Below are 126560 nucleotides of genomic sequence, written 5' to 3'. Positions count from 1 at the left end.
CAGCTGGTACACCAGAGTGTAACCATCACTCTGGCCCCCCTGCAACACCCTGCCCCTAATGGATTTAATACATCGTTAATAAACACATAGAAATAATGTGGACTTCTTTCATGCCAGGGGTAGAGTCTGAAGACTATAAGAAAAAATAATTTATAAGGGGATTCGAAACAGCAAGAAGAATATATAAGATAATGGTGCTGCTTCAGACCTGTAGCAAGTTTCTCTTTAACAAAACGAGAGTCTTCCAACGTGAGACAGCTCACTGCAGTTTATTTTAAACCCCCACAACTGACTCTTCAATATATACCTCTGTAACTGCAATTTTACAGTTTATTCACACATTTAGTAGAAATCCTGTTTTTGATCTTCAAAAGCCTAGCACCTGTGTCTCCTTAAGCTTTGCAATCAATTTAATTAATTTGCTCATTAAAGCCTTCAAAGCTAATTTAATTATTCCACAACACTATTGTTGCCTGCTGCCTTCTCCTGTTGAAAAGCTTCAGTTTCTGAAGAAGTCCTCCATCAGTCTTGGTTGACCTTAATTGAGGGCTGTTCCCACCAGACTTGGAGGTAAAATCCGACGTATTGTCTCTGCTACCTATTGTCTATTATCATTCTACACTAACTAAATCCATTGCATCTGTCAAAGCTGTGCATCAGCCTTTGAATGTTGAAGACAAGCACACACCAGCAACAAGAGATAAAAACCAATCTTAATGTTACGGGATTCATCTATCTATAATACAGAATTTCTGATCTTTTCCATTGGAAACACAGATTTGAAGGTGTTTTAGATAAAGGCTATAAAATATAATGTCTACCAAATGTGACATTTAGAATCACGACAAGACAAGTGTATACAGAGATGAATGTGAATAAAGCTGATGCTGAATGAACAAGACTGAACCGTGGACTGTTTTTCCTGTGCATATGCGATTTGAAGGTAATGCAATTAGACACTTGGAGCAATTTACACATTCGTGTATTGTCCAGCAACAGAGCTTCGAATGATTCAGTAATAAAACTGTCCTGACAGCCTTGACAGACCAAGTGAAATCCTAAAGAAAATGCACACAGAGGGCCTTTATTGTCACAACAATCCTGCTTTGAAAATGGAAGTGAATGCATTTGTATCAATAAGCAGACATATTTCATTTATAAATTAGTGCACATTGCACAATGCAAAGAAAAAGACAATCTGAAATAACTTTATATTTTCAGCGCACAGTCTGCAGTATTTTATTTGAAAGCAAATGGACCAACGGAACTATTAAGCATCTAATAATTACTGGTTTGGTTTCTAATATACCCTGTATAGCCAGTTTCGTCTATTAGGAGAAAACATACAGCAAACAACAAACCCTGTTCATTTAGATTATTATTATTATCTGTTTCTTAGCAGACACCCTTATCCAGGGTGACTTATAGTTGTTACAAAATATGACAGTACAAAGTATCACATTACAAAGTATCATATTATAAAATTTCACATTGCAGAATATCTATTAGAGATAAGTGCAGTTATAACATACAATAAAGTCAGCAGCAGATAAATCAACTAAAAGCAAAATAAAGAATGCAGCAAATAATTACATTTAAGAATGACTAAAAGCAAACAAATAAAAACATTTGCTTATACCAGTAAAATCCAGTAAGAGCACATAGTAAGTACAATAAATGGGTGAGAAGGATTTCAAATTAAAGCATTGCAAATTAAAAAAAAAAAAAAAGCTGGTTCATGTGAAACTACTTCTGATGCTTCTCAAGCATGAGAAACAGTAACAGGTATGAATGAGAGACGTGTCCTAACAGCAGCAGAGGAGCAGAATATTATTATAACCACCTGGGCTACTAATTGCACTGGACAAGGGCAATTAAAGCCGTTTATTTTTTTACATTGTTGCCTTTGACTTGGAACTCAGATGATTTAGCTGAATTTGATGTTGAAGTAGCTTCAGAGTATTTAGATCTTGAGTATGAAAAATAAACAACATGGTAGCTTCTGAAAACAACGTTCCTTCGTCGTGAATTACTGAATTATAAATACTTTACTTAATCAACTTATAGTATATTCCATTATTTTCCATTATTTTCCTTTTTTCTTTTATAAGGAACTGCACTTTTTTTGACAGTTATATATTTTACACCCCAATTTTAAATGCACAATTTGAAAAGTGCAACCCACTTGCCAATTATTGGCCCCCCAGTTTTCTCCCAAATGTAGACTGCTCCCTCAGCACAGCAGTTCCCCACAACAGCTCTGGAGAAGAAGGTCAGGGTAGTCCTCCCACCCCATGGGTTCGGTTGTGTTAGTGCTTTTGAAATCTTAATAACAACTTTTATAAATATACTGCGTTAACGTTTCATGTTCAAAACAGTATGTTGTTAAAGGATCACCTCATTCAAAATTCTCATGAGACTGTGTAGATGGACATCCGATTGCCCTGCGTGTAATAACAGATGTTTATGTCCATCTTTGAAATGCGTTTGGATCCTCTTGTTGGTATGTTCCACTTTCAAGAAACACATTCTCTCTCTCTCTCTCTCTCTCTCTCTCTCTCTCCTCCTCGAGAGAGATAGAAGATACAGATATTATATATATGATATAGATATATATATATATATATATATATATATATATATATGATAATATATATATATATATAAAGTAATTTTGTCGAGAAACAGCTCTATCTAACTAGATCCTAGAGCGTAAAGTTAGACAATCTGCAACGTTGAGATGATGACATCATTCATCTTTTTTATTTTGTATTTCTTTCCATGTCCTCAATGAGCCAGCCACTGTATCGATCTGTGTTGTTGTTTTTGTTATTTTGGGATTCCCACATTTGGTTAAGGTGTTAAATATATATTTTAAATATTTATTTATTTTTTTTAAACGTACAGAACTGGGAAAAGAAGTGTACTTTGAACCTGTCCACCTCATCTTGTCTAAACTATTAGTCGGGTGCCAATGAAAGGATATGAAGAAGGCTTTTATTTTTGAAGCCTCCAGTCTGTCACTGTCTATGAACTAGTAAAATTAATTAGTGGGTGTCAATGAATAACACTTTTGGACACTCACAGAAATTATTCAATGGTTATACTTCGTATGGAAGAAGACTAGCTTTGGAATATGTATATACAGTAGTAATACATTTCTACATTAATACTGACAGTCTATATTTGTGGACAGCTGCACCAGACAGCTATGCTAAGTTATTTGGAAGTGTACTGAATAATGCCACACTAATCAAAGCTTCTTTATTGAATCAGTATTAATAGTCTAACATTAACTAGAAATGATCTGGTATGTCCACGATGACAAGCATCAAGTCAAATTGATTGCTGAGTGGGAGTCCAGATGCTGGTTCAACAGGACCTGAAGCATCCTCATTCTTTCTGTTTTCACATTTAGCTACTATTCCACCTACTGGTATGTCCTTTTTCAAGAGGAGTGCCGTCAGGAAGAGCCAGTATTCACTACCTTAAACTATTCCACTGCTCTCCCTTCAAATTAACCTCATAAGAAGAACAAGGAAAGATTGAATCCTCTTTAAACACTTTAAACCTTTAAACGGTTATCACTGCCTACCTTTTATCGGTCTGGGGCAGTGTCACTGAAGAAGACAACATAGCCAGAAGCACACTCGCTCACATAGCAAATGATTTTACTTTTCATGCTTGAAGTCAAATTGTCAAATTAGTGTTTCCACCAAAACAATTGTCTAATGTATAAATCATAAATACCATACTGCTCTAATGAAGTTACTGTTTAGTGTCTAAAGACAAATACCTTTCTCTGTGATATGGCTTGTATTAACAAATTCATGAAACGTTGTTACGCTACAAAATCCCTACTAAGAAAACCTATAGACATTTATATAATATACCTTGGATTATAGCTGCAGAACTGTGCAAAAGTGTGTGAAATGACCATTCAGCTCCCTGAAGCAAGTTATATTGATGACCTTATTAATGTTATAAAATCACCAAAGGCAATCCACATGCAAGAACTGGGACAATTGCTTCAATCTAGTGGAACTATTACAGTAATTGATTATTAAAGTACAGTGGTAATGCATTTTTTAAAATTGATATGCAGATAGACATTATTTGAAGTTCAGTTTATGTTAATAAATAATCACTGCAATACAAGGTGCTTGTGAATATCCACCAATAGACTGCTATTGCAATTTTGTGTTATCTGTATGTTTATTAAAACTAATATTATTTCCAACAAATATATAAGATATAAAAAGACAGCTGTGTGTTAATCTTTGGAATAATACTGCTACTTATATGCTACTGCTATTTTAATATGATTACTTTCTATTGACTGTTTATTAACATCTCATAGAACTTTAATAAATTGGTTATTGTATATCCATTTAATACTCATTTATGCCATGCAAAATAAAGTGTTACTGGTGTATTTTATAGATGGAAAATATACTTGTCTATTTCCCTGTGTTTTTCAAAAAGTTAAGGATGCTGAACAGCCTGTGCTTACGCAAATGGAATTGTATTGAAATGTCCAAATCTCACCCTGACCTTGCATGCTGTCTCTGGCAAGCTGCCTCTTCCCATAGCAGTTCAAATCAATCAAAAGCAAACTAAGTTCAAGGAGGATAACGCAATAAGCCACACAGAGAATGAGTAAACAAGCTAAAAAGCCGATCTCATCAACTCGCACTGAGCTCTGCATTTGTTATCTTCGGTGCAATGGTCATGCTCACACAGAATAAAGAAAATCAAATTACATCTGCCATAATTTAATTTGCTGTGATAAAGTGTACTTGTAGGATTTCATTTGGGTTATAGGCACTTTCCTAAGAATTGCACAAGAACCAGTCTGTGTTACTGGACTTATAATTCTAAATGAGGCTCCAGCCTCAATGGGTAAATATCCTGGTTAAATAAACAAATAAATACATAATAATGTTTGTTTTATGTATTTATTTGATAAAGTACCAGTGGAGTTATGTTTTTCACAAACAGCCTTCTGGTTCAAATCAGCAGGTACACAATGCTATCATTATCATCGCTCAGGTCATCACCAAAGAGGATAACCTTCCAGAGGGTGTAATTCAGCTTTGATATGCAATCTGCAATCCCACGCTGAACTCACAAGCTTCTCTTATCAACCAGAGTTTAACGGCAGTGCTGGTAATCAAAAAACCACAATTCCCAAGTGTTCATATTCAGAACCTAACAGAGACTGAGGTTAAGGAGCAAACATGCAATGGCAGACATAATACATCGTGATTAGAATGCTGCAGAAGTCTTCAGTCAGAGACTAATAAAAAAAATCTACCAAACTAGGTTGCTGGAGCTCAAATACAATAAGGTATGTAACTTAGCTTTCAAATAATTACCTGTGGCCTTCTACACCCAACAGCCTGTTTTTATTCCAGTTAGTCAAACTTTTGAGATTGATGAAAATATGTTTTGAAAGTTTAATAGCTGAGTAATATTTGAACAGTTATTTGTGGGATGGTTCCATTATCTTTAACACAATAAGAAGCAGGATGTCAACCAGTGACATTGCCTGTGGGAAGGCTGCGCCACAGGTAGAAGAGGAGTAGAAGGAGCAGAAACCAAAGCAAGAATGAGACGAAATCAAGGGGAGTTCTTGGTTCTTTTTGGTTTAAATTGGTGGATGTTTTTGCAGTCTTCATTATTGCAGACTGGCCACTTTGTTAGGACCTCTGGCATCGACTCCACAACATGCTTGAAGCTGTTATGATGGGTGTTAATCCATTCAGTTTTTTATATTTATTGCACAGTGAATGGGTGCATTATTGTCTGTAAAGTAACCATCACAATCACAGTACAAGAGCAACATTGTTGAGTGGACTTTACCAGTATATTGTCTATTTAGTTTTTTAAACAATTCTGTACTAATGAGAGACAAGATGTTCTACTCATAAAACTGTAACACAAGTATTTCAGCTCCAATTACTTCTACAGAAAGACTATGCTAGGATAAATAATGAAATAGTCATTATAATGAAAAATAACTATAAACAACTACTGTTCTGCTGTTTTTAATTGAGTTGTCTTGTTAATACTACTAGAGCAATCTGCAGTTTTGAGTTATCGCTGCAGTATTAGAGAGTCAAAGTAAATACTGTTTTTAAAGTCTGCAAGCATTCCTTTGATGTGGCCTATTGTTCACTTGAGGATGAGATGACTAAACTCATCCAACTTGTTGGATTCAAACCCTGACCTCTAAAGTTTAAAGGCAAGGCAGCTTAATAAATTGGGTCGCTGTGTCGCCTATTGTCTCCACAGAAAGCATTGCTGACATTGAAAGGAGGATTCTACCTAAACCTGTCCTCATGCTGATGGTCACACACCTTTGCCTTTGCTGAGACTTTACAAGACAAGGAAAAGCTCCAGGCTCTCTGTTTATCCACTGCTAAACTATAAATATGGATACATGACCTCTGCCGGCTCTGTGCCTGTCAGAACTCTGACTGCTCAGCCACATAGCAAGGCCTCCTGTCAGGTTTGAACAGGCTGTGTTATCCAAACTGTCACATTTCTAAATTCAGCCTTTTTCCAAGCTGCTTACACTATTGACATGAGTTGATGATTTTGTGGTATCTGCCTTGTCAGTCAAAAGAAAGAAAGATGAATAAAGGTTATGCAAGTGAAATGATAAAATGCATTAAAAAAAACTCCATTTTAGTTTATCAAAATAGAAGAGCACAGCTGTTTCAAAGATGCAAAAGATGCAAACTTTATAAAGGGAATTAGTATTTTATTATTATTATTATTATTATTATTATTATTATTATTATTATTATTATTTCAAATGCTATTAGTTTATAATACAATTAAAGATAATTATTTGGTAATTATTACACTGCTAGATTGTTGAAAATGTGCAGATGCATTATTTAATGAGAATGTTGCTTAGGGACACAATGCACACAATTTACATTTACAATATGGAAATCACATTGAAACTAGATTCGATTTTATCCAGGGCTGTTTGTTAGTTTACAAATAATCAAAATAATTGATCATTAATTAACATTGCATTATACATTTTTGTATATTGTATGATGTCTGTACTAGATTAACAAGTAAAGGGCATTGATCACATCAAAATTCGATGTGCTTTAGTTTTTTGCCAGTTTTGAGGACTGAAACTCCTGCAATCCATTTTATATGAAGATTATTTAGGAAAAGAGTAAAACATATAGTGAAGCTTTTACAATATGTTGTACAGCACAATATGTTGCTGGGACATTATTTCTAATAAATATATACAAAGGTTATTTAAAAATATGTTTGTCACAAGCTTGGATCATGCATCAGCCTTTCTACATTCCTCCAATTGTTACAAGCCCTGGTTTGGAATCTGAGATCGGAGTTAATTCAGTCAGGATCTGTGCTGCTGACTGTCTGTGTGAAATCCTGGGATCTGAATTGGTAACATCTTTCCACATCTGTTTTAGGTATTATGTTTGTTTTACATTTTGAAGCATTCCTGACAGAGAATCTTATAAGTCAAGTTATTGTCATAATATTTGATACACAGTGTATTCTATTTTTCCATAGCTTGATAGAGTTCTCAAACTCTGGTCTAAACTACATCTGGTACATCAGGGGCCGATTTTTCAAAAAGTTTAATCTGGATAACAGTGGTCCAGATTTTATTTTCCGATATCTTGTGTTCCAGACTTCTTTTATCTGGATCGTTTTAACCCGTGTTTTTTAGAAAATGTCACTGCTGGATTACTTCTATTCACATTACAAATAATTAATGTTACGAAATTCATTTTGTTTTTAAATGAATCTCGATCACAAAATATTGGATTACAAAATCTGCATCACTTGATCTAGATTACGTTTTGAAAAACCATCAAACTGTCCCCCTGTAACACTGTCTATAGAAAATACTAGAAATGTGGTATTTCTAGTAACCTTATAGACCAGGGCTTCCCAACCCTGGTCCTCAGGACAACATGTGTCTGAGCTCTCAATTGCTTAACTAAACCCTTCATCGAACTGATAATTTGCTTTATTAGACCTTTTCTTTTTCATCTCTTAAACAGTTGCAGATTTCAAGTTAGCTGTAACATTTTATAACTAACTTGAACTCTACAATGAAGTTAAGTAGTTAAATAATTGAGAGCTCAGTTGGAATGAGAACCGAAAGACACAGGGGTCCCCAGAACCAGGGTTGGGAAGCCCTGCTGTAGACAGTCCCAGAACTGTTTCCTGGAGTGTAACATTGCAGGCTGCTAAACCTTTTGGCTGGGCTTCACAGCCAGCCCTAGTCTCGCTGTATTCACCACATTTGTCTAAAATGAGTGCATTTAGGTATGAGGGTTCACTATCAAGGGCAAAGTAAATAGCAGTTTATAAATAATTGAAAAATAACCCCATCACTTTCAAGGATGTTTGACAGCTCTTCTGGACAGCCTTCAATATATGTATCAAACCGAGCCAATCCCTCCTGGTGTTTTGAGTGATAACAAGCCAAAGATGTAATTTATTAAGCATAAACACATTTTCTCATTGTGATGGAGTGGTCTTGCTGATCAGTCTACAGGTTGTATATTACACACATGACTGGATATGTTTCCAGGAGTTATTCCCTTCGCTAGCTGCCTATAATTTATGCGCTAGAGAGCATAACCTCTGAACATCTGCAGGAGAGACTCAAGAGTGAAATTTGCACCAAAGGCTCTGCCTGAATGTATTTACCCAGATCTACCTGTCACTCAAATTCTCTTTCTTCAGCAGTGGATTTGTTAAGCATGTCTGAATCACTTCTATTTCTTTCTCAATACAGTTTATTAAATTTACAGACTTTAACCACTCCCAGATGTTCAGTAGGAGAAAAAAAAGACCTCATTTTGTGTTACAAGCCAACATTTTTTTTAAATCTCAAATTCAGGGTTTTGATGGACATCGTCTTGTCTTTAGTGGCAAATGACACCTCAGCTTGGATACATATGCTGTTTAAAATGTTGACATAGAGAATGTTCAGTGTTGGGAGACTAGACAAAGGGTATACATGTTTGGCTTAAGAGTTTCTGGGGGAAATAACATGTTTTTTTTGTTTTTTTTAATAGCTATGGTAGTTGTTCAAATGCTAATGTTTACCCTCAAGAATACTGGTCTAATTCATAAGCAGAAGTGTGTATGTTCTTACAAAAAAAAAAAAAAAGGGTAATTAAATTAGATAAACACAGATGTCTTTTGTCAAAACCAAGTCTATTTTATGATGAGTGTTGAAAGTTTCGGATGTGCTTTTATCTATCAGATGCAGCATTTTGCTTTCCACATGTTTGATCTCATTAATAGGTACAAAATAAGAAATTTCCAAAAAAAAAGAATATTATTAAATTGTCTAGGCAACAAAGGAGTGGAAGAAATGAAATATATTGAATTCCTTCCTTACAAAACCTTAATTGTCATATGAAGTTATGTAAAAAGATTTGACAAGGGCATAGAAAAGAGACTGGCATGGAGTAGTGGAGATATTACAGCGCAAAAAAAAGCTTTCCCTTTTGAGGTTTTGTTACCTAAATCTCCAATGGGGGTTTTAACTAGCTCACACCATAAGCTGATGGTCATTTAGTCTTTTAAGAGAACTGCAATAAAAGATCCTCTTAATCTGTGACCAGAGCATAGCAAGATAAACAACATTTAACTGATACTTGCAGTATTATTGATCCCATTTCCCTCTCTTGCTTTATCTGTATACTGCTGTGTGTGTTTATATCTTTAGTAGTATAGGCCTTTCATAACTCATAGTAGTAACAGTGATAGCAAGTGGAAGAACACCATATATATATATATATATATATATATATATATATATATATATATATATATATATATATATTGAAATGAGCTTTGAAACAGACTTTAAAGTTATAAGTGTAAAAAGTTGTTAGGATGTTAACAATGAAAAGAAAAATTACAGGGATGCTATTTAAACAGTTGTAGCAACACGTGGGGACAGGTGACACTATTTTTCAGAACCACACTACTTACTCTTTAAGATTACACACCATGGTAAAAAAAAAAAAAAAAAATCGTTAAAATTAACACGTTTTGGTCTTGACTTTTATTTTAAACCAGTAACACTTTTTTTTGTTTGTTTGTTTGTAAATCACAAAACTTACACAGGTAAATACATGAATACATCTTTCAGAATGTAGGAACTGTAGGCACCTTTTAAAGCAGTGATAATAAGCACTGGTGATCTATACAACCTTCCTGTGGGGGAAATACCCTTTCATTATTCATCTTATATTGAATAAAGAACTGAACACTATTATAGAAGACAACCATGATCCCAGGAGTAAGTCACAGTCAATAAAAAAGGATCAGATGCTCCACAATAGTAAACAGGTATGCTATCCAAACTACATCACCTTATTCAAACAGTTACCCAAGGAGTTGTATATCCCTTTAAATGTGTAGAAACAAAGCTTCCACTCTCAATCTCTAGTCTTCTGTATTAAGTGCTGCTATGTCCTGTAACAGAAATGTTTGTGCAATTTGTATCTTAAAATACAATTATGTTGTGTCCAGCAGTGACCTGGGATGGCACTTCAATGATACTATACATCATGTATACCATCATTTAATTTAAAGATACAATTAGTGTAATATTTTCATTTAATAACAGTTTTATTTATAAAAGCCAACACAAGTTGGCACAATTACATGATGTCTTTAAGAGTATTAAGTGAGCCTACTATGTGAGCCCTACAAAGAATGGAAGAATCTTTCTGTGGCTTGAATTTCTTTCTGTTTGAATCAATGTCACCTATTGCACCATTATCCTAAAGTTTTTATTCTTCTCCTAACACACTTCATTGTAGATATTTTGCACTTCACCCTTTTAATGCATAGGCAGTTAAAAAGTTTCACATCATTGAATTTATAATTTATTCAAAGACACAGTCATCAGAAACCTCAAAATATCTCGCTGTGTGTTTTCTAAACCCTTGTGAAAGCCCTGTCAAACACACTGCAATGTTGGGAAATTTTGACAGATAAATATAGATACATACAATTAGCATTTTCAGTAAACTCTTTAGAAAACATGCAATGACAACCCAGCAGTTTCACTTTAATGATCTATATAGAGACATTGCCTGGTTGAAAATTCCATTGCAAACTGGGTGCAAATGGCAACAAGTCGAAAGGAACAGACTGAGTTCTTCATCACCTGACTTCACGCAATGTGACGTTCTGCAGAATAAGTACTGAGGATGCTGCCATGGTGTTTCACATGGGGTAAAACTGGGACACAGCTTCTGAGGACTGGATCTCCACCTGGGCCATTTTGAACTGGGTGCACTGTAACCATTTGCGCAGCACTGAAGGGATGGCGTTGGTCTGAGCGCAGCCCTGTAGACCCTGCAGGTACTGATGGTTCACATTGTTCTGTATTGCTTGAAGACGCAATTGCAGCCCAGCTGATAAATGCTGTGAACACATGCAAGGTTATAAGAGTAAGCGGATACCAAACTGTTTAATGTTAGCAAAACTCAGTATTAAGCCGTAACCCTTACCTTCAAATTTGACTGAATCATAGGTAACCACATGGGTATGAGCTGTTAAAGGGAAAGAGAAATGCAATGAGAGCTTTTTATTAACAAAATGAATACAATCTTATAATGATAAATGCATAGCAAATTCATATCTTCATATACAGTGAGTATGTGTGCTGTTTTCCTAAGTTTCTTGTTCACTGTTTACATTGGTTTTGTGCTTGTTTTTTCAACACAAAAAAAACACCCACCTTTACAAAAATTGTGGAGTTGCATTCCTGAAGAGCTTCCATTAAGCTGATCACATGCAAACACACCATTTCAACCATCTGTGGGTTGGAAATGACAAAACAAGAAGGTCACGTGAAATGCAAACTGGAAATCAGTTCTGATGGATCTCATTCAAAAAAGGCCAAGGACTGAACTGCTCACAGGGCTAGAGGAGCTGGGAGTGTGCAGTAGGAGCTGGGTGTGTGTGCAGTAGGACCTGGGTGTGTGTGCAGTAGAAGCTGTGGGTATGTGCAGTAGGGGCTGTGGGTATGTGCAGTAGGGACTGTGGGTATGTGCAGTAGGGGCTGTGGGTATGTGCAGTAGGGGCTGTGGGTATGTGCAGTAGGGGCTGTGGGTAGGTGCAGTAGGGGCTGTGGGTATGTGCAGTAGGGGCTGTGTGTGTGTACAGTAGGAGCTGGTGTGTGCAGTAGGGGCTGTGGGTATGTGCCATAGGAGCTGTGGGTGTGCAGTAGGGGCTGTGGGTGTGCAGTAGGGGCTGTGGGTATGTGCAGTAGGGGCTGTGGGTGTGTGCAGTAGGAGCTGTGTGTGTGCAGTAGGGGCTGTGTGTGTGCAGTAGGGGCTGTGGGTGTGTGCAGTAGGGGTGTGTGTGGTGTGTGCAGTAGGGGCTGTGGGTGTGTGCAGTAGGAGCTGTGGGTGTGTGCAGTAGGAGCTGTGTGTGTGTGCAGTAGGGGCTGTGGGTGTGCAGTAGGGGCTGTGGGTGTGCAGTAGGAGCTGGGAGTGTGCAGTAGGAGCTGGGTGTGTGTGTAGTCAGGGCTGTGGGTGTGTGCAGTCGGGGCTGTGGGTGTGAAGTAGGTGCTGTGGGTGTGTGCAGTAGGAGCTGTGTGTGTGTGTAGTCGGGGCTGTGGGTGTGAAGTAGGTGCTGTGGGTGTGTGCAGTAGGAGCTGTGTGTGTGCAATAGGAGCTGTTAGTGTGCAGTAAGGGCTGTGTGTGTGCAGTAGGGACTGTGTGTGTGCACAGTAGGGGCTGTGTGTGTGCAGTTGCCCCCCTGTATAATGTACCTTCTCAAGAGGAAAAAAAGTCTACGTGGCTGTCTGTACATTTAACCTCATGGACAGTAGAATTGCAGACGATTGTATCTTTTTCTATTACGTTATAGGAATCTATGTGATGAGCACCCACAAGAGGTCTAGTTATACTTTGAGGGAAGCTCAGTATAGCTTAGTCGGTTACTTGGCGCCAATATAATGCAATGTGGGATAGGGGAGGCGACTCACCCTGATACACCTGATAATAATGGAGTTAACCAAAAAACATTTTCAGTTTTTTCTTGGACACACAAACCAGTTTTTTTTTATTTTCATGAAACTGGTGTACCATGACTTGCGAGTAACTGATATCTTCATTGAGATTGTTAAATACCCCAAGCCTTATTTTGCATCAACAGTGATATACAGTTAAGTGCATCAGTTTGTGCAGTTAATGAACTTTCAGTATTTAACTTGATACATGAGTAGCCTTGTCTCAAAGTTGAAGCTTAGCTGCTGAGAATGAGAGTGCAGTTTCTGCACATGTGCTTTCACAAATGGGAGAACAAGTGAGAATGAATATGGACTCGACAGACCGATGCAACGCTTCACCTGTGCTAAGCTAGGCTTCAGCGAGCACCAGAACGATGTAGGTGGAACATTTCAGCTGTCAGGTTTTGTTTTTTTCTTTGCATAAATCAATGCAGCGATGGTCAAAGAAAGCGTTACAGTTTATTCACATGGCTGTGTTTTAATGGTAGCAATGCTCTCAGCTATTGCCTATACATTGTGTGCTGTTGGGTTCTGCAGCTTTAATGAGTGTCTTACCACTTTATTATGTGCCATGAGTTGAAGAATGCTGGGAGTGACTCTGCTCCAGAACTCCAGGCCTGTGAGGATTGCGGTGGATGAAAACTCATTCTGGTTCTGCATTGTGGGGGTTGCAGCTGCTTGCTCACAGTAGATTGTCCAAAGCTGGGCAAACATAAACGCATGGAACAGGGAGCACATGTGCAAAACGGATGTCTGCAAAAAAAAAAAAGAAAAAGCTTACAGTGTTCTCTTTAAAAAATCTGACTTTATTTTGATTTTTTCCATCACATTCCTAGAGGATGCCATTATTATTATTTGCAAGGCTCTCATCTGTATATCATATACATATATTTAATTTCCATATCACAATTAATACCACTTTTATTTTACAAAATATAGTCCACAGGATTTCCTGTCTCCATTTTTTTGCAAAGGTTTGTCAGGATACAGATCCGAAGTACAAATACCGATCATGGCAAATCAAGATGCATTAAGACTGTGTCTGATGTGCTGATAAGTGGAAAAAATGAACTGCGGAAATTGCTATGTCAGTGAAATTATCTGGGCTGTTTGAAAATATTTGGAGTGCTATGAACCTGCATGATGTTGTTTTTTTTAAATTCTACTTTGCTCAAACAGATCTGACCTTATTAAACATGCTTAATATCCATGAACGCAGAAACTGTGATAAATGATGATTAAGAACAGATAGGAGACAAAAAATGCTTCACAAGCTTACTGTGCCTGTGCATTACTATACTTTGCTGTGATTTACCATTATATCATACAGCAAACCTTTACAAGAGCATAACTGTCCAGACAGCTTATCTGTTATTAATGCTATTAACTTTAAGGATACCGCAGGAGGAATAAATCATGGTGACTACACTGTGGGACACTCGACCGCTAATCCACAAAAACTATACTTAAGGGATCAGATAAATAAAACTGACAGAAAATGTGAGGAAAAAAATAAAGAATGAAATTGGAAAGAAAATGACTCCAACAATAAAAAAAATGATTCTTCTGAGGAAGTGTATTCATAACTATTTTAAGACAGCCCATTAACTCCTATAATCTTCTTAGTTCTGGATAATAGGTAGAGATGCAAAGTCCTTGATATGCTAATCAGATGCAGACAATCTACTCACAGGGAATGCAGATTTAACAGATGTCCATAATCTACTGTATATTTGAAGGTTTTATGATTACTCCAAGGGTTGGTATCAGCACCACACATTTTGAAAACCCTTCTCTTGTAATCTGACAGACCAGTGCATCCCACAAGGAAAATAAGGCTTAATGCAAATAGCAATAGTATTGAAAAAATATTGGATTTTGTCCTATTTTGTTTAAGCAGCTCTTTTTTTTTTTTCTTGGAGTAACAAGCAAGTTTGATTTTGCATTAGTTAAAATTTAACCATCAGCTTTTTTATTGTTTTATGCTTTGGTAACATGTTGTAATGTGTTGGAAAAGTAAAATGATTTAATTTAATTAATCTTAGAACAAGATGGAGTAATCATCTATTCATTACTATTTTTAATGTGGCCATGGAAATTGTGGTGACCTGTCTAGTTTAATTAGATGATTAATCTAAGTTCCCGCAAAGCTTAAGGAACTGAATCTGGTTATATAACACCAATTTTAATAAATTGATAGCTAATCCGTGTGAAGAAAGAGATACACAGAAAAGTAACAATTACCTTTGACTGCTCTGGAAACCCAATCAAGATGACAATCAGGTGATCAGTAATGTGTGAGCCAGCGTCGAGAGGAATGGGCATACAGGAAGTAGACCCTTGATTCAATGCACTGTGGGTAAGAGATCCGAGCAACAGCCAAGACAGCAGGCGAATATGGGAGACGCACTCAATAAATTCTTTGGGTCTGAAAAAAAAGTTAAGCTAATTTTTTTTTTTTAAGACAAAGGTCACATTTTTTACTTGAACTCTTAGGTCAAACATCTCAACATTGAAAAAGCTCAACTGTTGTGTCAAATACGATTTGTGTTTGGTTGTTGTTACCCTTGTTGCATGGCAGATGGAGGGTGGTAGAGCCAAGGCAGGTAGCGAATCACAGCCTTGTTGTCACGGTGATTCCCTTTGCTGATTTCCATTGCGGCTATTTGTGCAAGACCCACTTTCAGGTTCCCACCAAAAGTGTCTTCATGCAAGGGCTGACAGCAGGTCTTCATGTGACTCTAAAATGCAACAGGGATGGCAAATATGGATCTCCAAGCACAGAACTGGGTGATAGGTGTATGTTTAAAAATATTAGTGAATGTAGTGTAACTACTTGTAGTTAATGAACCTGTCCATTACACAGTACTTCCTGTTCATTACAGTATTTACAAACTTACAGGTAAATCTAACAATAAAATCCTTTTTTTTTTTTTCCTTAACACATTTATAAGTGATTGTTTTTATTTCAAAGTAGTCTATACTTACTTTTAACTTTGTTAATGTATGCATGTCAGCTATGAAGTCCAGTAATTCATTAATATATTGCCTCATACATTCCATTGCAGCTGTGATACACTGGAAGAAAAACAAAATGACATGTAACCATTACATGATGGTATTTCACAATGTTATCTTTAAATCAGATTTAATCTCAGGAGGAGATTTCTAAATGATTTACTTTTAATCCCAGTTGTTGCAAGTAAAACACAAGACCACAGTTTGCTACTGTCAGCAGACTGCACTTTAAAGTTTAGCCGCGGAATTCTTATTTTGGGCTGCTAAGTATGGATCAATTCTAACTACCAGGACCCTTTCATCATCAAGTAAATGTAATTATTGCCACTTTGGTTAATGCAATTAATGCCACACCAGGGGTTGGTTAGTTTGGGATTGTGGCTAAATAGACCTCACAGCTAATTTAATTGAATATGAAACACAAGTATTGTTTGTGTAAAGGATTTTCAAATATTGTTACATTTGCATAATCTATTAACCCTCTATTAATAAGATGAATAAGATGTTTATAAATGACGCTGTGTTTGGGTGGGGAGTAGTTGCAGAGTTATGGTGTTTGACACCTCCCTAGTAAACAGACAGTCCACTTGCATTGTAGAAATGTGTAAATTCTTTTGTTGCTGATCACCTGTAAATTATGAAAAACAACATTCAGAAGATTACAAAATCCCCAAACAAACAGTAATTACAATATGAAATTGTCATTCCTAAACCCCCTTCTCAAGAATCCACTCACTCCAAATTAGAAAACATAGAAATTTCTAAAAAGCTTTATGAAATAGTCAATACTCACGCCTGGTATAGATGCAATCATGTTCTTCTGCAGGACTGTTGACTCAGCTAACCGTGTTCCAGCATCAGCACATACAAACTAATGAGAAAATAAAAATATATATATATAGATATATATTTTTTCCTTCTCCTCCTGGAGATTACCTAGTTATAAAATATTGCATAGTTGTTTTTTTGGGTTTTATTTTTTTGAATTTTTAATTATGATTAATGATCTTCCTGAAACTGCATTTCCTTGCCATCAGGTGCCTTTTTTAAATGTGATTTTACTACCTAATGAGCATTAGCTAATTGCTACTATTTTATGTACCTGTACTAAATAAAGACTTGACATATTTTGTAAGCAGCATTTATATAAGCAGTAAGGGATATTTAGTTAGGATTATACGTGAACAATAACTGCTCCCCATGCTTGAGGCATGCAGGCACTGCTAAGATATTTTCAATAAACCAGCAGAAACATGTTGGGTTTAGCCTTGCATTTTAATCCTAATGTCCCTTTATTGTCCCTTGAATGGGAAATCCTACCTGCACAAGCAGCAGCAGGTTGGTGTCTGGAAGAGGGGATTTAAATTTTAAAGCCTGCAACAACTCCAAAACAACACTGCGAGACAGATAGAATTTATCCCGCTCCTGAAAAGAAAAAAAAAAAATCATGTCACAATCATGTAAAACCCAATTCTATATTTTCAGTGTGTTACAGTCTTAAATATTCTACATCTCACATTCACATATCAAAATGGAAAATGAAACCAGAAACAACCAGGGGATGAATTTTAAGCTAAGACATAAAACCTGATGTCCTATAAAAACAAACCAAAAAATAGCAATGCAATTTGCTGGCAGTGTAGAATTCTCTCGGAATGCACTCCTGCTTCAGTATGACACATGGTTCTATAATCCATTCCATTCCACGGCTCCACTCTCTTCATATCTAGGCTATGTATCTTCTGTAGACACTTCACAATATGTAAATCAATATGCACTGATTAGGTACTTCATCAAGGAGATGGCGCAGCCTGTCTCAGAGACCTTCTCCTGGCACAGCAATATTTCTAGATGAAAAATGAAAGTTCATTATTACCTTGTTGAAGCCTCGATAGCACAATCCACAGAGCTCCGCAAGGTAGGGGAGACTGAAAACTGCGTGCTGAATCACAAAGCCCAGTAATTTGGAAAAGGGTTCCAGCAGGCTCTAAAAATGAAACATGACTCCCAAATCAATATCTTGCTACCTTTCAAATTAAAAATAAACAGCATTTAAAAAAAAATTAAACAATTAACACACTCAAAGCAGGGTCAATATTATTAGTTATGTAACAAAGAGTTTAGTACAAATTCCATTTTGATGTAAACACCTTGATTAATCTGCCACTCAATGTTTATATATTTGAGCCATTGGGCTGATGGAACCTGTTTACCTGCTAATGATATTTCAGTGCTCAGGATACAAGGGACAAGTCAAGAGACAGCACACAGCACTGCACAGTAATAGCAAATGTGTACCTGAAAAACCACTTTCACCCTAACTCCATCCACATACTTGGAATAAACATGAAGACAAGTGACAATACATCAGGAGTTACTTCAGGAAATGGGAAACCTGTACCTACTCTCAGATCCTTCATGCATACAGTATACAGACATTATATTACCCTTGGATGCTTAACAAATAGGGCCCATGTTCTTTTGCTGATTATATTAGCAATAACTTACCCTTGCTGCATTTGTGGTAGGAATCTTCAGCAGACAGATCATAATTCTCAAACCTGAGTCTAAGCAGCACTGTCAAAAGAAGAAATGAGAAAAGACATGTTTGTTTTCCAATGTGTTCTGCTCTATTTAGTAATTAAAACGAGGCGGAGAAAAACATATGTTACATATTCAAAGCTGCACTTCGGTATTACATTTTGGCCCACAATCCTATAATGTTGGTATGTATGAAATAAATAAATGACAATTTTCAGCAGCAGGATCAAGGTGGTGGGTAAATTAACTAAACAATAAGCAGATATGTTATGATGGACTTATTTATATGAAAACCAAGATATCTGCTTCAATGTCTAGGGTCTCATGTCTTAAATACACCAGCATTCTCCATCACAGCAGCTTCCTATATCTGCCAGTAGTTCTCAATACCGTTCTGTATACATCTTACTTTTTTTTGTATTTCAAGAAAGCCCATCATCATGTAAACAAAAGGAGTCTGGTAACAGACACGAAAGGTTAAGGAAACCAATAAAATCTTGAAATATGTTGTCAGGGCTGTTAATCTGTCCCTTGTACCTTCATTGGTAAGATGGAGGGCAGTTTCGTCAAAAAGGTCTGGAACTGGTTACAAATGGTCGTCCACAGACTGCTGGGAGAGTCCATGGGTAGCGCTTCCATGAAGGTGGCGATGTTCTCCAGACAGTGGAGCATGGGGCCCCCTGCTGGCAAACTCTTCTTATTGTTTAAACCCTGCAAATCAGGGAAGGACAGTGTATCATCATTGAAACAATAGGGGTGAAGGGTGTCTTAGTAAAAGAAATACTGCATGTGCCAATGTTTTTTTATACTAAGGTCTAACTGCAATCTTCAGTTGTGTGTCTAAATTTTAAGTCTTGTTTTTTAGAAGATTGCACTAATCCCACAGATGGCAGTTAAATGACTTCATTACATAGTACATGGACCTGCTTATCCTATTAGCTCTCCAGCTTGTCATATGGAAGCTCTGCGCAGACAGAAAAGCAAGCTCCAGTGCCTCCGAGCATTGTGCATTTTTTAAGGGAGAGCCTTTTCTAAATGGCTACATTTAATTTTACAGTACAAAGACACCACCTGCTGGACTAAATCAGCAATACACCATCTACTTGAAAGCACGGTATATTAATAACAATTACACAGTGATACTACAACATTTTCCTACCCTGTTCTCTACAGAAAATGTATATTTTGCAGTAGGGAACTAGATATGAACAAACTCTACCTTTTTTATTTTTAGAGCCAGCTGGCTATTGCATTTTTGGTTACATTTGGTTGTAAGGCTCTGTTTAATAATGTATCTATCATTGAGAAATATATATTTAAAACAAATGAAAATAATAACAAGCTATAGTAATAGTTATGATATATGTAACTAGGGTTTTATATGAACATTATTTTAATTATTATTGTCATAAACTGTATCTATTGTTAATAAATACCGGTAATTTTTGTATATAATTTTGTATTATTATAATTTTTTAGAGATGCTTATTATTAGACTGCTGTCAGTACAGGTTATTGCCCTTTAGCATGATTGACAGTGTGACTTACCTCGAGTAGCATATTGAGGGCAGCGACCGAGCTCAGCTCATTAAAATCCATAAGGGAAGAAGCCAGAGTTCTTAAAAAACTCCCGTCTGTAGAAGGAAAACTTTTTTTTTAATGACATACCAGCATAGGGAATCAATGCATGTTTTAAAAGCTTAATTCCTTCATTACCTTTGATGTTGCTTTGGAAGAGCTGTGGGAGAATGCCATTAGGGGCCAGCTGGTGGAAAACACAGCGGAGAAACTGTTTTGCTACCCCAGCAGCGTTGCCAGGAATCATCATGCTAGAGAAAAAAAAAGGATTTAATACATGTTTTCCTATACAGAGGTACACAACAGTTCACTACCAATCATATAGTGAGAATGCAGTTTTCTGCTACAATATTAGCAGTCTCATGCTGCCATATTTGAGTATTGTTTATAACATAAAGTAATGCTGTAGTAAAGGCTTAGAAAAGCAATATTCCATTTTGCAAAAAAAATAATATATAATAATAATAGTAATCTGACTGATTTTAAAAGGATGTTTTTTTGACAATGGGGTCCTTCCCATGGACAAATGGTCATGAATCAGTTTAAGTCTTTTTGACCCTCTTGTTACCTGGTTCCTATGTGGCGAATAGCATCTATACTGGCATACTGACTTAGTAACCAAAGTTTTTCAACTGGTTCCACAGACCTTGATTAGCACTGACACTGGATTATCCACTGTTACTTTAGGAAAAGTAGTCTGAGATTAGGGCTAATCGGGGTCTGTGAATCCAGCTGTTAATGAGAAAATGAAGAAATGCACAATCACTAGGCTGCAATCCTTGTGTAGGAGCTTTGTATTTGTGATGTATAACAAGTTAATACCATGTGTATAGGATGTCTCATGCTAGAACCTGCACAAGATGACATCTCTTATAGAATAGGAGGCACCAAACACATCATGTTAACTTATAGTAACACTATTAGATAAAACATACCAGTTAGTCTTTATAAACAATTGCATCAGTCATACAATGTTGATGTCCATGTATGTTGGTTCATTGTGTAATTTGTTAAACTGCCACGGTTAAAAAATGCTAGTTACACGTGAAATGAATAAAATATAATACAGCTTCAATGCTGATATTATATTTGGCATGCAGATCTCTGGTATCTGGGCATGTCTCACATTTCTAATCATAAAACATAATACAGTACTCTGGCACTTTTATCAATTAACAGGACCTGGTTGAGCTGAACAACATGATACCAATATCCAATCTTCTTTCCCAATCAGGATTTTTGACAAAGTTATCTGTCCAGAATCAACTGACAACATTAGTTGCACCGGTTTTAAAGAATCGATGTGCTGCACTGGAAATTAATTCTGATGTAAGACTATATCCTGGAGGATTTCCATTGTAAGAGGGCTTAATAAGTTGGAAACAAAATGTCTTTACCTCTCTGCTTGACCAGATAAATTTGTACTGGATGCCAATCTGCAGAAATTAAAAATAAAACAAACATTAAGCATTTATATTTAATATTAAGTGCCTCAGTCCATTCCACTTCCCCTTCCCATCTTCACGTATCTCTATCTGCATTTGAGCCTGTAAGTGTACAGAGAGATTTACCAGAAATATCTCTCATTCACCTGAAAGCAACAATGCTGCTAATAATAATAATAATAATAATAATAATAATAATAATAATAATAATAATAATAATAACAATAATAAGGGAAAATGTGACTGAATAGATAGGAAATGGGGGAATCTTCATGTGGACCAGTCATGAGTCTCCTTCAGGGACATTTGCCATTTATTTATTAAGAGAGGGGTACACAGTGGTCCTTAACTTCCCCCAGTGCAGTTGCAGTCTGTGATACAGATGTTCTGACTACCATGCCCCTTTCAGACTAACTGCTCTAGTCTATACATACTGTATTGAGCCATTTTTAAAATAGCTACTTCTTTACTGTGTAGGATCCGGAGCTACTTCCCCTACATCTCTCACTGTACTGTACCTTCCCACGGACTGCATGATGTCAAGGAGCAGAGGGGCTGCCAGGTCTGGGCTCAAATGAATGAACATTGAGAGCACCACTACAGCCAGGCCCAGGCTTTCTTCATCGTACTCCTCCAGAACCGCTCCACAGTCGTGACACCTGGAAGCAGCAAAGAAAGTGAAGAATGAGGCCTTAGTAAAGAAATGTTCCCATTTGCATACCTGCCAACTCAAAGAGGTATTATCACTCTATTCAGCCGGTTCTACAGTATTTCTAGTGCAGTGGTCGTCGTCGGTTTTGGGATTATTTCTTAGGACAGCAAAAACAGTTGTTGTAATTTTAGCAATTAGTTAAGTTTTGCATTCATGGATCTACATTATAATATAATCTGCTCATAAAATAACCTTTCTTAGAACAACCGTAATTCCAACCTTTATTTACAACCTGCATTCATTTTCATGGATTTTGCTGATTTCTATCTGTACATTTTTAAGAGCAGTATAATTTTTTGGTGGGTGGAAGGGTGGGTCCTTATCGTTATTAAAATTGTTGCAGGCATGAATGTGCTTGTGCATAAGGGTCTTACTATAAAAAGACAGAACATAGAGGAGGGGACAATTTGTGCGCTGAGGTACAGCAATTACAAATATGAATGTACAGCAATTACAAATCCTGTTTTTCCATTTTGATGGGTCAAGACTACATACTGTAGCTCTCCAGTGAGAGCAGTCCTTTCTACTCTCCTAAATGCATCTAATATTTTAAAACTATCTTTACCAAAAACATTTTGGCATACCTGTCTGTCATTGTTGTTGGCTGTTCGTCAGTAAACTCTTCAGGTGCTGGCACAAACATGCTGACAGTACTGGGAGCTGATAAGAGGCTGGACTTTGTAGCACCTGCAAAAAAAAATAGCAACAAATAAGTATTAAAACATGACTGCAAAACAAAATACAAACTAAAATCGTGGTTAAAAGTGAGGTCTACGTGACAGTACACTGTGTCTTTCTCTTTAGCGTCTATTTTAGCAAATGGGGGTGGTTTACAGTTCATCAGCATTGCAAACACTATATGTCTGTTTGCATTTTGCCCATGGGAAGGCTATTAAACATTCATGCCCTGACAGTTTTTGTTATAATGCATATTGCAAATGTCACAGAAGAAACTGAAATGTCAGTCCAGCAAACTGTTGACAACACTTGAATCAAGAATTACTTGGAGGATAAAAAAAATATATCAATGAGTTTACATTAACCTTTTTCTCCCAAACTGACAGGTGATGTCCAGAATGATTTCACTTCATAACTGTCACATCTGTCACACAGCGACACATATTTACTGAAGTATTGTTTCCTTGTGTAGCAAATCTCTGATAAATTTCATAATTTCCCATTCTCTTACTATTCATTTATCACAAAGGTTTTTTTTTGTTTTTTTTTCTACAATGGTTTACCATATTTATCTGTGATTTTACATGCTTGCCAGTGCTTTACTATGGTTTCTCTATGCTTGGCTATGCTTTGCTTTGATTCTGTCATTGTATATCATGGTATAACCTCTTGAGATGGAGGGCAGGTTGATAAAGGGCTACAAACTTATAGAGAAACATAACCAAAAGAGCAGCTTTATTAACTTTCACTGTTATTTTGCTGGAAAGGGGGGTTTGGGGGGTGGGGGGGTTAGGGAAGGCACTAACCTGCTTCCCATGTGCTGATGTTGTGGGGAGCACTAGACTGGTGTTCCAACTGTCTCTTCATTAACTGGCTCATTGTCAACGCTCCCAGGGAGCCGCGCTTCACCTGCCTGTATTGTGCTGAACATGGGAAGAAAACGAAATGGGTCCTTTTAAGCAGCAAGATTGATTTATTTAGATATTTAGTTTGTTATAAATTGAATTACTTAAGACTTCCAAAGTCACATAAACGTCCACACTTGTCGCTACAATTTATTTGACGTGTTTCCCTTTAATTTGTATTATTTTAGCTGTGAAATAGGGTACACTCTACTAGACAGTGGATTGTTTTAACAAGTTACTGAGTCAAAAAATGTCTGTGCTGGTGTTAAGAGTTAGGCAATATCCCTGGTAATATATCACAATTAATAAGAAATCTAAGCCATGTAAATCATACATAACACACAGTTTTAAATATATATCTTGTTTATAACTACTTGATTTAATGAAGTGATTAAGAAATAAAGACACAATTCTCAAGTGATTGCAGACACAAGTCTACTACACATCTCTTTTAAAATGGAGATACATCTATTTCAGAGGGAAACAAGTAATGATTATTATTTTTATTTTTTTTGTATTCCACTTATATAGAAACAAACATTATTCAATTTATATACAACAGACATTAAAGAGCAAAAGCTTTGTAAATCTGGCTCCTAGTGTTAGCAATTGTTATTATATATATATATATATATATATATATATATATATATATATATATATATATATATATTATTTTTTAGGCATGTTTTTAATATTTTTAAGAATGCAAATAAAATGGTTAAGTGGAAAAGTATACAGTCCCAAATCTAATAATACACGCAGGCATTTACACAAATGAAGATGTTGGTCTCCCTAATCTGTTCCAGCCACTATACCTCTATAAGAAATCAAAAGGAGACCCTTGATTATTTGTACCTCGTTTAGTGTTAAATTGGGCTCTTGTATTTGCTTTTCTATTCAGAAGGTGGCAGTTGCTAAGAAAATGTAACTTGTTTATATACTGTGTTGTAATCCCATAGAGCCAAGATTAAGACTGAAGGATTTTTAACACTGGTTATTATTGTTGTTGTTAGTGATACTATTATCCTTTCTTTTTATCCTATTTTTGATAAAGAAATTACAAAAAGCATGTGCTATATTTTGTGCTGATTTAATAAAAGACAGATCACAAAGGGCTTTTCCAGAAATCCACACTGCTACAGACTATGCAAGCCTCCTCTAAACGAGCTGTAGTGATTTGCACAGAAATCAGTTTATTTCCCTATGCCTCATTAAACTCATCTGCAGCCAAATTAACCAAATCCAATCATAAATGCAGTTTTTAAATTGCGTTAATGGAAAACCCTGTAGCTGAATTTAGTTTCACTTACACGGAAAATCATGCTGTGAATGTCCTAGTGGACTTAAGTGGATTACTTCTTAGATGTTTATTTTGTGTTTTATCATCTTTGATTGTCTTTTTTGCATATTTGTTTTTATTCCGCATACATTCTTACAAATTTCATATTTTTAGCTACATTTAAATCGTCTCTGTGTGTGCATTGAGGAAGTATAAGGGTGACTGAGAAGCTTCCTGGTAAGCTTTAGAGTGTAAAGCAATTAATAATATACAGAACTGTGAAAACCTAAACTTAAAATAAACTGAAAACAACGTTTAACAAAAAAATAACTAATGTTATGGTCAAAAGTGAAAATAGAAAATGAAAATAAATCGCTTGGAACTACTATAATCCCCAAACAGCCCTAGCCACTAGAAAACTGTCTTCATACCTTGAATTAAAGGGACAGTGAAAAAGCTTGGTGGGTTTTTTTTTTTTTTTTTTTCCTCCAATGGACTGGGTTTAGTCTTTCCTAAGCCCAGACCACTACAGATATTATTTAGCTTTTTAAAAATGTATTTATTTTAATTAATCCTCAAATAGAAGGACAATGTCAAACAAGCCTTTGTTCAGATCTATATAAAGTCCCTTTAAAAAAGAAAGAAGCATTCAGATCCTACTTGATATTGAAGAGCGGCTGCTTGTTTCTGGAATTGCAGCTTCTAGTGTTGGGGCAGACGCAGATTCTCGTGGCATTTCCAAGGTTGAAAAACCTTTCTGATCTGTAAAGCAATTTTGGTGAGTGACGGGCACATTAGCAATTTTTTTACCTTACAGACGGGAACAGGCTCAATTTAATACCATGGACTTAGCAAATGTTAAACATGTCATGGTTATTTAACCAGTATATATCGTATGTGCTTTATATGCTTTAATATGATTTATGTTTGAATTTTAAAAGGCTATACAAAATCTGAAATTATGTATTCCTTACTGATGATAAAAACTGTATGTTATGCCAAACCAAATGTCTCCTGAACAGTGTCACAGTAATAGTTTTTCAAAACAAGCATGGCACCAGTGATTTATGCTTTTGAAACCTGATTCTAGTTTATCAAAGTACGGAACCTACTCTCACAACAAGATCAAACAGATTAGGTGGAACTAGGGATATTCTTTGGAAAACATTACTATTTTTCAAATTTACATTGACAATCTACTATAAGTTAAAATACAATCATTTTTATTTGATTTATTTTTAAAGTAATGTTTGGTATCTATAACTCAACTGAGGTGCAATGTCTGCAAGCCCAAAGAGGTACTTTGATTTATTTTTATTTCCTAGGAGCGCTGAGGCATACTGAAGTCCTTGACACAATCTCAACCACTGATCTCCTTGAACCAGCCTTGATACACAACCCCATTAACTTATTTTTGCCATTTCCTGCTGTTATAGCCCACAGCCATCAATAAATATGTTTTAGACAGTTTCTAAGTAGAGAAAGCATTAGTCAATGCCTATGCTTTGCATTCTTACCTGGTTCACCCTGTTGACCCCCCAGTTTATCCAACATGTTGAAAGAAATGTCAAGGTACTCCCTCTGAATGGCACTGACGGCGATCTTCCTGTGCTTCTTCTGCCGAGGCACAATCTGTATTTTGAACTCTGCCTCCTCATTCTCATCCTCTGGTTTCGTGTTGCTCATTTGCTCACTGTCCGACTCAGAATCTTTGGGGGCTGGTTCCTCCACGTCCTTGGGAACGTTCAGGAACACAGTTTTCGCAGAGGGGCTGACGATGGTCCCCACACCCAGCTTGATCTCTTCCAGGCGAATCTCGCAGTTATCATCAAGGGATATCTCGGGCAAAGCCACGGACTTCTTGAGTAGGTATCTTTTTTCTTTCAGGGTCATTGGGCTCTCGTTGGACAAGTCTGTAAACTCTGCAGGCTTTGCGAGATCCTTGCAGTCAAGCAAGGTCATGGGATTTATGGAAGGTCGTCTTTCGTTGGTTAACAAAGTATTGTCCACAAAACCCTTGGGCTTGCAATCTTTGGAGTGGTCTTTGCTGACCTGCACAAGAGGGGTATTGCCGAGTGTGTTGCTGGTGGAAGGTGACTGAGTAACCTTTCCATTGGGTTTGACGTATGTGGGGTTTTGCATTTCATACTCTTCATCGCTCTCCACTATACGCAGAGGAGGCAGGGGCTCAAAGACCAAAGAGTCACTGTCAGACGTTGAGATGGTCGACCTCTTCTCTGGAGCTGAAGTGGAGTCTGAGGACAGGTCGATGAGATCAGGATCTTCTTTCAATGGGGGGCGTCCAACTGGAGAGTCCACCTTATCCTCAGATGTTTCCATGTAGCTCAGCCTGACTTCAGGGATTACCGGTCGTTTGTTTTCACTTGACCCATCCCCTTGGCCGAATTTCTCACGAGGGTCATTTGCTTCTGCCTTCCCCAATGCGTCTTCAGAGGCTTTGCTGCAGTGGTCATTCCGTTTGGTGTTGCAGGCTGGGAAAGCCATGCCGTGCTTGTCCAGCTGACATCGGTCAATGCAGGACTTCCTTCGGTGCTCGTCCAAGTCAAACAAAATTGAATCTGCATTCCCAATTTCCAATGACTTCTGTTTTAAAAGCTGGAGCCTCTTCTTCTTGATGCTCTCCTCCCTCACGCAGCGCAGGATGCTGTCCTGAAGAGCGCTGGCATCTCTGTATTCAGAAAGCTCGATTTCACCTAAAGGCAGAGGTAAAAAATATATGTGACTTGAAGCAACGAGCAGGAAGCAAATTCAGTTAAGCTGCAGTACGAGTTAAGTAAATTGATTCAAAATAACTCCTCTTAGCCAAACTGTTCTGGGGACATGAGTTCAAATAAATGGGCATTGAGACAAAGGTGATTCTACAGATCTAACTAAGCCTGCCTGCAGCTGCATCTGCAGGGTACACTGTCAAAGTGCATTTCCTGCATAGTTGTAGCACAGTTGTACAGTGGTACTAAAAATAAACTTGGTTATACATTTCTACAAATGTTTCAACAAGTATGCAACAAGTAGCAAGTAGTTACATTTCAGCTTATAGCATACAAAGCAATAAACATGTAATTGAACTGTACTACTGTTGTATGGACATATGAACATCTTTCATTTTGGGCCCTTTGTGTATCTCAGCACTGTCCTTATTTCCTGAACAGTGCTACGATCCCCTCCTCCAAGCACGTTTTGCCCACCAGACTTCCCAGAAATGTGAAGCTGCTACTGAACTCTTCTCAACAAAAACACATAACAAATATCCAAAATTATACCGTAAATGGAGCAAGTATACCATTAGGAATCTATAATTTATACAAGTGTTCCCAAAGGGAATTTTAAAACCAAAAATAATTAAAGTAAAAAAACATCTAAGACAACAGAGGGAATATATAATGCAGCGCAAAGAGAATTTATAGATAAGACGTCATTAAGATGTTTAACGAACTGTGTAAATATCAGATACACTTGACTCAATGTTTAATTCATGAAGAGAATACGAGATACATTTTCTTCCTGTCTGTTATTCTCCAATCATTTTATTCTCACTTGAAAAATGGTATGACCTAGTTCTTCCAAAACTTCTATACCCCATTAACTGCAAAATCCATCAGTACAATATGATTTCTGGCAGCACTGATCTTTTGTACTTTCCATATGGATTAAATGCTCAGGGTGGCCTTACTACAATTGTGAACAATGGGATGGTAAAACTTTCACCAGAACCCAGTCTTACTTTTCTGAGCGTTCATTTCCACAGGTTGGTATTTCACAGATTTGCTCCCTCCGATTCTCTTAAGTCTTGCAAAGAAGGTCTGAGACTCCTTGTTACAAGCACCAGTCGGGGTGTCGTGTATGTCTGAGTCATCAAACACACTGTCCTCCTCTTTACATGACACACAAAAAAGGATTAGCATTATAGACTATTTCACAAATTTAAAAAAAACGCACACACAGCTTTGACCAAAAGTGTTGTATCACATAGAATTTTAGGATTGACACATGAGTAAAAAAATGTTTTCTTTTATTTAACATCATGTAATCAAAGAAACTACAAAATGATATTGCAAGTGTCTACCAGAAGCCATAACAGTACTACAGTATTTCATGTTATAGTTCAAAATGTCACATTTTTCAATTTGTCAGTTTTTTGTTAAGTATATGGAAAACTACAAAGCGCTATGTAATTCAATATGTTAATATAATATTATTCAGCAGGTTTCAGTCAATTTTATAAAGTAAAATTAGTTAATTCTACAGGGTGATGCAAAACTTTTGACCATAGCTGTACATGACCTCACTCTAAGTCAAAACTCGAACCTTTCTCTTTCTCGCTGTAGCGGCTGTTGTTGCTGTTGTCGCTGTATAGAGGTCCAGCAGTTGTGTGAGGCTTACAGCTGTGATACTGTGCGTTCAGCGTATTGATTGTGATCTGGATCAGATGTAGAACTATCTTACTGATGTCCATGTCTCTGTAGGGGTACTGCAATATAAAGACACAAATTTAAATAGTGAAATAAATCATACTGGAAAATGATGCATCCTTTTAAATTAGACTGCAGCATTTAAAACTTAGAGGTAAAAACTGTTTGTGCATTTATAAAAAAAAAAAAAAAAAAAAAAAAAAAAATTATTAATTTTTGAAAAGTCAATTCTTTGTTATGTTAGGAGTGTAACAATTAAAATGACAATCCTCTGTAGAAAAAGACTGTTCAGTGTTTTTTTTTCCATTTTTATTCTTGGTCCACTTCAATGAAACAACCCTTTAGAATAGAAACTGCACAGTAAAAACCCTGAACTTAACTAAGGCATGAAACAAATGTATCATAGATTGTCCACCACACCTTTAACATTACCATAAACAGTGACATGATCTGTACCCTTTTACCTTGTAGAGAACCACCAGCAGAGTCTTGAGCCACATCTGTCTGACGTGTGGCTGCAGTGACCACAGGGAGCAGCGGGGGGGCTGCTGGAAGTAGTGGCGCAGCTGGGGGCAGGTGCAGTACTTGAGAACCTGCACCACCAGGGGTAAGAGATGCTTCCCCATATGGATGTTGTAGTCCATCACCTATAAAGAGTGACAGACAGTTAACACTGTGGCTTATTTAAAGCCTCTTTGGCATCTATCATTTGATTACAATGCCAGAACTTACCAATGTGCAATGTCTCTTCTCTCATTATATTTGTTAAATAAACAAAATACTCCATGGGCATTCACAGAGTGTTTCTTTCCATAATGAGGATGGTTGTGGAAAACCTAATGGCCGGTTACCTGGGAGATGCCGGCGATGAATGCATTAAAGCAGGTAGAGGTCCTCATCTTCTGCGGTGCGATCATGAAGCAGCCCTCCTGCTGGTCGTAGCCCAGCAGCACATACAAGTGCCTCTTGACTGTGTTGAATGCCTTAGCACTGCCAATGTCCTCCTCAGAGCTGCTCTTATCCTTTGCCATGAACTTCATCAGCACCGTGATCAGGTGATGCACCGTCTGATGGTCAATCCCAGCATCCTCAGGGAGAGGATCCTTGATCATGGTGTCGTCCTCAGGGGTGCTCTGGCCTAAGGGAAGAGTTAGATAGTCATTATACACAGTTCCTCCCAATAACAATCAGTAACTGTCTTTTGTTTTCAATGCTCCAGTGGCAAACATTTGTATTTTGAAGTACCACGGATGGTGTTAAAACTGTGGCTGATTAGAGATATGAAAAGGGCACAGCAGATTTTAAGGAACACCACCATTGTTTGATACTTGCCACTGGAGATCACAAACCACAACTTGAAAATAAAAAAAGATAGTGGCCTGTTTTTAGGTATCACTATTTGCTTATAAAAAGTATTGCATTGACAGCACTGGAAATTTGACAGTCAACAGACACAGGAATGAGAAGGTGGGGTTTCCTCTCTCGTCACACCCATCAATGTGCTTTAAACTGCACTGGAAGAAGACACCTTTAAGGATGTAGTGGAGGTAATTTGCCAATGGTACAAATCCATACAGATTATAACTTTTTTTATATTGTATATGAACAAATGTTGATGATGAATGTTTTCCATTGTATATTTAGGATAATAAGAATGAGCTTTATTTACCTGGCAGTACATGGTCTATCATATCTCCAAGAGTTGGAGCTGACTGCTCATGCCTTGTTAGTCTCTGAGCTAAAAAGAAAAACCCCAAAAAACAAGGTTTAGCAATTGTTCAGGCTGGAATATATATCACAATGGGATATATGGTACCTGTGTTATAAAATTGCCATCACAGATGTTCTATAACCCATAATTTCATAATTTTACCCTTTACCTCAATATAATATTAATGTTGTTCAATTCAAATGAACTATGTGTTTTTTAAATACAATACATCATCCCCAAACAGTAAAGGTTTAACGTCTTCAGTTGATCGATGATGCTCATGTTTCTGAGTAACAGAGAAGGACAGTGAAGAGAGAACAGAGAAGGTACTGATGAAGGCAAGTCATGTCTTATAGTTTTATATGACAAAGGAAGAGAAAATTGAAGAGTGAAAAAGAGTAAGGAAAAAGAAATACAGAAGTGCGAGGGTAATATTGACAGAAACAGAAGAAATGCATAAAAGAGGAGCCGCAGTACAGGGAAAGGCAGGCATTCAGACTGGACTCACGTCTGCTGCTCAGTGTCTCAGGCAGTGAGTGGGCTCTCTTTGACTCGGTGAGGCCCTTCACACTGTCTCGGAGGGAGCGCACGCTCTTCTGACGGTTCCGTGCAAAGCGTGCCCTCTTAATTTTCCACATGGCTGCGTCGCTCAGGTTAGCTACATTGGTCCGAACTGCTGTGATAGCTGAGGGGGGTGACAACAATGTTTTAAGAAGCCTGACCAAGTATATAATTACCATGCTATGGCAACAACAGTATATTTGTGAGCTGTAAGCGGGTAATACAAAAGGCATTACTTTTGTGTTTATAATGCCTCCTAAATCCCCAAATGTCTTCAAATTTTCTGCAAAAGATTTATTTTCCAAAATATTGACTCCAGTCTTTGACCGAAAGGAGGAAATTTCCGATTAATGTACTAAATAAAACAAACAACTTGGGAGTGATTTAAAAGACCTTTAATTAATTGTTGTTGGATTCTGTTCAATTAACCAGGATTTTTTATCCTGTCAAAAAATAAATAGTGCTTAATTATTTATTGTACATACATTGCTTGAATATAAACGAATAAGACACTAAGAAATAAATACATAATAATAATAATAATAATAATAATAATAATAATAATAATAATAATAATAATATAATAATAATAATAATATACGCACTTGTTGGAAATGGGAATTCTTTGTTGCAGTCGAGGTGTAGCTGGGCCTCCAGGGATAGTGTGTCAAAGCGGTTGACGAAAAATTCCCAGCTGAGTGCAGGAATGTCTTGTTTGAGTAAATGAAGCAGCAGCAGCTTGCTGAGAATAGTGGGTCGATCCTTCACGACAGTGTCGAACTGGAAATCCAGGCAGAGGCACAGACCCTGCACGGGGAGAGAGGAATAACATAGCTCCGGGCATACACTTACTGGCATAGACTAGACATCATTTGTATTGATCCTCTGCCAACTAAATGGGGTCTGGTAGTCAACACAGGAATTAGACACCTTTATAACTTACTTATATATAGTGCATTTTTAAATAAATATAACAATGACACTGGTGTCTTCCCATAAGAAAAACTGCAGGGAAACTGCATATTCATACAAACAGCAGCAGATTAGTAAGAGTGCATCATAAAGACATAATGAAAAGCAGTAAAATTGTTGTTTACTATTGAAGTTCATAGGGGAATAGAACCTTTCTGTATAGACAGATCACCAGAATAAACAAACAAAATCCAGACCACTCATAAACTCAAGTAGAAGCTACATAGAGGGATTATGTTCTTGAGATGTTCTCAAGATGTTAGGTAGGTTAAAGTTGTTTTAAGTCTGTAGTTTAATCTATAGCAAATTATAATTCTGTGTATTCAATTTCCTGAACACCTTAGCTTGCTACTGTGACATATTGTGCAATTTTCATTGCCCTGATTTTTACTACAGCCCAACCAAGTTTACTCTGTCTGCCCCCTTTTTGGTCCATTAAGAACCTCCTTGCCTTGCCTTCTCCCCCCTGGAGAAAACCTGCCTGCAAAGCTGGTCTCTTGATGGTGTCCAGCAGCAACCGGGCCCGCGTTGCCACGGCAGGATTAACGTCCTCCACTGCCGCCAGGAAACAGCAGAAAGCGTGAGCCAGAGAGTACTTCAGCAGGTGGTTCTTAGTCACAGAGGCGATGTCCAGGAACCGGCACAGCACCGCCACTCTCTCCACTGTCACAACAAACACAACATCAGGGACCATCAAACCAGACCTGCTGTGCAGATTCAATTCAGAGCATTACTGGAAGATAACTTGTTCTAAATCCTCTTTTAGACACAATAATTGAGCACACTGTAATTTAAAGACAGGCAAGCAAGCAAATTGCTTTGTAGTTTTTAAATGTTTGCGTTAGAGCTTTGTTAGTTTCCTTGACATACAAACAGCATTATTCAGCACTTCTTAAAAAGTATAACATTATAATCTCAGTAGCCCATATAGATTTGTTTGTGGATTATATGGTGCAAAAGTCTATTTTTTTTGTTGCAGGCAAGCATTATTATTCCAGGAATATCCTTAGTCATGGATTTACAAAAAAACTAGTCTGGTTTCTTTATATGCTTTCCAGTTTGTCACCACATGATGGCAGTAAGACTAAAGGAAAAGCAAGCTGCTCCTGTTATACTCTGGACATAGTGTATAACTGTTAAAACTGTATTTACTTTAACTCTCTATCTTATTATCAACAATGTAGCAATCTAAGCTACTAGGTTCTATTTTCATGACACACAACAGAAGAGTGTTTTTAATTGCTGTCCTCTTTTCACAAAAATTGGGTCAATCGCAAATAATTTTTGAAAAGAAACACTTGTCGCTCTGCATCCCATCCTCCTTTCGACAAAGCCTGCTATATTATTGTGAACTTACTGATTATATTAACATATTATAATTATTATTACGTTTAATTATTACGTTCCAAGAGGGACAGAGGCACAGAGACAAGGTCAAGTTGTTTTCCTCAAAGTCACACACACACACACACACACACACACACACACACACACACACACACACACACACACACACACAGCAAGCCAATGGCTGGGCTGGGATTAATGCCAGCATCTGCTTAGGTAACCATGGTAGCAGGGTGCAAGACCATGGCATTCTAAGCAATCTAAAGCCTCTGCATCCATTAGAATTGTGATTTTAGAAAGTGTAGTGTTCTGTAATTAAAGAGTTAGCAAAGCACATCAATAGCAGCATACAATAAATGACCTTCAGACACACAGCACAAACAATATCTTTGTCATTAACAATCGTAATTAAACTCCAGCAAAAGGGTAAACAACTGCTGAATGTAATAAGGTTACTCTAACTGCACTGCTAACATCTGTTGTTACACTTAAATTATATGATTATACTGTAAGTGACCTCTCCAAGTTGCATTCTCAAATATAAGGTACGGTGGCCCTGAAGTGCAAAACACACACAAACTAGAAAAAAATGAAAATAAATAACACATACAAATATGGAACGAACAAGAAACAAAACCATAAACTGTTCAAAACAATAAATAATCCAGTCAATATGACCTTTTTTACAATGACATTTAATAATGTTTTTTTGCTAAATGTTTTTTTTTTTTTTTCTAATTGGATTCTATAGATTAAGATTTCAGCAGCATTACTATAGAAAAGGCATTAACCATTTTTCTACTCAGATTATTATTTTTTTTGTCATAGATGAATTCAATGGGACCCTGGAGTGTTAGCACAGGACCCTGTAGGCGCGTGCAGGGAATCTCAAGCTGGTGCCTTACCTGCTTCAAAGCGCTTTTTCCAGTCCTTGCTGTTGAAGTTGCTGTTGACAATGGCCCAGAAGATATCAGCCCCGTGGGGCAGAGAGAGGGCATGAAGCAGCTGTGGAACAGCCAGCGAAGCCAGCTGGGAGAACTCTGAGGTGAGCACCCGCCACAGACTGTGGAAAGAGAGTCGTGTCAGCAGCAAGCTGGCTTTCCTGTCTGCTCACTTTAAAACATGGTGTATATTAGGGGTGCATTTACTGCACCAAGGATGGGTAGTACCAGACATGCTTGAAATTAATGTTTTTTCCATGTTATTTGATCACAGTATTTTTTTTAAAAGCCCTGATATTAAGGATTATTGACAATTGCTGCTACATCCCAAAATGTCTGAGACTGGTATTTTATTAAATAGATGATTTAAATAGATTAAGTCATAATCTCACAATAGGATAGCTTTCAGTACAGCAACTAAAACTACATTTCAGTTTTGAGTTTGTTTTAAAATTCATTCGTTTAATCAGTGGATGTGTACCTTGGAATCAACATCTTGTCCTGGGTGTATGCTAGAAAGTGCGGGTGATCCTTCCGGGCAATGTACAGGCATTCTCCGTGAAGACAGAGAATCTTCAAACAGTTCAACATATTGAAGAGAATGTCGGGTTCCTCGAACTTGGGCATTTCCTGCGAATTAAAATACAGATATAGGAAACCAGTAAACACAATGTCTCTGAAAGGCATGGCACCTGGTGATACACCATCTTGAAGATTTTTACTCAAGGATGGACAGTAGGGGTCAGAAGTCTTCAGGGAGAGTAATTATAAATATATATTTATTAATTAATTTATCAAGAAAATAAATAAAGAAACATGACTCAAAATGTACTGGACATTATTCAAAATGACACAAAAAAATAGGTTTGTGCTGCTGATATACTTTTTATTATAAATCATGTATGGCAAAATAAATGAACCTGTTAAACACTACAAAGCATTTCTTCCTACCTGCAGTATGGTATAGATCAGCTTTAAGGTAACAGGCAGTTGCTGGTAAGAGAATTTCGTGTCAGCATTATTCTTCATAGCTGGGAAATGTAAAAAAAGAGCCTGTCATTGCTGTTTGCAGTTAATGATGATCTGTGTCTTTAAAAATGTATATAACAATTTAATTAAAATAAATACACAGAACATATCACAAATAAATGAACTTAAAAAAAGAAAGAAACTGTGAGAGGACAATGATTGTCATTGGAATGACCTGAGATCTTTGAAATGACAGTGGTATTGAAATACTGAACCACCACTGGGCAGCTGTCTTTTGATCTAAATCACATAAATGATCTATGCCAACTATGATTCATAGCATAGGTCAGTGGGGTCTCGACTTAAAACTGGTAAGATTTAATAAAAATGTATTAAATAGACTGTACTTTTCATATTGATAACAACTCATGATCATTAAAACTCGAAGCAATATAAAATATGACATTTTGTTTTATTACCCTACCCCTATCTTTATTCAAAGGACAGAGAACATTTAGGATTTTTAACCATAATTATTTTATTTTTTTGCCATCATCCTGTCAATAAAAAGCCTGAGCTCCTAAATGTCTCATGCTCTCTGATGCTGATTTCTCTGTTGGATACGTACTAAGTTTCTCAGTGGAATCATTTTTGTTTCCAGGGTTGCCTCCTTGCTTGTTGGTCAGATTCTCCTCCTCTACCTCAGTTCCAATGGTGAACTCCGGTCGAGGGAAGATGAGGCTCTCCTCCAGGGTGTCTGTGGGCTCCTAGAAGGAAGCCATCAGAGATATTACAGCTTCTGCCTTTGCCTTGGAGGTCAAGTTTTGGATTCAAGGTCACCCTGTGATTCAACTACAGTTGACTTGTGTGTGTCTCATCTTTATTTATCTCTAAAAATATAACAAGTAGAGTGAATATACTTCCCTTTATTAATGAGAATACATTTTTGGGCTTCCCTTCTTTCACCACTTTTTTGGAGGTTTCAAAATAAATTAGGCAACAGTGTTTTTTATAGTAGCTTCTGTAACATGTACTTAGTGAAACTGTATTCAGTTTATACCACTTCCACATTACTGAGCAATAGGGCTGTGGGAGTGGTGTGACTCAACTACTGACCTAAATGCCAACCAAATCTAAGAGCTGCTCACCACCAATCGGATCTCTTCCTTTGGTGCCAGTTTCTCTAAGAGCTCGCAGGCCAGCTGGTAGCAGAGGATGCTGGACTGGCAGAGGTTGCACTCGACTGCCTTCTCGTCCTTCTGACAGGTGTGTGAGCCACCCCAGGGAGCCTGGAACACGTTGTTGATGATGCTGATTATGTCTTTGGACAGACTGTTGTCAAGACCAAGGGTCACGCCGTCATCTTGTAGCTCCATCTGCCGTACACATTTAAATAATTCAGTTTAGTGTGTATCTATTGTAATCAGAGAAAAATATGTTTTGCATTATCCCAGGTTTTCTTAGGTGCTCTCTGGTTTAGTTTGAGGGATTGTGGCAGGGCACAGCCCTGCTTGTAAATAGTGTTTTGTTTGTGTGTTGGTGGTGGTGGAGGTTGGCAGGAATGGGGTTAATTCTTATCCCTGCCAAATACATGTGAGCATGCGGCTGTTCCCAAATTAGATAATTGGTGCTAATTGGGAACAGCCACATGATATAAAAGAGAGCTAAAAGGCCCATTAAGGGGCAGCAGTTGGAGAGAGAGTCACATGTCTGTGTTGGGCTCCAGTGCACTGTAATAGTTTTACTCGGGTCAGGAGTTTGTTTTTGTGGTGTGTGATTGTTCTGTTTAAACCGTTATTTTGCTCTGTGATCTTTCTTTCTGTATTGTTTTAATAAATACGCTTAAAACTGCAATCTACCATCTTGGAGCTTCTTGTGTATATTCCACCACCAGCGCCATCTTGTCACACATGGTGTTAGATCGCCACTTGGAGATCAGAGTGGTACTGCAGTCAGTTTAAAAAAAAATAAAAAATCCTCATCCAACTAAAACTATTACAGTGAACTGCAGCCCTACATAGACGCATGTCTCTCTCTCCCCAACTGCTGCCCCTTAATGTGCCTCTTATCTCTTTTATAGCATGTGGCACCAATTATCTAATTTGGAAACAGCCACATGCTCACATGTATTTGGCAGCCACAGACACCCATCAGATGTCTTATAACCGGTTCAGAGAGCATTTGCAAGAGCTGTGAAAGCCACAGACACAGTAATAAGAGTTAATTTAATTAAGACCACATTTCATTTCACAGGCTCATCATTTTGGGTCCTTTTCGTACATGCTATTAAACCAAGTGTTTTCTTAAAGTGCACAACAGTAAGATGTACATACTTTTCCACGACCCCTTTAACCTTCAAGTAATATTAACAAGTGATACAGTATCTTTCAAGATCAAAATCCAAGATGGTAAAATTGTACCTCTTAGAAGATGAGACTGATTTACCTGTGTATTTTTAAGGATGTTGGGATTTAATTTTTAGAAGATGGGACTGAAGTCCTTGAATAGCTGAGTGAGCCTCTTTCTCAGGTTGACACTGAAGCCTTGCATGTTCTCTTACCTGCTTGAGGATGAGGTCGAACATGAGGATGAAGCAGTTGAGGTTCATGTCATCCTCGTCACAGTCCAGGTCGAGGGTGCGGTGTCCGACAGCGTGGCTCAAGTGCTTGAAGGGGCTGCGGCGGAAGGGGCTACAGCGCAGAGGGCTGGGGAAGGGGCTGGGGAAGGGGCTCAGTGTGTTGTGCTGCCCATGACGCCCTGGTTCTGACACCACGCTCGCCTGCATGGGAAGGAGAACAGACAGAGCTACTACAGCTACTGATCTCAAGGCGTTCATTATTACAGTGAGGCACAACTATGATCCTTCATTCCAGTCCAGGTCTTTTTTCCAAGCTTAGTTCATTGAACATGCATGGATCTGACTGGAACAAAAACCCAGAGGGGAATGGATCTCGAGGGCAAGAGTTGTGCACCAAGCGTTACTCCCTTAGAGTAGAGTGGCAGGTAAGAAAGAGGGAAGGGAGGCTGGGCAAGTACGGGGAACTCTGAGATTAAAAGACTGGCAAACAGGGCTTTAAAATAATGTTTTTACCTCTTACTGGCACTAGCAAGGTTATCACTGTCTCTCTTGGTTCTTTGCTCTTTTTGTGCAGTTCAATTTGAGAAATGTCGATACATCAAATATAACTCAAATCAAAATCAAAAGTTTAAATTTGATTATATATCCTTGGTTATTACCTATATTAATTAACAATTTACTGTGCTGACAATTGCCGACTGCTGATTGTAAAAGATAACTGGACATACTTATTTTAAAACAACAGAGTTAAATAAGAAAGGAGGAAGCATAGGAAAGTGGGCAGAAAGGTTACTGGTACAGACAGAGCAAGGTTTATAGAAAGGGAGTCCCCTCACAGCTGTGGACAAAAACCCTTGTGAAGAACTGTTTAGAAGATAGAATAGCTGTACCTACCCTCCTTGCCCCAAGGTTTCCAATCAGGTCATTGGCCCTTGCCTTCCTCTGGTTTGCTAATTCTTTGACAGAGTTCACACCATCTGAAAACATTCCAATCAGCAACTGCAGGGGCACCACTATATCCAGCTCTGATAACACCTACACAAAGACAATTGATTATTGTGTGCATGTTTTAATGGGTACTGTACTATTTCATGAATAACTCAATTAAATAGACAAACATTTCAGCTTCATCAGTGGTGACTGTTCCATCACTGAGAGGGCTCTTCTGAATAACCCTGGTACTCACATGAAGCCAGAGCAGGGCCTGCTCCTGTGCAGATGCCGGGTACCCAGAGAAGCGGCAATTTATGAAACCAAACATCTCCTCCATAGAAAAGGGCAGGGGACACAGCTCGATATCAAACATTTTACTGCAAAAATAATACTTTTGTTGACAGTACTGAATCCTGCTAGATTTGTAATATACTCTGTAAAAATCAATCCCCAATAATAATAAAAATAATTATAATATGATAACTTGGAATCAACATGAGGTTTTATGACAAAAAACTAAACTTTGAGTAAACTTGACCTATAGATTCATAGGAACAAGCGGACAGAAATGTTACAAAAACATTAAGGGAATGCATTACAATGCTAACATTACCTGAGCACTTCCCGGAACTCTTTGAGCTGGCTGTCTGGTACCTCGGTTCTGATGGCCTCCAGCCACTCCGGCATGATGCACTCCCACACAGGCTGGCTGATCACATTGTAGGGGATCACGCACAGGATCCGGTTCAGACCCTCCTTCAGCTGCATCACTGTGCTGCACGACTTGTCCCAGTACCCTCCAACCTGACCGAACAAGACTTACTTGAAGCTGTTCCTTCATCAACGCATTCATTAATCAGTTTTATAAGCATGCTGAAGGGATCTGATATATTCTACATTAACTTTTTACTAGAACTTTCACTTGTTATAATGCGGAATACAAATAGTATGGCCCTGTAACTATGGGGAGCACTTGTATAAGTTCTATATGGTTCTCTACAGTTGTTTCTGCTTAAATCATCATTTCCCTTGCTTAATAACTATTCCGACAAAAATAATGCTTCTGAAAAGACTCCTCAAAGCTAGTTGTGGGTAAGTAAAATAGGGAGGCATATCAGCGAGGCACTGTTTATTGAAACCTGAAGCACTGAAGCCTATATCAGCTTTTAAGACTTTTCAGAAGGTTTTGTGTTGGAATAAAAGTTTGTAAGGGAAATAATGATCTAATCATAGACATCACTAGACAATCACACAGAACACATATTATATTATTACAAAATGTAATATTATGGGGGAAGAGTATATATCCCTTTAAGCAGCTGCTGTTTTTGATTTCTGTGTTTACTTCAAAATACTGTCAAGAGTGTCACTTACTCGAGCAAACTCCACCGGCTTGGGAAGCAGGCACATGACCATGACGTCGAAGCGCACGTCACACACAGTCTTCAGCCACTTTGTGACAAACTGAGGCTTGAGCTTCTCCACCAGACTCCCCACCTCATCATCCATCATGTAGGCAGTGGAGTGGAACCACTGGAACACCATGCTGACTAGCCTGGCCAGGCTCTCTGTGGGGGTGTTCTCACTCGGCGTGCACAGGCTCACCTACAACAACAGCAATGACATGACTCAGAACCCATTTCAATCCCAGCCCCTCAATAAGAACCTGGCTTGAAACGGTTCTCTCATTATGGGTCTCCATCCTTCAGTGATGTTATCAGAGACAGCTACCACTGAGGAAAGACATGAATGATTTTAAGGAAAATTATAGCCAATAATAAAGTGATGTGTTAATAAACTGGGGATCGAACAATACAGTCATGGCTCAGAGTACTGTATATAAAATGTAGTGTTTTTGAGAGGGAGGAGAGGGAATGGAAAAGATAAAGTACTGAACATGTGTATTGCAGTTTCATTGTTATTTCAATGGTTTCAATTATTTTGTGGTCTACTGACATGGTACTGCTTGATGCTTTGGTTTCAGATAATGAACACAAACAATGGCACCTTTGGTGTTGTGGTTCATTATATTTCCAGAACCCCTGGGATGAATTATTGCATGCTATTTAATGCACATCTGTTTTACTGTATGGTCTTGATATGTAGCTTTCAATATGACATAACACATGACAAGGCAAGTACTGTTCTGTCAGGTTCCTTTTTTGTATACAGTGAAACAGAGTTATCAAGTGGACATGTTGCTGCCGTGAGCAATGTGCTGTCACAACTACAATTCTGAAGGAGTATAGCATAAACACATCAGAACAGGGTTATGGCACCACAAGTGGAAGGAAATTGCTGCCTTTTTTGATTTAGAAGGAGAGTGATTCCCAGAAACGAAAACTTCAATACAAGTCATTAATGTCAAGACATTTTAATGCTATCATAACCTTATACAGATGAAACTCTTCATTGTAATTATTTGATTTTTATTTGATATATATATATATATATATATATTATATATATCATTATATCTATAGATAATATATTATATATATAAGCTATATATATATACAAAATTAGTCAAAATCGACAAAGGGCCAACTTCCTAACATTTTGATATGGATCACTCCTCCATGACAGAGGTGTAATTGTATTGGTTTATTAGGGTATTTAATTAGTTTCAATTATGGATCTACCCTTTTGTTCTGTGAAAGGGACACTGGGCAACTTTAACAGGCAAGCTGATTCAAGTGTTGCTGGGACATGTCCATAAAGATAACCGCAGTGATCAGGTCTGGTAAGATATTTTTGAATTTACTGTGCTTGTTTAAAGATCTAGCTACATATCTACAATGACCAGATGGGGCCTTTATTTGCTTGGTCTTTTTTATAAGTTGTGTTTAGGAATGACATTTGCTTCTTTTTTGTTTGTATTATTATTATTATTATTATTATTATTATTATTATTATTATTATTTATTATTATTATTATTATTATTATTTAGTAAATTTGTACTCCAATGTCCTAATATCATTTGATTGCTGGCACACGCCATGCTTACAAGTTGGAAGTGGAATATTTCTATCAGATTACAGGTTTTATACTGGCTATTTTGATTTAAATCTGGAAAGCAACATTTAATGTTGTGGTCACTGCTAAGCCCTTAGTGGATAGTACTCACAGAACCAGCATGCAATACGGCACAAAAAAAGAGGTCAGGGACTGGATAAACACAAAAACTGAACTGCTTCCTGACCACCAGGCAGCAGGCTTGGCGCTAGCTTCAGTGACTTGGCAGTGCTACCAATCTATCGCTTTTTATGGCAACTCATACCAATGAGTCTATTATATGTTACAACACACAGCGTTACCACAATAACTTGAGCACACAACCTGAAACCTGGTAAAAGTCAGATACAACTGATACAACAATTTAAAAGCAGTTGGATCTCAAGTTTCTTATAAATAAAAACACTTGGCATAGCTCTTAGCAGCAGTTTACTCTAGTCAAACCCCTAAATGCTCAGGTCCAGGTGTGGATGGCTCTTACCAGGAACCAGATGCCGAACTGGCTGAGGAGGCGTTGGTCATGCTGGTCATCGTCTTTGTTGTCGAAGTCTGTGTTGTCCAGGGAGTGGTGTGAGGAGGACAGACCCATCTGTCTGCGACGGTTCATCTCGTACTCTCTCAGCTCTGCATGGAATTCAGCCTCCTTCAGCAGGCTAGCAGAAATACACCAATGTTTAGAGCTAACATTTCCAAAAAATATACTGCAATCAGCTGCTGGACAACACATATATGAGTAGCAGCATACTAATGCATGCCTTACACATGCATGGTGAATTAGGCATTTCAATATTCGTGCAGTAAGCATTCTTAATCAGTATTCTCAAAGTTATGTTCTTGCATATACTATAATTAGTGTACTGTATTTTGGGTAGCACACTTAAATACGGTCACTTTATTACTTGTGATAAACAATTGTGTGTGTATTTGTAGGGTTAATGTATGTTTAACTCTAATACTAAGTGTATACAAATATAAAAATGTTACCACTGTGACACCATCCTGCCTATGTATTCTACCATGGTAGATGCCCTTTGCACATGATCACTGTATTGCAATTAAAGTAGCAATGCATTCCTATTCATCATTTTTACCACTATATTACAGTGATCCTATTACCTGATGACCGCCTCCACAGTGCACACCAGCTCCTCGGCTCCACACTCCCGTGTGTTGATGGGAGGTGGGGATGTCTGGTAGAGGTGTGTCTCGGCTGCTGCTCCCACCTCGCTGCTATGATGGTTGACATGGCAACGCTTGCAGTAGCGAACAGGCCTGTTGCCGTGGTGTCCACAGCACCCAGCTGAGAAGCAGGTAACTACTGCCCTCCTGACGTGCGAACTACAGTTCTGTGTAAAATAAATAGTTTTTTTTTAAGCCACTATTTTGTAGGTTATGGAAAACTAAAAGAAAAACGGGTAAATATATTATACTTTGAATAATATGCTGTAACACTAACTAATGTTCAGACTCCAAAAAGTTTTTCACAAGATAGTAAAAAAGGAAAAATGCACCCAATAAAGCTAACAAACCAGAAATGACTTTGTCCTTCCTAATAATGATTTAGGAGTAAAAAAAAAAGCTTTGAGGATAGCTCATTGTATCTATCTACCTATATTGCACACACTGTATATAAATATTCCTTACAACTATTGAATGCTATACAAGGAGAATGTAAGTTGAAGGAGGCTGTTTTAGCTGCAGAGAGACAGGGCATAGCAATGGCAACACAATGGATTCACCTGGTACGATACGAAGATACTGTGGTAATTCAGTCGACTAATGGTATGCCAAAATATGCTATTGCCTCTGTGGCAACATTCTACCAAAGGTATATGCAATAGTAAATCCCATTGTGCTACCATTGCCCCTCAGTGCAGAATGGTTGAATTTGGTAAGGTTAATAATCTATTATGCAATTTGCTGGCGTATAATGAAAAATACCCTCAGGCTTTGAATCAATGAATGAAAAATGAAGCAGTGTCTGAGCTCTCCATCTACCTTATCTGTACTTCAGGAGAAGATTAATTTCTCAATGTGCACAATAGGTTGTCAAGTGTAATAATAATGTTCCACCTACACTCTGTTACTGTATGAAAATATTTCCCTTCAGCTAAAACAGACAATAAAAAAGTACATTATATACAAATTATTATTTTTGCAACGTATTGTACAGTACAATAGGACAATACCCAAATCACTAGTTTAAGGATATGTTAATAAACACATATGTTATTAAAGATGCTGATAGTTATTAACAAAGGTTCACAGCTAATTCCAATTCGTAATGGTATAATCCTAGGTAGAAATAATATTGTACTGATTGTCTTACAAATGTGCCTTTGTACTTGTTTTGCAACTGTTCTGTGTTGGTCCAATCTTTTGGTGCATGATGCTAAAATGTGTTTAGGGCAATTAGGTATTCTCTGATTCCCGTAATGTCCAATATTTAATTTTCTAAAAATAGTCAGTGGATCCAGGGACATGCTTAATCTGTTTAAGAGCTTGGTCTGTTACTGCCATGCATTACAGCCTATCAAATGATCCTTTTGTTCTCAATGTCATTAGAGAGAGTTGATCAGATCAAAGCATTATGTACAGCACTTCCTAAAATGTTTGGCTTAAACTGAGCACTGTCAACTACAGAACGAGACCTGCAATATAGACAGGAATATGTTTTAGCGAGCATTTACTGGAAAGACTAATATTTAAAAAAAAAAAAAAAAAAAACTTTATATATTTCTCTGTATTGTGAACACTCTGTAGAAGGCACATTGCCTATTAAGCATCTTGTTAAAAAGATCACCTTTTTATGAGTTATGATGGAATATGTATGAAAATTACACATTTTTGCCAAAATAATCTTATGGACTACTGGCATTTAATAGTTTATCGCCATCGTTCAATTTATCAGAAAAAAAGTGGTGCACGGAACACTTACAGAACTGTTGATAGTGTATCCATTTAAAATTGGTTGTGATTTGAAACAGGATTGCTGCAAGGCGAATGCTCTTTTTATGGCTAAGTGCTTTGAAAAGTATTTAGAAGAAAGAGCTTTAGCCTGAGGGACTACCATGTGCCTCTAGTTATGATCTATTACCTAGCCATTAAGCAGAATAATACATTGCAAAGAGATGAGTTCATTTAAAGTCTTTAGACAGATGCCCTCATTTAAAAAAAAAAATGCTGTGGATTAAAAAATGAATGCATTCCTATTATGCTACTCTGTGCTATAGTTTACATGCCACAATCAAACAGGTGGCTGTTTGAATGGAGCTCATGCGATAATAATAGCACGCCCAAACACATACATTTATATAGTACTAAGATGAGTTTTGTAATACATATGAATTAGGTTTTACACAGAGTAAATTAGCTCCATAAAGATACATTTATTGTATATTATCAGCCTGTTGTATTTGGATTGTGACATCACTAGTCTTATAATCTGCACATATAGAGCACTATACTCCTAATTTAATATACTTTTGCGGCAGTTCGTAAGCTATACTCTTCAACTTATTTATACATATTTGAAACATTTCATCATATATATTACAGTGAATCTAGAAATTTCACATACCAAATAAACCAATGGTGCACAGCTCAGGTTATGGAGGGCCGGTGTCCCTCCTGGTTTTTGTTCTAACCATACCCTAAATTGGTTAATTGGACCAATTAAGTTTCTAATAAGGTCCAATTAAGTACTTTAGGGTGCAGTTGGAATAAAAGACCTGCCGGGACACCGGCCCTCCAGGACCAAGTTGTGTACCACTGAAATAAATCCATTTTGCTACACAATTACTATAAAAAGAGTATAAACGTACAAATGCAAGTTCACATTTCTTATAAATTAGTAATTTGGTGTCTCATAATATATCTGAAAGCAAAGCTGAAATCTGCAAAAAGCAGATGTTTGATATTGCACAATGAAGAATGTTCTAATGGGTTAAGTGTATGCTTATGAGTTGGCAAATACCATCGCAAAACTGTAGGCAGAACAAACAACCAAAAGATAACAATGAAGGCAAGTAGCATTTCTTTAAAAGCTTTAAATCAACCACAATCAAGCAATGCTCTCAAGTACCAGGTAAATGAATTCAGCAGACCAGGGGACTGCATTGCCACATTACTTCTCTATCAAAAAAGTCCAGACAAAAAAGGTGCCACGCATAAAACAGTGAACTTGTCATCTTGTATTTTGCATAGCCATGTTATAAAAGAATGCAATTAGCTTTCATTCAGCCCACCCATGATGCGTGGGTACAATATACTAGAATATTAGCAGTCATAACACTGGTAAATTACACTGGCAGACACCAACAGTGTGACTACACTGAAGTAAAAGCAACTTCATCTAGAGGAATAGAATTTAGTTGCATGGATGTCAACAATGTAGTTTAAAGATGGTTTAAAGCTTTTATGATACAGTGCAAAACCTGTGCATTTCTGTCTTCCATTTTCGTCTTCCAGTAGACTGTAAATTGGGTTCTGCATTGCAACTGTGCTAAGTGTCCTCTCACAGGGGAGGATCAGTTAATGATATCTGGTGAGGGCTGCATTTATCTCCGGCCTGCATGAGCAGCAGTTTAAATTCACGGTGGCAATCTCCCTGCAGCTCAGGGCTCTGTCTGCTGAATTAGCATTCATCTGATGTATTCTGCATGTCCGCAATGCCCTGATGACTGCAAATGAGATACACTACAATGGAATGCTCTGCCATGAGAACACCAACAAACCACAAGAACAAATCACAAGAACAAACCACACACACACGCAGACACACAGACACACACATAGACACACACGCACATAAGCACTCAGCCCTCTGCCACCAAAACACAGGTCAGTCCTTACCTTCTTCTGACAAATAGCGGATATTTCAGCTGTAAGGGTGAAGGTACATAGAATTTCAACAAGGAAAAGTAACCTACGAACATAATGTCAGGGCTGGAACACAGGCAGGAGAGCTATAAACATGCAGCAACAGTGTGCAAGGTGCCCACAGCAGATGAGTTTTCAAAAGTGTGTTTAAAATGATTTATTTCTTTATTGTCCTATGATCAATTTCTGTAGTAAGCCAGTAAAACCACTAGGGGTGTGCACCAACAGTTATTTTCCCACCTGAAACAAGCAGAACAGACCTCTGTATGACTGCACATTTACTTCAACTGTACTAACTAAACCCGTCATGTGTCCGAAACAAACGCACTTCCACTGCAGTTAAAAATATTTTTTACAAAAAAATGTAACGATGCTAGCAAGCTGATTGAAGACATGTTCCACATTTGCATATTTAGCAGTTTGTAATGCAAAAAAAACACACAATAAAAATGAAACCAATTAGAATTCACATTAGCTAAAATCAAGGACTATTAAGGACATGAGCTGCATGTATGGCACCTTGGAAGGGTTGAAGCACAGATATACGATCAACTTTTGAGTTTCTCGATGCATTAGTGGGTCATTCACAATTAGTTCACTGTTTCATTATCGACTGTCTCACATACAGTATAGTATCTTCTCCAGGTCCACCATAAGAATACTGTACAATACAAACAAAATCCATAGGACCATGAGGTCTGAGGAGTGTGTATCAACCGTAACCAAACTGTCAATTTAAATACATGTTCTCCATGTGGAAAGAAACAAAATTGCACCAGTGCCAGTTTATGTAAACTATTGTTTCAATATCTTTGTGATGGTGTCACAAATTTGAAAGTGAATAGTTTGCCTCTGTTAGGTTTTAAATAATGTACAAATTCATTAAACGATATGGTACCATCTGCCTTCACCAACCTTCAGGCAGTTTTGTTTCTGACATAAATAGTAATTTCAGATTTAAAAAAAAAAACTTATTTGATTCATGGAACATAGTTATCTGTGCTCCATTAACAAATTATAGCATTTCTTCTGTGAATGGGAGCTGAATTGACTCTCTAGTTTAGTGCAAAACTCACCTTGTGGCAACAGAACATCAATGAGCCATTCAGCATGATCCCTAGAAAGTAAAATAAGTAAATAATTAAAATAATGATTTTAACCAAAGTTCATGAAACAGATACTATAATGAACTAGGTCAACATTGATACACCAGGTGAGACAATGGTCATGGGGGCCAGTATTGATATTCATTGATCTTGGTGAGAAACAGCCCCTTGATTTAATTATTTGTTGTTGGTAGGACCCTACTGGGATTTGCAAGGGAGTGCCTGGAAGATGCACACTCACTGACCAAGAGAAATAACAGAAAAAATGACTTACAATTCACATTTGAATAGTTCAGGAATTTGTTTCTTACAAAGAGAAATTAATTATTTTCAAATTCACCGTGCATGTTAAGTTTAACCATCAAACACACAAGGTCGAGCTGCTATTCAGATTCAGACTCACTGAGGATAGTGAACAGCTTGTTTGAACCGAACAGAACATCAAACAGCATCTCCAATTGCCAGACAATTAGTGCTAGTTATAGTAATGATACTTTATACTGCATGAAGACAGCCCTCTCAGATGGTTTTGGATATAGTATATGAGTATCCTATATCAACAAGCTAATCTTAACATGAAACACTTCTCAATCACTACACTGCCTGAAGCGATGAGATCTCTGTGAGCAACTGTAGGCAGAAGATTTCTGATTTGAGCCTGAAATACAGTATATTGTACCCTGTGAGGGCATTTCAATCTTAGACAGCAGGCTAGAAATATACAGCCTCTGTCAGTTTACATCAAACCAAAAACACTTCATGTATATAAATAAATAAATAAATAAAGTATAGAAAATAACCAACTTGAACAAGACATGCATGTGATGAAAGCCAGGACTAGGTTTATGACAGGCAGGGAAGAATGACAGCTCAGTGTCACAGTGGTTCTGTACTTAGGGGATACAGTGGAGACATTGGTAAAATTGTATCACCATGGTCACATTTTCATATTTTGACATACAGATAATATAAATAATACGATCATATGATAAAGGTGAACTATTGTGTTGCTATTGCTGGTATGATACGTTCTCATATTATAACAATATCCTCATGTTATTTTTTAACCATTTCAGTACTTTTTGCCAGACGGTTTCTCACCTATTACAATGTTGCTGTTTTTTTTTTTGTGCATGTCAGATTTTAAATGTGCAGTTTAAATGTGTCCTTCATATACAATTCTTACCCTGCAATCCTCTGGCTGCATTCTTCACATATGTACAATGGAGGAGGTTTGTCTCCTAAAGCCACTGAATGTGAGGGGTCTATGCACATCTGAATGATATCAAACAGAAAAGCATTTCAGGATACAGCAGGGTAATTCATTGCTTTACATTGAATCATTTTTACAGCTGTTTAGCACTTTGCTGAAAGCCCCACATTTCCATTAGTTGTATTCCTTCCCCCAGTCATTATAGAGATGTAGTTGTCCCTTTTGATGAGATCTACAGTACTGTATCTGAATAATTTACCAAATCAGAACTTGCAACCTTAAGTTATGCACTATGGCTGCCTACATTAGCTACATCTGACACTGTCAATATTCAGATGTTTGTAGAAATGTCTAATGTTACGAAAGAAACAAATGAAACGGCAATGGTTCATTGTGAATGGGCATTTATAAATAATAAATAGAAGAAAAATGCATTACCTTTACAGCTGGCTTGTTAATTGCATTGTGGCATTCAATGTGTTGACAATGAATAGGATTCCATGCTGAAATAAGAGAAAGAAGAACACTGTCCAAATGAACCATGGTGGAGGAACCCACCAAGTTTAAATAAATAACGCCCTAAATGTTTAAAACACACAAATCCATAAAATGCTAAATGAACTCAATGACTTCAATACCAGCTGATGTTCAGCTGTTCCCATATGGCTAATCAAACAACCATGCCTGTTAGCTGTCTGGGTTACAAGCCTATTAAAAGTCTCACCTGTGTACTGCAGTCCTCTGTACTCACTGATTGCTCCAGGTGGCTTCAAGTTTGGCCAGTAGTGGAAAAGCATTTGAACTGCTGGAGGTTTCACCTGAGATGGCCCATAGGCTATAACGTACAGCAAATCCTGCAAAGACAACACAGGTACCATGTTATTACAAAGACTGTTTCCTTGACTGGTCTCGCCACAGATTCCTTACACATCAGTGATCCGTTTTACATATCCAAAAAGGAATCCTTTCTCCCCTTCACTTCTTTCAGTTTATCTAATGTGCCACCTGCAGCTCAGAAGGCTTTGTAGGTTTCATATGATAGAATACAATTCAATTTTAAAAGTACTGTTTATTTTTCATTGTGGCTGTTCATTTCCATGTAGAGATGTTGGTCTGGTTATAAAATCATAGTTCAAATCTATCACGGAAACAGTTTAAGTAATATTTCTTTCCTAGTGTTAATTGTTTTTCATACCAAATAATAGGGGCAAGATTACTTGTTATGTTATTTTTTGTAATTAAATTTTTTGTAATAAATTGATATTTATAGAGCAAGTAACACCACTTTGTAGGTGTGTTAGATATATTAGATTAATATGAGTTGTCTGTGTAATAAGATCATCATCTTAATGTACCTATATATTCACAGCTGGAAGCAAAAACTGTCAGGGCTTGATATTACAGTTACTGGTATGTGAAATACTATTCTGTTTATTGGATTTTCTGATTTATTTAACAAGCCTATATAACCAAATGCCTGCTTGATTACACATCATGAACAGGTCTGTTCCATGTTCTATGCTATATTTCCTCTGCTTGTTTTTAAATGAACCAGTGTTTACAATGAAGAGGCTTACATTCTTAACAATGCAGAAAGCCGCACAGAAATCCAAAACCTTTCTAGCAACATTATTTGGGATTTAAGTGCATCTGGTGAATCTGTAAGCCCCTTTATACAGGCAATTGTAGGTATTTCTCAATTTTGAAAAAATGCCAAGATTTTATCAATAACAACCGACTGAGAAAACCAAATCAGCAGTAAATTGACTCATTCTAAATTTTATAATTACTGACTACCCTCTAAAAGAGTTGTCAGTAATTCAAACGTAATTCTTTATGAAATAATATGATTTCCTATTTAGATAGGCATGCCCTCACAAAATAAATCATTCTCATTGCTGCAATAAACCCAACATGTTGCTTACCTTCCAGACCTCCTGCTTGTACTTCATGAGGCATTCCAACAACTGGCAATGATACACTGAAAAAGAAAATCATGTGAATTAATAGAAACAAAACATATTGTGAACCAAAAGCAATGCTAGTGAAACACCACACAAAAGCATCCGCACAGCAAAATAATCCCTGCCCTGGTGTATGGAGTGTGTTTACAGCCGGATATCACACCTATGTGGCTTAACTAAGCAGAACATCAGTCAGGGACAGTTAGCACCTGGCAATCCTTATGCACATTGCTCTAAATTTAGTCCTGCAAAATGAGTCCTACTGATCTATAGTTGTGGGTGGATAGTTATGGTAAATGAGTGGGATAGGTGAGATAGGTGGTTGGCTGAGGTTTGTATGGAAAACATATTTTTTTTAAATTACACCAAAAAAAGCAAACAATCAAAAAAATCTTCCAGGGATTACTTTTTTGATTTCTTATTCCAAAATGTATTTCTTAAAGGAAGTCTTAGTTTAGCATACTTACCGGGATTGGAAGTGTATTGCATAGCAATCATTAACATCGAAGAGGCAGACAGATTGACATAGGCTGGAACACCTCCTCCTCTCCTGTTTGAGCCCACTAGCAAAAACACATTGCAAACAAATCACTTGCCTGTACATCTATTTCATCTCTCATCTAAAAGTTCAGAGCTTTCTTTGCACGCCTTGCTTTCAAGCAGTCCAACTGCCTTGGTTATTTCACCTGGAGAGTGAAACTGTGCCCCTCCCTTCAACACCCTCAATCCTGTCATTACCTAACAAGCTGTTCCGCTAATGTCTGACATGCTTTGCAGGCAGTGGCATGTATTGACACTGCTGAGGTAAAATGACCTATAAAACAATAACTATTTGGAAACAAGGCATGCAATCTAAGAGCATTCTTAAGTCTAGAATGACATTGGATATCATTTTTAATAAAACTGCACATATGAGATCTAAAAAGCAAATTAAATTACATGGCTTATAAGATCTATGGCATCATTCCATAAGCTAGAATCGTTTTTAATTAACAGGAGTCAATTAAGAAAAGCTTGTTTTGAAAAAAGAGAAACAGGTCAGACTTACATATGGCCATTGGCAAGAAAGATGTGCTGAGATATTCAACAATGTCCTTGTGCAGAAAAGGCGGGAACGTTGCTAAGGTTGAGATCATGGTGTATGGTAAAGTGCTCAGAATATCATCACTGAGAAACGGTAGAAGACAAGTCGTTGTGTAAAATATGGACTGTCCAAGATCTGAAGAGAAAAAAAGGAAAAAAAAATCAATGCTTTTTGTCTTACTATTACCCATTCTTTTAATTAAAAACATGCTGTGCAATGTAATTAGCTTATTATTACAGACCTCCCTCTTTACCGCAAACTACAAGACAGATACCCAACAAGGGTGGAAAAAAAATGAGGGTCATTCAAATAAAGTACAAAAATTACAATAGTGTGTTCCGTACAGTAAACATCAAAGATTCTGAGATCGGTTTCTGAGTATCTTTTTTGCGGTAATGTGAAGGAGACTGCAATGTATTTCTATACTATTGCTTTACTCTGTGAACTGGCAGACAGTGGACAGTGAGGGTGGTGATATTAACAGTGAAAATATCCTTGGTTTATATTGGTTCACATTGGTGCTGAGGGGCTATCTGGCAGAATGTGAGGGTGGCATTAAAACTGGTGACAATAAAACTTGTATATCATTGAATGATGAAATCCATCTGTATTAACAAATAGAACTAATTGAAATGACAAATAAAATGTCAAGGGAAAGGGAAAGTAATTTGCAGTTTAACTTCACTAGCTGTATTGTCCCCTTTAATGTATTTGTACTGCAGTTGTGTTATGGATAAACCATACATTTAAAGATATTCATGGGATTTAAAAGACACAAACCAATGAGTTATTTACTTGCCTTACTTAGGAAATCTGTTAAACACGCCCTTAAGAAAGCAGTTACAACCATAATAAGTGCAGGAATACTCTCTCGGAAACTATAAGACATACAGATTTACTAGACAAGACAGACAGATACAATACAGATTGATATGCCTTTTCTATCACGCTTCTTTCTTAACACAGCATACATAAATATTCAACCATGGGACACAAATATATAGATTTAGCTATACAAAGCATACTTAGGGACCAAGACATGGCACAAGTGAAACATTTTAAAATGCAGTAATGCCTTGTCCTAGGAGGCATATCAAGATAAATGCAAATTAAAAGCACTGAAATTAAAAAAATATTCACAAATCCAGTTCCTGCACTGATCTTCATAAAATTTTATCCAAAAATCCCCACTAGCCTTATCAACGCCATCAAAAGTTTCATATGGAGTTGAATCCTCCGAGCAAGAATTGACTATTAGACAAAAGTCCTCCAGTACAGGACAGGAGGGATTTCCTTGTTCGAACAACGTCCGACAGATACCAAAATTTAAATAGTAATCATTAACAATTAGTCTCATAAAATATTGACGTGTATTGGTGCATCATGTGGTTTGACACAAATCTTATTGTTAATAGAGAGTCTGTGTTAAAAAAGGCAGCCCGATAGCAAAGGTCCACAGTGTCCACAAACAAGCATTTTAGGCTGCAGCTTACCGTGTTGACCATGTTGGAGCAAGGGTACAAGGTCAAGCACGGTCACCAGCGTCACATAGAGCCCCTGATAGTCCAGTGAGGGGTAATCTGACAACTGAGCATCCCGACTTTGTTGCCCGCGATCAGACGGGGTATCACGCAGCACGCTGTAAAGGAGGGAGCGAGTAACTGAAGGGTTGATGGAACTGACTTGTGGTCTTAGAGATGGTGTGAGTGGGAATGGCACAGGAAAAAGACACATGGTCATGGGCACTGCCAAATTGGAAGCATCCTGGTTCTCCTTCTTGCCTGTGCGGGATAGAATGCTGTTCCAGGGATAAAGAAAAAAAGAGACAACAAAGACACAAAGAAACAGCACATTACATTGAAATGACACTACAGACAACGTAATAAAAAAACCAGATAAACCCCACATAGGATGCAGTGTCTTGTCTGTTTGTTTGTTTTTTGAGAGGCAAGATGGTTTGTCTATTTTTATTAGATCTTTTGAAATTGGTTCAGATCTACTGCAAAACTGCAATGATCACTGCATCTCATGCGTTATCTGGTGGTAAGGAGCAAAAATATAAAAAATTACATGTTTCAGTGCCAACCCTATGCTTTGACAGAGGGGGCATTGTAACCTTTGACTGCTATCTACAGCAATACATAAGGCTGACCTCACAAGACAGCTGGTTTGATCAATTCTTTTGTTGACCAATGATTTGATAGCTGTTTATTTTTGCTAGTGTTTGTTTCAGTTTGTAACTATAGGGGTGGCACTCTCTGAAACATGTTTTAGCAAGAAATAAACATGCGTGTCAGACAGGTAAACCCTTAACAGCACATGTTTATTGCACCAAAATAATGTCTGTATGCATAATTATGATACCTTGTATCATTTGGGAATAATGAAATCCAACAGGCATATGGATTTAGTTCTAAAAACAAATGTAACTAAACTACATTAAGGGAAAACTACAAAAATAAATAATAGACGTTGCTTAACATTGATGATCAGTAGCATTATGTATGTGATCTAATGACAATGGAGGTTGTGTGTGCTGTCTCTAGTCTCATATATATATTATATATATATATATATATATATATATATATATATATATATATAATTATATATTATATATAAAAATACCATCATAAAAACTGTTAAATACAACTGTTTAAATAACATACTTGTATTTTTTTCTTTTCATTGTTAACACCCTGACAACTTTTTACACTTCTAACTTTAAAGTCTGTTTGAAACTTATTTTCTAAATGGCCGCTCTAGTGCACTAGCGTTTGAGATCTGTCCTCTAAATCACTGCATGAAGAGCAATTAAAAAATAAATAAATTAATAAATAAAAATAAACATAACAACAAGTTCTCTGGTTTTTCTGTTCAGTACCACATCAGAGATCATTATTGCTGTGTTGCTGGATCATCTCTGGCCAGGATGCATTTGAAATTGTATTACTCCACTTTTCATACACTAGTGTCACATAGACTGCGTCATCCCCTGGGATCTAGACATATTGTCCACCTGTCTGTGGGAGTCAGGGCAGAACTTCAGCAATACAACTCTCTCAGGGTTGCTACATTTATATTCAGACACTTCCACGAACATGATATTGCCTTTGGGTGGCTTACAGACCAGGGTTAAACTACACTGCCTCTTCAAATGATTTGCTTAATTAAACCTTGGCCTTCTGCTGGCAAATGAGAAATACCTCTAATGCAGAATTGTCATTCTACTGAAAATATGCTCCCTATTCACAAAAGTCTGGAGTTATTTAGGATATAAAGATTGTATAAACATGATTGTGGCAGAGCAAAGCTCTGCCCTTTAAATTGGCAGGGATGGGGTTAACTTCCCCTGCCTGCCTGGGTTTATTATGTTCAGGTGGCTGGGGTTGATTAGTTGATTAGGTTGATTAACGATCAATCAGCGCCCAGCCACCTGATATAAAAGGAGGCCTCTGCTTCTCATTTGGGGAGAAGGGAGCTGAGGAAGCAGGTTGGTGTTTGTTTTGTGGTTTTTGAATTTTCTAAATCCAGTGAAGGCATTGCCCAGCCTGGAAACTTTATTTTTGTGAGTTTTGTTTTTGCTTTATTTATGTTTTTGAGTATCTGTTATTTTGCCCTTGTGCACTTTATTTTTGTTTATTTATAATAAAATTGTTATTTTTTTGAACTGCAGACTGTCTCTGGGCCTCTATCCACTCGCCAGCCTGCCACAATGATATAAACAAATCAGACATGACGTAGAGGTTTGTGAGTAGTCTTGTTTCTTTCAGCGTTTTAGAATAGTAAATGGTGTTCTAGAACAGTTGTGTGAATATCAATTAAAACATGTTTTTTAAATACAGTTCCTGTTTTTTCTCAATTTAGTTTCAGTGTTCAGTTATGGATTGATCTGCCTAAAAGTCTGCCTATTTACTGAATTGATTTTATTAAACGTGCGTGCATCCTTATCAACTTGCTGCAGATACCCAGGGTGGAAAGGAGCTTGCTTTAAATTTCTATTTTATATATCAGCTGTTAGAGGAAAATGAATCACTTTTCTAAGTAGTATTTGCTCATTTCCAAATTGAACGTTCATTTTTTTTATTCTTCAGGTAATTCATTAAAGGTATAGTTTATCGGCTGGTTTCACAGACCCTGATTAGCACTTGAATTAACATACCTGAGATAACATTAAGTAGTCCAAGATTATTGCTAATCGGAGTCTGTGAAACCAACCAAAAATCATCAACATTTTCCTAATATTAGTTTTATATCTGTGCTCTGTATAACTCTCCATTGTTGAACAGTATATGCCATGCTGAATAACTATTCCAGCAGAAATGTCTTCTGAAAAGACAACTTGTGGGGAAGCATACTAGTGTTAAGCTGTGCACTGAAGTCCTTTGGTTAAGCATTGAGTACTGAACATAATTCCCTACCAAGTTTCCCCCACAACCAGCCTGACCAGTCTTTTCAGAACAATTTATTTATGGGATAGTTTGTAAGCGTGCTAAATAGTTTCGAGGAGATTAAACAGGTAAGAAAAGAAATGCAAGGAAACTCTAGACAAAGTATCCCTTTAAGCTATAGTATCAATTATTCATGGCAGGACAGTGACCTTTGGTGAGTTGTACCAGGGCACCATGAAAAGCAAATATAGGCTCCTCCAATGCATTTAAATTCATTTTCAATAGTTTAAGCTCTATTGTGTCCTGCCACAATTAATCCAAATTCACTGTAGTTAACACTTTCGCAACTACAGCTTCCTAATGTTCACCCCTGTATCTATTGTGTGAGTGGGTGTCTGCTTCATAGTCAGAAATAGGCACAATGACAATACAAGCAATACCCAGACAAAATCAGGACAAATGTCATAAAACATGGGGGATTCAGAGCCTGAAGAGTAAAAATACTCTGCCTTATTAAACCAACAATACATGAAAATAAATGTGGGGCTGTATTTTTCAGTTTAAAATAATAACTTAATCTGGTCATCTGACAAGCCAAAGGGTTAAAAGAGTTTACTCCTCTTCCCAAAACTGCAGGAACTGACACACTTAGAGGTAGCACATAATGCTCTGGTTTTATAGGTATGATACTGTGACCAGATGTTTTAGATAAAATGGGGAAAAATAACATTTTTTGTATTGCTCTCAATCAACAGTGGCCAAACCCAGACCTAGTGGGACATAAACTCTGTTGTTATATACACTGAATTATGTAATTCTACAGCATATTCGCACCCTCCCCTCATAAAGACCCTTCATGGGCTGAAACTGTATCAGTGTGAAAAAAGTTTGGGCACCATTGATCTAAATGCAATGCCCCACTTTTGAGTAAGTACCTTACTCAAAAGACTTTTCAGGTATTTGCTACTTACCTTAGCAGTGTTTGGGAAAAGTATTTCAGTGTGTTTGCTATATCCGTTCCAGATGGCACAGGGTAAATATTGTGAAGCACACGGTTGTGATACTCTTGCAAGTATCGTATCTTAGAAGCAACTAAACAAACAAAGCAGAGTGACAAATGTGTACATAGATGACAACTATGGGTTTTGTGTACACACACACACACACACACACTATACTTACTTTCCATAAGACTCGTTTACACAATACGTACAGTGCAATATGCTTTAAAAAGGAATAAGATATCTTACTTTCTTTTTTAAAAAGGATAATGGTCTATAACATGGGAAATTTGCCTGTAAGTGACCATATAAAATGAATGAATGAATATTTACTACGGAAGTTGTTTCACCTTTATTGGAACTACCATGGGGCATATGTAAAATCAACTTTGGCATTTCACATAGGAGTTATGATGGTTCAGTACCATCTTTGAACCATTTCGCGAGGTGGTTCAGAGACGGCTCTGTGATGGTATAGGCAACTCACACAGACCAAAATGCTGCAACAGTGCCGATTCTGAGCCATCATAACTTGTCTGTGTGAACGGAGTATAAGAATGTGGCAAGTTTATTTCAGCAAATATGACTTATGACAGCTCCATCAAAGGTGAAACAAATATAAAATATCATGGTCATCACTGTGTCCAATATTATAAAAGCACCTGAAAAGTCATTGATCATAAAGTATTTGATTAGAAAAGTATTGTTAGAAAATGCATTTTAAAAAAAGTTCCATCTAGTTTCTCTGCTTCCATGTTTCACAAAAAACCTCTCCCCTGTTCCCATTTGTGCTTTATTTTTCATCTCTAAATTAGTCTGCAGGGCACAGTCCATATTACAATACCATGTCCGACCTATCTTTGAAATTTTAAACCCTGCACATCTGGTATGAAATTACTATCAACATAACCCTGTAGCAAAATGCTGTCATGGTTCTGAAAACCTTTTAAAGAATTTAAAGAAGTTCAAAATAACAAAAGCAAACAAAAATTGAAATCATGATCATGCATATTTTGAAGATTTTAGTATCTGGATAGCGAGGCTATAATTCAAATGTAATCCTAGCCTGTCTATTTCCCCAAGTAGGAGAGTAGCATAAATACATGCCTGTAAACACATGCAGCATATGCATGGATCTATATGATATGATTGTACATTCCTTCCCAAAATACTATCAATGTAATTATGAAATCAGGTTTAGAGTGAAGGACACACACACACACACAATTAAGAGCAGCAATATGCAAACAAAAACAGGTTGATACTGTTTATAACAACAGACAAGCAAAAGAGAAGTTACAGAAGACATGTCACACTCTACTTGTTTATGTTGGTTGCAGTATTTATTTTGTATTTCAAGGACTTAATTTTATTACCTTCACTTAATATACGTTTCAGGGGTTATATTTAATAACAAACGACTGTCCTCCATTTGATACCCCAACATAAATGTAATTATCCAAAATACAAACGTAACAAGTGTACAACTCGCCCAAACATTGTAATTCAAAATAAGTAGCCTACATTCACAAACTCACTGTTAAACAATATTCCATTGTTTTTTTTATTTATGTTCCAGCTACTTATTCCTAATTTTGTATCCAGAAGAAAAAACAGGGCACCTCTGCTTTCCAACAATCCTTACTTATTTTTAAAGTGTAAACATTACGTAGGTAAGCCAACAGTAGGACTGATAACAATACATATCTTTTGAACATGTTTTAACCAAACATAGAGATGTAACGTGCTTTCTACAAAATATGCCTCCATATTGTTTTCATTTCTGTGTGAAAGTTACCGTAATCGACCTTGAGATTTGTGTTTATATTAACAACCGTATTTCCCTTTTGCAATCTACACATTACTTATATTAAATAAATAGGTTTATTCTTTTATAACAAAATATACCATCCCCTTCCCCACCCCCTTGACAACCCCTGCAACGTTGGACGTGTTGCAACCTGCCATAGCAACAACGGCTTCATCACCAAGGACAGCAACCGTGATTTGGTTTTGAATACAGAATGACAATTACCATTTAAGAACCAGCTATTACTTGTATTTGAAGGCGTTACTTACATTGCTCGGCTTTGGTAGACATGATCAGCTTTAGTAACAGTCAGAAATCAACGTTGTTTCGTCACTGCACTGCTGGTTAGTATCAGAATTGACAGAACCGTCTTGCGCTTCAGCTGTCTCTGGTTATACCACTAAAGCTTGTTGTTACCAGTCACTATATAACTTACTTCCAACAACTCAGGACTCACGTAAAACGCACGTCTCAGAACATTTATCTGTGACCACCTGCATACAAAAACCTGTTCTTGTTTCAAATCTGTCCTTTTAAACTAGAAAGAGAAATTAAAGGAACTGCCTACACCTTTACATCAAATGGACTAATCCATTTCTGACAAATTGCCATTTATAGATTGTTTATTGGACGTCTCAGATTAGATTTTTTTTATTGTTATTATTTACCCATTAAATGCTGCGTTTGTTTTGACACGAGGAACCTAGACAATTAGAAAGTGGAAGATTTCCCACATGTTCTAATAATGACGTGATATTTTATACCCAATTTTAGGTCTAACACATTAGTTGCATTCTACACAGTATATAGACATTTTAAAATATAGGAAATATATAAATGGTTATAATAAAATATAGTTTTTCAAAATTTGTTACATCTGACATTTCATCAGTGGTGCCTGTGGTGTGCATGATCATTTCACAAAAGTGTTGTTTCACCCCATAAGAAAATGCATCACTTTGTGAGTGGCAGCTTTAAGGCATGTGTTAACAAAGTTATATTTGCAATACCAACCAGTAATTGATTCCAACTAGTGATTCCAACTAAACTCCACAATTTTATTTAGTTTTTATTAGCCTCCTTTATATTTCAAAACTATGGGGCCCAGTTCATCAGATTCAGAGTAGGGGAGACTGGTATTTTGTGAATCAAGGAAGAATTTATCAACGTCATTACCCTCACAATACAATTTGCATTGGAAAATCAAACCGTTTTTGTCACAAACAACATAGAAGGTTATCTTAATCCCTTCAGAGCAATTCTCACTCCAGTGTTCTCGCTGCAGTCAGGTCTACTGCACAGGAAGTGATTAGATAAGATACCAGGAAGAAACTGTTTGATAATTTGAATCTACATTGTTGTATTTGAAAATTCTAAATATCTGAAAATGAGTGTACAAAACAAGCAAAATATCTTCAATGCAAGAAAAGGGTGACTAATTAATTATATGCTGCTACAATTTAAAACAGGTTTCTTAAAAGTTTTAATATACTGTATTTAAAAATGCGCTATGACTCACTGTAACACTAAACTTTTGAACCTGAAGCATTAATGGTTTGTGTTCAATTTAAGTTAAAGTGTCACACAAAGCCTTCAATGTACGTATAGCTGCTTACATGAGAACGAGAGAGAGACAGAGAGAGAGAGAGATTGCACTTACAGAAGTCATTTCAGCAGACCCAAAGCCAAGGGAAACTAGTTTAAATATTTATTTTAAATGTTGAATGTTATCAGATTTCCAGGAAGCAATCTAAATTCTGAAAATCCCCTGATGAAAAATAAGTGCTGCTTTGTTAGAGAAGGAAGGAAATGTATGACCTTAAAGGTTTTCTGCTCAACACAACTTGCCAAAAGAAACTTTTTTCCCACAACAGGCAGAAGAGCAAGCTATTCCCTTAACAAACTGGTTGTCTTAAAATTAATCTTCTGACCTGACCCTACCTGCTTCTTTACTTAATGTCATCAGCAAGGACAGCTGAGGGAGTTTCCATTTTCAAAGACCAATCTTAGTGTATGGCTAGGCTATAGTCCCCTTTACTAAATGATTACTTTATCAAACAGCTTATAGTGTCATTGTGTGAGAGGGAAAAGCTTAATACCAAAGCTATCTTGTGTTAAGCTTATTGCTGCATTATCTTTTCTTTCGTCATTTACATAGCGTTACTCTGGACCATTAATGAACTATAGAATGCAACCAAATAACTTGAATCAGATCAGAATTTTTTTTTTCCTGGCTGGCCTCAGGCATCTTTTGGGACACTTCTCTAGTACTCTTCATGGCTGGATTTGGTCACGCGCCTGATAGCAGACCTGTATAACTCACTAATTGTACCTCCCCCCTCACCCAGAGCTCCCCAAAACAACATCCTCAATACTTCTTTATTTGCATACTTGGGCACTCAGCCAGCCAGCACTCTCCTCAATTACAGAAGATTGTTTCATCTTTCATATTGAAGCATTCTATATTAAATACTTCTATTGCCTATTATTAATTCACCCTGGAACTTAAATTAGATATAGTTTGACAGATAATTAATTGACACTAAAAAGTTTAATTCGCACAATGTGTCCTTTAATACATGTTTAGGAAAGCTAGCTAAATTGTTAGATAAATTTATAGTTGATAATTTTTAGCAAGCAATGTATTTAGTTACAGAGCTTCACTGTAATGAAGAAAAAATGAGACTCGCTGCATCTCATTAACTCCAGCAGTTAAGTAACTACCACAATGCACTTGGGAAGCTCGCGCATGTGTTGAAGTTGAGACTAACAAGCCAAACTGATCTCACTCTCTTACCATCAGTCTCACTTTGATGATGCAAAAAGCCCTTGTAGCGAACTAACTAGAAGCACCCTATGAATATATGTGAACTGTGCTGAGCTCAAATTATTTAAAATATGTTTTGTGACCATTATTCCCAAGTGTGTGGAGGTTCCAAAGCAAAATTATTTTCCATAAATTAAAAACATGTCACAAAAAGTGTATCATCTATTTTAATTTGCCAAATTGAATCAAAACATTGCAGAGAGTCAGTGTCTGTGGTATAACTACAGGTAACTAGGCCGTGTTTTAAAAATATGTATTGACTTTAGAATAGTAAAAATGAAGACGGGTATAACCAGCCTGGACCCTTGATCGTTGTCTTCCTTTCACTTACTGGTAGTGTTCAAGCCATCACAAATCCTCTATATATTTTGATATTATTAGAAATGTTTGTTTTCAAACAGTAAAAAAATGTTGAAAAGTATACACCTTTAAATGAAGCACAAAATAAATAACCATATTTTTTATGAGGGACTCTGGTTCACTTGGTCTAACAGCAAGTATAAATAGATACTAACAGGATCCACAATTGTTAGAAAACTATTTAATTTATTTGTGTCCTATTGGAAGTGACATTCCTTGGGGACAACATAAATCATCAGGTTTCTCCTATGCTGTAAAGGGTTTTGGAGACTTCTAATGAGAGAAGGGGGGTTACTCTGTGACATGACTAAGGTTTTGTTACTTACAAACATTACTGCCGCTGCAGTAACTGACCTTGGGGCAAGTTTTTGTTATAACATTTTCAAGCCATTATCCTTATAAAAGTGTGTAATAGTAAAACTATAGCAAAGTGTAATGAAATATTGTGAAAGCATGGTAAAGAATATGTAAGCATTGTAAAGCCCAGAGAGGTATGGTCATGGATGGTATTCTATGGTAAATTCATAGTATATCCACAGGAAAACATTGGTAAAATTCAACATCAATGCTCAAATATGCTGTGGTACAAGACTTTTGTAAGAGAAATGCCATTCTTGAGGTATATCAAGTTTACTTGAGGTTTACCATGTTAGCATTGGTTCAGATTCCGATAACATACTGTATTGCTTGGAGAAACCTGATGCCTCAATATTGATATTTTCTTCATTATTTTTCTAAACCATTTTCACGTGAGAGGTAAGTAGCTTCAAATGTAATTCATTCATTTATTTGTATTTCTCCTTTACCATTTTCTGTCTGCTGACCCCATCTTTTCATAACCATTGAAAGCTATATTAGAGGAGTTGAAAGGTCATCATGTCATGTGATTTCTTTGGCATCAGTAAGAGTGTCTCATCTTGCAAGAGAGTGGTTGACATTTTCAAATTATCGACTATCTCTGAGTAGTAGTGTCTAAAGAACAGAATTACTTTTACTGCAGTTTCAAAATTTGCTCTGTTGCTTTTAATATAATAAACATAATACAGTAATAAACAGCCAAGAGAGGTTTTGTTTGCTTTGGCTATTGAATTGTCATATATGTTTCTGAACAATGTATTACGAAAAATCAGTTCTATACACATAAATGATATGTTGTTGAACGACAAAGAGGTGACATGTTACAAACAGTCATACAGCACATTTACATGACGTGGTATTTCAGATGAACGGCTCCTCCTACGTGTTGCTTAAGAACTCCCAGCATCATCTCTTGCGGTACTCAGGGAGATAGTGCAGGATCCAACCAGCAGGGGTGAGCAGCGTCACGGCAAAGACTGATATTGTGAACAGAGTCTGCTGTAAAAACAAACGGAAATTCTTAAACTGACTGCTTAAATTTAATTTCCTTCTCAAGCATGTTTTTTCCAATGGATTGTTATTGTTTTCCCCTTTGTATTTTCTACATTATTATTTATCTGCTTCAGGAATTCAAATTAGCGATACGTTAAAATAGTTGATTAATTTGTCAGCTCTAATATGGGCATTACTACAAAAACCAAGGAAAAACTGACATGTGGTTATTCAATTCCAATCAGTAAACAACTGAGTCATTTACTTAGATGGACAAATACTGTCAATGAAAACCCAGCTCTCCTTGGGAGATACCCATTCATTGATACTAAAGACAACACAGCTTTCATTTAATCCCTGGAGAAGAAAGAAGACGTGAAATAATATAACACACTTGAACAAACATTCTGACTCCTAAACCTTGTTTAATCTCCACAGATCAAAGCTGTTGATAGCTGGGAGCTGTGCTTTAACCCACCTCGATATGAATATTTTAAACAAATAAATGAATGTTTGCCTTACACAGGATTTAGTTCCTACGACCACATCCTCCAAAACCCTACAAATCTATTTCAAAATCCAACTCAACTGTGAGCCAAGTAGGATTATTTATTTTATTTAGAAATCACACCTAAAGCACAGCTCATCTGAATCTTTCAATTACACTAGGGACCTGCTTCAGCACAGCTGTATACGGTAGCTGTGGACAGAAAAGGTCATGGGACTTGCCCCAGAGTAAGTCAAACAGCCATTTAGTGGCTAAACTGGGATTTGAAGCAAGCAAGTGAATCTTTACCTTAAACAGCAACTTGATATGTGTGTGAAATATCACCGTTAACTAAAGTATTCATCTTCTTGTTAAGTTTCACTTTTTATATACTATTGTTGTTTCAGTGTTTACTCCTAGTAACTTTTTAAGAAGTTAAAAGTACCCTGTGGCCTGGTACACCCTCTAGTTCACCCAAGACCGTAACCAATAGCCTGTTCCCCTGCAACTTTCTGCCCCTGCAATTGTAAGGAATTCATCAATAAGAAATACACATATAACCTGTGTCTGGTATTCTTACATTTACTGGGGGCAAAGTTTTGCAGGGGCACAGGTTAATGGTTAAACTCGGGTGTAACAGCAGTACCTGGAGAGAAGGACTGTTTTACAAGTTGCTCTTTATGTAGAAGTTGTTGCTTTTTGATTCCTTGTGATTCCTTTTCTCGTTTCTGACAATCCTTTGTCAGAATATTAGAAACAAAACATACATTTTCAAATTAATTGCCATAACTGCATATTAATTTTGATTTGCTAAAGCTAAAGGACAGATTTATTTAAAAAACAAAAGCAAAAAAGAACAAATTTGCCTCCCAGTTGCTCTTCATAGATAGTTTACATTGTTCATTTCCAGGATATTCCTATACTTGTGGGATCGATTGCTCATTCAAATTGTTTGCATGTTTCTAAAGATAGTATGATTATCTGTTAAAAGATACCAACATATTTAGTGAGCAAGGGATGTGGATGGGATAAATGGCAACAAACTTCACATGTGCAGTTGTCCTGCATTCATGTTATCCAACACTTGCTGGAGGGCATAGTGCTGATATACTGCAGCTATAACCATTCTAAATTGCACTTGGCTGTGCATCCAGTTTGTATATCATGTAAATGTCTCATTATAAAACTGTTCCCCTCCGTTTACTGATATTGTTCCATTATTTGGGGAGATCTGGTCACCTGTTTCAGAGACAGGCTACAGATAATGTGTGTCAACATCTGTTCCTTGATTCAGTTATTCTGGTGTTTTGTCTTTGGTGCTTGTCTGCACATGTTCATTGCAAGTACAAATGGTTTATTGAAAGCAGACAGCCTGCTCTTTAGAAATGGGTCATTTGGAATACATGATTGCTCAGTTTTCGGTAAACTTAATGCTGAAAAATTGACCTGTGTGGTCTATTCTAGCAATTTGATTGCCAATCGACAATGGCCAAGTTGTCAATTGCTGACAGGATTGTTAGTGTAAATTTCAGCTGAAAATAAATCCAGACAAAATTGCTTGCGTATCTCTGACCTTAAAGAATATGTGTATTTTTCAACAAAAAACATTTTACTAATATTGTACAAGTACTGGGAAAGAACCAAAAAACATGTCTAAATCATGTAAAGAAATGTAAAATAGGTATAGGTACAGTATATGATATATTCTAACAGTATTGCACAAAGCCTGTACTTCTGTATCTATTAAAGAAAGGAAGCAACATATCAGAAAGTGTATCTATTTTAACATGCATCCTTTTAATTTCTAGTCCTTAGTCAACAACATTCTGTATTCTATTTTTTAACTTGTAAATTTTTCTTAACCATACTTTGCAGTTCATTTCAAAACAGTCTGAGTTTGCTTTAACAAATAACATATTTCTAACATCATTGGATTTACACTTTTAAAAGTTCAAAAAGTTAGTGTGCCAGTACTGTATTAACATAAAAACACTCAAATATTCTCTATTTGACTTGCATATAAAGTACATCGACAGCTTGCTGTAGTACATTCATTATATATCTATAAACAATTGTAGATCAATACATTTAAAAAAATGAATGTTGGTTAAGAACAGTAATATTACTAAACTGTAGAACTCACAGCAGGACCAATCTTGTCTTTGGGAGGCTTGCTGTAAATGTGAGCTCTCTGTAAAACCAGCATCTTGTTGTCTCTGAGTAGACGACCAGAGGAAGCAACCCCCTTCCAAAGGGGAGACATCTCTCACGACACTGGTTACTGCTGGAGCCTTGAAGACACAAGTGGCTAATCTTGTTGAGAGTACTGAGAACAGCCTGTTGCAGCCTCAATTTAACCTATCTCTGAAAAGGGAGGAGCCCCAAGATATCCTGAGATTCCCACCCTAACAGAGATAACCGAAGAGGATGCTGAGAAATAATTACTTTAAATATATGTGACCGTTTAGGTCAACAAAGAGATTATTTTTAGTTGGCAAGAGTCTTGCATTTTGTATCTTACAGCAGCCGCAGTAATTATTCAGACATATATTCCAGTTAGGTTGAACTAAAACAAAGTTCATAGAACTAAAATAAAAAGTAATGAATATAAGCTTGCTTTGAGGAAACAAAAAATGACTGTAACTACAGTACAAAACATTCCAGTTTAAAACCTAGGGTAACTGAATAATTAGAAGAAAATGACCAGTGTGAGCTGTAATACCTGTTTATTTTGTAGTGAAAATACAGATATGTTTTAGTCCCACACTGGTAGTAGATTACGTGGGGAAAATCCTGTAAAATATTACCCTGTGCAAAGCAAGATTATCCTGTTGTGTAGGATACACTGGTGGGTGCCTTATATTTAAAATGGACCAGTGTGGTAAAATGGTTTTATGCACCCCAAACACATGCCAACCACCCTGTAGTCTGCTGAGTAACCTTAACCCTGTACTCAGCTGAGGATGCCAGCCTATACAGAGCAATCGCCACTCTTTCCACTGACACAGGAGGCTGTACATAATTCCTTTTTGGCTGCATAGCATTCTTTACAAGTTCCACTATAATGCTGAATGTTGCCATGGTGACGCAAAAGGGCTCTATCCACTGCAGATCTGTGAAACAGTGATGCAGCACAACCTCTTCACACCAGCAAGATGGACGAGTATGTGTCCAAACCATCCTTTCGCTAGTTATTTGCATTAGACAACAAGGCATAAAGATTTGCTGGTAGAGGATGTTTGGAGGTTCAAGCTTCCGAAACAATGGCAAAACATCCACTGTTCCCAATCCAGACAGCCTTGGGAGCATACGTGGAAGATGTGTGGCACAGAGTTTTAGAACCCTACATCTCCGCTGGTTTTCAGCCATGGTGATCTGCAATAACTGTGTTTCATTTTATACCTCCCAGTTCATTTTAAATGAATGAGTCATAAGATAAATCAGTTGAAAACGAATTCAATATTAATGACATGCCACACGCAACTAACATTTAAAAAACAATTTGGGCAAGATCAGTAAAACACATTATTAACCAACCAGGCATGAGGTATTCAAAAACAGCACAAGTACTTTACGCACAGCTAATTTACATATCAACACATTCATTTGCATGACGTCGGGGGAAAAGCCTGGTTTACTGGAGTAAAATAAACTGAGCGAATGGAAACCCAAGAAAACACTCATGGAAACTTCACCATTGTCACCAGTGTAATGTTAGAATTAGCTTCCCAACTAGTTTATTACCAGTGTAGTGTTATAAAGGGATACATTGTCACGATGTGGTATGCGTACAAAAACTTGACCTGTGTAATGTTAGAAAGTGGTACATTGTTACATTGAAAGTGGTACGCTGTGAGATTTTGGTACAGGTGCAATCAATTGCGATATTATTATTATTATTATTATTATTATTATTATTATTATTAAGCCATTTAGCAGACGCTTTTATCTAAAGTGACTTAAGGAGACTAGGGGGTGAAAAATGCATCACAACACAAGGACCTCGGTTTTACGTCTCATCCTAAGGATGGGTTTGTTTTCCTATTGTTAAACAGAGGTACATGTACCATTAATTATACATTTTGTTTTTGCAAACCATTAATTATACTTTATTTTTTGCAAACTTAAACTGGAAACAAACAATCAATTTCTCTAAAAAGAAAAAAAACAATTCACGACAAACAAGACAAATTGAGAAGTCCACCACAAAGTTGCAGAAGTAAAAAAAAGTACAATCACAATGTATTGTATATGATAAACCTTTGCACACTATTTTCTTAATGTTGGAAAAATATGATAAAAGATGAAAAAGAAGAAAAACAGCATCATGCACCAGATTTGAATGGGCACTTCTGTGCTTTCTAAGCAGAAATTGTTTATAAGTTGTTTTGGCATGTGCGATCAAGCACAGTGCACTGCATACATTCTGGCAGTATCAAAAAGTGCTTCCATTGCCAGATTTTGAATCCCCTTGATTTTAACTATTTTAGCACAGTTTCATGCTGGTCCACATTGCCCTTGTTATGATTCACAAAATTCCTTTGCTCGGAAAAGATGAGCATATGAGACTATGAGAATGTGCTACTACTGTCTAAGTGAACGAAATCTACTGTGGAAGCACAATCTAACAGGGAAGTCAATTTGAAAGAAATTAAACTGCCAGAATGTGTTACCATAAACCAAATGTGAACAGGAAGCGAAATCTGTCATTACCGAGCATTACCCTTTGTTACGTTGGTTGTGTGCAATGTCTGTCTGATTTTTTTTCTGATTCATCGTGGTGTTGTTTCAATCACTATCTTCCTTGTCTATTTGTTCATTACTTTCCCAGTAAGTATTTCTAAAGAATACCAGTGACCTAAAGTTATCTGCAATATACACACACATATGCAGTTCAAAGATATTTTAAGCAAAAATAAAATTCTAGCTTCAGAAAACTACCAATTTCATATAATTCGCACACAAAAGGATTTGTCTCCGTCTAGTGACAAACAAAAAAAAAATTGTACCTGACCAGTAAACCCTCATTTCCATCTGCCACAGGGATCATTTTAAAAGCTTTTTAAAATTGTTCCCACTGGAGATGCATATCCATGGCTATGAAAATACAATAGATAGGTATACAGGATTTTGATGAACATTGGTAAGGACATTCTTAAGCACAAGTTATCTGTCTGTCTGTCAAACTTAATGTAGGATAGCTGTGTCTTTATAAGGCGTAGCTCCATCTAGTGCACAGCAGTGTTTTGTCAATAAAACAAAAGAAAACATGATCCAAAGTGACACATCATTAGTTGGCATTAGCACATAGTTTCATGCAATTATTTGGGCTGATCTAGGCTGTGTTACATACATTTACAGGACAACTAGAACTGAGGTGGAGCACTGAACTATCAAAATAAAAATATTTGAGGTCTTGTAATAACCCCTCAGAATGATTGCAAACATTATATAGCACAGTTAACAGAACAGCATTAATTTTAACACAGCAAGGGCATTTACAAAACTGTGAAAGGAACAGTGATTCAAAGTGAAATATGTAATCTGGGAAAAAAAAAAGATCCACAGCAAAACAACAGGGGACTTGGATGAATCATATTAATGCATTGGGACTTGGCTAGACTTTAAGATCTACTACAACCTTTAAAAAATGGCAAAAAAGACAGAACAAATCAATATGGTGCTGGATATTGCCCTTGATCCCTTTCTGCCCATTGACAAACCTATAAATTATAATCCCTGGAAACCGAGTATTTCTCATAAAACCGAGATACAGGGAACTGCATAAGAAAAACACCTAACAAGATTTTAAAGCCTTTTTAAGCCTCTGCCAACAGTCTGCTCCTGGGAGATGTCTGCAATAAGCCTGGGTTTGATTTATGTACTGAAAGATGTGTGCAGTAAGACCTAGTTAAGATGCCACATCTGGTTTACAGAGGTGTCCCGACAGAATGCCTGCCAGTCAGTGCTCTAACATCAATTACACAGGCTCTAATACTGAACAAAAAGGGAACCTCACAAGAGCTTCCATCAAACCAATCACAGGATTGTCTCAAACAGCAAATACTAGAACAGCAGCATCCAGCTGGAAAGATCAGCCAGTGAGTATTGTTTCTCAACTGTATGCTACTGCTGCCACTTGCTGCACTTTTATGGGTAACACTTTTGTTTGATAAACAACTAATACTGCATTTATAAAGGATGTTATAATAACAACAACATCAACAACAACAACAACAACAACAACAATAATAATAATAATAATAATAACACTATGTAACACAATTTTTGTTCCTGGGTAGTAAGTGTTATTTCCTAATTGCTTATGCCTCAAAAGTATAGAAAATGGCTATTATTCTCCACAGACTTTGCTTTTGTGACCAGGACAGGTAAATTTCAAAATATCACTATTTCCAATGAGAAAATGGGTGCTTTTGTGTCTTTTCGTTCACATAAAGTCAGAAAAAAACAACATATGAATCCAAATTAACATGTATTTATACTAAAGTAATACAAAAATGACTACAAAAGATTTAGAAGTGAGTAGTTTTTCGAGATTTATGATTAAACTTTAAAATTATACGAAAAGACACAAAAGTGCCCATTTTCTCATTGGAAATAGTGATATTTTGAAATTTACCTGTCCTGGTCACAAAAGCAAAGTTTGTGGGGAATAATAGCCATTTTCTATACTTTTGAGGCATAAGCAATTAGGAAATAACACTTACTACCCAGGAACAAAAAAAAAAAAAAAAAATTGTTACACGTGTAAATAATAATAATAATAATAATAATAATAATAATAATAATAATGTTGATGATTATGAGTTTTCAAGACCTCAAAAGTGTAAGATGAAAACCTTACAATGCATATGTGATCCAAATTTATGATCCCTCCCTAGTTGCTACATATCAATGACTCCTCTCATCTCCCTGGATTTCTAACTATACCATTTGGGGGTATAGATTAAAAGAAGTTCAGCAGAATGAGAATCAAGGTGAAGAGAAGGAGTTATCTGTTATTACCGGTCAATGGAAGAGTATAAGATCATGGGTTAGAACCCCCCCCCCTCTTTATTCACTATCTGTGCTGCCTTTGACACACTGGATTACTGACTATATGCTGATATAATGACAGATAGCATCCGTCATGAAAAACTCTCCCTAGGTGCTATATTGATAAATTCTGTCCCTCATGATGAATCGTGCTGTTGAATACCCCCCCTGATAAGGGATACCTTGGACATTCCACTGGTACATTGTGACAAGCTGATACAGCAGACAGCATGACCGCTTGACTGCTGGAACCGTTGCTTGTGCTCAAGTGGTAGAGCTCTTGTGTGTTGACTGGAGATTCACAGATCTGGATGATATGTTTTACAAGAGAACCTTGTATATGAACCGTGTCTTTTTCTTTTTATTGTCCTGGGAGACAAAGACAATGCTGACAGAAACACCAACACAAATACAGTGTTACATTACACTCACCTAGCATCATGGCTGCGGGTTATTTAATGTAATCAAGCCTTAGTAACAAATGTTTGTTTGCAAGAATGTTAGCTTGCTGGACTTTTATAGTTTTACAACATGTGGAAGATGATAAAGGAAGCTGGAACTTGATGAACTTTTGGCAGACCTATGGTTAACTAATGGAATGGTCTTCTGCTGGCTGGTGCGTATAAAGCAATGATGACGTATTTTCGAATTGGAACACATATTTACTGGTTGCATAACCAGCAGATAGTCTGCATTTTTATCACAGAAATGAAAATTTATCTAAAATAAATCCTAACCTCTGTTGTTACATGACTGAATAATAATAATAATAATAATAATAATAATAATAATAATAATAATATTTTTATATAGCACCTTTCATTGTTGACTGCCATCACAAAGCGCTTTGCAGAAGTAGGCTGTAAACTGTGCATGTTTTGCAGAGTCACTTACAATAGGACACAAGGAGGTGACTTGCTCAGGGTCACACAGTGAGTCAGTCAGGGGCATTGGTGGGATATGAACCAGTGACCTTCTGGTTACAAGCCTATGTACAGTTTAAGCAATTCTTGAACCAGGACAGCATCTTGGAACAACATGACCGGTTTAAAACCATCAGTATGACCACAACATTTGTGTTTATTGTTTGATGCAAATAACAGAAGAAGGTGAATTTTTTGGTTTTTAAAACTTATATATATTATATATATATATATATATATATATATATATATATATATATATATATATATATATATATATAGAAGGTATAGAGTTAGCTGTGTTATGATTGAAAATATATTGTTGTGTTAGCAAATCACAAAAAGCAAATGTATTTAATATAGGCCTATCAATAATGTATTTCAGATTTTGGGTATATGCGTCTGTTCTTCCTATTGTTCTTCTTTCTATTAAATAAAATCCAAACCGCACCATTTGTATGAATGTGTCAGTATGTGGTAATAAATGGTCTGTAGTTTTGTAAAACAACCTACACTGTCTGTAGCGAAGGTGATGCAACGTATCTCACTCCAAACCAGATGATGGCAGCACAAGCGAGACCCGGGCAGGGCGAGCCTTGCATCCGTTCGCTCCCGAACTCCGTGGCATCGCCAGGGGCCTGAATCACCCAGCAAGCAGCGTGAGGATAGGCCGCCGAATTCATCCAACCAGCTTCCGTGGTTCGTTCAGGGTTACAGAAAATAATGCCGTAGAGAAAAGCTCCTCCTCCTCTCTGTTTTGAGTTTATATATATAAATATATTTTTTTTTTTTTTACAAGCCAAAGGTTCGATAATCGTGTGAAAAGTAGAACCAAAGTGGAATAAAACAAACCTGTTGGATATCTGGAAACCCCGGAGTGGGATGGCGAGGTCGTGCGCTGAGCTTTGAGGACCGTTGCTGGGTTTTTTTGTGCTTTTTTTCGGTGGTATAAAAACTTGTCTGGCAGAGAAGAGAGGAGAGGAGAGGAAAGCAAGCAAGCAAGCAAGCAAGCAAGCAAGCGTGGCTGGAAAAGAGATCGTGGATCGTTCAAACTTGGTAAGGAATAAATCTTGATGCCCAGTCTGTAAATATCTCGTTTTTAACAGTAACACAAACTAAGTTGTGCTTATTTTGTCCGTGTTTGTGTTGTTCTTGATGGTGGCTGTTTCAATCATATAGCTTAACGCGGGCGTAGAAACAGTAATGCGAATAACTAAGCAGCAGTTTTAATATACCTATTCTATAGCATTACGGATTCCAAGCAACTAGGTTATATTGGAGACATGTCATCACTTTAACCCCCCCCCTCCCCCCTCAATCAAAACGTGAGGCACATAATTCTTCCCTCGACGGGAGTGTAGTGTGCTATTTTTTTGGTTTTGTTGTCAATTTTTTTTTTTTTTTTTTGGTTTTTTTGGGGTTTTTTTTTTTTTTTTTTTACTTTCAGGGTCATATGAATAAGTATGTGGTTTGATCGAAAAGTGCGAATTCCAATTTAAGTATATCATTGTTTTTTTACGCACCTTAAACCGCAACTAACTCAAATTCGCACATTCTGAAAGACAATTGGCTTTTCCGAGCCCCTGTCAAGACTTGTTTGTCTTCAGCAAATACAGAGTAGCATGCTCTCGCAATGACAATGTTTCTGTAGACTCTTCATAAATAAAAGATGGATCGCACAATTAATACCCGTTGCATACTATCGGATTAACAGTTCAGTTGCTTGCAGTAAAGTAAAACACCGGTGTCATTTCATCGCATTGTTTTTGCCTGTTGGAATGTCAGTGTCAGTAGCTGATGTGCTGGACTGAACTGTGACTCATTCCTGCTTTACAGTATTTTCATCACAGGGTTTGTTTCATTTGCCCTATGCATGAGCTCGCCTCCACGGTTTTACTGTAGTTGCACCATTCTTAACTTAAAAGCCTGAAGTAGCGTTGTGTTATTGTTCCTTATACAATGTCAACCCAACAGAGATTTGAAATATGGTCCATGTCTTTATTACAACTATTGTTTGGGTTTGCTGTGCCCACAGGGGTTGGTCAAACATTTGAAAAACATTTTGTATTGCACGCTTTTGACTAAATGGGCTATCCAACATGAACCTAATTAATTTGTTACGCAATTAAGTTGTGCATGTGTGTGTGTGTGTGTGTGTGTGTGTGTGTAATTGATAAACTGATAACTCACTATTTTAATAACTAGCTTCCTCCTTCTTCAGATACCATGGTAGAAAGAAGTCAGAAGAGGAAACATTGTAGCTAATCATTAAAATAGCAAGTTTTCAGTTAATCAGTTGCTTTTCTTCCTTAAGTATTTCTAGTGATTGAGTATACTGTTGGATCCGATTCACCTTGGGCATAAAGATGTTTTTGAATTCTCTGTACTAATATATCTACTCCACAATTTTGTAAATCCACCCAGTGCATTAAACATCTCATAGTGATGATTTACCAGTGTTTTGCAAAGATCACCTGTGGCAGATGCATCCAGTAAGTGCAATATGTGAAGTATTTTGTTTAAATATTAAACACTCTAAGTGTTGAATTACAATTTTGTGATGGTTTACAATTGTATTACTAATGAGGGAAAAAAGTGTATCTGAATCTGTATTTTCAAAATATTGATATGAAATATCGGTAATCGGAATCAGCCCTGAATCACAAAAGGGGAAGAAAAATGCATGATTTAATAAATACATTGATTCATCCTTAATGTTTTTTTTTATTTTATTTATTTTCTATTTTTTCATTTGAGCCCTGCCACAGTCATTGAGAAACCGCCTTGTGCTGTCTCAATTATCTAGCCTTGGACAGTTTGCATGCGATTGGCTGTGTGCAGCTTTACATGGAGTATGTAAACAGGGATGCAAAATCCAATTTCACTGTTAACTTGAGCAAATAGTGGAGAGAGTGCTTCAGCGGTGTGTTTTGGAAGACTGTCTGGATTATTTTCCAGATGGTAGCCAAATAATTCGATTTTATTGCTGCCTGAGTGGGCTTCATTTCTGCCTATAATTCTGTTAAGACACTGGCGAGCCCAGCCTAGGTATATTGAAAGACTGTAATATGCAAAACACCAAACAAGAGTTGCCATTCAGAATAGTTGTTACATGACTGAGCTCAAAACAGCTGTTCCCCTATATCTGCTTTCAATTGGCATGTTGTTTAACTTTAAATAATGAAAGAACCAAAGTTTGTAGATTAAGCACTGTTGGAGTCATACGTTATTTAGTTATCCATAGTAGCAGGAATTGAATTGCTCGTTGTTAACAATGGCAAGCTTTCATGAAAAACAAATACGAATTGCATTTGTGTGTCAGTCAGTGAGTGCTCGCTTGCTGGATCTTTTACTTTCTGGGTTGCTCAGATACAGATTACCCTTGGAAAATGCTGAGCCCCAAAAGTAAAGGAAAAAACATAAAAATAATTTTTACATAATAGCTACACACACTACACGAAATATCTTGTCGCGGACTGCGCCTGTTTTCATTGCAGAATCGTAGACGTCATTCGGGAGAATTGTGGACTTTGGACAGTAGCCCCTCTCACACCTTCATTAATTGTTTTGTCAGGGACTAAAGTTTTCTGACAAATTTGTCGGGATGTCGTAAAAGAGCCGGGAGATCGCAGAAGCTATTAACGGGGCATCGTAGACCCTCTCACACTTATCGACCATTTTGTCCCCGACAACCTCATTTTGTCCCAGATTTTAAGAAATTAGTCGCCGACTCCTCAGCTCGTCGGCGATCAGCAAAAATCGTGCAGTGTAAGCCCGGCATTAGATGCAAAATAAATCCATTGGACTGAAAAATAGATGGCAGCAATAAGCGCATATTTGGCTTATGCAGCAATATTAAAGAGAAAAAAATGACTAGAGACCTGTGCTTTATGTATTTTTGATGTCGGACAGGGTCCTACATTGGTTGGGAAAGGTGAAATTGTAATGTCGGACCTGGCCCTATGTAGGACCGCAAAGGGTTAATCCAGCTCAAAGCATCCACACTGAAGTACCGTTTCAGGTTTAGTCGTGCGTAATACGTACACACACTATTACTATTGGAATAGTTCAGTTACAGTTCCTACAGCGCAATAAACAGTTGAAATTAATACGATAGTATCCCACCATGTACTGTGTTTTTTTAAATTTTAAAATCATGTTTAATGCCCTACATTAACAGAGGTCCATATTGCTAAAAAATAAAACCAGTGTTTTGGAAAAAAAGTAAATGCGAACACATTTTTAATTGGGTGACGTCCCTTTAAACAAATTTAGCTGATTCTGTTTCATAATTAAACTCCGAGAAAGCTGTTTATTACAAAACAGTCTTTGCATTTACCATCATCTCTTGCTTGAGCCTAATTCTCATCCCTTTAATTTTATTTCAAACACCTGACAAATTATGTGAATTGTTCATCCCAGATCCTACTTTTAACTAGCATTTCATTTTTGCAGTCACCTAATTTTTAACGTTGTGCTTTTGTTATTTTCCCCACAAGTTTAACAGGGATGTCCTGATGTTTTTTTTTAGCAAATCAGTTGTCAATCGGAAGTTATTTTGCTAAGCAGTCAGCATCTTCAGGGGATTCTCATGAAGATCACCCACCTGCATCTCAGCCATCTACTTCTGACTGTATGAGAACTACAGTGACTGAAGCAGTAGAGATGCAGAAAAATGCAAACGAAAAATACGTTCTTAAAATTTGGAATGGGAGATGAAGTATCCGTGGCTTGTTCATCAAGACGACAAGATGTACTGTAGTGTACAGATTTTCAAGAATCTTCACTTAAGACACAGGCACGGCAATGTTGTTGCTGTTATTGGAATGCAGAAAAATATGAAAACATACATAGATGAAGGCAACAAGTAGTGCTTAGAAGCCTGTCTCGTTGTCATGCGAACGGTCTTCTATTCGTATGAAACAAAGAAAGTGTGTCTGTGTTCATATGTATATCTATACACAGACACAGCTTGTGTAAACTAATATATGGCATAGAGTTCAAACATTCATAAAAATGTACCAACATGTACATCCTTGGAGTTTATTAGCTTTTGTTTTATCAGTAGTTTAGTATTTTATTGATGAGATGCAAAATTTGGGGCATGTGCGTTTTCAGGAACGCATCAACAGAAAAGCTAGTGTGACCTCTGAATTAGGTAGGGCGCCATGAACATTTCTGAAAACTTCTTTTTTGTTCTATTGTTTGACAGGACACACTGCCACCTAGTCTCATAGGAAGTTAGAATGTCAAAGCATGTATCGTCAAAATATGCAAGGAATAATTTTTTATTAAGATTTCAAACAAAGCCAGACTGAGCTTATGCATCATTCAATAGCAAAACATTGTACAAATGACCTTCATACTCGCAATGAAGAATTAAGCCCAAGTACTTATTCTTATTCCCCATTTGTAAAATATTCTTGCTCAAAATATGCTAAGTATTGCAGGTGTATCAGACACCACTACAAGCATTTGTTTTGTAGTGATGTCTTGTTCCTGTTCTACTACTTGACAACACTACACTTTTTTTCAACCATTATCAGAGTTGCCATTCGCCTTGCACGAAAGTATGCCACTGGGATACAAATGCATGTTTGATAAGGGAGGTCAGTTTGTCAAGGTTGATTCCAGACTGTCCTGTATTCTGAAAATATGCAGTACAGTAGCTGTGTATTTGTTGGTGCTGATTTGGGTCTCATGGTCTTTGCTGTGTTCCAATACAACTATAACCAACTTCAGTTTGTACAGCAGATTGATTGTGTAACCTACCTGCTGTGCAGATAGAAGGCTTTTTAATCTTCAGTGCTGACAACCTGTCATCTTTTAAAAGCACTAAACAGCTGACAATTTTTTAAAAAAGAATAAATAATAAAAACATTTTTTTTGTTGTTTTCAGCTGTCAGCTATTTGAGATGCATGCTGAAGTAGCAGTTGCTTCTCCTTTTTACTAAAAGAATGCAAGAAGACAGATTTCATTGTTCCAGAAAGTTTTACATATTTGTACCACATCCAAAACGGCACGTTATTTCTGAAATCCCCTTAGACAATGCAGGCTTAGTGGGACAAGCACTGTTGGATGATTTCAGTTGTTTCTGTGGTCTCAGTACTTGAGACTCGCATATTAAAACCAACAGCAGTATTTTACTGTCTGTGTTTCATGCACCACTTTGTGCTTTTCAACCTACTCCATCTATTACCCGGTCAAAGAAAATCTTTTGTCATCTTGTATTCAATCAAAAATGTTTGTGCTATTCCGGAAGAGTAGTTTTATAACTCTTCTCAAGGTCATAAGCAATTCCTTTGTTAAAGTGACATTCATTCTTGACATGAGTAAGATCACAAAACTTGCTGCCATTCACCCCATTCTTTTCCTAGATTTATATCTAAATGCCCTTCCTCCCGTGGCACACTTTATTGTGCCACCACATAGGATGTGCATTGCTAATCCAAGTCTGTTCATGCAGCCCATAGTACCATCACATTGTAAGCACCATGTATGGTTGAGAAAGTATGATAGGTCTAAGCTAGGGCTGGCCGATATACAGGTATTGTTGTTTTAGTGGTATATTTTTAATGATGATAAAAATATCGTTGCAAATAAATTATATTGTTCCATTGTTTTTTAGTTTATTTTTATTTATTTATTTATTTTTTTAACCAACCCTTATCTTGTTGTGCTTGACACAACCTGATTTTTAAGCTTTGGACTTATCCAGTTGAATTTCATAGGGAGGTCAATAGGTAGTACAGATTAATATTTGTTTTGCAGTATATTTCAATTTTTTATATTTTAATATTTTTAACTTCTATTATTTTATTGAATGTCAAGCCAACCATTTCATCAATCAGACATCACGTTAAACTTTCAGAAAGGTTCATTTAAATTATGTTCGATGTACCCAACGTATATCAGGGTTCGACATTAACCATAGCCCAGCGGCCCGGGGCAGGTAGAGAGCGCAGTTTGGCTGGTGGTTACGAAGCACCACAGGCCCGACTGGGCTGGTTACATTTAACTAATATAATATATATATGTAATGCACATGGCTTCCGTTTCATGAATCCAGGAAAATGGGCCAGTGTGTCAAAAAGCGGAAAATTAATTTACAAACCATTTTTTTAAAACATAACTACAAACTAATCCTAACTTTCCCACCGCACGTCTTGTCAAGTGCTGTGTTGATGGTACTCGTTCCCGTGACATGGCAAATCTTTTACAAATCGGGTTTTCTATGTTCTGCCTTGTTTGGACAGTTTCCCAGACTTGCAGATAAAAGAGCAGCTTTATTTGTTGTGAATTCAACATTTCATTTCCATCATGTCCAGTCTCTCAGTAAGATACCCAGATACGCGATCGAATTGTCTAACTTTTTGATTTGGGATCCGATGTGTTCAGGTCAAAAATGCCATTCACAGTCTTTCCAGGACTCGCTGGTATCACTCAGCAAGATTGGTGCTGACTGGGAGAGGCTACACAAGCGACAATTATTATTTTGTATTATGAATATTGTTTTATTACTGTTTATTAGGATTAGAGATGGGAATTTCAAATAGTTTCCTCTGTTCCCTTACGTTACCAAGAATAAAAGGCAAATGCGTGTGTACAAGCAGACAGCATAACAGTGTAAGCAGATAAAGTTTAGCTGGGTTCACAAAGTGTAAAAACAGTGTACAAGACGAGATTTTTTCATTTAATACTCTGTTTCCTTAGGCACAGGTTTTTCCTTTTGATTACTGAATTAAAATACTGAAATCATTGAGCAGCAACGTCACAGCAAGTATCTCTTCCAATTAAAGCAACAGCAGCATAGTATTACGCAAACCACCAAATAATAATTTTTGCAGTAGTGTATTCGGAATAAAATAACAGATCATATAGCAACCTAAATATTCTAAATCTGTTTAAGTCTAACAAATAATATTTATAAAATAATCATAATAGTGTAAATATTGTAACCTCAAGTTACTTTGTTTATTCAATAACCTGTAAATAATTCAAAACAAGGATTCCTGGTTGTACTTTTAATGATCAGTGCAAATGTTACATTATTCCATCCATTCACAGAAAGCCAACAGTAGATGTTTTACATTGAACTGCAGTCCAGATTTTAAAAAATAACTCCTTTCCAACTCAAAGTATCTTGTCTTTTCTTATTAGTCACTGCGTTGTTCTGCTTAACATTTAATATGTCTTTATATTCATCATAACGTTAAATTACCTTTCTAATTTTGATGTTACCCAAGTTTGGATTACTTCTTTTAGCACTTTCTATATACATTATTTTATTTCAGTTCACACATTCAAAGTTTGGCGGTGCCATGCTCCCAGAAGCTGTTTCACGACTGGCTAGCAACAGCTGCAGAAGCTGCTGTATGCAGTCATTTACAGAGGAACTCATGCAGGGATCTGTTAACATTGGCTAAAAACAAGGCAATAAAATTGGCAACATTTTCAAACAGAATACGATTACTGTAGAAGCATTGCATAATTTAATTAGGGTCCTTATGTTTTAATATGCAAATAACGAGATTAAGACTGACATAACACGTGTTAAGCGTCAGCATTAAAAAAATAAAAGGAAGACACATTTGCTTCTACTAGTAGCTAATGTATATGTTGTTTTTTGTGTATTCGAATATGTAATGTGCTATTCAAATAGTTTTTTTATTTTTTATTTTTCTGTAATTGTGTATTTGATTACACTGACCCATCCCTAATTAGGATTATTATAATTTAGTTTTAGCGTTGCTGTGATCATATGGTAACAGCAGGTATACATACATTTTCAAAACTTTTTAAATTTTCTGACAAGCACATAAATGTGTGCTTGTTAAATGGCTGAAGTGACATATATTAAAAGACTTCGTTTAGCCACTTTCTTTTGAGTCGTGGGCTCTCTTTGGTTGCCATACACAGTTAGAAACATACTGAAAATAAAAACCATCATGACAAAATATATAAATATTGGGCCAGATAAAATTGCATCCAGACCAGTAAAAACAGTACCTCAGTGGCCCGAGATAGGTAAAAATCTAAACGTAGAGCCCTGCATATAATCCAGTGTTTTGAACACAGGCTTCACCTTGCTGTTGGTAAGTCATTTACCTTATTTTATTAACAATTTAGAGACTACAGACCAAGTGCCTTGTTTCGCTTTCACTTGCCCTAGGTTGAGCCACCTTACACTAAAAAAAGACTTACTTTTAATATTAAATATTAAACTAGATTTACTTGCCCAACATTTCTGTTGTATGCTGATAAACATACTTTGTGTATATACATACAATCCATGGCGAAAGAGGAAGTAACCTACTATGATAAAATGTGTAGTTTTTGTATGGCCTTAACACATGAAAAACCTTAGAAAGGAAAGCATGTTGTTTTGCAAATTATTTAAACGCACAGTATTAGAAGCGTATTTGTGCTTGTAGCATTATATTAAAGCAGCTTTTCAAAGTACTTTGTTCTGTATTTTAAGGTACAATTGCAAAAAACAAATCAGAATGTTAAAAATGTTGTGATATATCGTAATATTATCTTGAACATCTAAAATATCATGTAGATTTTTTGGTATGTCGCCCACCCCTAGTTTAAACTGACCCAAATATAGTGTCAATGCATGAGAGAATGATCAGAAACATTACGCCTCTGCTTTTTTATTTATTTATTTATTTATTTCTTCCATAAATCTAAACACAAGTGCAGCTTTTCATAAGCAACTCTGGCTCGTTTTGGGGTGAGGTGGGGGAAGGGCTTGGGCAATTTATCTGTGGAGTAAATTCTAGGAGGACTTACTTGAGTAATTAGTCTGATTGCAACATGATCTAATACAGTACATGCAGTGTGAAGGTAACATGATTTGTGCAGCATTGCTGTGTTAATGTAGAATGAGCACTGCGAGGAGATGGTCTATTAAGGTAGCATGTCGGCGAGCATTGAGAGGGGCTGCTGTGGAGCACCGACACAGACAGCTAAATCCTTGTACAGAACTTCCTATTAGTGTCACATGCAGAACAATGACAGTTGGAGTTGAGCTGGTAAAATTCTATATGGAACCCCTATCAATGTCCTGTATATGGAAGCATTTGTCTTTTTTTTCAAATGAGCTGTAGGTTTTTGTAATGTCATCTTGTAAAATGACATGGTACAAGATGCATGATTTATGTAGTTATCTTGAAATACAGCTTCCTGGCTGATTTTTTTTTTTTAATTATTATTTTACACTGGAGGACAATGAAATTGTCACAGGCACGTTGTCAGAGATGCATGCACACTTAATGATCCCTTTTAAACATTTACTATTGAGGTCAAAAAGAGGTGATGGGATTGCAAATACAACTGTCTGTCAATTGTGCATTTTGAAGTAAAGCAATCAATATGCAGTTCTGCTACTTTAAAGCAATTACTGTGAGATTCTTCAAACTGGCTTTATTTTTAATAAGGCTGGGGCAATGCCTAATTGTTCACTATTGATATCATTCTCCAAAAAAGCAGATGCATCAATTCATCAGTGTTATGAAAGGGTAAAAAAATAAAACACAATAATACATGTGGAGTGTGGATTACTGTGTAACCTTGCAAGTAACGCTTTAAAAACTATTATGCGTATTACATTGATTATATCAGTTTAGTAATTAAATGTATTTAATTGTTTTTACCTTGTTCGTGTTGATTTGTACCAGTTGGGGGTCAAGGCAAAATAAAAGTAAAAAGTTGTTTAAATCCATAACCAGTCAAAGTAACAACCATTCAAGAGAAAAACTGCGCAGGACATTTTAATAAAACGCAAAACAATGACAGCAGTGCCTTCTTAAAACAAGATGTAAATGACGGCATTTCTATTTTTCATCCTTATCTAATTACTGTGTTTATATTGCGAAGTAATTTTCTGCAATGCAACGTGTAAAAATGGTTCCACTACTCCCTGCAATTTCAATGGAAGCTCCTGAGAATTATCACTTTGATTTGAAAAGAGCACGAGTATTTTGACTTGGGTGCTAAAAGAAAAATTAAATAACTTTTAAAACAGCCGCAAATAGTTATGATGTTGACATCTACCCACAAAGACATTGGTGCATGTACTAGAACACTAATTTTTACATCATGAACGGGGTTTCAAAATAAATCGTTTTTATGTCTATTTCTACTGCCGGTACCGTTATTTATACTGTGAACTGCTTTGTATGTTAAATTCGTTAATCTGAAATAGTTACACTGGAAACATAATAGAACTATGTTGATGCAATATATGAAAACACAGATGTTATGGTTGAAAACGCAGATTTTGAGATGGTATGCTTTTTACAAGTGCACATTTTTAAAGGCTAGCACGACCTCTGCATCTCATTAAATGGTCACGTAAATTAGTTACCAGAGTATCCCAAACATTACTTTCTTTACTTTTCTTTCTTGCCGTCTTACTTTAGAAAATAATTGTCAAACATCGAAAGACATTGTAGCTCACTCGATACAGTATTTGTAATTCTAGCACAATGCTCTTAATTTGCTCGGTTACTTTGAATACTCCTGCACAGATGCAATCCCATCAGTAAACACTCACAGGGAGCGGGGCAGGGGTGGAGAAGGTGAGCTCAGTCGCATGAAGATTCAGAGAGTCACACCTGAGGGGAGCAGAGAAGCTCTGTGCTCAATGCAAAAAATAATTGCAGATTCCAAATTTAATTAAAAAAAAAAAAGTTTTCCTTTGCTAAAATCCTTTACACAAAAATGATGCAGTGGCTAGACTATCGATAATTGTAAAACAATACGATGTATCGATACATCGATGTATCTCCTCAGCCTTAATCTGTAATGGTATTTTAACCTGTTGCAGGTGGAAGCATCTCACGAGTTTGAATCTTCAAGATGGGCTTAGTATCAAGGTCCAGAAAAGAAAAGAAAAGAAAATGCAAAAACTAGAGAACCTTGAGCAAAGCGCTTGTACGTTACTCACAGGAGGGGTACTGTGCCTCAGACTTGACTCTTCATGTTGTGACAATATGATATCTTGTGTAGCACAGTAATGTTTTGCACAGTATATATATATATATATATATATATATATATATATATATATATATATATATATATATATATATATATATATATATATATATATTATATAGTATGAGTTATTTAAATTGCAACCTGTTGTGCATGTCAGTCCTTAAAGAATAGTTGCTGGATACGTTGTACGTGTGTTTTGCCACTTGTAAGTTTGTTAGAGGTGGACTCAGTTGCAGGCATTGGTTAATCCGGGATTTATTTTCTTCCCCACCAGCCTGGATGGTGAGATGGTGTGTTGGCGGCTGGTCTGAAAAAAGAAGCCCTTATTCTGCTTAGAACTGCTTAGGCTTTTTGATGCTCGGACATGTAGGGCCTATCTTGCTAATGTCCAAAATTTGCATTAACTTTACTAGAAGAGTAGATTTTAATTGACTGTAAAGAGTACTTTACATGCTTTTTATTTATTTAAAGGGTCTGGTGCCATTTTAAAGGGCTGCTGTTATTGTTCTGGGTTTGGTACCGTAGACCACTGCTGCTATTTATTGCAGGTTATATATATCACTGTTAGTATTCTGTTAGTGTTCATAATTGAGTACAGTTGAGCCACAAAATGCATAAATCTCCCTTTCCAAAATCTGCTAGACCACTTGACCTCATTACAGAAATGACCTGGATGTGTGGCAGTTGTGGAGCATTTAAAATTGTATAAATGACTTCCACGAAAAGCTGTCTTCACTCTCAAATGTCGGTTAATTTTAACGATTACTTAAATGTTGGCTCACCTACCAATTTTTCTTTTATAAAAACAAATAAATAAATGTATGGATAAAAGCTAGATGTAACAGCATACTTGGGGAGGGGGCAGCCATGAGTTGTTGTCATCTTTTGAGAGAGGTTTGATTTTGTCTTTGCATTGTGTTGCATTTCCAGTTTTCTGTCATGCTTTGGGTGTGGCTGCAGTAACTCTTAGTCATGGACTTGCAGCAGCTGATTTTCTCCTTTGAGACTGTGTGGCTATTGGGAGCAGGACCGGAAACTGGTGTACAGTATTCTTGGAACAAGTGTGAGTTTTATAACATTGGTCAAGAAATGAAATTAGGAAAGCTAGCCTATAAAGTAGTTGAATTGCAACCTACCACTCGTGCCTGCTCTGTTTCAGCCATCAGTCTTCATTTGCACACCTTTCATCACTGTTCTAAAGTTCTATTACAGAACTGCATGTTGTAGTTAAGAAGAACATTTGTGTGGATTGCTTAGAAACCCAAAGGGAATCTCAATTGGTTCCTGTGACGATGTGAAGCGAAGCATAGTCAATACCAGAATAACATTAAAATCAGTGCTGCATTTTATTTGTCCTTTTATTCTTGCCTGTTGCTACCAGCTGTGTCATGCTGTTGTCACCTCTCATCTTCCAGAGGTTAATAGGCTTTTTTGTGTCTGTAAATTATTTAGATGAGGGTAACAGCTGGGTTGCAAGCTACAGTACAATTTTCAAAAAATATTGTAAGCTGTTTGAAGAAGTTGCTGTCAGCAAACAGTTGTCAAAGATTACCAGGGGCAATAATGCTACTGAAGCTTTGAGATAATACTGCACAGAACAATGGCTGGCTTATTTCCCATTATGTCATCTGGCCTTTTAATTAATATATATTTCTACAGAGAACATGAGAATTCATTTTCATAAATAGACCATGTTTGTGCTTATGACGTGTCATAACAAAAAAGTAACATTGGGCGGGTTTGTTATGAGAGGAAAATGAATTTATCATTCACTTCAAACATTTAAGAACAATTTGAGACTCTTACAATACAAATAGAAACAATCAAAACGAAAATAGGGAAGTAACTGAGCCTGTCACAGAATGACACCAAACCAGTGAACTATGAACAGGAGCTGGGAAGTAGTGCAGTACTGAAATTCGGCAGCACACGTTAGAATCACAGTGACAAGTCCATTGATAAAACTGTGAGCATTGAGAGTGCTTCAGAACTGAGGATCAGTATGCGAGAATAGCTACATGTGTACAGTCTACTTGTATTCCTTAGCCACTTACTGTGAATAAATGCTGTCCTACTGTTCTGAAATGGCTCAAACACTTGAGATACAGATACCATTTTTTTTCTCTGTTTAATTCTATAGGGACCGAAAGCTAAAGTTCTTAATATTGCAAAGATTTTGATTGATTGTAACCAACTTAATAGCATATGTTGACAGGCTCTTCATTTCCAAACCGCCTGGGACTGTGGGTTGGGTGGTGCAAAGCTAATGGCAGCTGGGACTATTGATTACCGCTCGCATCCATTCAGCACGAGAAAGTTGTGAATGTTAAGAGCGACACAGTAGCTCCACAGAATGTTCTCTGTAATTGCATGGACTGCATTTGGAGATCCCGGGTTAAAACAGAGGTCATCTTTTAATTGCAAAATTATTTTGTTGGCAGCTCCAAAGCTATTCCTTGGGCAGCCGTTTATCCTGATAGACAAGGCTTAAAATAGGAGTCGGCATTAGCATATTGCATTCTTTTATGATGGTTGTTGCATTTGTGAACGCACAGGGACCTTTTAATGTATTATAAAATAATCAGTTCAACGAGAAATTGCAGTGGATAAGAATGAACCCGAAGGGGATTAACAATTGCAGAACAAATCTGTGCACCATTTTGTGTTAAAGACCTGTTCCGTACAGTTTTGATTTAAATCCTGAAAGAGATACGATAAGTTTGTTGGTCTTGCAGCTTACTGGTTGAATTTGAGTTTCCTTGGTTAGTTTCCTGTCCTAGTTTGCCTGAGAAGTCCCCTTCTGTGTATGTCGATCGTGCCATATGGTTTTCATGACACTGACATCTGCAACATGGAGTTAATACAGCATGTCATCTGTAAAGGAAATGTGGCAGACAAACCTTTGTTTTGTTTCTGTTTTCAGCTTGACTAGGTAAACACAGCACGCAAGCTTAACTGTGAAAAAGAGGGTGTGTGTGTATTTATCTCACCACTCGGAGGGAATTTGGTACAGCACGCACAGACACTGAAAGTTATTGGCTTTAGAAAATAAACGGTTTAAATAATTCTTCGTGTTTTAAGTGAGGGAAATTCCGTATGAAAGCATGACAAAGACTTGTAGCTGTAGTCATGGCAGCCTAATTCTTACGTCTTTTGTCTTTTAAGCAGTACAATCAGCTTATGGTAACGTTAGACTGAATGAGATAAGGGGGTCAAGTACAGGATGTTCAGAATTAAATGGATGAGGATAGGAGATTATTTGTTTGTTTGTTTATTTATTTTTCTAAAAGTGCACCTTTTAAAATAAGTTTACAGACCTGTCATGTTTAGATGCACAGTAAAACAACCAGCCTTAAGAGTATTTTGGTGGGTAAGAGCACTTTTCAGGTTAAAACTTGAGCAGAACTTTGGCATGAAGAGGGTCTTGATGATAGTTTATGGAATGTAAGGGGCTACTTGAGAGATTCCTGCTCTAACTATTTCAAATGTTTCATTTTAAATACGTGAGATGCAGACGCCTGTGGGTGAACCTCGTATCTAACCTCCCTGAATATACTTTTGATTTCCCCACTAGTGTATCAGATTTTCCAAGCGTATTGATCCTTGATGCCCACTGACCTCGCAAATGATTTTTGACCCAAAATTACGTGAAGTTATAGTTCATGCTGGCTGTCTTTAAGCCCCTAAGAGGAGTGCAGTCTTTGCTCTGTCCTGTTCTATTAACCTCGCTTTGCATTTTAATCACTATGCATTGTCTACGTGCAGGGTTAGAAAGAAAAAAAATTACTCAGATGTAGCGTAAGCTGAGAAGCATGTCTGGTGCTTTTTACTACATTATAAAACGTAACTAGAGTTTATGCTTGCACCAGCAGGTTTTTTTTCTCTCGCTCACTGAGCACAAGATGCTTTTTTTTTTTTTTTATATATAACTGCAGCTTAATCTTCTCTTGTTCCAGTCTTCTTTGCATTTTTATAAATAGTACATCATTCTTCTATTAAAAGTTATCTTTGCACCAATGCAGGTACAGCTGTAGTGTATGCTTATTCATAAATTAACACAAGCCCTAGGCTGTGGCAGAGAGGCTAAATGATTTATTCATTATTGGTGTGCTCTGAAATAAAATTCCTTAATAAAAATGATGGAACTGTGCAGCTGTCACGCTGAAAAAGGTTATACATTTATCAGATTGTTTGGCTATTGTGAATTTGTTAATTTTTTAAAGCATTATTGGTGTTAAATGTTTGGTAATAAGTGAGGTTGTCGGGTTATTTTATATTGTTATTGCAGAGCTCTAAACTGGCAACAAAAAGGGCAAGGCCAAAATGGCCTTCGTATCAATGCATTTTGTAAAAGAGAAGGGAAACGGCAGAAAGTTGATTTATCAAGAGCTCAAGATAACATTTCCCATTCAAATACCCTTGCATTTATCATATAACAAACACAATAAAAAATACTTTTAAAACTACGGCAACTGGCAGTTGAATGTTGCTGTGTTCTGCCATATTGACAGTTTACCTGTGACGTCGCTAGTTGCAGCGCTCGACTGACTGGTTTGTAAACAAAGACTGCAAATCTCACAGAGCACTGTATATTTTTTTTTAATCAGAATTTGAAGAGCTAGAATCTATTGGTAAAAACTTTCCAGTGTGTATGAATTTGAGCCAATCATAGAGTGTCAAATAGGTCCTATTGAAAAGGAAAGAAAGGATTGAGATTCCTGGGAATCTGATCCAGATAATGAGAGATCCGGACCCTGACAGAATAGCACACAGTTTCTGGTGCAGCTGCTGTAACTGCTAGGGCTGTCAGTTAAGCCTCAAAATAGCAATTGATTAATTGGGCACACAATATGTACTGATGATTGTACTGCCCACATACATTTTCATGATTATTTTAATATCATTGTAGTTGAGTTAAAGCTTGTGCTCAACATTTGAATGCAAGGGGTAATTATGCCTAGGCAGTGTCAGGAGAGAGAAAAAAAAACAAAAAAAAAAACACAACATTCGCAACAAGCAAGTTTAACATACTAAAGGAGTGTTACTAAAATATTTTTTCCAAACAGATTACAGTGCTTTTGGAATGCAATCTATATAAACTAGACACATGTTTATGAAAACAGTCAGTTAACATCACTGATTGTTTATTTGTGTGTTTATTTTTAGCGTTATTGAATATTTTTAAATATTCATTATATAAGTTCATTTTGAAACTCCAAAGAAGCGCAATCTATGTACACTCAGTTTTCTTCAGTGTGCATTATTTATTTACATGCCATTTGCCAGGAATACAAGCCTGTTTTCCTGCTCTGGATACAAGGTGGCATGAATTTTCTTTTTGTTGAATACACGGAGGGACGTACTTACAAAGCATTTTCAAAACTGATTTGCTGGTAGGATGGGACCAGCAAATCAGATACTAGTTAACATGAGCAGGGAAAGAAGAGCATGCCCACTGCTTGTCTGGCGGAAATACTGTAAATAGCAGGGCATTGCGTTCGGTGCAGTTTCGTTGATAAACTTAAATAATGTTATTAACTATGCGTGTTCAGAAATTTAATTATCGAATCAGTTATCCAGTATTTCTGTCGATGTATATAATGAGGAATGGAATAGATCAAAAAATCTGTTTGATTTAATCATAGCAGCCCTAACCTCACAGTATGCTGACCTTTGAAGAATGTGTTGTTTTGAAATTCCTTACATACAGCACAGAATTCCTGAAAAACTGGCAGGCTGTAGGTCAAGCTGATCATTACTCCACCTTGCAAAATGCCAGTTTAAAAATTGCAAGCCTGGATAAAGAGGTCCTAGATACTGCACTACTGCATTTTACAGACACCCGAGCTGCCTCTGCGACCTTTAACGTTAAAAAGCATTACATTATTTTTTTTTAATTTGCAACAAGGTTCAGTTTAATATAAAATTGATTTTAATTCAGAATTTTAAGAGACCAGTTCAAGGGAATGCTCCAGTAACTGAAAAAAAAGTCTGCAATGATCACTGGATAAATTAAATTAATTGTCAAGTCGTAATGGAACTGATTTTATTACAAAGACCTTTAAATTGACTCTCATGGGACTCGCTTCACTGTACAGTATGACCCCCACTGTTGAGAGCTTATCTGCCATTTACACCTACTACACAGCTGACTGGGACTTTCATTGGGCTTTTACACAGGCGAACATTAATGTGTTTTCTGACCTATCGCTTAGGGTGCTGTGGCTTATCAAGCTGATGTAGAGTGCTGGATTTTGGCACAGAGCAAGCCTTGGGAATACAATCAGAAGAAACATGCACATAATCTATAGGGGACACTACTGAAACCAATATCATACGATTAATCACGGTGTGTTAAAATCACCGAGTGATGCAGTGCTAAATTAATGAGTTCATACATCAGGTAACTGTAATATTCACATGTGGTTTTTAACAGTTTCCCCTTATGGGCAATTTTCTTTATTGAACCATTGTGTTCCAGTACCAAAATTCAGCACGCTAATATTAGCAAGCTATGTGTGGACATATAGGTAAAGCTTTGTTGTCACCTTATTCCTTATAATAGCCTTTACAATAAAGGGATCCATATACAGTAAATGATTAATACAAAATGATGCAAATTCTCATTAATAATGCATTTGTAAAATATTGTAATTTCATTTGTCTGTGCTTAATTGTATGTGTTCTGAAAAGTTCTGTCAGATGTTTACTGTATAACTACCTGAGTCAATGAATAATTAAAATTGATACATTGCATTATTAATGCATAATAAGGTCTTGTTTAAATAAAATGTTATCCAAACAAACCTACTAAGTCCTACTAATATTTAGATGTAATGCATCACATTAATGCTGGTATGGTTGTTGTTTGTTTATTTTATGATTGGTGACTTTTGTTACAAGTGCTGAGTTTGTGGTCCTGAATTTCCATGCAGTGCCATCCTCTCAAAATGAATTTTGAGAACCATTCATCCCACTTTTTGGCTGCTCTGGAAAGTTAAATGGAGAGCAAGTGTGTTCTGTTGCAGACAACAGCCTACAGGAAAGCTTTTTTCCCCAAGGCTTTTCTTTGTTTTGAGCCCAGCATTCCAGATTTTTTGGGCTTTACTGGGATGTTGTTGTCGGCCCAAGTCACCGTTCCTGAATTTGATAAGCTTGTAAGCTACATGTCTGCACAGTGCTATTGTATTGTACTCTCTGAAATGGCATTTGTTCCCTTTTCAATAAACAAGACCTATGTTTTTGGTGTATATACTTTCATTAAAACTGCTTACACTTCATGGATGTGATTTTGTACAGTTTTTTTTTTATTATTTTTTTTTTAAACACATAGCAATAAAAGCAAAAGCATACTTGAAGGTTTGTGGTTTTACCGAGTCAATGCACAGTATCACCACACATGTTCAGAACCACTATGTATTTTTTTGTATTGTTGTTGTTTGTTATTATTATTATTATTATTAATTATTATTATTTTGAAAAGTTGTTTATATGTATTGCAACTAGATCATAGCTAAAATCTGATTAACTGCTTTTTTTGTTTATGTGCAAATCATTGAAGATACCCGGACTTGCCTTGAACTCCCTCTAGAGACACAACAAGAGCCTCAGACCTAAACTAATGGAAGCATACTAGACTGCATTCTTTGCTGTTCTCTATAAGCAACGGCACACTTAACAGTTTGCTAGGAAGTGTGTTGTCCCCCCACCCTCTCTGACTGACCCAGACAGCAGTCTCCCTGTCCATCAGAGCTGTCTGAAGTTCCAAAGAAGTGTTCCAGGAAACTGCTATGGGCCTGGCCGGGAAAATGCTCTTTCAAGATCCGGTATTCACTATATCCTGAATAACCCCATTCATTAACCCTATGTACACAGTTATGGTAGTGGTCTCAGAAAGTTCAATTGAATTACTGCTGCAGTCAAACTCTATTGCTTTAAGAGGACCGAGCTGAAACAGAGAGAATAAAAATAGAATAGGCTCCTGTATCTCAGAAATACCGCAGCAAAATAAGAATTTCAGTTTTTCATTTGCTATGCAAAAAAGTCCTTTTTCATTTGTATAAAGATTTCAACACATCAGCAAGCTGGAAATAATGCCATATTGTGTTATGTTACTGAAGTATTTCATAGCATTTCAGTACCATACAAACAGATGACATCCAGTCTTAGTGATTTCCTGAAATGGGATAGAAATCACTTGTATGGTTGATTATATCAAGGGCTTGGGTTTAACTCTGAATTCTGATCAATTTGATAAGGAGCCTGGACTACTACAGTATTTGGCTAGATGTCCTTCTGTAGTATCCTTAAACTAGTACATATTATATTATTCTATACAATGGGTGTGCATGAATATAGTGTGTGCTTTTGAATGCTTATTGGACAGTGTAGCTATAATAAAATAAACACAGAAAACTCAAATCAAATATTTTTGTATAGGGAAGTTGGAATACCAATGTACTGCAGTATTACCCTGAAATATGCAGTGGCAGTCAAAACTAATACAAGGTTATGAGGAAAGATTACTACTTGTAGGATTGAAATAAAAATGAATATCAAAAGAGAAAAATGGTAATCATAAGTTTAAAATCACATCGTCATATAGGCTAAATAGCTTTTTGTGAGTGATTTCAAACAAAACATTTATTTGCCAAAGCATTTTTAGTATTCAGAAACTACATTTTATGCTGGAGTAGAAAAAAGTCTCCTGTATAAACATGTACCCTGAGTTTGACTTACAGGCCTGACAGTCTTTTTTAGTTAAAAGAAAAAAATATTTTGAAATGTGCATTTTCTAGGGCCTAAATGAATTCTGATACAAGTCAGCCAGCAATAGTTTTACAAATATGTATTGTTTTCTTTCTCTCTGGTAGAGGAAAAACTTGCATGGCTTTTAATTTTAAATTTTATTATGCTTGTTCAGTACATAAGCTAAAAATGGCATGGTTAGAAGGAACCCCATTGCTGATCAGGTAGCACTTAAAAGATTGCGTGCTACAGAAGGAGCTCTGTCTATAGGTGTTGAAATCAAAACTGTATAAACATGAATGGAAGACCGCTCATTCAGTGCCCACCACCCATTTTTCCACCACAGAATCCATGGGCAGGGACACGTGAACTGCCTTCATTTTTATGTGTGGGGGGGGGCGGGTCGTTGCAGAAATGTCATGGAGCTGTGTTCAGGGTATTAGTCAGCGCACAGCTGCCTCAGTGTGGTGCAGTGAGCTGTCACCTCTCATTAGCGACACGTAATACAGGCTGTCTCTGCGATCAAGAATCTGTCACAGAGCACAGGCCACCAGATCATTGGCGAAGAGAATATGGAGAAACAAACTATTTAACAGTAGGGCCTTTTATGAAGGGATTATTAAGTAGCTACTGTCTTTGTTTACAGGCCTGAAAAGTTGTTGTTGCAAAATTAATAAATACACGTATATCATTTGAAGGTGGGGATGTTTGTGATTATAAAGTATGCCTTGTAGAATACCTCAGTTGGAACCACAATTGTTGAGCAGCTGTTGTGCTGATGCCCTACTAAATATTCATAAAACGTCTCAAACTGAACTTCAGAAAATCCATGTAGTCTCTAGGCAAGTGTTCTTTCCCATCCAGCTTTGAGTGTGCCAACAAAGGTACAGAAGACTAACCTGAATGATCTGATGCAACCAAATAATGTAAAAAAGTGTGTTATGACCAGATTGCATTTACTATATTCCCCTATTTTTATATAGCTTTAACTCTTTTAATATTGATTCAATAAATGGGAACACCCAAAACTAGACAAGATTGAAATACAGTACCAAAGTAAGTACCCGCTTGCCCTGTAGTTTACATTGTGTGCAAAGATTAGGACTCGTAGGTCTAGAATAATAACTATTTGAATGCAAATGTTACAATCATTTGAGATTGTAGGAATGTGGCCAACCTGTTTTTCCATTATTGTACTGTACATGAAAAACACAGAAATCCCCATGGTTTCTTTTTCCCCAGTGTGGTTTCTTCAGTTTATTGCCACAGAGTAAGCAGTTTTTTCTGGACTTTCCCTCGTCCAAGCAGCTGCAACATTAGACTAGCTCTTGGTGTGATTTGTGTAAAGGCCTGTTAGCTGAGAAATCTCTTCAAATAGCATTGCCTCCAACCATGCATACAAGTGAATGGTTTTGTGTTGAGTTTAGAAACACATAGTAAAAGATCAAATATGTTTGGATTTAAGCAAAGGATTTTAACATAGAGAAATTGAAGCTTTATCGGATAATTGATAAACAGAGATCACCTTACATAGGAAGATTGGCATAGCATAGTGCAGTGAGTATCCGATTATGCTGTGGCTTGCGTAAATTGTGTAAACCATGCTGAACTCTGGAAGGAGCAGAGTCCTGTGATTTCTCAGGCTGCTGTTGCAAAGAAAGTTGGCATGTCAACATCACAGGTGCCTCGCCTTGTGATCAGATGCGGTTTCATTCTTTTTGATTCCATGTAGAAATAAACTTTTTTTTTTTGTTTGTTTAGGAATAAAATAAAATAAGAGACTGACTCGTGTTCTAAATTATGTATTTAACATTTAATCATAGTGTGACATTCTTGTTTTCATTTGGAAACAAATTTAATTGGGACAGTCGCTTTATTCAGGATATTTGCTTCCTCAGAGTTGTCCCAATAAAGCAGCGCCAACTGTGCTGTCTGTGTGCATTCAATCAGCGTTCCAAATCCAGTATTTTATTTGGCACTAATATTGAGAGGCCATCAGACACCATAGAGGTAGAGCCAAAGATGAAATTCACTTGAAAGCCAAGCTTTTCAATTCCCTCCCTCAAGGGTTTCGTCCAGGGCAATGTTGATGCTTATTGGCGCAGGCATTGTGCAGGGAAGGTTAGTGCTGTGGTTTCCTTTACTTACCTAATCTGTATGTAAATAGACAGGAATACATGATCTGAGCTGGAATAGCACTTTACATAACAACTTGCCATATCAAAATGTACTCATCTTGTTAATTGTATATTTATGTTGGTTTAAGTGTTGTTTTGTTCAGTTTAAAACCCTTGAAACATGTTTTTAAAATGTTTCTCATTTCTGATATTTTTCCAGGTAACCCACCACCCACACCAATCTAAAGCTTCCACATAACACACTATTATACAGATATCAGTAGTGCTGGGACAAACATCAGGATAGTCCCACGAATATTTTTTGACGTGTTCGGATACAAGAATCAGGTGTTCGTATTCACTAAAAAATGACAAAAATACATTGCACTTATTCACCAGAATTTGTTCAAAAGTTTCAAGAAATTGTAAATAAAAAAAGAGCTCTGTGTGATATGAAATTAATATATAGATGTATAGTTGATTGTCAGATGTATGTTATGTGTACCGCAGCAACCTCCCACCCCCTCTCCAGTTTCTATAACGCTCATATTATGTGTCCCCTGAGACCCGTGTTACAGCGAGGGAGCACTGTATTTATTTCGGGAATAAAGAAAACAACGTTTAACTTGAACTGCTATTTGGCATCCTTTGTTTTGTAGTTAATTCACTGGGGTAAAGTAATGCCCACGCAACTTTACTCCTGGGATTTTCTATTTAAACGTGTTGCATGTTGTAAAATCTTGCTGTAAAATAGACACACACACAGGGGCCATGGCCACGCCCCCTGCTCTTGCTGCTATGCTGTCTCTGCCTGCGTTCAGAGCAATATAATGGTTTTTATTACTTTTTGAAAAATGAATTTTCGATCGAATATTTAAATTGAGCGAATATACAAACATAAAAATCCTGTGTTCGTCCCAGCACTAGAGCTCAGTAAAAGCATTTTTCATTGGACAGTATTCAGTCAATATCCAAGCACACTAATGTTTAACACAGTCATAGACCAACAAAGAAAGCTGTGCACAGCATGTCTAAACTAGACTTGTAAACATTTTTCTTCATTATGCGCCGTCACTTTCACATTTCAAGTGTTACTGCAGCTAGAGGTCGAATAAACAGTGTTAATCAGTAATTAAAATATTCTGAAAAATGAAACGGAATAGCGACTGCACACTGCCTCTTCTCTGGAACTGTTTTCTCCATCACATGTAGTTTTATATATACTGGAGGAAACCCCTCTTAGAATATGGTTAATTTGAGCTGGAATTTTGTATCTCTATGATTGCCTGGTATAGGTACCACAACCTGTCAGGTTAGTCCTGCTAAAGCAGAGGTGGGGCATGTGGAAGGGTTAAGTTTTAATGTGTAGTGTAGTTTTAGTTCTCTTTTTGTGTTTGTTTTTGTAAATTTAGCCAGACGCTCCATCTGGGACATGCTACCTACTGTGTTTGGTTTGCGGGGAATTGCAGCTGGGGATTGGTCAGCTGTATATCCCTAACCAGCAGGTGGGCGTGTCCTGGAGGAGCATCTCGCGAGCTGCTGACACACCTCCCAGCTACGAGCCACAAAGCAGGGCCACCCACGCAACCGGACAACAAACCTGTCTTTTGTGAAAAAGGGATTAGTTTGGGATCTTTTGATTCCTCAAAGTATAAGAGGTATGTCGACGACACTCGCCATCATCATAGCAGCCTTTTGTTTCCTAGTTTGTTTTCAGTGGGGTTTATTTTGCATTTCAGACACTTGTTTGATCATCTGTGAGATGCCATTGCTGGTAATCAGGTGATATTTTGTTGCTCATTTTGACTGACGGCGCTCAAATCTAGTGGTAAAATTAGTAATCCCTGTCAGTTTTGAAACCGCCACCCTTTTGTATGTGTTTGATTCAAGTGTTCCTCTGCAGACACAGTAGTAAAGCTCAATGTCCCTCTCAGAAGAGTAGTATACATTTGTGAGCTTATCATAGAAAAAACAAACGCATAATTCAGAAGTTGAAACTGCATAAATTTGTCATTCCTGCCAGCTTAACCTGCATGTTGTACCGTGATGAATTGAACTTGTAGCAACTTCGTGGCAATCTAACAAACTGTGTTGTAGTTTGTGGTCAGTCCGTAACGGATGCCCTGTTCAGTAATGAACCTCCATAAAGTTATTTTGTGAGATGTATCCTTCAATATTTACAGTTAGTTACACCAAAACCATCAAATTCTGTTCCTAAAACATCCATCACAATTGGCCTCAATCAAATAGTGTTACAACAGCAGCTTTTTAAAAATAGAAAGCCTTTGAAAACTTCAATAGAATGGGAAACAAAATAATAATTTAAAGTAATAGCTAACTAATGCTTTTAAACCAGTATCTCTTATGTTGATAATGTTAACAGTATTACAATTCCTAGTTTTATTGTGCCGAGGATTTTTTTGATTCTTTAAATCTTTTCTCTTTTTAACCAGGATTTCCAATACAGCCGTGTAGATAAACTGCTGCATCCTGATTCCTGTCGTGCCACGTGGTCAGCCGTGACCGTTGAGTTTGAGAGAAACATGTGTAGTGATTAGGTACAAGGAACTAGCAGCATCTTTTTAATCATCTGCATATTCCAAATTGAAGGAAGTTTGACATTTTAAATGTCATTTTATAGCACTTTATTCTTTTGAACAGTAAATTGGATAAGTGATTTTTTTTGTTGCTTAAATAATTAAATGTTTGTTCCCACTCTTTCAGAAATGGATGATGTGGATACAGTAGCAAGTCAAAAACAACACTGGGCAGAATGAAGGAGTGGACCCAGCAGCTGATGTAAAGAAAATGGGTGTTAATGCATCTAGCTACCCTCACTCGTGCTCCCCTCGGACTGGGGGAAACTCACAGACGCAGCAGACATTTATAGGTACAGTAAAGGACTTTCCTCCCTAATGTATTCACTTGTGTAAGAAAGCAATCGGTTGATTTGTATATGCCACTGTCTTATTTCCCAGGTGTAATTTTAAAGTATAATGTTAAGAATCTTATCTAGGCTGTACTTCATAGTAGGTCATTTTTCTTGACAAGGCAAGTTCTCTTACCACATAGAGTTCACAGAAACACATGAATCATTCTAAATTCAAAAAATATTTTGGGAGAAAATGCCTGGTGCATGGAGATTTAGCTTACGTTCCACGGTCCTGATCAGTCATGCAGCAAGAAAATATATTTGAATATTTCAACATTAAGCAATTGGAGAGAGGGGAGGCGGGGAGGGGATACTTTAACATTTCATAAATCATTACTCTTAATAACAAATAAAAAAATAAAACCTATTCATTGTCCCTTAGTGAAATGTAAGCTAAACCATAAGCTTCTAGGACGAAGTAGTGGCTGCTGTAAATCTACTGAACTTTAATGGAATTGATGCGCAGTTTAAACCAAATGAATTCCAAATGTCAAACCACTACAGAAAAATAACTAGCAAGAATTAAAAAAAATAAAAATTAAATGCATAGTTTTAAACTGTGGTAGATAGCTGGTGAAAATCCAAGTCACTAATTTAATTAGTGTCTTGCGTTTAATAGTCGGCCATTCGTCCTCACTTGTTTGAAAAGTCTACCACATAATGTGTAAGAACCCAGTGTTTACATCTTTGAGAACATTTAGAGATGTTTCTTCAAAGCTATGTTTAATCAAAGTAAAACAAGTTAATTGGATCTCCTAATATGTAATAATAATTAACCTTGGTGTCATTTAAACTGCATTTAAAAATATATATTGAAATCTTGCTTCAAAAATGAAAATCTAACCCTATGATTGAGACTTCCAGAAGTGCTATTAAGGGAATATAACTCAGTAATTTGTTTCTACAGTTTTAATAGTGTTGCAAAAGTAGAACTTTGTCCAGACACAGCAAGATCAAGACTAAGTCACTCCTCGTGTAGTTTTTGTTTTACTTAAGACTTGCAGTACATTGCTTCTCCAAGCTGTTCACAAAGTGGTATACAATTAATTAACCAGTGTTAATACGCTCTTTCAGATTTTAGGACTGCTTATCTTCATTTTACAATATACTGATATCTGAAAGTGATTTTAATGTTAACTTAAGAAAACTGAGAGAAAGTAAAATTTTATAATCCAGAAAAAAAGCCATAGAAGGCAAACAACAAAATGTAAAGATAAAATACTCATTCAGGGAAGCTGTTGAATACCATTGATCCTGTTTTTATAGGCATTATGCCATTTTTCTGTCATTCGGGTACAGTTTAGATGTATACTGTATTAGCAGTTAATTACTGTTCAATGTATCAAGGCAAGTGTGCATTTATGGAGAGGGAGCTAATGGAGGGTCAATACTTGACATCTAATGTAGCTCTGCATGTTCTGAGATTTTTGCTTCAGTTTGCAATTTGCTCCTGAGGATAGTAAAATCGCATTTTTTAAACTACTAATTTTTATAATTGTGTTATTGTCAGATGTAGTTTTTTGCTGTTTAAGAAAGTAAGAGTACGGACCTGAGTGAAGTATTTGAGAATTGATTCTACAGCATTGTTTCTATAGTTGCATGTGTCTTGTGAATTAACATTTAATATGAATTAATTCAAAGCAGTAGTTTACATTTTATACCCAAGAAGATTTTTTGAATAGCAAAATATTCTATTCTTTGCACAATACTCTATAGGGTATAGGTCTACAATTTAAATTCTATCCTCATCAATGTTTTAACTTGCAGGATTTTGCAGCCATCTGCCACCAACGTAACCACTTAAAAATTCAAGTTCCTGAAGTGGTTGACAGTCGTTTGCTATTTTCTTCTTTCTCTCTCTGTCTCTCTCTCTTCAGGAACCTCATCCTACTCCCACCAGGGCTATGGCTGTGAGTCGAAGCTCTACAGCCTGGAACATGGGCACGAGAAACCACAGGACAAGAAGAAGAAGTCCTCTGGGCTGGCCACGCTCAAGAAAAAGTTCATCAAGAGGCGCAAGTCAAGCCGCTCGGCTGACCATGCCAAGCAGATGCGGGAGCTGCTCTCTGGGTGGGACGTGCGGGATGCCAATGCCCTGGTTGAGGAGTACGAGGGCACCACTGCCCTTAAGGAGCTTAACTTCCAAGCCAGCCTGGCCCGGCCAGAAAACCTTAGGTTGCAGAAAGATCTGTCTGATCTTTACGAGTACAAATACTGCACCGATGTTGACCTGTTATTCCAGGACACCTGCTTCCCCGTGCATCGGGCCATCCTGGCCGCGCGGTGTCCGTTTTTTAAGTCCTTGCTTTCCTCTTCTCCAGAATACGGGGCTGAAATCATGATGGACATCAACACAGCTGGGATTGACATGCCCATGTTCTCTGCGCTGCTGCACTATCTGTACACAGGGGAGTTTGGTGTTGAGGAGTCACGCTTCCAGAACGTGGACATCCTGGTACAGTTGAGCGAGGAGTTTGGGACGCCCAACTCCCTGGATGTAGACATGCGGGGCCTTTTCGATTATATGTGCTACTACGACTCCGTCCTCAGCTTCTCATCGGACTCTGAGCTTGTGGAAGCCTATGGGGGGAATCAGGGCTGTCTAGACGAGGAGCTGAGGGCCCACAAGGCAGTTCTTTCAGCTCGCTCTCCCTTTTTCCGCAACCTCCTCCAGAGGAGGATACGGACTGGAGAGGAGATTACAGACAGGACACTGCAGACCCCCACTAGGATTATCCTGGATGAGTCCATCATCCCCAAGAAGTACGCCAAGGTCATCCTGCACTGCATGTATACCGACATAGTGGACCTCTCCTATGTCCTGCACTGCAGCCCCTCGATCGGTAGCCTGAGTGAAGTTCAAGCCCTGGTGGCAGGGAAGGGGAACATGAGCCGGGCCGAGGAAGCTATGGAGCTGTATCACATAGCCCTCTTCTTGGAATTCAACATGCTGGCACAAGGTACGCTACCCAATCCACTTGTGTTTACTGCTAAATTAATTTACAAGATGTTGGGTACTGTGACTGTTGATTTGCTATGCAGTAGTGTAGTTGACCCGCTGTTTGAATAGTTTTGGGGTTGGACTTTTGGCCTATGACTTTTAAAGTCTACTGCTGAGTTGCACTGTTCTTATTTGTGTGTTTGGTGTGCAGTTTAATTTCTCCCTCTCGATCTTTTCATCATTACATAATAATGTTTATATATGTGTATAGCCGATTCCAGTTGTGCAGTGTTTCTTTTGTATTTTACAATACAGCTCTTGTCCACCAGCTAGTCTCTGCACGGTCAGTCCCAACAGGGTACAGTATCTGTGGACCCACAGCCTTCCATTTCAAAAAACCCTAATGGTAACCATTTGTTAATTTTGTTGGGATGCTGCACAGCAATTTTCTGTGGTGGTGTTTTTTGTTGATTTCTGAAATCGGGTAACTGGTTGACCATTATTGCTACTGTGAAAAATACAGATGCTTATTTTTAACTTAAATTCTTGGATATTGACTTCAACTAAAGAATCGGAATGCCTAACCATGGTTTCTCATGGGCAGGCATTCATACTTGTTATGAAGATATCTATAGGGAACCCATTTTTAAGTTTAACTTAAGCTTTATTATTGTGTGAGGTCTGACTAAATTGTGCTCTTCTGTCATTGCAGTCCGATGGCTTTTTTGTTCTGGCTCGGAGATGACAATCCATTAATCATAACTGATGTTTTTACTTCAGATAGATCACTTTCCTTATTAAACATAGTTTGTAAATAATCAGAAGTGTTGGTATATTGTTTAGATACAGTATAGTTTGTGTAGGAGATCCTGTATCTGAACCTTGAGGTTTATGAGAATGGACTGCAGGGTGGGTAGCGCTACTGGGTAAGGTAAGAGGTCAGTGGATAGAAGAAAAAAAAGTATATGCAACAGTAAGAATATAGAATCTAAAACCTAATAACAATCTTCCATGATTCCACCTGCAAAAAAACTAGGAAGTTGACCTAATTGTTAGCATAGTCACACATAGAAGTTGCAACCAACTGGGCAACAGAACTAAGCTAAGTCTGTGTACCACAAGCTAAATATTATGCTGTAGAACCACTCCCATGAGAGAGAACTGTAATCTTAAGGTAGTTTGATTGGACACTGTTTACAGCCCTGGTCTTCTCTGTGTCTCATTTAAAGGCATCGATCCAGACTATTTCAAAGCCGTGGCTGTTAGCGGATCTCTAAATGCACCCCCCCCTTGTCCATTTCTGAGCCCGTAATTGAAAGCAGATCTCGGGAACAAAGCAAAACTAAATCGAATGAGCATGCTTGCAGATTCCACAGAGAACAGTTTTCAACGAGTGGTTTACCATGTTGCTTGGCTTCCAGCAGTACCACAGTTGTCTTCTTCCAGCAGCTTCAGTTCTGTGTTATTAACCTCTCATTTCATACGGCATGTAGGAGAAATCACCCCGGGGGAAAGACATCCCAGAATTTCATAAATGAGCTGTCTAAGTTATAGAATATAGAATAGCTGTCCAAGTTACAGAATATAGAATATAATTTTTGATAATTCACTTTTAGATCCTACTTACAGTTCTAGCTTGACTTTAAATGTTTCTGGTTAATCCTGATCAGTACATTGTCCAGTTATTTGTATGTTCTGTTCACAAAAGTGCAGAAAATGTAAAGTGTGGGGCAACTTTATCTACTGTAGTGGCGTGGGAGTAATCAGAAATGAAAAGAACTGTCAGGGAGACCAAAGTAGAGATTCTCAATGTAACAGACAATGTAATTGAAGTAAAATTAAGTGGGGTGATTCATGGAGTTTCTGTTATTGCACTGGGATTATATAATGTGCTGTACCACTCCTATTGTATAGTTTGAGGAATCGCCCAGATAACTTTGAGACAGACAGCATGAAGGGATGGTTTTATAAGGTAAAACAAAATTGGTGCTGTTTTCATGAATGGCCTTTTTATTTTCCCTTTCCCTTTTAAAAAAAAAAAAAAAAAAAAAAAAAAAAAAAAAAAAAATTGTTTTTTTTAATTTAATTATACTAATGGCATTACACTAAGTGAACATCCACAATGGATTATCAGATCATCAGTAGTGAGGTGGGGAGGTTTTTCTGTGTTAAGACTGGTGCAGAAGGTCAGCATCATGTTAACTCCCAAAAGGCTTTTTGAATGCCTTGTGCCAACAAACGGAAAGATTGTCATCAGTCTTCCAAACTATCCAAATGATTTTGAAGGCAGCAATCAGACCGGCAAGGACACGGAAAACAGAAAGCATCTCACAGTTGTTGATGCGCCAGGTACAGTACTGGATGTGTTTTAAAAGCCTATGATGACTACTTTCAGCTGCACTGCAAAAGTAATTTCAGTAGTTCATGAGTTTGTTTACCTAAAAAAAAAGTTAATTGCATGCTGTATTGCTTGGAATACATAATGTATAATTTACCAGATTTACGCTTTGTTTATTGAAGACTGGTGAATAATAATTTTAATGATCTCAAATTGGCTTATCATTTTTATAAATTCTAATCTTAACAAATTCAAATAAATATATATATATATATATATATATATATTATTATATATATATAGATATATATATATATACACCACTTGTGACCACTTGATGACATTTTTTTTTCCATATAATTATTTTGCAATGAAGAAAAGTGGTCGATATCTACAATTTATACTGTTAGGGGTGTGGTGGTGCTTGTATTTTCCAAGTAATTGACATTTATACTGCCCTTCTGCCATACTGAGGTTGTACAGTAAATATGACCTTTCTTTAAACCTAATTCAAGAGCTGCAGCTGTGGAAACCTGGATTTTGTATTTCTTTGTCAGGATTTGACAGAGATTACATCTTGCCCAGTTTACAGTGCAACAATTCACTGCAGAGATGATGCATTTCTAAGGAAAGTGAAATACAATTATTTAATATCAAAAGTAGAAAAGAAAGGCAAGACAAATAACTTAAAAATATAAATTAGTTTCAAGTCAGTCCGATTGTTATCGATTGAAACTCAGTAATTGTACAAACAAGCATTGTTTTTTTGTTGAATAATTTATGCATTTTATTCAATTTTAATTAATACTCGACTTAATATATGAGTATAAAACACTGAATGTTTGTAGGTAAACCACTTCCTTTCGGACCCCACTTGTTACTGTGCCTACCCTACTGAAATGCAGAGTAGAAGAAGCTAAAGCCAATTTGGAGAGTGCGGGTCACTAACCTATTTTCACAGAGTGGAAATAATGTTTTTTTTTTTTTTCTTGTACTAATTTGTGTGTATAGAAAAGTGTTATCTAGAATGTACTGGAGAAACCAATTATTTTATAGGAAATACTGTACTGTAACATTTAGAGGTCTATAACTCAGTAATTTGAATAAGCCAACAGGCAATAACAGTTTCTCTGCTGTCATGATTATGTTTCACCCTTTTTATATAAGGTATTTTCTGGTGTTTTTGTTTCTTGGCGAGTAAGTACTTTGCATCGAGTATCAGCAAAATTTGATTCACAGCACATGACTTGGAAGACTTGATGCAGATGACTCTGTTGCAATTGGTGGCTATTTAAAACAAGTTTGCTATCTGTTGCTGGGTCAGATGCTCAGGATGAAGCAAGTCCAGATGACTCGCTTATTTTCAGATAAATGGATGGTCAGTTTATTCACTCAGACATAAAAACTAGACAACAATAACATATAAGCAAATAAAAATTGCTAAATAGTCTCTGTAAACCATATAGCAAATGGCATATTTTTTACCAGCTTTCAACTTTCATCCCTTAGTGTAACCTCTATAGCTAGGAAACTTACCTTGCCTCTCCACGGAGTCTTTACTTCTTGAGGATCTCCAACATCTGCCAGCAAACAGGCTTTATAGGCCTGAGCAATCCTAGCATTCCCTCAAGCCACTCCCAAAACACTCCTTATAATGCAGTCAAATAGTGCAAAGCATTAACATTTATAATCCAGTAAACACATTATTTTTGTTTGACATCAACTGTAATATTACAACTTAACCATTTTTGAGAAGCACAACCCTTTAATAAAAAAAAAAAAATAGAAACATTAGTAAATTATACAGACTCCTCATATGGGCTGGAAGAGGAGGGATCAAGCACAGTCCATACACCCCTTGAGCCTTTCCATTAAAACCCTGTCTCAGGTTACCTCCCCATGTGGAGGGCAGGGCACAGACCAGGTAGGCCTCAAGCAACACCAACATGGTTTCCTTCAAACAATCCCTAAATGTATAGGCTATATTCATTGAAAATAATAAAAAAAATAATAATAATGACTGAGGTGCTTCATTGTAAATCTTAACATTACGCTTCTCATTTTGATTGTAAATCTAATAATCTCCTATTTAAGTTTAGCTGCCCTTTCCTAAATGTAGGCCATTAAAAAAAAAATAATAATAATAAGTGCACAAAATAATTTAAGCTTTGTTGCTGAACCCAGATGAGGTGGAAAAGACCACAAGGGAGAAATTAAGGACATAGAAGGAAGTTTCAGAAAGAGAAGCTGTTGGCCAACATGAGAAAAATAGGAAAGAAAAAAGAGGTCCTTCCAGTCACCTAGGCATAGGTAAGTGTACTCCCGTAGAGTTACAACAATCCAACATGAAGGCATTATTTTAAATGTAACCTTTTTATGTGCATTTGTTTTCTAGTAATTTACTTCCTGTCCTGAAATCATAAACTGGTATGATGTTGGCTGTTTTTGTAATGCAACAGTGAGCTTCCCCACAGTATTCCAAGATTAAGCATTATGTATTCTTGCCTGTGACTAAACACATGCATTATTGATATTAATGGAGATGCAATTTTTAAAAGGTCACCATGCATCACACTGCAGCTCACTGGGTACCTCTGTCTGTGATGAACCAGTTGTGGGCATGATGCCAGCTAGCACAAGTTGGCCTTGATCTACAGTAGATCTATGATACAGGCCGAGAGCGATTCCTGGTGACAAATGCAGCTGCAGAGACAACATAGGCTAGCAGGAGCTGAGAAAGTGAGAAAGCACCTCTGACCACCTGAGGTCCAGATGACCCGTTGTTTTCTGTCCTCTCACAGACTGAACCAAGCAAGCTGGTGTTGACTGGCACAGAAGTCATAGTTGTTCAGAGCACATCAGCTTCCAACTTGATTTCATATACTTGCTTATATTTTGTTACCGAATGTTAGAATGTAAAAATGAAGAAGTATATCAGTTCAGTTTTACTCTGAGTTTGAATCCCATTTTTGTCTAAGTTTTAGATTGTAAAATATCTATTGTTTTTAAAAGTGTGCATGTGTTTAGACAATATTATTGACAAAAACCCAGTAAGAGCTGGTATTTATTACATGAAAATTTGCTCTTGGATTTTTCTGTATTTATATCCGCATCCTGTGTCTCTGCTGCAGTGGTCAGTGAAGTTAATTAAAAAAATAGTGACCTCATCCTGCCATGTGAGCAGATGTGCCCATGATGTGAACTGCCTCCCTTGACCAAGGCTGTCAGCTTATCAGTCTATTTTCTTGTCATTTCGCAAAGTGTAAACTAAGTGTCAATTTCTATAATATAATTTAGCGTTAAATCTGTTTTTTGATTTGTATTCCAGTTTATGGAAATAGTAGTACCAATTAACGTACTGGTACTGTAGCTACAATAATTTGAGATCGTACCATTGTTAAATGCATGGTAAAAGTGGGGAATGATCTCAATGTGATGTATTTTCTACAACTACCCTTTAACTCTGTATACATCTTGCGGCTGTTTTCCCAAAGCTGCAACTTCACAATGTCACAATGCAGTGGAAACTGGTCTTAAATAAAGTGCTGTTTAGATCATTAAAACAGACCCCAGTATAACAAATTGTCTTGTTTTGAAACATTCTCTTTCAGAGGATACATTACATATTACTGTAATTGTTGGTAACATTTGCTTAATGTAGCCTCCCCATCATTAGATCACATTTTGTAAACCCTTTAATAATAACAAAAAGTCAATTTTGAATCCAAGTGCAGTGGAGTTCAACTGGGTTCTTCTTACAGCCTCTACCCAGAATAAACTGCCAAGAAATAAGAGTATTTGTAGCCTTGCAATGATCAGTTACTAGCCTGTAATTTAGCAGATGGGAAATGTTTACAAAGGCAGACTTGAACCAAAGCGTCCCTGTTCACCTTTTGTGAAACGCCCTGTTTTCTGGGCTCCCTGTGTAGGTGTATTAATTGACCCTCTTGGCTGCTGGATTAAAAGCCGTGCAGTAATATCGGCTCTTCTGCAGGAATAATCCTGGGCTTTGTGAGAACAGCCAGTTGGCAGGCGTTTGCTTGGGCTCATTAGTCTGTGTTTGATCTTCAAAAACACTGACACATCCCTTGGAAAACGCAGCTGAAATGTAATTAGGATACAGGGCGTAAGAAAAAGCATTGCTGTAACATGGGAGAAAGCTGGAGGAATCAATAATTGTTAATCCAGCTCCTGTAGAACAGATTCCTGCAGTGAAAGGGGGAAAGAGGCTTCAGCCTGTACTGAAAGTGAGCATGCAGGCTGGAGGGCAGCCTGCTGTTTGTTTTCTTCATTACTACGGTCGTCGTCCGTTGTTTCCCCCCTTCCCCTCGTCTTTTCTTTGTGTCTTGAGGTTAGTAGTGAATTAAGGGGTTGAATTATTCCACTGTTTTCAAAGCTCTGATACAGTTGTTAAATGAAGATTATTGTACAGCAGCCAGGTACTTTTCTTATTTGTCAATTGTTTCTGTAATGTCATCACACATCAAAACAGTAATTAAGGAAATATTTGAAAGTTTAAATTGCTTCATAACTACAGTGAGTATAACCCCACTCCAAAAAAAAAAAAACTGTTAGAATGTGTGTGTGTGTGTGTGTATGTGTGTGTATATATATGTTAGTGTATATATTGATAGATATACACACACCACAAGCACATTAATAGATTTATATAGAAATGTGAGTAGTTGCCATAGCAACAAAAGCCTATATGTACTGTACACCCCCACTGTTTGTTTTTGAAACACACTTTCCCTTGACAAATGTGTGTTAAACATACCGAAATGTTGGTAAGCTGTCTCTGTTGAAGAAAAATGTACACTTGTAATGGGTATATCAATGTTTAGTTGTATAGCTGGAAGGGAGAGCATTTACACAGCACTGCATGGGAGAGCATACAGTACTGTATGGTTAGACAGTGATAAGCCTGTTAAAATGAAAGTCAAAATGGTTCCTGCTCAAGTAAGTGCTGTTTTAATGTATTTAAAAAATGAGCAATGCAGAATTCGTTGGATTGCAAATGGAGAATAAAAAAAATGTAAAGATGAATTTGTGTATGTAACAGAAAATCCGAGATACAGTACTAAATTAATTTGATTCCAGTAGTGTCCATATCACTTGGTACTTCAGTCATTAGCTACTGTTCAAAGACAGAATGAACTCCCCTCTCTTTCCCTTATAGATGTTTATTTTTAGGTATGATTCGGAAAATCCCACAGCATTATGTGTTGGGCATTGTTTGTACAGAATATGGGCTCAGCTCTCTGTCCCATATGTGGTGTACAGCTAACGAGAGAATCATCAGACTCCTGTGGTCTCAATTGGGGATCTTTTGTAAGCACTTAATTTTACCACCCAATTCATAAACAAACAGGTAATTAACAAAATACCACAGGGACCCTGTGCTGCGTTATTAACTGCAGATGTGCCTGGCTTTATTGTGTTTGTGCTTCCTACGCACATCGGGATAGCATAATGTAAATTGTACTGTATTCTTAGAGATTGATTTAGACACTGTGTGGGGAAGCTCTCTCTGTAGCTGCCCATGTTCTACATGCCTAGCTGATGCCTAACAGCTCTTCAGTTCAGTCACCTTTCAAGAGCATTACTTCTCATCTATTTATATGAAAAGGGAAGAATCTCAAGTTTTTTAATCATTCCTTCAGTCAGTTGTGCTTGTTGTTTATGCTTTGAGACTTCCTCCCTTCCCTTACAGGAGAAAACAAGTTGACAATATGGAAACGCATTCCAGCTTTGGAAATGAGAGACAAGAGCTGCCCTGTTGTAAAAGAAACACAAGGTATCGGATCAATGAGTACTGCCATCAGTAGCGAGTGGAGTTCAGGGAAGTGAGAGGCATTTCAGTGGTGAAAACCAGAAAGCAATGTAAAAATCAATTGTTTAGTTCCAGGATGCTCACGAGAGAGATGTGAAATGACCGACATGGTTTGACAAAAAAAAAAAAATTAATAAAAGTAAACTGTCCCATTCTGTTCCATACGTGCTTTAACTTAATACAATCTCTACCCCTGTTATATGCCGTTTGTGTTTGTATTTAGAAATACTTGCTTGCTGAAATTGAATCCTATTACCAGTGGTGCCTCCAGTATCAAACCCTCCGTATGCTGTAACAATTAAGATGGCTATTGTTAACAGTCCTGCAACCCTGCAGAGGAAAGGGTTCTAACACATTTTCATTTCTTTCTGAAAATGTCTGTTCCTTGCACATTCACAGAGAGCACAAGCTATATACCCTACATTACAGTATAAAATCAACTCTGCGTTTTTCCCGCAAAAACCTATGCATTTTCAGTGGCGAGACCTTTTTATTGCATGTAAAATAGGATCCTGACCATTAAGATTTGCTTCATTATTCAGAGATGTGTTCTTGTATATACAGATGCTCCTAAAGATATTTTAGCTGTTTTAATATTGTCTGAGAATTTAATTCTAGCAGCCAATTTTGTCTTATCTTATGCTGTCACACAGTAGTGTAGAGTAAAAGAAAAAAATCCATTGTGTGTGTGTGTGTGTTTTATTTTTCTATTTCTGAATTTTAGTACCTTGGGGGTATTAAGTGTATCAGAAGGCTGAATCCAAACATGAAAGAAAGCCTATAACAGTCAATCAGGATTTGATTTAATGTTCGCCTGCAGTGCATCATGTTTTCAATCCAAATTCAATAAATGATTAGTCCAAGGTTGACATGCAATATCAGCACCAGCTTGTGAGACACACTGTAATTACACCAGAAAAGATCTACCATGGCACTCTTGGTTTTTAAAGCCATTACCATATACTGTAAGTATGCTGTCAATTGTAATTTGTTTTTTGGGATCATTTTATCTTAATTTATTGATTGGCAATTCAATTACATGTTCTGTAACTAGTTGGGAAATGCTAATTTCAATCAGCAGTCTTTTTTTTGATTGCAGAAATTAAATGGATTGCAATTTGCATTGTCAAGCTGGGGGCTTTCAGTTTACCTCAGACTTGGATCTGAGCTCCTTGTTGAGATACAACTGATATTTAAAAAAAAAAAAAAAAAGTGTAAAGAGTTAAGTCTTTTGCTTTGCAGTGATATGAAAGTAACACTTTACGAAACCTCTCCCTTGACCATGCAGGAACCAAGATAGCCACAAAGGCTCGGTTTTAACTGAGCGCGTGCAATGGAGTAAGCAGACTTGACATTTAGAAACAGTGTATCACGTCTGGATTGTGAAGTGGATTTCAGACCTCACTGCTATAGACTGTGCTTTGGTCTGAAGTCCTCTCTCTCGTCCAGTCCAGCTAGTAGCTGGGTAGTGCGACGGGACCTGATGCCCAAGTAGAAAAGCTTCAGGCCCATGAAAGTGTGTTATTTTTTTTTCCCTTTAAAGATTTACATCGTCGTACCATACTCTTCGTGGGGTTTAGCCAACAGATTTAGGTTTATAACTGGCAACTGATCCAACCCATAGCTGTTCCAGAGGTTGACTACTGCAGCAGAACACATAGGTGCAGGGTACATGGAGCATGGTTCAGCAGTATCTTATCTGTTGATTTGAATGCGGTTTATCTGTAACCGTTGAATCACTTTTTGACACCTTTTGCAGTCCAGGGTTCGCAAAATTTTGATAATGGTACTTGCCCTTCAGGCAGTCCATTATGGACATTTGGTTGTCCAAAAAAAGTCAGGCTGCCCATAATTGACCTATGGACTGTGATTTGTACAAAGTACACTGTATTTGATATAGGTACAGTATCTCAGGGTTCATACAATTTTTTAACATCAAAATTCCATACTTTTTCCAGATTTCCATTTGTTTTTCTCAGACTTGTGTTTTAGTTAGTTTCTGCTAGTTTTCTGATAGTTATCCACGTAGACCGGCAGCCGCAGAGCATTATAGCTTTTTGATCCAGAGCAGAAATTGCTCCTGGTTTTCTAAAAAAGTATTTGTCAGAATCTGGAGGTGCATATCTAGCAAGAGACAATGCAAGTATGCAAAAGAGAAGAAAGAAATGTTCAATATTTGAGAACAGTGTTGCATTATTTACAAAAAAAGAATATACAAAGTTGTATACTGCAAGTATTCTTGTGCCAAAATAATATAGTATAATGGTACCAATAGTATTGTAGCATTCTCGGTTCTTGCAGGCAGGCGCTTCACACAGGGCGAGGCAATCCACAAACAGGTGGAGGGCGGGCGCGAACCCGGGTCCTCTCTCACTAAAGCATAGCGCCGATACCGCTGTACAAAAGAGCTGGTAAGGGTTTTTTCAAAAGGGATGATACTGGATTCGGATCCAAACTTCCTTATACCCTCTGTTAAATGTTGGACACTGGTAGGTGAAAAATAACAAAAATGAAAGAACAAATGTGCATGCATTATATATTAAAATGTGCGAGTGTATTAAGCACATAAGTCAAATCGTAAATACAGTACACCCTTGCTATAACAACCCTGTTTGTGTCCAAAGCCCTTTGTTCGCTATAGTAAAAGGATAATCCAAAACAAAGAATATAAGCTGCTGGAGTAAATTAAGGACAAAGGCATTAGCTAAATTATTAATAATATTAGTACTGTTGTATTCTTTCATTTTCTTTGTTATTACAGTATGTCACTACTAGCACTAATAATTCTAATAATAGCAACGAGATTGAGAATAAAAGTAAAATTACAAGTACAGTACCTATTGTGGCATGCTGTGCCGGTTGCATAGAGCTGACGAGCCAACATCAGCAGCAGTTTGACAATAACTATCATACTCTTTTTTTTTTTTTTTTTTTTCTTTTCTTTTCCTGGGTTGCAAAATAACGTTAACGATTTAATAAAGGCAACAAAAAGACAACAAAATGTGAATTTTAGTGAATACTGTAGTTTGTCATGTGACTTATACAAGTGCGCTGACTCCCGGGATTTGGTCACAAGCAATGTGTTCGTGTACGTCACTCCGGAAATCACTCCTTCATTACCAATGAAAAACATTGATCCCTTTAAACGTGTTTTACCAGGATGATCTGTGAGCGGAATCTCGATTGAGAAGCGCAGTTTGATTAAAGCACAGAACGCTATCTTGTTATAGAGTAAAAAATCGGATTGCCTGTCTGCAAGCAGCCAAAAAAAAAAAAACATGTTGTTTGACAGATTTTTTTGGTTGTCCCGGAACGTCGGGCTAGTGATTTTGCGAGCCCTGCAGCCATTTCAAATTACATTGTTTTTAGATGCGTTGGGAGTGGGGATTTTAGCTTTATTTGCTTTCTTTTCCATTTGTTTGTTCTCCTTTGTTTTGCCATTGAATGAGGGAGGGCTGTACTGTATGTGTGATCTCATATCAAAGGCATTTTTGTGGGGATGTTCTGGGCGGAACTGCTAGATGCCTGCTGTTTTGGAATGCTGACTGATTATTTTTACTGCATATGGAGGGGAAACAAAACTGGCTGAAATGTTGCTTGGCAAGAGAACTGCATATTAATTGATATTTAAATTAAACTTGAAGCATATATATATATATATATATATATATATATATATATATATATATATATATATATAGATATAGATATATATATCTATATATATATATATAATATAAAAACCTGATTAAAGATTAGTTGCTTAATTAAATATTACACCTTTGCAGCTGTCCCAGCTGCACTACATTCTGGTAGAACCTACAACACACTCGGCGCTACAATATTATAACAACCTGCCGGGGGAGGGAGAGTGAGCGAGTGAGTGACAGAGGCTGTCTCAGTGAGTGAGATGTAGACTGGAATTTAGCACAGAGATGATAAGTTTTTATTATTTTGTTTTGCTTTGGCTTGGTTTTTTTTAATTGTTTGTTTGTCCTTTGCTAATAAACTTCTGAATTCAAGCTCGAAGGTACTGCCAGTGTAGAATCTGCTTTCATTTTACACGTGACATAACAATATGTTAATTTAGGAAAATCATATTTTTATAAATATTGTGCTGTTTACTAGAAGGGGAGCGCAGCACACAAAGAAAAAAAAATCTCTGAAGGGGGAACAGCACGGGGAGGGGTGGGGTGGGGAACCTTCCACATTGACTTGCCAAGTTAATATCCTGTCCTGATCTGTAAGTTATCAAGAGTGTTTACAGTGACAGCCCCTGTTACGAGCAGTGGTTCTGATTAAATCTCCTGGCTTGATCCTCTTTGTTTCATTTAGGAACATCTCATTAAAAAGCTGAGTAAAGCCTCTGTTAACCAGAAGTTCAGACATGTCTATTAAAACATGTGTTGAAAGACTGTTTATCACCTCTTTATGATGTTTTCTGAATGGGTGGCACGGGTACCCACCTTAAAAGGTCACAAACTTTTTTTCCGGGACTTGTTCTCTCCTATCTCTCCTCGAAGGGTACGTTTTGACCTTGAAGGTTTGGAACACGTTACCGAAGGAAGTTTCGAACATTTGATGGTACTAATTTGCATAATTTTTGTGGTGATAATTTAATGAGCCCCCAATTGTGGAGGGATTGATTCATAAAGTAATAGTAACATAAATCCTTAAGCTATCTCGACAAGTAAGGTATCCAAGTACATGTTTCTCAAGACACTCCTTTAGCTATATATAAACAGTACCTTAATATAATCTAGGGTTTTACCACAATACCCTCCTATATCACCATCAAAACTACATTCATATCCAAGTGAAATAAAAAGCTGGACTTAAACATATGAGTATATATTTTACAGTAATCCTAGAATTCTGGTTATAAAAGATAGATTTGTTAGGAATATGATTTAAGGTTTAGACAGTATTCAGCTTTGATTCAGTTCAGTGTTATATCAGTGCTTGTTTAAACATTCAAAAACAAAACGACAAATCTTAAGTAAATACCTTTTTATGTGAAAATTTACAAAAATAAAAGTAGATTGTAGTAATTCAGTGTTTGAATGAGCCGCCTGACGAACCTTTGAAGTTTTAAAACTTTTAATTCCTAGCTATCTAACGAACCTTCAAACACAGCCCTAGATTTAAATGACATTCTACTAAATTGTTCAAAGATATTTTAACCTTTTGTACACTTACAGTATAATCTGGTGTTCCAGAAATTATCTTGTAACAGGGATGAAAATAAAATTCCTATTGAATAGCAATTGAATCTATTATAGGTTTTGCTTTGAGTTTAATAAGATGCACATGAGCTTGTTACCTAATCACTGGGGCTAATCAGGCTTGTATTAAAACCTGGAATGGGTGAAACTGCTATGCAATAGGAATCTTATTTCCATCCCTGTTTTATAATATGCTTTTTTATTATTGTCTTATTAACGATTTAATATAGCCCCAGACTACCCAAACCAGAATGCCCTTCCACAGACACTACATTATCTGTATCTGCCTCTAGTTTTTATAGTACACATTTTGACGACTGCTTTTTTTTCTGTACAAAATTTGCCCTTTTTTTTTTTGAGCTGCTAAGGACGCATAGCCCTACAACTGAATAAGTGTAACAGAAACACATACACCCGAGGAACAAGAAAGCAATCTCGGCAGACCTGCTCGCAGTTTTTTGGCGGATTTTTTGCTGTTGCCTCTGTCGTTTTGATGGCTGTCAGTTACCAACAGCTTTACAAAGCGAGAGAAGTGAATACGCTCCAGTGATAAAGTCAAGCAAGTCTAGTTAAGTAGTGCATTGCCCCAAAAATGTACATATTTAAACAGCTTTTTAAAATCATTTGTTGCAAATGTCAGCTCTGTAGAAACTGTTAATAGTACAACAGACAACTTTTTTTTTTTATTTTTATGTTGTTGTTGTTGTTGGGGGGGGGACGGAGACGGAGACGGACGGACACTGCAATCTTCTTTTATTTTTGTTGCTGATCTGTAGTGAACCTTGGATGTGTCATTTTTAAACAAGAGGTACAGCAGCCGTAGCTTAATGTCAGGCAGGTTTAAAGGGGGAGGTGAAGCTATTTTTGGGGAATTCTGTGCTAAAGCGAATAACATGCTTTCAAATTGGGGAAGTATAATCATGTAAAATAAAGGAGACTGAATCTGTATTGCTTATCTGTAATTCATATTAACACTTTGTATGTGCTTTGAAACTTTTCCTCCAGGCTGTGAAGATATCATTGTGGAGAGCATCTCTCTTGATTCCTTAATCGTCATCCTGAGGTGGAGTTCTCAGCCCTACGGGTCGAAGTGGGTCTATCGACAGGCCCTACATTTCCTCTGCGAGGAGTTTAGCCAGGTCATGACCTCCGACATTCTTTATGAGCTCAATAAAGACGACTTGCTTACCGCGATCCAGTCTGACTATCTACAGGTAAGGTGCCAGCAGGGCAAATAGAATGTAGAACAGTCACTTGAGAATTTGTCCAGACTGTTAATTGTTGGATAATTGCATGTAATTTTTGATGCCACTGTTCTGTGCAGTCTTTAATTGACCAGTGGTGGTAAAGAAACATGAGGAAATATATTGCCTGTGCAAAAGATGCAGAATAAGGTCATGTTATCACATAACACAGACACAGCAGTTGCTTGTTGCTTGCAAAGGCAACTGGCAAATCACTCTGCTCAACTTATTCAAACTTGAAACTTTGTTCCTCAAAGGTTAACCAAGTTAAAATAAAAAAACAAACTGCCTAGTTCTGCAAAGCTGAACGACAAGCCATTTCCTGTTAATGCAAGACTAATCTCATTCATCTCTTAATTTCTGCTTTCCTTTATTTTCCATTTGCTTCCACTGGATAGTGCATGAAGCAGAAAGCTATGTATTTATGTTCAGTAGAAACTTCAGTTTTGTCTTCTAGTGCCAAGTAGGCTTTACTCTAATGAAGGTACAGTGCAGAGTTTCCATTGCAGGCATCTGAGACAGCTGGACTTAGGTTTTGCCTCCTGATGTTTTCAAAACTGCTTACCAGATGTTTTGGGCAAAATTAGGAACACGGCGGTGTCCAAGTAACTCTTAATTTGTTTTGTTTTGTGTTTTTCTTGGGTTTCTAATGCATCATTGTGTTTTTGGTTCCTGCCACTGTGGTATTTTAATGTAGAATGCTTTTGTTTCTTGTCAGCAGAATTTATGCTGCAGAATTATATCTGCATATTTATTTTATTTGAGGTCTGAGGAAACCCAATTTCTTTGTGAAGGATGTTGGTCAATAAGTACCAAATATAATCATCTCTTAATAGTAAATCACTTTTTTGTTAAATGCGTTTAGAATTTAAAGCTACAGTAGGTTGACGACAAATAGAAATACATTATTTGTTCTGGCTTCATGCTCTGTTTTTGACAAAGCTGGGGACAAGACACATTTAGTGTTGAGGACATTTTATTAGCACTACTTGTTCACTAAATACATGCTTAGCATTATGTAATCTTTTAAAATGATACTTCCAATGGATGAATGTACTGTACTTGGGATCCAAAGACCAGTTATTTCAACTGAAGGTGAATGATCTTTAGACTATGAAGTATGAGATCATGCATGACAAAACATATACAGAACAGTGTCTTGTATGCAATGTATATAATGTGGACCTGCTTTTAATAGTACATCAGGGCAGAAGGACCTGGTAAAGGGGTAATAACGCCATGTAACAATTTTTTTTTTACATTTGATCCTGGGTAGTAAGTGTTATTTCCTAATTGCTTATGCCTCAAAAGTATACAAAATGGCTATTATTCCCCACAAACTTTGCTTTTGTGACCAGGACAGTGATATTTCAAAATATCGCTATTTCCAATGGGAAAACGGGCAAATGTGTGTTTTTTTTTCTGACTTTATGTGAACGAAAAGACACACATTTGCCCGTTTCCCATTGGAAATAGTGATATTTTGAAATATCACTGTCCTGGTCACAAAAGCAAAGTTTGTGGGGAATAATAGCCATTTTGTATACTTTTAAGGCATAAGCAATTAGGAAATAACACTTACTACCCAGGAACAAAAATTGTGTTACATAGTGTAATCAACACCACTGTTAAAGGAGCGCTTTAGGGTTGAAAATTGAAAATCTCACCCACTTCTTGAATATGTTGGTTCTTTGATTTGTATTTTATTTGTTTGGAATATGCAGATAAATAAAGCGAAGAGCCACAAGTGTATTACAACAATATATTGTAATTTAAATTAAAAAATTTAAATAAAACTAATACAAGGTAAAAAAGAGATTTTAAAGCTTCACTTAGCACGTCTTCATAAAGAGTGAATAACCAAGGCTTTGCTTACATTGTGCTCCCTTCCAAAGATTCCATCTTGTCACTTAATACAGCATATATCGCACTGATGATACAAAAAAAATGTAATAAATGAAAACAAAACTTTCTTTGCAGGCAAGTGAGCAAGATATCCTCAAATATGTCATCAAGTGGGGAGAGCACCAGCTTATAAAAAGAATGGCAGACAGAGGTGAGAAACACAATTTTCAGAGGTTCATGTATACAGAAAAAAAAAACTTGCTGGATTGATTTTAAGGTGCATCTATTAAAAGGACATTTTTTTATTTTTATTTTAAATTAACCTTGAATGCAAAATGTAATGAACTAGACGAGCGTTGTCGCTACTGACCGTATGTCTTAAGTAAAAGGACGCCAAGGGCTATTTATAATTGACATCATCTTAGTTGATTTTTTTCTCTCTTCCCTAACACAGAACCCAACTTGCTGAGTGGCACAGCTCACAGTGTGAACAAGCGGGGAGTGAAACGGCGAGATCTGGATATCGAGGAGCTGAAGGAGATTCTGTCGCCTCTGCTGCCCTTTGTTCGTATTGCGCACATACTGCCCACCAACAGTGAGGTCCTCTCAGACACCGTGAGTGCTTCACATACGGACATTACAACTGTAACTCTTACTAGTGCTCAGCTAAAAAATTGATGCACAGCTGTGCTCAACCCTGTTAGCTGTAACATTTAGTTAAGAGGAAGCCCATTTGAAATACAATCACTTGTACAAAGAACACTCCTAGCTGCAGTGGAGAGGTCAAGGTTTCTCTTCATTTCCAGAGGCCTTGTCCACAAAGAAAAGGGTAATAATGGGTTTATAAGCGCATTTTGATGACCAAACACTAAAAGACCATTTGGGTTAACTTGGCAAACTAAAAAACAGATGAAGAAAATGAATAGCTGTTTTCCAAATAACCTTTACTTGTTCTGTTTTAGTACTTGCATAGTGCCACACCATACAGGATCCCATTGTGTAATAATGTACCTCTTCTCTAGATGAAGAGAGGATTGATCAGCACTCCTCCATCAGACATGCTGCCCACGGCTGAGGGGGGGAAAGCCAGTGCCTGGCTACGGCAGAAGAATGCTGGCATCTACGTCCGTCCTCGGCTCTTCTCCCCATATGTAGAAGAGGCCAAGGTACGTATGTGTTTTGTTTAACAAAATAGTGAAAAACGCAGTTGCAGCAGCACAGAGCCGGTGCAGTAATGACCAGCTGCACACACAGACGATTGATTTATACCCACATACAAGTTAAAATAGGGATTAATGTAGCATCTTTTATATAGCATGTTTTATGATAACACATTACAAGGTGATTTGCAATTGGTAGTTTTAAATAGACTGGACCTACCTAGCCAGAACCTGAAAATTTACTCTTGGAGAAAAAATCTGAAATATCGACACCCAGTGGCTAGACTTAGGTAGTTATTAGCATGGGTGTCATTTTTTGTATGTCTTCCAGCTCCTTTGATTTACTTTGTTTTAGGCTGTTCTAGATGAGATTATGGTGGAGCAGACTGACCTGGTTCGATTGCGGATGGTGCGAATGTCTAACGTGCCTGACACGCTCTACATGGTGAACAATGCAGTGCCCCAATGTTGCCACATGATAACCCACCAGCAAATCAGCAGCAGCCAGTGCAACCCTCCCACTGTAGTAGCCAATGAAATACCTGGTGAGTTTGATTAAGAAGATATGAAGATGTGTAATGCCCTACTGGTGAGAGGCTCTAAAAAGCTCTTGATTCTCTATAGCAGCAGTTCTCAAAGTGCACAATCAAAATAAATAAATGTAGTTTAAGAAACAGGTATGTTAATTTATTATTATTTGCACTTTTCACTCTGTTTTACTCCCAATGGGTTCCTCGCCCTACCTGCCTTTGTCTGAACGTTCTGAACTGGTTACCTAGCAACCAACTTTCCATGGCAGCCAATCAGTGAAATGCACTTCTGCAGTGTTTAGTCCAGCCTCTAATTTTTCTTGTGAAGCGAGTTCAAAAAGTTGCTTTATAAATATTTAAAAAGTGACAGTTTTCTGAAGAAGTGTTGGAAACGGGTGTAATGAAGGGGAATCGAGTGGCACCGCAGCAGGAAATGCTGACAGCAAGGACCCAATCAGCAGTAAAAAAAAAAAAAAAAACCCTGAGAAGCTTTTAGATGCTTAATGGCTGGCTTTGCTTGCTTACCTGGTGGATATTTTTGATCTCTTAAACATTAACACGTCACTCCAAGTACGAGATACGTCTGTCCTTTCTCTCACTGACTAAATCAAAAGCTGGATCAAGAAGCGGCCCTTGTGGTACGATTGTGTAAATGCTTGGTTACATTTTCCTTTTTGTTTTTTGTTTTTTTTACGGTTGGCTGTAAAAAATCTTGCAATTTGTATTGTTAATTAAAAATAAAAAATGCCTATATATTAGTTTTGTTGATATTGCCTTGCAATGCATGTTTTACTTTTCAAAACTAATTACTGTATTCTCCAATAACACAGGGCAGTGGGGTCGCCTTGTCAGTCATTTTTATTGCTAGAACAGAGTCGCAGAGTTTGAGAACCGCTGCTCTATAACAAGTGCTATTTTGATACACTGAAATTGTTGTCTTAACGACATTTTGTTTATCGTTTGATATTTCCCGATGATACCTTCCTCTTACATACCAATAAAGAACAAATATTGTACATTCATTTTCTTAAAAATAACTATCCAGTTTGAAATGGTCAGACATGTTTCCTCCTTTCCTTTTGGTTCCTTTAGTCCCCAAGCTGCAAGTTGTGAAAGACATGATCCGAAGGCTACAGGAGCTACGACACACAGACCAGGTTCAGAGAGCTTACGCTCTGAACTGTGGAGAGGGAGCCACGGTGAGCTACGAGCTCCAGATCAGAGTGCTGCGGGAGTTTGGGCTACCTGATGCTGCAGCAGAGCTCCTGCAGGTAAGGGAGGGACAGACAGACGGACGACAAAGTACGTGAGGCCGTACTGTCTCTGCTGCTCTACACAGGGTTTCATCACTGTCACTTGGAGCCAGAATGTTTTATAACATTGACATTTGAGGCTTTGTCAACCTCCAAAATTACACTGATAGCCTTAGTGAAAGTCTTTTATAACATCCCCTGTTGCTAAATCGTATGTACTACATATTGTTGCACATTTTCTTTTGAACTGTCTTTAGAGGACACAGTGTAAGTAAAAGCCCCTCAGAGTAAAGAGATATTGCTCATTTATTTTCCTTGCTTGTCCCCCCCCCCCCCCCCCACCCCCTATTTTCCGTTACACAAGAGCTGTGCTGTGCTTGATTTGCCACTGATGACAGAATCAGACTTCTGTGGTACTGTGACAGCTGACTGAAGGCCACAGGAACCCACACTGAACATTAACACACCCTGTAGCTGTTGGAATTTTTAATACAAATAAGCATGTGTTTGGCTTTCTTGGCAAATGAGCACTGCAATAACTTTCCTGTCCAAACGCAAGCCATGCAGTTTTCAGAGTTCACTGATGATGAAATAAGATTGTGATAGGAATAGCATGGACATACCCTGGAAATGGCTACCATTGAGAAGCGTGCCATAAATGTGGATTTTAATTAAATGTTTTATAATGGGTGAAAGAATCCATATTCTTCTGGTCCATCGCTCAGACTCCAGTTCTGAATCAAGTTTTTAAAAAGGACTGTTCAAGTATTGAGCAGTTGAAATAGAACTTGAGTAGCGTTGTAAAAGACATGTGAAAAAAACTTTTACATGTCAAGAAGCTGTTATCAATCGCCACTCCCTGCAGCCTACCATATGTATTGTATTATCATGGTTGAAAATAAGACTCCTATTGCACAGGTGTTTCACCCATTCTAGATTTTAATATGAGCTTTATTCATGAGTGTGTGGGTAACAAACTCAGGTGTGTCTTATTAAACTCATTGTAAAACTGGGAATGGATCAAACTGCTATGCAGTGCGAGTCTTGCTTCCTTCCTTGTTATATCAATATTTTTTTAGCTAACAGCTGCTTCTCGTTTCTCGATATATTAACTAACAGTGTTTTGTAGGCTGCTTTCATTAAACTGTGGACCTCCTTGTCAAACACGGTTGTCTGCCTGTTCAGTCTGTTCATTTTGTAAGGTTCCACACATTAACCCCCAATACCAATGGAAGTCATCAAATCAAAGTTTTTCAGAGGTGGTTGAACGAAGCTGTAGACAGTTTGCTTTTTAACATACACAAGCAACATTTAAGTTTAAATAAAAACAATATGGCTTATACAATGTTTATTAAAAAATTGCTTATTTTGAAGCCATGTATGATTGCCTCTCTCTCTCATGCATTTATGAAACAGCTTTTGTGATGAGATTTGCAATCGAACAATCTAAATGTAAAATATTTTTAAACCATATTTTAAAATTAAACATCTGAAAGACCAAATTTAGACAGTAATGTCCCAGTTTCCTGCAAGAGTGAATTTCAGAGACTGTGGAATCTAATGTATAATTGTCTTCTCAGAAGACCAGCTGAAAATCAGTTTAGGTACTGATAGAGCACAATCAACTTTGGCAGAAAAAAAAAAAAAAACATTTATAATAATAATGTGCAACATTTAGAAACTTTAGAATTTTTTTTGACATGATAGGGAAAAATAAGAGTGGCTTTTTTTATTGCAAAGCTACATTATTCGAGTACCCCGTCTACAGCTGGTACAAATTGCAGCCACTAATGTTCTTACAGAAAACAGGAAATCAGATTTTATCTCTCTAGTTTGTACAGCGGTTTTCTACTGCTGACAGTTATGGCTCAGTGGTTATACTTTCACCTGATAAAAGCAGGAACTTTATTTCATTTATCATGTTATCTTTGCAGAACCCACATAAATTCTTCCCCGAGGAGCGCTTTGGCGATGAGAGCCCAGTTCTGTCAGTACGCCAACATGGCCACTGTCGGATTAACAGCACTCCAACAGTGGAAAGCATGTTTACTGACCTGGAGTCCTTCACTGCCTTCCACCCGCCACTGCCCCCTCCGCCCCCTCCCTACCACCTCCCTGTCACACCCAGCCAAGGACAGCTGCAGGCTGGGTGGAGACCTCGAATCCCCTGCCAGCCCCCCTCACGCTCCTTGTCTTACCCCTGTAACCACTCCCTGCTGCACCTGCGGCCCTCGTCCAAGCATGGAGTCCCCACCTACCCTTCAGGAGCCAAAGCCATCCCGCCCGACTGCACCAACACAGCAGGAATGGGACAGACCCTTCATCCAGAGAAACAGGGCGTAAGTATAGATTAAAACATTTTCTAATGTAAAGAATCTGCTATTGATATTTTATATATTTCTTGTCAAACAAAATATATTTACAGTATCCAGTACATAATATGTTACTTACCTGCTTTGTTAGGTAAGTCAGATATAGCAAGTGGAATGTACGATTAGTCTGTTTTTTAACAACAGTCTTCCTCCAACAGAACATGGAGCCTGTGATCAATGAGTTCATGCCGGACATTGCCATGGGAGTGTCAGCCATGAACCTGAAAGAGAGGAGAATGCCAGAGCTGACTGTGGACGCTGAAGGACACGTGGGGGTAGCCGAGCAGCAGCACCAACAGACCACCTCAGCAGCTGCCTCACATTATCAGCCTTCTGCAATCTGCCACCCCAGCAGGCACGGTCACAACTCCCGAAAAAAACATGCCATCGAGCAAAAAGCTGAGGGCCGCCAGGAGTACCCAGACCTTTACGACTTCACCTGTCGAGTAACCACTCCGGCCTCCAGCCGCCATACACCTTCCCCTTCACAGGGAACATACACCGGGCCTGACCTCTACAGTCACAGCCGGCCCTCCCCGGGCTCCCTGCCGCCCTCTTATCTCCCTGATATGCGCTCCCAAAGGCCTGGCTCTGACCCGCTGCACCTGGATGTGCTGGAGCAGCCCCCACAGCGGCTTGACTTGGCCCTGGCAGCACAGAACTCCTCTGCCGCGGGGGCCCATGGGGTGGTCAGGGTCAGGTCCAAAAACGAGACAGATCTGACATGTGGTCTGGGTTCTGGGCGGGCCTCAGAGACTTATGAGGAGCGCCCCCCTGGCCGGAGGTCAGCCCCTGACAGTACAGGGGGGTCATTGGAGCCCACAGGAGCCTTGCATCCACATAGGAACAGTGCTAGTGAGGAGGCAATAGCCAGCAGAGAGCGCAGGTCACCAAACAAGCCTGATTACCAGTACAAGAAATCTGCACTTTAAAAATCATATATATATATATATATATATATATATATATATATATATATATATATATATATATATATATATATAATTTGAGAAAAAAATAGGAACTATGTAAGGCTTTTGACCCTTTCCTCTTTGAGTGCTTTTTTAAATTTAAGAGTTGCCTGTAATGCTTGAATATAGTAACTATTTTTACTGACTCTTAAGGGCCACCCAATCTTGTCATTTTTTTTTTTTTTTGTCAGTCAAAATGACTCTTCTTCTCACATGGCACTGTTTCTGACACAATGCTTGTTATGCAGTCATTTATTGTGTGGTTGGTTTGGTAAAGGTTTAGATTTAAACAGCCCTATATTTTACTATATTTTGCTGAAGAATCATTCTGGCACCACCTGCAGTGTTTGCAGAAGTATCCTTAGATGGCATTGCTGGTTTATTTTTACACTCTACCATACTTAATGCACCTGACAATATAAATTACCCAGAAGATGCAAGTATATTGTGGAGCAGCTGGCATAAAAACATTTCACGTTGCTGTTTTTCATGGGTCTTATAAAAGTTTAGTTTTTCAATTAAAAAAAATGCAAAAAAAGATTAAAATAACAACAACAAAAAATTATCTCGGCTAAACCAATCAAAGCTAAATGTTTTTATTTTTTTATCTTATAAAACAAGCTGTGTCTGTGTTCAAAAACTAATATCCACAACGATAACAGAGTTGTATAACATGGTTTTCAGTGCTGGTCCTCAAACTGCCCCCAATGGTCAAGGTTTTAGTTTCAACCTGTTCTCTTTTCATTTGTAGTTCAGTCTGGTTATTTGTTATAGACTAGAAATATTACAGATTTTACATACAAATATAAGTGCTGTCTTCTGTGCATTGGAGAATAGTGCATGTTTAAAATGAATATTCAGTCTCTGGTTGAAAAAAAAATCAATATACTCCAGATGGTACTTGAAGACCAGGTTTGAAATCCTCTGCTTTAACACATGGGTACAGTGCAATTACAGTCTTTAGTGCCGTGTGAAAAGAAAACATTCTAGTTCTACCATGTTTCTTCAGTCAACAAAGAGTAAAGGGTCAACCCTGCCAAGAATTTCAGAAAACATACTCTCCAATTATTTCCAGTTGAGAATGTAGTGGGGAAACCAGCTCATTGAGGTTCACAGAATACGCCAGCATAAAAAGCAATTATATTATTATTTTCACTCTTTAACTATTTGTCTTTGTTTCCTTCCTCCATGCTGTTTATGACACTTTGTTTGCATTGTGTTTTACTTTGCAGTGTGATTATTTGCTTTGTGTTTCACTTTTATCCATTTTCTTGTGCTTCCCATTAATGTTTCTTTTACTGGCACCGGTCTCATCCCTTGTATTGTATTCAACAGGAGCCATGACTTCTGTGGTTTCTGTAAATATTGCGGTGCTTTTAAGAATGTACAGCAAAGTTGAGGTTAAGGGTGAAAAGGCTTGGCTAAAACAGATGTTTTGTTAGGATTGTAACACAAAGGTCCATTTTCTGCTGTTCATATCAGCTGTCATGTAGCATATGGTCCTCACAGTCAGTAGGTATTTTGTTAGTGTGGGAGGAAAGTAGCAAAAACAAACAACAAATAAATACCTTTTACACTGTGAGATGAGAAATGTTTGCTGTCAAAACAGACTGTACAGTCACATTCAAGTGCCTGTTAATGATGATACATTTGGGATTATGGAGACTTTTGAAGTGTGAATTGAATCATGAATTAATGTATTATTTAATGGGAATTGTAATGAAATCCTATATTGGAATTTACAGGTTTACATTTTGTATTCGTTTAGTGTTTTAAAGCCTTCCCAAATACATTGTATTGTTTCAATAATATGTTAACGGGGAGCAGAAGTTGTCGGCAGAAAATCTTGTTTTTCTACTGAAATCTGCTGGCTCACCTTCTCATGCTGTTGTCTGAAAGCAGGCA

General features: G+C 37.2%; 2 protein-coding genes across 3 annotated transcripts; one reads left to right on the top strand and one right to left on the bottom strand.

Annotated features, from left to right (window-relative positions):
• Positions 1-10116: 10116 nt before the first annotated feature.
• Positions 10117-60514, bottom strand: LOC121323888 (protein unc-79 homolog). Its single transcript, XM_041265208.1, has 51 exons — positions 60403-60514; positions 58294-58414; positions 54425-54729; positions 52896-53066; positions 52315-52410; positions 51809-51864; positions 50608-50737; positions 50322-50386; positions 49857-49945; positions 48641-48681; positions 47538-47566; positions 43800-44029; positions 43165-43336; positions 41042-41272; positions 40281-40471; positions 39921-40044; positions 39629-39769; positions 38717-38935; positions 37305-37532; positions 36785-36923; positions 36139-36218; positions 35669-35817; positions 35152-35309; positions 33381-33562; positions 32533-32734; positions 31875-32051; positions 31325-31393; positions 30507-30793; positions 30120-30302; positions 29552-29714; positions 28968-29117; positions 26743-27939; positions 25886-25987; positions 23845-23961; positions 22945-23047; positions 22167-22307; positions 21601-21639; positions 20342-20454; positions 20174-20259; positions 19163-19336; positions 18593-18661; positions 17961-18071; positions 17405-17509; positions 16878-16955; positions 16055-16144; positions 15632-15807; positions 15311-15494; positions 13622-13819; positions 11789-11866; positions 11559-11600; positions 10117-11472 (listed from the first exon to the last, which is right to left on the bottom strand). Exons 1-51 carry the CDS (start codon positions 60422-60424, stop codon positions 11272-11274), a joined length of 8004 nt encoding a protein of 2667 aa, XP_041121142.1. The 5' UTR covers positions 60425-60514; the 3' UTR covers positions 10117-11271.
• Positions 60515-73836: 13322 nt separating this feature from the next.
• btbd7 (BTB (POZ) domain containing 7) lies at positions 73837-124641 on the top strand. Of its 2 annotated transcripts, none has more exons than XM_041266546.1 (11): positions 73837-74192; positions 98736-98901; positions 100821-101903; positions 116286-116494; positions 118505-118580; positions 118824-118984; positions 119392-119535; positions 119885-120074; positions 121152-121330; positions 123247-123651; positions 123843-124641. In XM_041266546.1, the coding sequence occupies exons 2-11, from the start codon at positions 98820-98822 to the stop codon at positions 124614-124616; spliced, it is 3303 nt and encodes a 1100-aa protein (XP_041122480.1). In that variant the 5' UTR covers positions 73837-74192; positions 98736-98819; the 3' UTR covers positions 124617-124641. The 2 variants fall into 2 exon arrangements, with proteins under 2 accessions (XP_041122480.1, XP_041122481.1); XM_041266547.1 differs by lacking the exon at positions 73837-74192 and adding an exon at positions 98443-98569.
• The last annotated feature ends 1919 nt before the right edge of the window (positions 124642-126560 follow it).

This window comes from Polyodon spathula, chromosome 12 (genome assembly GCF_017654505.1).
Source record: "Polyodon spathula isolate WHYD16114869_AA chromosome 12, ASM1765450v1, whole genome shotgun sequence".
Lineage (NCBI taxonomy): Eukaryota > Metazoa > Chordata > Actinopteri > Acipenseriformes > Polyodontidae > Polyodon > Polyodon spathula.
This window is presented reverse-complemented; position numbering and strand designations above follow the sequence as displayed.

Excerpts from the sequence above, each read along its gene's own strand:
- btbd7 (XM_041266546.1), top strand. The coding sequence starts at position 98,820 with ATGGGTGTTAATGCATCTAGCTACCCTCACTCGTGCTCCCCTCGGACT. Across the intron at positions 118,581-118,823 it reads AAAAAGAATGGCAGACAGAG|AACCCAACTTGCTGAGTGGC; the intron begins GTGAGAAACACA and ends TCCCTAACACAG. Across the intron at positions 120,075-121,151 it reads AGTAGCCAATGAAATACCTG|TCCCCAAGCTGCAAGTTGTG; the intron begins GTGAGTTTGATT and ends TGGTTCCTTTAG.
- LOC121323888 (XM_041265208.1), bottom strand. The coding sequence starts at position 60,424 with ATGTCTACCAAAGCCGAGCAAT. Across the intron at positions 40,472-41,041 it reads AGCCGGTGGAGTTTGCTCGA|GTTGGAGGGTACTGGGACAA; the intron begins GTAAGTGACACT and ends TTGTTCGGTCAG. Across the intron at positions 33,563-35,151 it reads GAAAAAGCGCTTTGAAGCAG|TGGAGAGAGTGGCGGTGCTG; the intron begins GTAAGGCACCAG and ends TTGTTGTGACAG.